At 45.7% G+C, this 142,072-nt stretch overlaps 1 protein-coding gene across 4 annotated transcripts; it reads right to left on the reverse strand.

The window, feature by feature from the left end:
- Nucleotides 1-39,893: 39,893 nt before the first annotated feature.
- On the reverse strand, nt 39,894-120,525 carry LOC136649658 (complement factor H-like). 4 transcript variants are annotated; one of them, XM_066626441.1, is made up of 24 exons: nt 120,418-120,525; nt 114,211-114,381; nt 112,671-112,859; nt 109,758-109,940; nt 107,247-107,453; nt 105,068-105,241; nt 91,524-91,694; nt 88,085-88,258; nt 81,108-81,308; nt 78,164-78,340; nt 76,486-76,668; nt 70,751-70,930; nt 68,412-68,585; nt 63,943-64,125; nt 63,284-63,463; nt 59,503-59,664; nt 58,392-58,556; nt 56,679-56,858; nt 54,979-55,155; nt 50,428-50,604; nt 49,974-50,150; nt 46,603-46,785; nt 43,625-43,819; nt 39,894-40,478 (listed from the first exon to the last, which is right to left on the reverse strand). In XM_066626441.1, the coding sequence occupies exons 1-24, from the start codon at nt 120,479-120,481 to the stop codon at nt 40,465-40,467; spliced, it is 4,041 nt and encodes a 1,346-aa protein (XP_066482538.1). In that variant the 5' UTR covers nt 120,482-120,525; the 3' UTR covers nt 39,894-40,464. The 4 variants fall into 4 exon arrangements, with proteins under 4 accessions (XP_066482538.1, XP_066482539.1, XP_066482540.1 ...); XM_066626442.1 differs by lacking the exon at nt 59,503-59,664; XM_066626443.1 differs by lacking the exon at nt 46,603-46,785.
- Nucleotides 120,526-142,072: the final 21,547 nt, after the last annotated feature.

The following is a 142,072-nucleotide window of genomic DNA, read 5'->3' on the forward strand; positions in this document are numbered from 1 at the left end:
GCATTGGCTTCGGGGAGAGAACGCGTTCCTGCCTTGGCACCCCAATCACCATGGCCCCTGAAGTCATCACTGGCGAACCATACACCTTCTGTGTGGACTGGTGGAGTTTTGGTGTTTTCCTCTTCCAGATGATGTCAGGAAGGGTGAGTACAGTAGAATCATCCAGACAAGTTTAAAATGCCATGAGGAAAGCCACAGCTGACAAGCCAAGCGCTTTAGTTGAGAGAAGTCAACTGGACTCGAGAGCACTGCCCCCACCCGGTGGAACAGGAGAGATAATAGATTGAAACAGGCCTATGGGATCTGATCTAGCCCAAGTGCCATTGATCGAATAGAAGAGTTGAGCATAGCCCACCAAAATCAGTGGTGCTCAACTTTCTCAGCTTCTTCATGAGCTGCAAGTGGCCTCCTGAGACAAAGTGCTAAAGTAAGCCAGTCCTGCATCTGTGCGAGTTTAGCAGCAGCAGGGAGAGGCAGCCAGGCCCAAACACTGTCCTTCCATTCCCTTGAGAAGAGGGCAGCAAACCACCCAAACAAAGCCATGCAGTCAGACAGCCAGCAGCAAGACGGCGGCTATCCGGTGTTTTGTACTGAGTGTCATAGGTGTGATACATGCCACTTGGGCAAGAGTTACGGGTGTGTTTTTGGTGCCAGGTGCTTCAGGCACTCTTTGGAACGGGTTTGCTCCCTTAAAGCCTTGGTTGCAGACTTGGAGAAGTAGAGGCAGGCAGAGAGGGAACCACGGTAAGACTTCCGGGGACATGCAGGAATTGTCCCACCATCAGATAGGCTGTAAGGAGCAAGGAAGCTTCCTTCCGTAAATGTCAGTCTTGTCCTAATGAGGAGAATAGACAGAAACACCAGCTCTGGCCAAAGAAAGGTCAGAAAATGATATGAGAGACCAAGAAAGATTTTGAGGAATGCATGGCCAGCATTATTCTGTTTCTTCCAATCTGTTGAGCTAGGAACCTGCCAGAGAAGTGGTTGGTCTGCTGGATAGTGAGGGATGAAAGGGGGAGATCCAAAGACTTGGAGATGGCAGAGAAATGAAATGAGTTATTTGCATCTGTCTTCACAGCAGAAGACCTCGGGCAGGTACTGCTGCCCAAATGGCCCCTCCTGACTAAGGAATTAAGAGACCAATCCTCTCCAATTTTCCAGGACCGATGTAGCCACGCCAATGTGGTGTGCACTGCATCCTGTGGTGGGGAGGCAGTCACAGAGGCCTCCTCAAGGTCTGGGAACATGTTCCCTTACCCTGGGACTGCATTTTGGTTGCACTGCTGCTGGAAAGTTGGATAGGATTGGGCCCTAGTCAGACAGAGGTTAAAAGAGAGGACATGCTAGACTTAACTGACCAATTATTGAATGATCAATAAGTCACCCGGCCCAGATAGCATCCACCCAAGAGTTCTTAAGGAACTGAAGAATGAAGTGAAAAGTGGTGTGCACCAAGGATCTGTCTTGGGACCGGTGCTTTTCAACTTGTTCATCAATGACTTGGAGCAGGGCCTAGGAGTAAAGGGGGTAATTGGTACCTGCGCCCAGGGTCAAAAGGGGGGCCCAGGAACCAAAGGAGGGGGCCCAGAAATTTCCTGGCATCTGACTTTTTCCTATCTACTCAGACTTGTTTCCCACATGGGATGTTGGGGACAATACCATGACTGGGGATGCTGGGGACACTACTGATGCCACATGGGTGGGTAGACCTGGGCTCCAAAGACTTTTCCAGCTGTCTCTACCCTCCCCCCTTTCTTTGCCCCTCCCTGCCCCTGTTCTGCCTGCCCATCATCACCCTCCCCCGCTCCGTTTCACAGTTCCCTTTTTGCAAGGGAGTCCAAAAGAAACTTTCTACCCCCGGAAAAATTCCTCTCAGAGGCCCTGACCTGGAGACAGGAATAAGCAGTGAGGTGGCCAAGTGGGTGGATGACACTGAACTAGACCGGGTGGTGAAGAGCAGAAGGGATTGTGAAGAGTTCCAGAAGGATCTCTCCAAACTGGGAGAAAGGCAGTTAAATGGCAGATGTGTTTCAGTGGAAGGCAAAAATCCAAACTTCACATGTAGACTCATGTGTTCTGAGCAGTCCAGGATGCATCAGGAGATAGATCCTGGAATGCTGGTAGACAGCTTGATGAAAGTGTTGACCCAGTGTGCGGCAGCTGTGAAGAAGGTCAATTCTATGCTAGGGAACTTTTAAAAAGGATTGAGAAGGAAACAACCAATATTATAATACCATTGCACATATTGATGCTAAAGCCACATCTGGAGTCTTGTGTCCAGAGGTCGCCACATCCCTAAAAGGACATAGTGGAACTAGAAAAGGTGCAGATGAGAGCAACCAAAATGATGACTGGGCTGGGGCACCTCCCTTCTGAGAAAAGGCTACAGCGTTTGGGGCTCCTTAGTCTAGAACAGTTGTTCTCACACATTGAGCGCCGGGACCCACTTTTTAGAATAAGAATCTGTTGGGACCCACCAGAAGTGATGTCATGACTGGAAGTGACGTCATCAAGCAGGAACATTTTTAACAATCCTAGGCTGCAATCCTATCCACACTTACCCAGGAGTAAGTCCCATTGACTATCATTGTTCAAAGAACATACAGAGTAGTTTGTTCAAAGTACAGATCTGTAACATTTCCCCAAATGCAGTCACATCCCATGGTAGCATCAAGTCTAATTTATTAAAAATGAAATGAATGGGGACCCACCTGAAATTGGCTCGTGACCCACCTAGTGGGTCCTGACCCACAGTTTGAGAAACACTGGTCTAGAAAAAGGGTGCCCTGGGGGGGAACATGATAGAGATCTACAAAATGATTCAGGGGATGGATAGAGTGAATTGCGGGGTGTTCTTTTCCCTCTACCAGGGAACATCCACTCAAATGGAGTGTTGGGAGAGTTAGAACAGACAAATGAAAATATTTCTTTACCCAGAATGGAATTGGTCTATGGAACTCTTGGTCACAGGATTTGGTGATGGTGTTTGGCCTAGATGCCTTTCAAAGAAATTGGACAGAGTTCTGGAAGAAAAGTCAATCACAAGTTGAACGCCATGATGAGTGCCAGGTTCCTAGACACAACGGTTAGGTGCAACCTCCTGGTTTCAGAAACAGGCTCCTTCCAAATGTCAGGCGCAAGGGAGTGGCAGCCACAAGACGGAGGTATTTTCTGATCTTGTGTGCTCCCCAACAGCCCAATCCTAACTTGTGCTGGAACAGGCAGGCCAGCGGGCCTGCACTGTCTCCAGCGCAAGTTTGGGGCCGAAAGCAGTGCGGCTCGAGGCAAAGGCTTCCCCTTACCCCATGCCGTGCTGCAGCGGCCCCAATGGGTCACCACCTCCGGAAGTGGCGCAGATCCAGGCAGAATGGAGCAGCCACAGGCTTTTCCAGACCGCCCAGGAACAGGGGTCAGCTCCTCCTCCTCCCCGCCCTCCCCACACTCCTCCAGAACTCTGTCAGCCGAGCTTGGCCATTGCCACTCACCCATCCTTCGGGGCCCATGGCGGTGCAAGGAGGGCAGCACATGTCCGTGTGCCGGCCTAACTCCCTTCCGAGCGGACTCATCTTAGCAGGGCTCTTCTAACGTTCTTTGGCCAGTAGGATCAGAAGTCAGTGACCACCCATGACTGACCCTTCTCCTTTCTTCCTCTTCCTTGTTAGGACCCTTTTGGTGGAATAACTTGCCAACAGTTGATGCTCAACATAGTGGCGGCTGAAGTTGTCTACCCGGTACACCTGACTTTAGAAGAAGTGTCCCTTTTGGCTGGGGTGAGATGATATGGAATTCAATTCTTTGTGCTTTTCAGTGGTGGACCAAGGGCAGGCTGAGGTTCATGTTCGCGCTCCATCTCTAAGGAGAAATACACCATGGTGTAGGTTTCCGTTTGGGGAGACAACCTTGCCTGAGGACTGTGTGAAGCACCGCCTGCCTCTCTGGTCTTCTCCAAACCAGTCTCCTGTCAAGTGAGAGACATTGAAAAATGTTCTGGTTTGCTTTTGAAATCCTTGCCAGAGGACCTCCGTGAAGAAACAGATGCCTTCAGAAAAACTGCCAGACGTTTTCATATCCCAGAAACAGAAGTGGTGCATTTGTGCATCCCTGCTAAATGGAGCTGCAGGGTTTTGGGTGGTACATTCCAAGGGGCTGATGTCTAGATCCCTATCTAAGGCTGCAATCCTATACACACTTTCCTGGTAGTAAGCCCCACTGAAAACAGTGGCACTGATTTCTGAGTAGACCTGCAGAGGATTGTGCTGTAAATCGTACTCAGAAGCTGACCTCACCAAAGGAAAACAAAAATTTTGAGCACACAGCTCTAGGTGTAGCAAGAGCATGGCCTCAGGGGAAGTCACCTTGATCTCGGAATCCCCTGTCTTGTAGGGTTTTTGTAGAGATACATTGAGCTAGCTGCTGCTAAGGGCTGAGGACAGACCCAGCTAATTGTCCTGAGAGATCACCCTCTCAGTAGCTGAAGATGAAAGTCTTTGGTCAAGCAAGCAAATGCCCTCTCCCTATTTTGCATACTTATTAATAGGCATGATGGAAGCAGAAGCCTTCACTCCAAACTCCGTTCAGTCCGGGGTGCTAATCCTGAGGTGCACCTCTAATTTCAGGGTGCTGCTTTGAATCCCAACCCAAATCCGTCTGGGTGTCTCTTTTCCTGAGAGGCAGGCAGGCAGGCAGGCAGTGGGACTCATTGGAGCTGTCTTTGCAAGGTAGCCTGGAAGAGTTCACTAGCAAGTCTTTCATGAGATCACCACAGAGGTGGGAATGACCAAATGACTGAAGTCAGTCACTCAAGATAAAAAGGGAATCTGCAAGGACTTTGCTGACCTGTATTCAGGCCCTGCTTATCACCTGGTTTATCAGCTCAAGTCAATAGGCTGGGAATGAGCCTGCAACCACACAATGCAGAGCACTTTGCCAATTCTGACTGTCCAGAAAGAACTCAGTGTGTTTGCGCACCAACAGCTTCTAGAGGTGATGAGAAGTCTTTAGGTGTCTGTGATGAAATAGCTGTACAGTTGTGATCCAATTCTGAGGGACTTCAGGTTCCAAGGGGAGCTGGTCAATCCGTGAGCCCACCCAGGGAAGAGATCACCAGGCCTGATTTTCACCTCTCTTCTGTGGCTCCTCACAAGGCCAGTCTCTGGTGGGGAGAGCCCCGGGGACCTAGACAGGGACCAAGCATCAGCCAGGATGGAGCCTTAGGTTCTGTTGGTGTCGGTCTGTCCTCCCCCTCCAGATGCTGGGAGTTCCTGGTCCCCTCAGCTCCGGTGAGGCTGGGTTAGGACCCAGGTCCTCTGCCTAGTCTAGAAAGCCTCTTTCCATTGTTTTCCACCTCTGTGAATCCAACCTTTTGGCTGAGAACCTCTGCCTTATTCTGGGATCCGTGGATTTGTCAGATTCCTTGCTCTGCAGGTATTACTGTCAGAGTGCATAGCATTCGTGGAGAGCGGTTTTCCCCTCTGGGAAGCAGGTGCCTTGGGCTGGGGGCAGTGGCCTAGATCTACCAAGTCTTGTCCCAGCAGGCTGCATGTTAAACCGATTGGAAGAGGGGGGATGGGAAGGGGGTGAGCATTGGGCACTAGGCCTCACTGCCCTGGATGAGCAGGTAGAAGTTTCCTCCCCCTCTTTTCATGCCAGTGCACTGAGGGATTTCAGTTCCATTCCCTGATAAAGTCTAGCCCCTGGGAGATGTAATTTTGAGAGCGGAAGAGTGGAGAGAAGGATCTTCTTTTCCCTCTGACACTATGACCAGGGGATATGCACTAAAACTGAGTGTTGGGAGAGTTAGAGAAGACCAAAGAAAATATTTATTAACCCAGCGTGTGTTCTCATCCATGGAACTCCTTGCCACAGGGTGTGGTGATGGCGTCTGGCCTAGATGGCTTTAAAAGGGGATTGGACAGAGTTCTGGAAGAAAAGTCCATCACTGGCTACGAGCCATGCTGGGTACATGCAACCTCCTGGTTTTAGAAGTAGGCTACCTCAGAATTCCAGATGCAAGGAAGTGACAACAGGGTGCAGGTATCTTGTTGTCTGCAGTGGTACAGCGAATGAACGTGTAGCCCGGTGCAGAGCACAAAATGTTGCTCCGGAAGTGACGTCACAAGCGGAAGTGACATCAACCCAGGCTTTATAAAACGTGCAAACTTGGGGTAAACCTGCTTCCTCCCCCCAGCAGTTCACCACCCACTTGATCTGTCACCTCCCCCAGCCAGTGGCATAGCTAAGGCATCTATCTTAGGGCATCTGGGGCATCTATCTTAAGGCATCTGGGGTCAAAGAAGATTTTGTAGCCCCCTATGACAAAATCCAATTTAAGTAAGTAAATAAATAAATATAAAAAGTGTGCCCCTTATTGGTTAGAGACACTGTGTTGGGGACGGTTATTCTCTCCCTGCTAAATTGAAGAGTAGCAGCGCTTGAAAAGTTAGCAGGAGTAGCTGTATACATGGAAATGACAGCTGACTCATATTAACACCTTATTGGTTCCCCGCTGTATCATAATAGCATCTCATTGGCTCTCAGAACAATCAGTCTTCGAGGTCAGTTTTGAGTTGAGAAAATCCACTTTTTGTTTGTTAAGGCAGTTGTGTTTTCGTTTGCTGGTTAATTGGCCATAACATTTGCTAGAAAACAGGTGTTCTAATATGGTTTGTTCAATTGCATTCTGCATTAAATTACTTTTCCAATGATATATAACATGATGGTGTTGTTCATACATACCAAGATTTTCACAATTTTGGCCATGAGTGTCAAGTTCAGCTTGTTGCCCAGTGAGACTGCTACCCCCTGCACCCCCTTAGCTACGCCACTGGTTGTGTGCTCCCTGAGGCATCCGGTGGGGCACTGTGAGATACAGTAAGCTGGACTACATGGCTCTTTGGCCTGATTCAGTGGAGCTCTTATGTTTTGGCCCCAAAATGTGCTGAAGTTGCAACTTGTATTTCATGTGGCGAGGGGATGAATGAGCCAAATTACAGTGCCAGAGGCCCCCAAAGCACTAACGTCTGCCTTCTTTTTCTATGATGACATGGTTAGGCAGTCCTAAAACGGCAGTTCTGAAAAGATTCAATTTTTAAACAGTAAAAAAAAAGAGTTGTTTTATTTTTTTTGGGGGGGGAGCAAAGTTTTTAAGGTCCCTGCATTGATATAAATCCCAGCATGTACTGGTGGTGCATTTGCACACCATGAATGGTGTCAGCAATTTTGAAGCAATTAGGAGTGTACTCAAATATGCAAATAGAGGGGGGTTCTCTCTTCTTAACCATGTGCCAGGAACTTCATTTGTGTATCAGGGAAACACGTCCTTCCCTCTTGGTTCTTTGGTCTAAGCCAGTGATTGGGTGGGTGGCCATCTTCTCTTTGAATTGCCTTTCTGACAGTCTCCAAACTTTTCTCGCTAATGAAGAAGAACCCCACCCAACGCCTGGGCAGCCAAGGGGACGCCGGAGAAATAAAAGAACAACCTTTCTTCCGGGTATGTGCTGGTTTCTGAAGAAAGCAGTCTTTCCCTTGCCACTCAAGAGCTCCAAGAGCCCTGGAAATATTCTGGTGCAAAAACATCCTGCCTCTTTGTCTATTTCCAGGAGACAGTGTGGGAGGATATATTGTCCAGGAAGATAAAAAGTCCTTTCTCCGTAGCCCTCAGTCAACACAGGGTGGATATTTGCAGTTTGCACAGGTGAGTGTTCTTCAGGCTGGAGATGCTCCTAACATCCACTGTCATTGACTGCGGCCTGGGAGTTCAGTCGACTGAAGCCTCTGAGAAGATGCTTTATCTTGTCTTTCAGTTCAGAAAGTGCCATCAGCTTCCACTTGTCATTGGGGGACAAACCAGCCCACAGCACGCCCAGCAACATGCCCGTTCCTGTGGAGTCGATGCCTGACAACGACCCTGGGACGTCCATGCCAGACGGGTATGATTATGCAGGTTGAGCCTCCTTCTCCTGGCCTGTGGCCTGGGAGTGCAGTCGACTGAAGCCTCTGAGAAGATGCCTTTATCTTGTCTTTCAGTTCGGAAGGTGCCATCAGCTTCCACTTGCCATTGGTGGACAAACGAGCCCACAGCATGCCCAGCAACATGCCAGTTTGTGTGGAGTCGTTGCCTGACAACAACCCTGGGACGTCCATGCCAGACGGATAAGATTATGCAGGTTGAGCCTCCTTATCCTGGATTTTGCCTCTGTGGAGTTGGCTCAGCCTGAAGCCTCTGGAGTCTCTTCTGAGGCCTGTGGAGGCTGTGCACAGCCTTGCCCTTGCTTCAGTGCCACACGCACAACAAATGCCATTAGCCAGTTCTTCTTTTTCCAAGGTATTGTATATGTGCCTTGAGTCCCTTTTGGTGTGGGAGAAAGGCAGGATATAAATCCTACCAATCAATCAATCAATCATTCAATCAATTAGTTTCTCTCATTGCAGCTTCAAACTTAGGCGGTGCTCTTCCTGGCCCAACATTCTCAGGTGCCGCATACAGAATCAGCTGTCTAGGGCAGCGGTACGTATTTGTCTGTGTGTGTGTATGTGTGTGGGGTGTGTACCTGGGTGAGGGGAAGCCTGAAGGGGAGCAAGGAGCCACCATGTGGTGGTGGAGGAGCATGTGCTCTGCATGTGGACGGCTCCCTGGAACCCCCGTTAACGGGCCAACAGGGAACATAGTGTGGAACGTTCTCTGCTGTCAGATTGAAAGGGTGCTGATCTGGGTCGGAAGAAAAATGCTGTGACTTTGAAGAAGGCAGTTCCTTCAGGAAGGGGACTTCTCAGAGCAATGTAGAGCCTGTGTGAGAGACTTGTAAGCCTCGGTTTGGAGGAAGCTTCCCTGTAGGTGTCGCATCTTGCGTGTCAGCCGTAAAAGGCCCCAAGAAAAGGCCTTTCTGTGATGGCCTCGTAGATTGCTACATTTGGTCCTCTGCAGAAAGAGAATTCCTTGCTTGCCAGTGTGAGACTTCAGCACAGTTGAAACTCCCCATTCAACTGTGCAGTTAAGGGACAAGGATACCAGCAGGATCGCTTCTGGTTCTGCGCAGCAAAGCAGACAGGGGGCTTCTTTGCCCCGGGGTCTTCTTGCTAAAGTGGCCATAGAGATGAATGGAATGGAAAGCTCCTGGCTCTGATGATCATGCTTTGTGACCTGTTCCCTTTGCAGTCACTTCCCTGAGCTGAAGGACAGCTCTGTCTCCTGAAAAGCTGCACCAAAGAAATACAAGTAAGTCTTCTTGTGTGAGGGTGCAATCCTATCCACACTGACCTGGGTGTAAGCCCCCCTGACTGGAACGGGACTTACTTCTGAGTAGGCGTGCATAGGATTGGGCTCTTCTAGTGCTAAACATCCATTTCCTCCCCATCCCCGTGGCGAGGTTTTAGCTGGACATCGTGCCCTCAGCTTCCCTTTTTGAACTTCTTCCCCTCCTTGGCTGTGACTCAGCTGTGCTTCATGTTTCCTTCTCCCCCTCCCACTGGCTTGGGACACCACCTAGTTGCTGGCGGTGGTCTTGCAGGCTTTCCTTAGCACCGGTGGGAGTCAAAGTCATAATGGGGGGGGGGGGGACAGAGACTCATCGCAGATGCTTCCCTTGCTTCCCCGCCTCCATTCTCTTCACTCCCTTGTTGTTTCATGTTTGTCATTAGTTTGTCAGCTCTTCAGGGCCCAGCCCTAAGCTGTGCACACTGTAAAGAACATTCACCACTACTTTCAGCACACTAAGCCGGTATGAAGCCATGTGCTGGCCTAGCACCGGTTCAGGATTGCTCTCTTATTGTTTGAACTGTTGGAAGCTGTCCTGGCAGACTCTGTCAAGGTGCAATGGATTTTTAAAAAAAAAAAATTCAATAAAAAAGACAAAAATTCAAAAAGATACACATTGCTCTAATTTCTAAAGTGTGGATTGGACATCGTCACCACGCACCCTGACCTCAGTGGTATGACAAAAGCTTAAGTTCTGAAAGGAATTGAAATACATCCATCTCGCCTTTGATTTTCGCAACACACTTATAAACAAACTTCTTCTGGACTGGACAATGATCCTTTCACCATTCCATGTAGCCCTCCGTTGAAGCGACTGTTTCTCTTTTGGTTTGCTTAGAAGGCAGTTCCAGGAAATAGTCTTAAGATCTGGAGCAGTTAGGATATAAAGGCAGAAGTAAAAAGGTGCTCGGTCTGTTCATTGCTAATCTGTAGAAGGATGGTCCAGACCTTCATAGAAAGTAGTCTTATGCTGAGTCAGATTGTTGGTCCACTCAGCTAATACATTCTCTGCTCCAGCAGGCAGTGGTTCTGTTGGAATTACCCCTGGGAGACACACCTCAGTGGTACTGTGTCCCCCAGGGGTAATTCCAACAGTAAACCAACAATAACCCAGTTCTCAATGGGGAACATCTTGCCAGGGTAAATAGATTTCCAAATGGTCCTCCCCACCCGCCAAACATACCCCCAAAAGTCAGAGTTATTGCCTAACTTTGCACAAATAGATCTTGTCTTTTCTTGCAACTTTCCCAAGGTGCACACAGTGCTGAAGCTACTGAAGATGGAGCAGAATGTCTTCAATATAGTATCTCAGGAGGCCATCCAACAAGTCAACGTGGGCTGCGCAGCATAAGGAGAATTCCTTCCCAGGGAGTTATCTGACTATTTGGCCAGCACCACAGGGTTGACTGAGTGTGCCGCAAGAGGCCAGCGAGATGGTTGAAGATTTTCGCTGGTCAAGAGGGAAGCCCTCAGTGTTCTTGCCCATGTCTAGAGGTACAAAATGACAGAATGAATGACATCAGAGCACAATGCTATGCATATGTATGAAAGAGCAAGTCCTACTGAGTTCCTTGGGGTTTGCTCCCAATGCGGGTGTGTATAGCAGTGGTTCCTTCACACAAAGGTTGAGAACACTTCAAGGATTTGTGGGCGGGGCAGCGGTGGCACCTCAGCAATCGTGGCAAAAAAGGACTTTTAAAAATAGTACCTGTAGGTAGTGCTTGCCATTTGGATGGCGCGGCTGGGTGGGGGTTGCGGCCCCCTCTGCGAACCTTTCCGCTGCCCAAAACGGCTCCCTGCAGCGATTGTGAATCTCTTCTGGGTTCGCCACTGGCGCTACCCCAAGTTCTTGAAAAAACCTGTTTTTTGCTGCAGCGATGCAGTAGCTGAGATGCCTTCACTGCTGTAGCCACGCCCCTTCAGGGGGATTGCAGTAGTTCCAGTTTTGCTGAGGAGTCACAACACCCAGGTTGGAAACCGCAAGCTTAGGTCGATAAACTCACACAAACTATCGGAGGGCCCGATCCTCATCTTTCCAGCGCTGATCCAGTCATGCCAATGGGGCTTGTGCTACATCCTGTGGTAGTGGGTAATCACAGAGGCCTCCTCAGAGTAGGGGATAGTTGGTTCCTTCACCTTGGGGCTGCATTGCGGCTGTATCAGCACTCGAACGTTGGATCGGATTGAGCCCTGAGCTGCAGAATTCAGCTGCTCGTGGTGCAGACACTATTTTTTCTTTTTTCATAGGCCACAGTCTGCTTTGCCTGCAATACAGAGGCGTACATTAATCCTTCCCTTAGTTCCGGCTCACAGTCTTTAGATTTGGAGCAGTTAGGATATCAAGTCGTAAGGAAAAACTTGCCAAGTGTGTTGATTGCATGGTCCAGACTTTCCTAGGGAGTGGTCTTATGCTGAGTCCACTCAGCTAATTCTTTCTCCACTCCAGCAGGCAGTGGTTCTCCCACATCACCAGCACGAAGAGACATCTCTCACTGAGCCTTGGCCTTCTCTATTTCAACAGAGCTTGGGGCGAAGGTTGACTTTGGAGAAGGTGGGGCTTTCAGGTTGACTTTGTTATTCGGGGTTTGCTTATCTAAGGATTCCTTCTGTGCTTCACAGATCTTCAAAGGAGAGGGCTCCAAACTGCTCCTCTTTGTCAGCTGCCAAACTTCTGCCTTCTTACTTGAGCACTGGACAGAGGCTCAACGAGACTGCGGAGCAGCTTTTCTCCAAATGCTTTGACTGCAACTCTAAATGCAGTTTTTCTCTCAACTCAGTGACCAATGGAGTTGGTATGCGTTTATTAATAACAATAATAACAATAATATAGTGTTGCGAAGCAGCTGGGAATGATGTCATTATCCCGAGTGCTGAGAGGGAAGCTGTGCGGGCTTCAGTAACAGCTGCGCAGCCACCTGGACCTGAGCTAGCCAATTCACTGGTCCAGGTCTTTGTGGATCTGTGCTGCAGGATTGGGTCTGGAACTAGGCTAGGATTTGGCAGCCCTTCTGCCCTCCCCCACCCTCTGCTACCCTACCTGCACTGGCAGTTCTGCTTGGCTGCTCTGGTGCACGCAGGAAGACTGGCCTTCCCACCAACGCTCCAGCAGCATGCAAGTCCATACAGTGCCTGAAGCACTTTCACCACCGCCATAAGGCAGGTAGCACTGCCAGAACGTTAGTTCCACCAGCACTAAGAGCCCATCAGATTGGGCTGTAACTGGTTCTGATTTCTTCTTCTTCTAGGCCAGTCGGTTTGGATTTAGCAATTGTATTGCATTGTGAAAGAAATAGCCAGAGCAACTGTTCTTAAAATACACAGCTCTTTTCTCCATTTGATCTTGAATATATTGTAGGGCACAATCCTATCCAACCTTCCAGTTCCAATGCAGGTGCAGTGCAGCCCCATGAGCCTGGAGAAGGCCTCTCTGATTGCCCCCACCACCACAGGATGCAGTCCATGCCCGTTTGGCACGGCTGCAGCAGCACTGGAAAGCTGGATGGGAGTGGAGCAGGATCACTGATGAGTAGTGCCATTGGGGTTGTGTGCCTCCTACCAGTACTGCAGTGTGCCTTGTATATTGTCCAAATGCTGATGGTGTGCCTTGACAGTCTGAGTGCCTTGACAGTAGGCCATGAAATGAAATCACTGACTGAGAACCTGGGTACTGGTCTCATTCACTACCTGAAAAGTCATGAGGTGTTGCTTGTTAAAAATTCTGAAGGCAGTCTTTTATCTATCAGTAATGCAGAAAAACATGGAGGTGCATACTTTGCGGTCACACTGAGAGAATCACAACATGATTGGTTGCTGTGTTGGTCCAAGATGGCCCGAAGTAAGGTCATGCCCCTTTTTAAAAGACCAAATTGAAAAGTAACAAGGTACTCAACAACCAGCTTTGGAATCTAGAGGATTCTTCATCAGTCAAAATCAGGGATTTTCCACTGGTGTGCCGTGGCACATTGGTGTGCCATGAATGGTCTGCAGGTGTGCTGCAGAAGCTGGGGAAAGGTTAATTGATAAGTAGGGCACCCCCCTCCCTGTCACTGGCAGCATGGTGTGCCTTGTCATTTGTCAAAAAACCAATGGTGTGGCCCGAAAATGTGAGTGCCTTGTCAGTTGCTGTGAGATGAAAAAGGCTGAGAATCGGTGGTGTAGATGGTGAGCAGCAGAACCAGGAAGGAATAGCAAGAGCATGTTGCAGGTTTCCCAACAGCCTGCAGTTTGGAAAATCGAAAGGTGGCATTTAGAAAGGTTGCAGACTTGAACCAAGCTGGGAAGGGTGTGAACAAGTTTCCCTGAACACAGGGCTGCTTAAATGTTTGACACCCACACCAGTCGAGAAGAATGACATCTGTGCATTAACTCAGTTCAGTCTCTAGCACCCTCAAAACTCCTTGGTTCTTTCCAAGGCAGAGATCAGGAGAAAAGCAGAGCAATACTATTGATTTTATTTCCTCAGAGTACAATTCAGGAGTCACAAATGGCTGAAAGTCAAATTGGGAGCAATCCCTGGTATTGGAGGCATCTCGCCTCTTGTCCTGAGAGAAGGAAATGCTGTTGGCCAGTTGGCTTTTTTCTTTCTCTGGGTTGTTTGCTCAATTAAATTCTACTGCTTCTCAATTGGTAGGGAAAACTACAGGAGCAAGTCAGCAGCAGATAAAAGCCCGTAGGCCAAATGCAATCTCTTCTCTTGGCACAACAGTCAAGGCCAACTCTTCCAAACATTCTCTGAGCATCAACTGACCACAGAGAAGTTCACAGTTTTCAAGAATCAGAGCCAGGTTTAGATGACTAATGGGGAACATATTTCAAGTCCCTTTGACTGGCACTAGGGGGACTTCAGCACTTAACTTGGACTAGATTTGGGACACATGGTTTGGAGGCCATTTTTTAAAACCTTTCACTTTAGGCCCATGATAGATCTAGTGATCAACTAACTTGGAATGGGATGAGTGATAAGTGATCTGTGTATGATACCATTTAGGTCATTGATGGTACCCTGACAAGGAGGAGAGTGCAGTGTCCTGAACAGAAACTTCTCCTGTTTTACCCTTCCAGCCTTTTGAATGAATACCGTGACCTGTAGGAACTGCAGAGAGCAAGGCCCGAGGCCCAGATTCTCCAGTTAACTTGGAAAAAGAGCTCTGGAGTACTGCTACGTATGACTTGGCTCGAAAGGTAGACACCCTCCCCAAAGCATGGCTCTGGCTTTGGACAGCACAAACCCTTAATGGCTGAAGATTTTCTAGCAGGTCCTAGTCCCGGTGCTCCAGGCAGTTTAGGATTGGGCTGTCAGTGTGCAAACATTTTTTATAAATGTTTACCATCTTATCCTGTGACTAGGATCAGCAAGGTAGATCAGCCTTACAATAAACACCCCTTCCTGAGTGCAAGATTAGGAACCATGCCTCTGCTAAGCTGGCGTTTGCCACCCTGGATTTCTGTAAATACTTAACACTTAAATCTTCTGCCCCAGTTTCTGGAGCAGCACTTGTTTAATCGATGGTTTCTTTAAAATTCAATCATCTAACTGACTGAGGACAAAAACAACTACAGACCTAACTTTTAAGATTGCATTTCATCAACTGAGACGTATTCTTGTGCATGTTTACTTGGGTACATCCCATTGAACTCCATGGAACTTCTGAATAAAAATATGTAGGGCTGGCTATAATTTTTTAAAACTTACATCTCCTTCACATAAAACTCCAGATGTCTTTTGTTCTCCCAGTCCTTCTAATCAATCTGTAATGTGCCTTTTTAGGTGATTGAAAAGAACAAGCTCATCTTGGGTCGCAAAATGTTCGCCAGCGAAAAGGGTTGGGCCAAACTTCATCCTGCTTTTGGCATCAGAGGTAGAACTTCCCGGGAAGCCTCACTTGGGTAATGAAAGAGTGTGATGTCAAAAGTGATGAGCCAGATAATTTTTGTGTATGTTCTAGGATTCTTTGTGGTTGCCTAGCAACCTGTGGATCTCATTATTTTTCTCTTTTGATATCCATAGGATGCATCTGACCTTTCCAAACTACAAGAGTAGACCAGGAATTCCGGGAACGCTTGAGGCAGATTGGCACAGAGGTGAAGGAGGTGGAAGAAACGAGCAAGGAGAGGGTGAAGAGTATTCCGGATGCTTTCGTTGGATGGCTCAATTGCTTCCATAGTCATGTTCTGTGAGTCTTGCAGGGCAATCCTTTATTATTTATTTGAAAAAATGTATACCCTGCCTTTCCCTGCCAAAGCATGTGTCGAAGATGGTTTACAAAGACTCATCATAAAATATCATGTATCAAAACAAGAAGTAAAACAGAATCAAAGACAAAGCATGAAAACAGTCATTTTAACCTGAAACACTCCAAGAAACACGTTTAAAACAAGGCAAAGCAAAGCCAAACCCATCCCTTATCGTCACGTCCTTAGGGGGAGACAGAGGAAGTCAAACCACAGCCCAATTCCAGAGGCGCAGAGGGCGGGCATCCGCTCATCAGCCGAATGTCCAGGCAGGCCTGTGCAGGGGGTGGGAGGGCAGAAAGAAGGCGAGGAGATGGCATTTGGGGCACAGAAGGGTGGACCAGGAGACAAAGCGGGCCCGAGAAGGGTGTGACATCGGCCACGGCAGCACAGGCCAAATCCCAGGCCCTGCAACCTTACCCAGGATGCTTGGGTTTGCATCCGCTCCGAACAGCCCCATCCACTGAAGTCTACCAGGGCAGCTTACAAGCATTAAAACCATCAGAGCGCAATCCTCTTGCACTGGGGTAGGTGGGCACAACATGGGTAAGGGGGAAAATATGCCATGATCATGAATTGCCCCTGTTCCAGCTGGCACCTACCTTGCCACTCTGCTTGCCTGTTCCAGCACAAGTGAGGATTGGACTGTCCAGCAGATATTCCAAAAGATATTGCGGTGCAGTATTTTCTTTTTGGAGGAGTTGTAAACGACGAACAGCCAGCGAACTCTGGCACTTGGAGGGAAGAAAACTGTGGGAGGGATACTGGAGCAACCCTGTTGGATTCCACTGGGTGCCAACCCTCGTCTTCTCTGCTCGCCCCTGTTTCTTTCAGGAGTGTTGAATGGTTCCCTGCTCAGTCTGTACCCGCCATCCTGGCTGCAATGATCATCCCAGATGAACAGAGGTGAAATATCGCTCTGAAAAGGTTTGGGGAGCAGTGTGTTTATTTTTAGCTTTGTACCTGGCCTTTTCGTCAAAATTATCCCCATGGCAGCTTCTAATAATACAAAGCAAGACAGGAAGCCTCAGTCCTCTGACCAATGACAGGGACCAGAGTTGATTGCTGCGTTGCATTGCCCTTGCCCAGTCACTGGCAGTTAAAGCAGAATTCTTTTCAGGGGGGGGGGCAGGAGGTGGAGGGCGTGAGCTGTCTGCACTTGCAACTTTCTCTGGCCATTGGTGGGGGATTGGCCGATCTGCCCTATCCCGTGATTTTCATCCTGGAGTGTCTAAGCGCAGACTCTCAGGGGCCCTTATCCCTAGTGAAAATCTCTTCACAGCAATGAGGCACTGTCCTGGTGGAGGAAATGATCAACCAGGGTAGGAATGCTTCCCTGTGCAGGCAAGAAAACACAACAGTTCAGGTTGCGGGTGAGGAAGCTAGAACCCTCTAAGAAAAGCAGGGATGTTTCATTGCCTTGGCCTCTACACAGGCAGTTCAACAATCAGTACTAGTCGTAGATGATCATGATGAAAGGTGTTGGTTTGGAGTGGGGCAGGAGAGGAGCATCGAATTTCCCCCACCCCTGAGCATCTAAGAATCCAACTTGGTTCCCTTTTCATCTGCACCAGGGAATCCTCAGCAATGGAAGAAGCTTCACTGCTGATCTACGCACTTGTTGGTGTTTGGAGCGCCAAGGTCTCAACTGAAGAGTAGCCTTCCTGCCGGTGAGGTTTCATGACCCCCTACCCGATGCCAGATGCGTAAGCGCGTGGATTGCTGTACCTCTTCACACAGTGTCTTATTTTTGTCTTTCCATCCAGCCAGCAAAGAAGAGCCTTCCCTCAAAGGGGATCGGAGCACGCACTCTTCTGACTAAGGATGCTCCTTTTTGTCCTCTGGAGACCTGAGGGTGACCTGAGCCAGGACAACTCTCATCAGCACTGCTGCCAATAATCCTGCTGGCCAGGTGGCATGATGGGCACCAGACAGAGAAGGAAGAGGCTAAGGAAAGCAGTGGCTTCCTCTTTGGAACATTCAGCATCCGCTGCAGGGCTGATTGCAGCAGGACCCAATGACAGAACGCCTTGTGGGAACTGACAAGGTAGGCACACTGAAGAGAAGGTGTGGCAAAAGAGCCGTCCATTTCACAGTGGGCTGGAGAAAGCCTCCCCAGGGAAGAGGCCCTTCAGCTGCATGTCACCCCCTTTGCTCCTCTGGGGCTCTCTGTCTTGGCAGGTAAAATAGGGAGGCAGGAACACCATCATGCCAGAACTCTTGCCTTGTACCGCCTTGAGTGACATTCACCACAATCTCCAGGAACACGAAGAATATCCTGAACAGAGAAAGAGAGCTGAAGATCGAAAAAGCTAAGCTGGAAATCCCTGGACATCACGGGTTATGAAGATCTGCAAAGAGAAGGTTCACTCTCCCCTTCTAATCTTCTGATAATATCTGGGACTCTGGAGGGGGTTGGCCACCTTTACTTACTACTGTGATCTGGATACAAACCAGAGGGCTCTATTCTTGCCATTTCCCCACTGAAGCCAATAGAAGCTAATTTTCTCAGGACATGATGTTTATGGAGGCCCTGACTGAAACTGCAACAGAAGTTAGGCTTCAAACCTCCCTTGCCTCTCACTGCAACCCTTATCTGGGTTGTCCTTAGGCCACATGGTATTATAGGGGAGAAAGACACCAGTATTTTAGGGCCAATAAAATGATCAACTTGGTCATGTCTAATTGGTTCAAGATACCACGTCCCTAGTCACTGTGTCCCCAAATCCCAACTGTGCCATAGAACAAATGCAGCCCTTTCTGAGAAGAACTCACAGCCAAAAGGCATGTATAGAGGTAGCCATTACCACTTGCTCATGGAACCAGCAAAACTCCTTCAAACCCAGTCTTTTCCAGCTCGTCTTCTGACAAATTCCTTTCCTCTTAATTCATTTCCTAAGTCAGATTTGAGAAAGGCATAAGTAACTCTTTTCTTCAATTCTCTTCTTCCCAGATGTCTTTATATATGAAGATTTTTATAAAGAAAAAGTAGTTCTGAACCAAGATCCAGAACCTCATTCCCTACCTCAGATCTGCCAGCTTGAGTAATATGAAGACTTTAAGCCTGACAACAAGCAAGTAGCCAACGACGGTTTTCTCAAACCAGGGAAGAATTGGGCGTTCCCAGGCTTGGATATGGCAAACGCAGGCATAGTAGTTCATCTGCCCAAGAAACCAACTGCGACCCAAAAGTACCTTTAAAAAAAACCTACAAAGAACATTGAATGAACTGGAGAACCTCTAGCAAGTAAGCAATGAGGATTTTCTTAAAACAGGGAAGAATTGGGCGTTCCCAGGCTTGGATATGGCAAACGCAGGCATAGTAGTTCATCTGCCCAAGAAACCAACTGCGACCCAAAAGTACCTTTAAAAAAAACCTACAAAGAACATTGAATGAACTGGAGAACCTCTAGCAAGTAAGCAATGAGGATTTTCTTAAAACAGGGAAGAATTGGGCGTTCCCAGGCTTGGATATGGCAAACGCAGGCATAGTAGTTCATCTGCCCAAGAAACCAACTGCACCCCAAAAGTACCTTTAAAAAAACAACCTACAAAGAACATTGAATGAACTGGAGAACCTCTAGCAAGTAAGCAATGAGGATTTTCTTAAAACAGGGAAGAATTGGGCGTTCCCAGGCTTGGATATGGCAAGCTCAGGCATAGTAGTTCATCTGCCCAAGAAACCAACTGCGCCCCAAAACTACCAAAAAAAAAAAAACAACCTACAAAGAACATTGAATGAACTGGAGAACATCTAGCAAGTAAGCAATGAGGATTTTCTTAAACCAGGGAAGAATTGGGTGTTCCCAGGCTTGGATATGGCAAGCTCAGCCATAGTAGTTCATCTGCCCAAGAAACCAACTGCGCCCCAAAAGTACCAAAAAAAAAAAAAACAACCTACAAAGAACATTGAATGAACTGGAGAACATCTAGCAAGTAAGCAATGAGGATTTTCTTAAACCAGGGAAGAATTGGTGGTCCCAAGCTTGATTATGACAATCTTAGGCATTGTTCTTCCTTTGCCCATGAAACCAACTTCTCTCCAAAAGTACAAAAACAAAAAACAAAAAAAAAACCTACAAAAAACATTGAATGAACTGGAGAACATCTAGCAAGTAAGGAATGAGGATTTTCTTAAAACAGGGAAGAATTGGGCATTCCCAAGCTTGGATATGGCAAGCTCAGGCATAGTTCTACCTCTGCCCCAAAACCAACTTCTCTCCATGTCCTCTCCTTCATCTTCACTTGAAGGGCAGCCGAGGTGGGGAAAAAAAGGGAAACTATTTCATTGATGGGAAAGAAGAAATGGAATAAGATGCAGGTGGTCAATTCCAGCCTGATAGTGTAAGAAGGAAAGGAAGGAATGAAAGAGAGCTTAGTGTGCCCAAGCAGAGCCTGATAATGTCAGAAAGAAAGAAGGAAGGAAGGAGGGAGAGCTCAGTGGGAAAGGAATGAGATCCAGGTGCCCAAAGGTGACAGAAATCAGCTAGAGCCATGAGTGGTCAAAGAAGTTGCATAATGTAAGGAAAGAAAGGAAGGAAGAAAAGAGAGATAAATGTGACCAAACCGGGCCTAATAATGTAGAAGAGGAAAAGAAGGAATAAGAGTTCAGTGGGAAAGGAAAAAAGGGAATGACACACAGGTGCGTAGTGGCCAAATTTGCCTTAGAAAAGGTGGACAAATGCAGAGCCACAGGTAGACCAGCCCAGCCCCATCCGGTAGAAAATAAGAGTGCAAACAGAGGGCTTTCTGTGGACTTCCAAAGCCTCATAGTTGGGAGGAAAAGGCAGAATAAGAGGGCTGATGCGCTGGCCCAGCGGAAAGTGTCGCAGGGGTGCCTTACAGCATGTTTGAGACTGAGCACCGGCACGGCCCCAATAGGACTGGGCCCTGAGTGTGGCTAATTGGAGCCTTGTATCAGGGAATCAGGCTCAATAATAGGGGACAAATTGTGATCTATGGGAGAGCTCAGTGGTAGAATGAGTTACAGGTCAGTAGTGGGGAAATTATGCCTGATAATGTAAGAATGAAAAGGAGGAATGAAAGGGAGCTAAGTGTTGGGAAAGGACAAAATGGAATCAGGGAGAAATAATAAATGGCAAGGTAAGCCATGATAGACCTAGAGGGGGGCAAGAGGGACAAATGCCCTGGACGCTGCCCCTCTGGGGGTACAGCCTCCAGCTCCCCCCCCCCACACACACACTGCCCGTTTGTCTTTTTTTTGAAGCAAAAAATGGCAGCAACTCTTCTGGCTTGTCTCGCTTTAAAAAAACCCCTCCTCTCAATGGAAGAGGGGGAGGCCCAGAATCAAGGCCGGAGTGGAAGCGAGGTGCTGCCTGTCCAGCCACGATTCAGAACTGCACTGGGCCACCGCCTCAGGGGAGCCCTGGAACCACAGTGTGCCGGGAGTCGCAACTCCGAGTACGCTGACGTTCTAGGGTTCCCCTTTCCTCCAGAGCTTTCCGTAGAGCGCTGTCTGGCACCCAGACAGAACACCTGGCCCTTTTCTTGTTCTTCTGGTTGGTTGCAACCCACCAGTTTGGGAACCACTGAAGAAGAGCCATGAGTTGCCAAATGGAGTGTGATAATGCAAGAAAGGAGAAAAGTAGGGAAAGCAAGCTTTATGTGGAGTAGTTGAGTCTGATAACGTGGGGGGTGGGGAGGAGGAAGAAATGGGAGAGCTCCGTGGCATAGAAAAAAATGCATAAGACCCACATTCATACTGGCAAATACAGCCTGGCAATGTAACAGAGAAAACACAGCATAAAACGGAGCTCAATGTGGCCTAAGTGAGCCTAATTTTAAACAAAAAGGGAGAGCTCAACATGGGTAAAAAGCAATGGGACATAGGTAAGTGGTGGCCCAGTTGAACCTGGCAATGTCAGGGGGGAGGGAAGAATGAAAGGGAGCTGAGGGTGGCTAAATAATATAAGAGGGAAAAAGACTCTGATCCCAATCCTCTGATTGGGCAGTGCCAGCCCTTTCCATAAAGCACTTTCTGACACCCAGACAGTAAGCAACACTAGCAGGAAGGCCTGCAGCGTCCCACAGTTGCTACAAGCCACCTGACGGCCGCCAAGGCCGGTAAGTGCTGCGCCAGGTGGCGGATGGGCAAGGGATGGTGGCAAAATGGCATTCTAGAAGTGGAGAGGGGGGGCTTTGGGATGGGGGAGGGCAGAAGGGAGTGGTTCAGACCAGGGAGAGGGGCAGAAGTGACAGAGCAGCCCTCCACAACAATCTAACCCCTGCCCCGGACCTGAAATCCCTACACAGGGCTACTTGGTTCTGCAATAGCTAAATAGCTGGCACAGCTCCAAATAGCCCCATTGAGCAGGCTGAGCTGCTGCACAGAGCAAGGAAACCAATGAGGAGGAGACCTCCCTCCTGCTCTTCTCCCAACTGGATACAGCAGGGGCCAGTGGCCCCACTGCACCAACGTTGCCTAGGATTGGGCTGTCGGGTAGGTAATGGCCAGATTGAGCCTGATAAAATAGGGGGGAAGGGGAGGAATAAGGGAGAGCACAGTAAGCAAGAAAAAAAAGGAATCCGGGAGAATGAAGTGTGGCCAAAGAGTGCCTGACAATAGAGAAAAGACATGAATGAATGAAAGAAAGAGAAGTAGAGCAAAATTGAGCTAAAATGTGTTCTAAACAAGGAGGATCAAAGGAGAGACCAAACTGCACCTGATGATTAGGAAAAAGTTGGAATAAGGGAGAGTTTCATGGGAAGGGGAAAAATGGAATAAGACACAGGTTTGTAGTGGCCCCATTGAATGTGAATGTCCTGAAAGAAGTATAATGTATAAAGAAGTTTCATGATAATGTTTGGTTGTAACTTTTTAAAAACATTTTTTCATGTTTTTATTTTATGAAACACAAAAACAAACAAAAAGAAAAAATTAAAAATGAAGTTTTTGCCAAGTTATGTGGCAAATGCAGAAATCTCAAACTACATTTCTTTGTGCTACTCTAAAATCATACAAAAGATGAGTTATCCATTCTTAAACCATCGACACTTTTTGAAAAATACTTTTTCAATACATAAAAAATCGGAAAAACATAAACACGCCAATCCTGTGGTCTGCACCACGCCTCCGCAGCGTGGACCACTGTCGCAAATGTGCCGTAAGGCATGTTTGCAGGGCTTACTGCTGGGCTCCCGCCAGAGGTGGCTCAGCTCCGGTGCTGAGCCACCGCCTGTCAAGCGCCCGTGTTCCGCAGCTCAGCAGTGTCTGTGACCGCTGGTCTGCAGAATGGCAAACGGGGCGTGCCTAGGGGCATTCCGGGGAGGGGGGAGCCCAGAATGACGCAGGGAGGGGGCAGGGAGGCCGGTGTGATGCGGGCTTGTGTGTGCTAGAGGCGTGCCGGGGGTGGGTGGGAGAAGGAACCGCGGAGCTCTGCTCTGCAGGATCCGAGGTGCTCATGGAGGCTGCACGCCTTACACAAGCGCCTTTACTTTAGCGGCACCAAAAGGGAGCTGCTAAAGACAGTAGTCCCATTGCGGGGCTGCCTCCCTTACCAGGGGGAAGGGGATGAACGTCCTCTACTCCTGAGGTGCCTCCCGCGGTAGCCATATACAAACATAAGCCTGTGCACACAAAAAACAAAACAATCACAACTTTGTCAAAATTACTCCATTCCATTCGTCTAATATACAATATATAGAAATAATCATACATCAATACATTGGATAGATACTGGCTGTATATATGTCAAGAAATGGCGTCTATAAGCCATTTGTTCATATGTAGTGATACCTATTCATCCCCTTCCCCCGGGTAAAGGGAGTAGCCCCGCAATAGGGCTACTTGATTCACTGCCAACCAAAAGGTCAGTGATGAGGTAAAAGCCTTCGTGTCGGGTGGTGAGACGAACATGGGGGCTTTGGATCTTGTTGCTCCACCAGTCCCGCCTCCCTCCCTCTCTGCTCCCTCCCCATCACACCTCCCCTATTAGATTTAGTACAGTTAATCCTGTATCCAGAAACATCACTGAACAAGTAACTAATTTAAGTATTTCAGGTATGAACATGAGTTGCAGGTATGTAATGATGCATGATGTATGAATATCAGGAGATTAGAAATAAATACTCATATATCATATTAGTATATCAGCGTATAAGCATATTCTAAATTCTTTGTCACTGCTCTTAAGTCCAGAAATCTTACAGTTTTGCCTAACTGCAGATGCTAGTGGTTCTAAACACAGATTGAACAGTCAAGGTGGGAGGGGACATCCTTGCCCAACTCCTCTTTCCAATAATATCTCCATGGACAGATAACCATTCACAGACATTCTTGATCGAAGTCCAGAATACAGAATTTTGATCCATTTCAAAAATTTTTCCAGAAAGCCAAATTTCTTTAAACTAAAAAATATAAACTTAAATATAAACTTATATTGAACTCTATCCTTCTCCGCATCTAATGAAAGTTTCACTATCTGATTAGATCGCTTTAATTCCAATGAAATCGAATCCTCAAGAAGCCTTAGATTATCAGAGCCTTTACAGCCTTCTAGAAAACCAACCTGATCAGGATGTATAATCATTTTAATCACTTGTCGAAGCTGAGTGGCCAACACTGTGGTCTGTATCTTAGCATCTACATTTACCAATGATATAGGATGGTAGTTGTCCCATTTGGTGGGAAATTTCTCTGGTTTTGATATTCGTTTGATATACCCCTTAGCAAAAATCTCATTATGCAAATGATATCACGTGGGAATTAGGATTTCCCAAAAAACTTTATACCATTCCACTGGGAGTCCGTCAGGTCCAGGAGATTTTGAATTACTTAATTTAAAAATAGCAAGCTTAATTTCTTCTAATGTTATAGATTCAGCTAACAACTGTTCCTGGTCCCAATTAAGCAAAGGAAGGTGAATATTATTTTAAAACCTGTCAGTATCCTCATCCTGTGGCTCATTTCCTCTACTATATAATTTAGAATAAAATTTCTTAAATTGACATTTGTTAACTAATTTCATAGGGTTTAATATATACTTGGTTATTCTCATCCTTTATGTTCTCTGTCCTAATTGTATTAACTGATATGCTAAAATGTTCCCAGGCCGCTCCCCACTTTCCTAGAACTTCTGACAGGTATAATGTAAAGCCCTTTCTACTCTTAGAGCCCAATCCTGAACTTGATGTGCCAGCTTACTGCGAGCTGTAACGCCAGGCAAGCACCCATGCTAGCTCAGCACTGGCTGGTGCTGGGCTAACGCTGGGTGGGCACCCAGCCACCGCCGAGCAGTGGAGAGGAAAGTGGGGGCAGGGGGATGTGGGGAGGAGATGTTCCAGGGAGGGGGGAGGCAGGCGGAGGGTGGGGAGAGGGCGGGGAGGAGGCATGGCGGGTAGATGGGAGGCAGGGAGAGAGTGGGAGAGAGGTGTGCCGGGGGAGCAGGGAGAGAGGGAGGCGGGACCGGTGGAGCAATGACACCAAGCACCTGAGTCAAAGGCTCTTACTCACTGCCGATCTTTTGGTTCGGCAAAGAGTAGCCCCATTGTGATCGAATAAAATTTACAATCGAATAAACAAAATTATAGCCCCAAATTTACAATCGAATAAACCAATATATATATAGATATAGAACACCAAAGTACATACTAATCTAACAAAAAAACTTAAAAACCAGAAACAGAATAGACAAAACCTACTTAAAACCCCTAAACCTAATAGAGGAAAAAAATTTTTAAAAATGAAGACCTGTGGACCCTATTAAAAAATCCTCCTTCTTAACACTTCTATGTAAAGTAGGAGCACCAATCACTCATTCTCTACCATCTCAGCTGAGGCTAAGGAGATAAGCTAAAAAAAAGGAAAACTCACAGAGGAGGCCAAGCATATCTTCAAGTGAGATCTCCAACACTAGAGGAAAAAAGAAGGAAAAGAAAAGAAATTATTTGAGCATATCTAGAGACACAGGAAAGTAGTGGCCAAATGGAGCTTGATACTGCAAGACAGAAAAGAGGGACTAAAACAGATCCATGTGTGCTCAAAAGGAGCCTGAGAGTTTAAGAAAGAAAAGAATGTTAAAAAGGGGGCTAAATTGAGCCTGATAACTTGGGGGGGGGGGGCAATATGGGAAATGTTCAATGGGAAAGAAAAAGCCAAATCAGCCACAGGTCAGAGATTGCAAACAAATCCTGATCACGTAAGACAGAAACAAAGGAATAAAAAAGTACTGCTCGTGTCCAAACGGACAGCCCAATCCTCTGCAGCGCTGGTGCAGTGGGGTAGCCACGTCTATGCTGTATTCAGTGTGCTACTGAGCAGGTGGGAGGTCTCCTCAGGGTAAGGGAACATTTGCTCAGCGTGGCTACTTAACTTGAAACCAAGTAGACATGTAACTCTGGCAAGTCCGGGACAGGGGTTAGGGTGCAGCAGAGGCCTGCTTCGCTGTCCCCACCCCTCCCAGGCCCAGTCCACCCTTTGTTCACCCCCTCCCCGCCACTGGAGCTCAGTGATGATGGAATAAAGGGGAGGGAAGACCCAGGAAAGTGTTGGCCCAACTGACCTTGATCATGTCAGGAAGAATAAAAGAAAGCAAAGCACGCCAATTCAGCCTGTTAACATAAGAAGGAAAAGAATACAAGGGAGCCCAGACGTGGCCAATCTGAACCAGGTAAAATGAAAAAAAGACAGGATAACAGAGAGATAAATGGGAAAGAAAAAAGGAATAAGGGAGAGCAAAGTGGTGGCCAAATAGAGCCTCATGATGTAAAAAGAATGAATAAAAGGGACCTAAGTTTGGTCAAAAGGAGTCTCATAACCTAGGAAAAAACTTGGCAGTGGCATACCTGAGGGGGGGCAAGGGTGACCAAGTTCTGGAGACCAGGCTGGGAGGGCTGCACCACATTGCAGACCACTCCCCATGCTACCCCCCTCACGCCACTCAGGGTGAAAGCCCAGAGGCATTCAGAGGGCCGGGGAGGCATTATGCTGCCTCCCTGACCCTCCAAAGGCCTTCTAAAGCTGGTGAGGGCTGAAAATCCCACTTCCAGCTTCACAGAGGAAACAAGAAGTGATGTTTTTAGGCCCATAAACCCCTTCTGGGGCTGGGCTGGGGAGGCTTTCCTGGCCCTCAGATTGCCTTGTAAGGGAATTTAAATGTCACTTCTGGTTTCCTCCGTGAAACTGAATGTGGGTTTTTCAGCCCTCACAGGCCTTTAGAAGGCCTTTAGAGGGTTGGGGAGGCAGCACGCTGCCTCCCTGGGCCTCCAAAAGAGGAGCAGAGGGTGTTCGTTCACTGGTGGGGGGCGGCAGCTTGGTGTGTGGGGGTGTCGACAGCCTGTGGTCTTGGTCCTGGGTGCTACTGGGGCCAGAGTCGCCACTGAGACATGGAATGAGGGAGAAGTAAAGAAAAGGAATTAGACACAGATAAGTGTTGACCAAATTATGGACGCAATCCCAATCCCTACTTGGGCTGGCACAAGTCCCTTGCACTGGCCTAGGAGTGTTGCAAAAATGCCATAAGGCACTTTTGCGCCACTTTGATGGGAGATAGGCTGGCGCACAGATGTAGGTAAGAAGTGGCCCAAATGAGGCTGATAATGAATGAAAGAAAACAAGGAATAAAAGGGGGCTCGCTGGTGGGAAAGAAAAAAGGAATTAAGGAGAGAGACTTTGTGCCAAACAGAGACTGATAATGTGAAAAGAATAGAAGGAAGAGAAGAGAGCTCAGTGTGGCCAGTTTGACCCTCATAACGTAGCAAAAAAAGGTGCAAGACCCAGATAGGCAGTGGCCAAATGAAGCCTGATGATGAAATACAGAAAACAGAGCCATGTAGCACCAGACTGAGCCTGACACTGTAAGAAAGAAGAAAATCATCAAACAGGGCTATGTGGACCACTTGAGCAAGACAGTGAAGGAGGGAAAAAGAAGGGGAGAGCTCTGTGTTAGAGATAAAAACCCAGGTCTTTGGTGGCAGAAGGAGCCTTAGAAGAGTGGCAGTCCAGGCCACTGTTGTGCCCAGGGGCTCACTTGGAGGTGCCACCTCTTCTAAGGCCTCCAAGGTGAAGAGAGGAGGAGGAATAAAAGAGAACAATGGTGGTGAATTTAGGGAGGATGTCAGAAAGATGGGAGAAGGGAATAAAAGAGACAAGCAGGAGAAAAGTTTCATCACGAAGGGAGAAGCAATGGGAGAGAAATGGGGGAATGGAAAGGAAGGAATAAAACTGAGGTAGAGAGTTAGAAACTCTGCAAGGGAAGATGGGAGCAGAACCTGAAGGAAGGAAGGAAGGAAGGAAGGAAGGAAGGAAGGAAGGAGTGTTGGGGGAAATGGTGGCAGAGGTCAGAAGAACAAGAAAAAAACTCAGAAAAAAACTTGGTTTTTTTCCAAACCAAAAAGAGAGGTGGAATAGAGAGGTAATAAGCCAAGTGCAAGAATGAAGCACTGTCAAGGCTCTTACCTGTGACCCATTTTCAGCATTTCCAACGGATTCCTCTGATCATATTGTGGAGTCCGAGGGTGCTGCTGCTTTTATGGAGTCCTTGCTGCATTTGTGGGGAGTTGGGCGCTTTTCTTGGACAGAGGCGAACACAGCCAGGCCTGCAAGCCCTCCTCATCCTTGCCTTTGGTGCCCCACTTGTCCCTTGCCTGCAAAAGAAGATTCTAATAGGGAATAAGGGAATAAGTGGCCCCTTTGCTCCAGCTGGACAACAGCAACAATGGCAGTCCGAGGAGTCTCTGGTTGCTTCCATTCTAACCTCTTTCTCAGAAAGGTCCACATGCAGGAGATGAGAGAGAAAATGTCGAGCACATCTGTGTGACCAACAGCCATAGGATTACATTGACACATCTGGCCCGATTCAAGAAAGGCCAGGAGGGAATAGAGGTCCTGTCATTTTACCAGGAGTCAGCTAGACAGATGTTTGAACAGACACTTTCAAGATTGTATTCCTCCAGAGGATTCCTGCAAGGACAACTGTTGTGACATCACGTAATCTTGTTGCTTCTCGAGTTGGCCATCTATCAAATTAGCAACAGTGTTGCTGGATAAAATGGACAAATGTTCTCTGAATAAAAATGGAAATTCTTTTATTAAATCTGAATAGAAATAGTCATTTTTAGTTAAAAATAGTAACATACAAGTTGCAGAATTTTTCAGGCTGCTAAGCTTCAAATGTGAGGGAGGGCAAGAGGAGGAGCCAAGGGTGTTCTTGCCTTATAATTGGCTGCAGAAGCCCAGGGAGGCACTTTTTGCATAATCATTTGCAACAGGAATTGCAAATGTGATATTACAGTGTGCCTCATGCGTTACAGTTTCAAAGTTGAAGTGGTTCATTGATGAAGAAAAGACACCCTATGCAGCCAAGAGGGCTTCTTTTCTCATGAATGAACACATACTTGGAGAAAAATCTAATATTTTATGTATTGTGTGTCATGTTGTCTGCCCCCTATTTGAAGGCTGGAGTACTTCTCCACTTACTAGAAAACAGTATGAAGACTGTCAAAAAAATCCAGAAAGAAAGTTAAAAGGGACGATGTCTACCCACTCAATCTCTGGTTTATACAAAAGAACCAAAAGAAAGTTACCTGCAACACTGGCAAGGAAAGAAGGCATGAATGAGGTCCCCCTTATGTGATGAACAGTCAAATCTTTTCCTCTCAAAATGGGCTGTACTGCATGATATCGGCAGCGGGGGGCTGATTGGGAGCCTTGAAAATATGTTCCCTTGCCTTCCCATAAGCCTTCAAATCACCAATTGGTCCCTTCAGACCTGCGTCAGCTCTTTAGTTGCTGCAAGTCCAAGGAGAGAAAGGGGGTGTGTTGGGAAGCAAGGAAGTGGATGACATACTGGCACTGGTCACACCAACCAGGACACATCCCCTCCTACCCCTGACAAATCAATGGGACTTTGATTGGATCGTGTCCCATCCAATAGATCTATTTCAATGTTTTATCCCTCCTGCAAGCTGAGAAAGCAGTCCCCTCAAGTCAAGTTGGCTTTCCCCAATCAAAGGGATTGGCTGTGCCCTCTTTGATTCTAATTTTCCTCACCTGCATTTTTAATTGGTTCCTGCTTACAAGGTTCAGTTGTTTTCCCTGTGGTTACCTTTCCAGTCAGCATCTGAAATAGGACAACCCTGAAACTCCACTGGTCTATAGTCGTGGCTTCCAGCTTGCCACTTTGATGAGTCAGTCAGAACATTCTTTTGTAATATAGATTCATCTGAGATACCCACCCATCTTTCTTGGGGCCAGTGAAGGTTACAGCACAAGTTTACAAATCAAGGAAAGTGAACATAAAAATTTGATTCTAATAAAAATAAACAATCCTTTTTAAACTCTCTTCCTCATAGGACTGCTTCCATATGTCCCACTTGGGTCTCTGAAATGCCCTTCAATTGCATGATTTTTAAAGCGTTTGGAAGATGGTTTGCCTCCATACTGTATAGTCCGTGAGTGGAAAAAGGCAACTGGTCCAACTGTTTCAAATATGGCTGTGGGAAAATGGTAACACTCCTCAGCAAGGAGTGGTGGATTGCTGAAAGGATTGTGCCTAAGAGAATGGAGGACATCTAAGACAGACAATAGCCCCCACAGTTTTCCTAAATCTTGGCCTCAGCCAGGATAGAATTCTTGGCCTTGACAACAGTCTGTTGTATGTGAAATCATTCAGAAGGTCACCTGGAGAAGTGTTCACCAGATATGCGAGTGTATTTGTTTCTATCTCTTTACAGATATTTTTGTGAGGACTCCCTGTGGGGGAAGGGGAGGGCCCGCCTGGCCTTTCTGATGCAGACCCCCTTGTGGAGGCCTCAGACTAGTTCCCCGGAAGAAAGGGGAGTTGTATCACCCGACTCCCCCTCTTCGGGTTGGCAGCATTTGCCAGTCAGGAGCAGGGGCTGCTGTCAGCAGATCCTCCTGCCTGCTCTTCTAACTCCCAACTGCCTTGTCATCCCTGGCCTCCAGGTTTATGTAGGGCAGACCCCCTCCCCTTTGGCCCCTCCCTTTCCCTCACAGACGATTCGTGTTAGTCAAATCTGTGTATAAAAAAATCCGTGTATAAATCGGCTGGACCTGTAGTGCCATTTCACAACAGCAGTTATTGAGATGCTGATAGTCTAGAGATGCTAAATACTATTAATCTGTAATGTGTCAGGGTTAGGGTTCTGACCTGAAAAGGATTTTCTTGAAAAAATGTACTACATGGCATACTTGACATACTAGGTCAGCGTTCCTCAACGCTTGTCCGTCGATGTACCACTTCCCATTGTCCAATGATCCAAGTACCACTGGAAGCAACTGCTGATGATGTCATGGAGTGTGGGAGGGGTTACCCAGGATTAATTAGATTATAAGGTTGTGTTTTTTTTTTACTGCATCTCATGCTTTCCCCTTCCATGAGGGAGGCACTCAGGGCAGCTAACACATGAATTTAGAAACATTAAAAACACACAAAAAACTAAAGGCAACAGAATCACATCAGAGGAGAAGCAAACAAAAACAACAACAAACACCAAAATTAAAAGGGCAGAGCCATTTATCACAAAGAGTCTTTCAGCTGAAGCTAGAACTGATTTAGAGAGGGCAACAACTTTGCAGGCATGTGGAGGAAGGAGAGAAAACCTCAGTCCTTTGGAAATTCTGTTTTTTTATTGCTAATAACCAAAAACAACTGTGCAAAAACTGCATATTCCTTCACTGCTTGACTTCAGCAGCAGAACTAGGTAAATTCTTTTCTCTTTTTTCTCCCCAATTTCTGCAAATTTTTTCTTTCCCAGCTTTGCAAATTTGTTTATTTCCAGTCATTAGGTACTTCAAACCTCTTTGTTTCTTCACTGTTCTCTCTGCAGAAGGCCTCTCATTACCTTTACTTATAATATCCTGTGGTTCAAACTTCAAGAATTGGATGCAAAGAAAAAGTCACAATAAAATGCAGTCTACAGCAGTAAGAACTGCTGTCCATAAAAGCCACAAAGTTCGTCTGCACACGTTATTTTTCCTGTGTACACATTTCTCAGGAATCCAGATGTTACCTGTACAAGAGGGTAAAGTTGTCCATTCTCCATCAACACACTCTATCTGGCTTGATCCAACCATCGCAAATCGGCCATTACACTCATATTCCACCTTTGCACCATGTGAATATTCTTCAAGAAGTGGATGGGTAATTCTGCCATCTGAAATGCCGGGTGGCGCACTGCAAGGGTTGACTTGTTCTGTAAGTAAAAGACTAATATTCCAGTCTGGAACTTGTTTGCTCAAAATACTTCTCAAAAGGACACATTTGCAGGCAGGGATCCTTTGAACTGCAGTCCATGGACCAGTTTTCGCAACCACCTTAGGAACTGTTGAATGCATGGAGTTCCCATTAGGAAAGAGGGGGGCATTTGCCATCTCCCCCAAATCCTAAAATCTAACTGCCTGGAGCAGTCCGTTGCTGAGGCCAGCCACCTCCCCATGTGGTGCAGGGATTGGACTTCAGGGTGCGCATTCTGCTCCCTTACCAAACCCAAGTCCCCTCCAAGATATTAAGAATATAGTTCTGTGTATCTCAGTTCTCCAAGTCTACAAAAACCAAATATCTACCTTGCTTGTGGAAGACCATGTTTTTGTTCTAAACGGGTAGATTACCAAGTTCTGTTTGAGAAGGAACAAGTGGGGATCCACAACAAGGCAACAGAATCACATCAGAGGAGAAGCAAACAAAAACAACAAGGACAAAAATTAAAAGGGCAGAGCCATTTATCACAAAGAGGCTTTCAGCTGAAGCTAGAACTGATTTAGGGAGGGCAACAAGTTTGCATGCATGTGGAGGAAGGAGAGGAAAACTCAGTCCTTTGGAAATTCTTTTTTCCCCTGTTTTTATTGCTAATAACCAAAGACATCTGCGCAAAAACTGCATATTCCTTCACTGCTTGACTTCAGCAGCAGAAATAGGTAAATTCTTTTCTCTTTTTTTCTCCCCAAGCTCTGCAAATTTTCTTTCCCAGCTCTGCAAATTTGTTTATTGCCAGTCATTAGGTGCTGCAAACCTCTTTGTTTCCTCACTGTTCTCTCTGCAGAAGGCCTCTCCTTACCTTTACGTAGAATCTCCTGTGGTTCAAACTTCCAGAATCAGATGCGAAGAAAAAGTCACAGTAAAATGCAGTCTATAGCAGTCAGAACTGCTGTCCATAAAAGCCAAAGTCCATCTGCACACGTTATTTTTCCTGCGTACACATTTCTCAGGAATCCAGATGTTACCTGTGCAAGAGGGTAAAGTTGTCCATTCTCCATCAACACACTCTACCTGGCTTGATCCAACCATCGCAAATCGGTCATTACACTCATATTCCACCTTTGCACCATGTGAATATTCTTCAAGAAGTGGATGGGTAATTCTGCCATCTGAAATGCCGTGTGGTTCACCGCAAGGGTTGACTCATTCTGAAAGTAAGAAACGAACATTCTATTCTGGAAACAGTTTGCTCACAATACGTCTCAAAAGGGCACATTTGCAGGTAGGGATCCTTTAGGCTGCAGTGCATGGGCCATTTTTCAAGCCACCTTTAGCACTGTTGAATGCGTGAAATTTCAGTTAGGAAAGATGGGGGCATTTGCCAGCTCTCCCAAATCCCAAAATCTGCCTGGTGCAGCCTGTTGCTACCTCCCCATGTGGTGCAGGGATTAGACTTCAGGATGCGCATTCTGCTTTCTTGCCAAACCCAAGTCCCCTCCAAGATATTATGAATATAGTTCTGTGTATCTCACAGCGCAATCCTATCTTGCACTGGAACAGGCAAGCCAGGAAGCTGCAGCACTTGTATCAGCACATGTCGCTACAAATATCAGCGCTTCAAAGATTGCTGTTGCTCCTGTCAAACACAAAAGGGCAGCATTTGTCTTTCAAAGAACAAAAGAATTGGTAGATTGTGCCCTTTTTTATACAAACTGAAACATTCTATGTCCTTTCAAGGGCTCCCAGGAAACAACTGAATATTGTTGAGTGTTTACAACACTCCTGAGCTGGTGTAAGGACCCATCGACTGATTGAAATTGTGCTCTAAAGGTGGCAGCCTGTGCTCAATCTGGCCCTCAGTTTGCCCCCACTAATGAAGAAAACATTCAAATGTCCTGGCCATGAAAAGTGTCAAGCTCAAGAAGAGAATTCTGCCACTGCCATTGCTACCTGCCATTGGGGAAGAACTGCTAAAGAGGTTATACTCACTAAACCTATAAATCTATGTACGAGCCAGTGACCAGGTACCCTCATATGGCGTGAGATACACATCGTAAAAAGCACACAGGCAATTTTATGAATAGCATGATCATTTTAAAAATCAGATGTCAAAGATCTTATAAAAGGAACAGATACCTTTACAGATTGGTGGTGGTGGAGACCATCCAAAGTGATAGCACTGGGCAGATGCAGACCCCACTCTCAGCGTCCTCTCACACAGGAAAATCGCACCACTACTCCTTCTAAATACTGGTCCTCTCTTGGCTCTATTCTCCCATTCTCCAAAGTGGGAACGCCACATTGTATTTCTAAAGAAAACATAAAGGAAATGAGTTTAATTTAGCTAACAGCATTTCAGAAAATGTTGCCTCAATTATCCTCCTGTGCAAATTTTTCCAAATGCTGATAAAGCTTACTGTAAGCATGAACAGTTTATAAGAAGGTTGGACTTGTATAATTACACCTGTATCCTTGCTTCAGTGGCATTGCTGGGCTGGCTGGTACGCAGTGTAGAGCTTACCTTGCAGAGACTTGGCTTTCCTGAAGTTCAAGGGTGATGTGATGATCAATGCATCACCACCAACTGCTTCCAGAGTGGCCTGATTTGCAGACAATCAGAAACGAGGGCAGGCAAAAGGGCCCAGCATGTGGAGAAACATCCAAGCATGGAGCTCTGCTCAATCCACCAGGCCTTATCACCAACAACACAGTGAGGGCTTTAGACTCGGGCTGTAGTGGTGCCACCCCTCAGGCTGTGTTGCATCATCCTTCTGAAGCGCTGCACCTGGGGTGGACTCACCAGCCTTGCGACACCTCTGCCTTGTCTTCCTCCACATTTCATGAAAGCCTAATAAGTTAGGCATTGACGACTGCACTTGGTCCCTGAATATGCAGTGGATATCCCCTATGTGTGCATGTTACACATATCTTAGAACATGCTCATTAACGTTCTAAGAGCCCAATCCTGAGCTCAGCACACCGGCTTACTGCCAGTGCGCGCTGTCACAAACATGCCATAAAACATGTTTGCAAGGGTTAGCGCTAGCCAAGTGCCAGAGCTGGCCCATTGGAGCTAGAGGCAGGGAGACGGCAGGAAGGAGGCATGGAGGGGGCGGGCGACAGGACCGGTGGAACTCAGCTCCACCCGATCCTGAGCCCCGTATTGGTACGTGTGGCCCAACACGGGACTCTTCAATTCTGCGCTAGCTCCGAAGCTGCTGCAGAATCAAATAGCCCTGCTGTGGGGTTACTTCCCTTACTGAGGAGAAGGGGACTTTAGTGGAGCCCCTTCTCCAAAGGAGATGGTGGTGGCTGATCGGGGCACACTGGACATTGTGGTAGCGTTTTTGGCGCTACGGCAGCTCCATGCTCCGGGCAGATAAGGATTGGGCTATAAGCCTATCAACACATTGGCAGCCTTTTTTCACAAGCAAATATACAAACTTTTTGCACAGGGCTGCATTTATGATGCCCACTCCAGATATGCAGAATATCTGTGGACTGAGCACAAGATCCAAAACTGCTGCAAGAAGGGAACAGCACAGGGCACTTCAGACTCCCTCCTAAAACAAGCCAGCCAGAGAAAGAGATAGGAGGAAAGGGGGCTGCTGTGGCCAGATGCACATCCCTGCAGCTGCTACAACTAGCAGAAAATTTTGGTGGCAACAACAACAAACCCTTTCTGGGCAGAGTGCTTTTGGCTCTGCTTGCTGCAGGATCTGTTCTTCTAAGGGCTGCCACTCCAAAGGCCTCTGAACTGACAAAAACTTAATGGAGGAAAACACAATGCCCAGCTGAATCTTCTCTCTGTCCTACAAATCTGCTGCAATCAACTGTTTCTGTCCTGAATACTTCTGTATCAGTTTTCCCAGTCAAAGTCGGCTTTTTCCCTTTATCACTTACCACCTTGGGAAGCACAGCATGTCCACAGGAGACATGAAACCAAGCAGACCAGCCAGTGCTTCATGGCCCTTCAGGCAGTAACGGTGGTTCTGTGGCACAGTCTCTTCACTTCTGGCTTGGGAAGACTTCTAATGACAGGACTGGCACTCCTGTGTCTCCTCCACTGTGCCTTGGTGTTTTGCTGCTCTTGTGTGAGGTATCATGGCCAAAGAGGAGGAGCGATTCCTGGAACGAAGCATGTGAACTTTCCAGCACAGCAAGAAGTGTTTGCCCTTCTGTGGGTTTTGTGTTGCAGCTCTGGCAGCAAAAGTTGAAGCCAAAGCCCAGCCTTGGATACTGAGTCACCAGCACTTTAGCTCTCCACTTGACAGCAGTTCAACCTGCAGCTGTTCTGAGGTACACACACTGATAAAGCAATCTGTTGATTTCTGTATGTCAGAACTTTGTTAAAGGGATAGAGGAGACACAACCAGATCCTGTTTAGTCTTCTGCTAGACATGTGAAGTGGAAGAGGGTCATGACTGCAGACCACACTCCTGAGCCCTGCAAGTTCATCTGAATGTGAGAAAGCGACCTTCCTTGAATGCTGCTGCATGTGTAGGGAGGGGCTGAATGAAGCTGCTTGGAGAAGGACTGATTGATGGATTGTCTTCTTAATGACTCTTACCTTACATCACAAAGGTCAGCAAGGCTGTTTTCAAATCATGGGAGCAAAGAAACTTTGTTTTTTAAATTGATTTGCTACAGTGCATTTTTTACCATCCACATGAGTGCTTGGAATAGAACCCACACGAATAATGAGGCTCACCCTGTACTGTTTTGGAAGAGATGTGACTCATATATCTCCACTGCCACCTAGTGGGACCTGTGGTTATTTTCTGAATTGCACTGAATGTCATTTGCAGAGCCATGAATGAAGAACCCATAAAGAATCAGTAAGCTTGTCACTGTCAGCATTATTTATTTTTAGCCATTGGGGGATAGTTTTGCTAGTCCTGAACTAAAGGTAATGGTGTGCTATGGAATGGGGAAACATCCTTTCTTTGGGGTGGGGGAATAGCTATGCTCTGTGTGTCAGGGAGGGGAAGAAGAAAAGATGGTATCCTGTGTACTTCAGCCTATGAAAAAAGGAATGTGCAGCCAACAGAGGGACCATGCACTGGAGGTTGACTAGATTCAAGGCAAGGTATGATGTTGACAGTTTCAGCTTGGGAGAACATCGTGCTATCATTTTAAGGCAAACGCTGAAGTCTGAGGTCCTAGCAATATTAAACACATATGAACAAATCCCAATGGCTTCCCCCCAAAATTGCTATGATTATTCTGGAAAAGTCATTTTGGAGAGAGAAATGTTGAGCAAATAAAGCAATGTATCTCCCCATCTATATATCACCCCCACATCTGTGACTCAGTACTGCTTCTAAGCATAATGTTCCTGTTGCCCAACATGGATGCAAACATGTATACATGATCTTGGATGTACACTAAAGTATGTGACCCAGCTCAGGCTCATGTTGTCCTTGACAAGACCGATGCCAAGGGAGCTTCAGGCCCACCATCCCCTAGTAAAACGCTAAGCTTTGGTTCATTCGGGCAACACCCTCTCAGCCTCTGGCTTGGAGAAGCCTCCAGTAAAATTCCACAAGTGACTGCACCTCACTCTGTTATTCAGACCTGCAAAACAACAGCACAGTCCTGGTTGAAGGCTTGAAAGTAAACAGGATACTTTGAGGTCAATAAAGAGAGGGCCCGTCTGGCCAGTGAAGTTCTTCACCAACTTCATTGACAACTTGAGCAGAGCCCTGTGCTAGTTGAAGCACAGGTCTAACAAACAAGAAAAGTGCAGTCTTACTGTTCAAAATGTGTGGCACAGTAGGAAATGGCCGTTTCCATTGTGATGGGTTATAGAAACAGATCAGGAATTCTCTCTGCACAAAAGGATACTACAGGATGAACCATCCCACAAAATACTCTGTGCTAGTCCATGACCAAAAAGACCACAGAGTATCTTGTCCAAAAGTGTGCATCCAAAGTGTGCATTTCTCCTCCCACATACCTTTGGCCTACCTGAGATTTGACCCACAGCTTTGTTGTCATATACCGTCCTCACATCAAGCCATCCCAGAATCTCCATGCCAACCTTGCCACATAGGAAGGTTGCCAGCCTTCTCTCTATCCCTTTGCTTCCCTATCTCCTTTCTTTCTCCCTCATGGCTTCCTCTTGGAATGCAGGCGGGCCACAGTTCAGCATCCATTGAGCAGCTTGGTGAATCTTCATGACTCCAATCCCAGGTTCTTTGCTTTGCTTCCTTTTCCCTGTTCTCAACACATGAACTTGCCCAGAGCCTCTCACATGAGTTGCAGTCCCTCAGCTTCTGCATTGCTTCATGTCCAGATCAACAAAGCAGAGCTAAGAAAATTGGACTTGGTTTAATGGTCTGACTTGCTTCAGAGCCTTTCGGCACCATCTTCCCCTTCAAACAACTGGAAGCCCAGTAACAAGGTTGTCAAGGAGGGAGTAGCTCCTTATCTGGTTGTCCTGCAGAATGCAGCTTCAAGGACACAGCCCACAACGTTGAGAGTACACAGACGCAAGGAAATCCATCACCATTTCAGTCTGTATTTACAAGTTAACAAAAATAGCAGCAGCATAGCAAAATAAAGCAGAGACAGCAAAATATGCAACACACATGACCACCAACAACCCACACACATGAGGGCTCTCACAGTCCCTTATAAAGCACTGTGCACAAATCAGGATGGGTGGTGTCTCCTCCTCCTGCCACACCCTGTCTCATGATGCAAGCTCATCACCTGTCTCATCAGCTAGCTCCCTTTACACCTGAGTCCTGGTGACTCAGCACTTCACAAAGATTAGGCCCTACCTTATTCAGGCCTGCAAATTTACCCTGGGTCATGTTCTAACCCTGACAAAAGTAATCCAGCATTTCCCCCATTTTTGTCTCTTCTGACAACCATTTGTTGACTGACAACCTTTTCATTTCTTTTATTATGAATGCACAAAGTGTGACATGTGTTTATATGTGTCTGTGGTGTCAGGTGCCTGCCAGGAAAGCGCAATCCAGGCAAAGAATGTGACGTTAAAGCAGGGCTGATGGCAGCAAGAAGTCTTGGATCCGAGAAGCCTCCAGGAAGGCAGCCGTGCCATCAACTCACAAAACCCCTCCTGGTCTTACATGCCTGGTCTCCGGTTCAGTACTTAGTGCCTCTATCATTCTCTCCTTTTGTGTTTAGGGGAAGTGCTGAAATCAGCTCCAGGCCTGCAGTCAGACCTCCTGACACTCTAATTCTTCAAACAATTGGGACACCCAGGAGTGCTGCCCTTTGAATGGCTGCAGTGTTGATTAGGAGGGTTCATCCCATGGAAGCAAATGACTCCCTCTCTTCAAAGAAATGAAGTGACTCCATGGCCCTCTGAGGGACTGTCTTTGCCTATAGCCCTTGGTTCAGGCTACGGCAAACCCTTCTCACTTTTTCCCCCTTGTCTCTTCCAGCTTTTCTCCTCTCCTTTTCAATTATAGTCAAATTCCATCTTTCGGTCCCACTTTCCCCTTGGTAACACTCTTTATTTCCCCTCTTTGCTTGTACCATTGAAGCCCCCTTTTTCCATTAAGGACTTCATTTTTCTCTCTTTACATAGCAGTTGTTTATGCTAGCTGCAGGAATGGCTGAGCAATTCAGCATTCATCTTCTGATTCCTCTTCCCTGTAATTGTAAAATTATCCCAAAAGCTCGTTGTTGCACCTTCACCCTTGCTTCATTCTTCCTTCCTTGTGGCAACACTGAATTGTGACATTGGCCACATGGTCTCAGGCCCTGATATAGATTTCCCCTATGTGCATATATTGACACGAGTTCTGAAAAAGACACCTGTTAACACCTCTTGAACACCTGTGTGTGTATGTGTGTGTGTGTGTGGGGGGGGGGGAATTATTTTAAATCTATTTTAGACTGGTTAGGAAGGAGGCCTGTTGATCAACCCTCAACCTCCTAACATACAGTTCCTTCAGCTGACGCTTCAGCTAGAGAAAAAAATGGAAGACATTGTGGGAGATGGTAGCTCGGAATTATGCCTTGCTAACCCCTGACAGTTCCCATGACTTCTGAGGCATGAGTAAGTTTCTAATACTGTAGCTCTTCTTTGAAATCAAAAGGTATTAAATCTAGAATTTGAAATCAGCCACAGGTTTTTGCCTCCAGACTCTGGTAATCACAGAAATGCAGCCACAACTGCGAGTTTTGAGATCTTTTTAATATGCAAAGGTGTCAAACCACTTGTATAAACAAATACAAACACATTCAAACCTCTGAAAAATATATTGCAGTTTATTTTTATTATATCAGAATCAAGACAAAAAATGGCAAATAAATGCTTTCAACTCATTTTTAAAATTAATGCAGAAATCCTGTAGACTAAAAAGAAATCAATACAGTTACACAAGAGATTATCACAATGAGGAGCTGCTAGCCTTCACTGACACACAGTCACTATCTAGAGGCAGTTTAATGTCTGCAGAACTCTTGCATTCTTTACTTCTGATGTTTAAAATGGTATTTTATGAAAATGGGACTGTGGCTGCATTCCCATACATATTACCTGAGAGTAAGCCCCAGTGAACACCATGGAATTTCTTCTGAGTAAACATATATAGAACTGTGCTGAAAACCTTTGTCTCTAGCCATCTTATAACTTTACCAATGATAAATGCTGCTGGTGTAGCTCCAATGAAGTAGGTCCCCATTTGCGGTTCAGGCCCCACTGTCACTGCTGCATATGGACCACAGAAAAGACATTTTAAAAAATGGCTTGCAGTATTAAAAGTAAATGATAACCGATTCAAGAAGATCAACTGCTGCTGAAACATGTCTCCACCTACGCATTCAGCCACTTGACCCTGTAAAACACAAAGAAAACAAATGTTAAGTTACATGCCTCTCTGGGAGCTACTGTGGTCCAAGGGGCAAAAGCAAAGAACTGGTAGGAATCCCCACATCCAGGGTTCAGGTTCCCGTATCCCAAACACACTCATCCAAGGAATACTTCTTGAGAAGAGCACAGCAAGGATAGAAAGCTAGTTTCTTGAAAGAGATCAGCCATGTGAACTAAACACACAGGACACTAATCACCTCACTTGCCAAATTCCCAAGAGTTTTACCCTGGAGTGGTTGAGACAAGGTTCTCTCCAATCAGGGTCATTCTGATTAGGGACCTTGATTGGAAAGCTATAGCCCTGTGAGGCATCTGTGTGTGTCTAAGGTCTTCTAAATCTGAGCTGTCCACCTGATATAATTTTGCTTGAAAGCACAAGTCTTCCTGCATAATAAATTAAGTTCAGCTGCCCAGGGGCCAGGACACCTGGACAGACTTTTCAGATTCCTTCTACAGGAAGTCTCTTCCACCAATGACCTGCATGGGTGCAGCCCACAACTTGCCAAACCTTTTGTGTCACAAGAACCTCTCCAGTTTGGATGTAATTGAGCCTTTTTCCTTTCCTGGAAGGATATGCCTTAACTCAGACAAGCCCAGGAAACTCTTGGCTGCACACCTAGAGTTCCAGCTTCTATGATTCACCCAGGAATCTCTTAGCATGCCATTGTTCACAAAGGGGAAAAATACCCATGCCTGGTTAACCCCTAATGGCCCAATGTCCACAGCTCTCCACCACCACTCATTGACAAGGGCCCATGGAGATGTTCGCTGCAAAACTATGAAGAGAATCATAGTCAAACTATCAGAATCAAACTGTGAGGAGAATCAGTGGATTGTCTTCTTTCCCCAGCACCATCTATCACCATGTCAAGCTTTTATTTCTTTTATTTTGTAATGTGAAGGTGTGTAGAGAACACACATAGCAATTCACACACTTGGGAGTCTGCTAGGAGACCATGGACCAGGCCAGTCATGTAACTATTTTCTGGGCTGATGGAAAAGGCCTCAGATTCACAGGCCAAAAGGAAGGTCACAGTTTGATTCCCAGAGCAATAACCTCCCACCCCCATTCTATCAGGCTGGACATTCTATGGCTGCCAGACCCAGTTACCTCAGCCACCAAAGATAAGCCTGCAGTGGGAGGGTGGGGTGGGAAAAACAAGGTGGGGATCGAGGTGGCGATGGTGGATATGGGTGGCAACAGCGTCAACATTCTTTGCTCTGTTTCAACCCCAAAACACCCTATTGCTTCTACTCAGAACTGAGCCAGCGAACGAGCTGGTGCAAATTAGAGTAAACCCACAGGGGCTCATCCACTCCTGCATAGATCTCTGGCCTCCTGAACAACAGTTATGGACCTGGCGCTGTGCCACCCCAGGATGCAGGAATGCAACTTGCAGCCGCCCCCACATCAAACTGCCCTCTCCGATACTTACCTAGCCGCACAGAGCCTCACGCATCACTCCTAACAGCTTCGAAAACCTCCTGAGGTTTCTGAAGTGCTGTTAAGCGGTACTTCTGAAGTACTGATTAAGAGCACTCCAGAGGCCTCAGGAGACTTTTGCAGCCATTAGGAATGCCATACAGGGCTTTGCCTGCCTGTGGAATGGCTCTGGAGGGCAGGCGGAGGCTGTGTGGTGGGCAGAAGCAGCAGTGACGCAGCGGGTGCAGTGGTGCCGCCCCCACAAGGCCCGCAGGCATGGTGCCAGTTGGAGCTCAAAGCGAGTGCTAGGTCTGAAAATACTGATGACGTGCAATACAAGCCCAATCCTATATAGCTCCCCATGTTGCAACGCAGCAGAGCCAGTACGGCTACTGTTCTATCTCAAAGAGGTGTTTTGGTACATTGAGGCCTCCTTGGGGCAAGGGAACAAATGATCCCTTGCCTTGAGGTAAGCCCCAGCAGCTGCAGTGGATCAAGTCAGACCTGCACCAGCTGTATAGTTGATGCATGTCCGCGCTGACCAGTGAGGGTAGATCAGGCCAAGGAAGGGGGTGGATTCAGCCAACACTGAATCCAACACTGCCAAACCACCCCGCCCAGACCCAATCTGTCATCCTTCCTCCCCTGTTCTGCCGTAGCCTCCCTCCTCCACCCATCCCATCTCACCTCCCTTATCAGCCTACCTTGGTCAGTGGAACTTTGGCCATCTGCTGGCATGTGAGAGGCTGCTCCAGCCTCCCTGCCAGTAGCCCGGCAGTCTGTGCTGGAAATGACTGCTTTACAACAGCCATAAACTAGATGTTGTCAGCGCGATGTCAGTTGTGCCAGCAGCTAACCTAGATAGGACTGGGCTGACAGGCTTATATTGTCACAAAGTCAACATTTACTTTTAATACATGAATTTTAGCATTCAGCAAAAACATCCTTTACCAATGTGTGCTGCATTTTCTGCTGCTGTGGATAAATTGCAATATACGTACATGTACATTTGGGATATTCCAAGTTGCCCTCACTACATTCTACATGGAAGGAAGAGGACATTGAAACCACTTGAAAGCCAGGCATACAGGTAAATTCCACATAATGTAATAATATTACATTATTGTGTAATAATTGTATAAATTACACAAATACCTGTAAATTCCACAGGTGAGGAAAGGTGAGCTTTCCTCACCTCTGGAGAGGCTTCTGAGCTCAGCAAAAGCTGCAGATATCCGTCCAGGGCCTCTGCTGGGCTCAGATTGAGTTCTAGAGCTCAAAACATGTGACTTCTGGTTTCATGTAGAAACCCCAAGTGATGTTTTTCATGCCTTATAAGGCATTAGGAGGCCTGGGAAAGACAGAAAGAGAATTGGAGGAAAAATACACAGTGGGAGAGAACTTCTGTGCTAAGAAACTGAAAATTCCACATTGCGGGCTGGAGATTACGGAGAGTGCAAGATGTGAAAATTCTGCTGACCTGATACAGACTCAGAAAGCAGAGTCAGCAAATTTAACACACATGACTCTCTAAAGCTTACGAAAAAGCTTCTGACTGCCAAACCAGATACCTCAGCCACTGAAGGTAAGCCAGTGGGGGGGGGGGGGAGTAGGCAGAACAGGGTGGGGATGCATGTGCAGCATGTGCAAACTTTTCTGCAGTTGTTGATGAACGGCAATATACGTACTTATGCAGCTTGGATATTCCAACTGGCCCTCTATACACGGTACTCTGAAGGGAGGAGAAGATGGAGCCGGGTGAAAGCCATGTCTGCAGCGAAATTCCATCACATCTCCAGACTGCGAATACAGTTTATCCTTACGTAACCACCTGAGTTGTATATTGTGACTCTGCATTTCTTCTTCAGATGTTGTACAAGGCGCTGCAGAAAGACACACATCATTCAGTCTTATAGGGATTAATCTGTCACTGACAAGTTCATCTGAGAAGAATGAATAACTTATTGCACAACAGAAAGACTACTGGTTTGGCAAGCTACACATGATTCACCTTTATGTGACTGGCTCATTCATGCCTGAGCTGTCTACTGGGAGGAGTCATTCTCCAGTTTTGACCTGGAGGTGCCACACACTGAACATGGGTGGTCTATCACAGAGTTGACCTCCCCCCAAATTACAGCCCTTGTGTCTCTGATTGCATAGACTTCAGGATTGGAAGCCCAGCCCTGGAACAGCTAGACTCTTCCTTGCACTTCAGTGGAATTGGTTAATCGCAGCATTAGAGCCTGTGAAGGAAGCTGTGGCTTGTGTGGCATTTCTTGACTAGAAAAGAAGGGCAGTGACTTTTTCATTCATGCTCCATCTACAGAAGGCTGAGAAGAAGTCAAAACCACAACTGTGTCCAACATCACCTTTTTATATTGTTATATTTGCTTTCCTACTAGTGTATCTTTTAAGACATTTTATAGGCTAGTACAGGGGTGGGCAAACTTTCAACTTTAGGGATCCTGAACCTTTAACAATTCTGTAGAAGAGAGAATTTCAGCAGGTGCAGGCTGTCAGCTGTACCCCTGGTCTAGTGGGATGAATCTCTTGCATTTCCCCTTATTTTTACCCCATTTTTCTGTATTTTGGACAGTTTTTAACTTCCCAGCAGCTTCTGTGCCATGTGGCTGCTGGGATAATCAATAGGCAGCTTTTGCCCTTGTTTGGCAAACCCCATTGACAACGTCAGAGATTTATATTCAGCTCTTCTTCCTGTCCTGTTAGTGAGCTTCCTGCTAGGATTGGAATGTGCCTCGCACATTGGGTAGTATTCCTGATCCCAGGTGATCCCAGGTGTGAGACACAGTGACCAGGTAGTTTCCACTCCTCCAATCAGGTAGTGATGATGTCATTACAGCCAGTTTGTAAAATGTGCAAGCTCACAGGAAGGGTTTTTTTTCTACCAGTCACCTGAGTGACCCATTCATTGGGGCTCAGAGAGGAGCACTCACTTGCTGAATCACAAGTGAGAAGGACTGGGGACTCCTTGCCATGTAAGTAGTTTAAGACAGAGATCATACAGTTAGATGTGTGTCAGGTTTGTGTTTTTGATGGTTTGTTTAGTTGCCCCCCACTCTTTAAAGTTAGACAACTCAAGCACTGGTTTATACATGATGCTTGTGACTGATCAACATCACAGCTCCAACTGCTGGGCATTAAAGGTTATTCCATCCTTTTGGTGAAAACCTTTTCCTGATGCTTTTCCTCTAAGCCTTTTGCATCATCCTGCTAAACTTTACCTGCCTTTCCTTCCCCAGGTGCCAGTGAATGCTATGTGGCCCTCTGTCTGCAATGAGTTTGACACCCTGGTTTAGGTTATTCAGGCTCTGGTTTACATGGGACACAAGTGACTGAGCAACATTCCAGTTCCATCTGAAGGACATTAACGGTTATTATTACATTATTTGGTGAAAACCTTTTTCCTGATGCTTTCCCACCAAGCCTTTTGCATCATCATCCTACTATACTTTTATTACCTGCTATTCTTTCCCCTTTTTGTTTAATCTCTTTTGCTTAGATTTTTAAAGTAGTTTTAACTAGTTCCACTTTGACCCTTAATCTGCCTGGTCCATGTTCATGGGTGATTCAGGGGTTGCATCTCTTTGCTCTGCAGATATTTCTTTGTGACTGATTTCTAACAGAAACCCCTGGGGCTCAGTGTTCTCTTGGGAGGGGGGAGGTTCTTCACAAATGGCCCTCCTCTGCTTGGTCATTTATAGACCAAGTGGTGGTAGGGATGGTGGCAGTGGATATAATCTACCAAGGTTATAAGGGGAAAGTGAGAAACAGGAAGGGATGCGGCACCCTAACCACTAGGCTCTACTTCCCTCTGTTCAGCCTGCTTTCTCCTAGGAGTTGCCTAGCGTGATCCCACCGAATGCTCTGGTTGCTAATAGGGAGCAACTAAACTCCTGGAAACGGGATAAGCAATTCATCCGCTATGAGGAAGGTGGAAAGTCATGTAGGAAGAGAGAAATACTGGGCACAGCAAGAGCTCTTTTGATGGGTCTTGTCCTTATTTTGATGCCGTGCATACAGAAGGCCCGGTGGAATTGTGCCCATGCTCAGACCTCTCTGATTGCCAATGGGCAATCAGATCCTTAAGGTCACTCAAAATATGATGCCTATCGTGGCTTCCTCAGCTGGCCCTATAGAAGGACCTTCACTTCTGGCTCTGATTTAGTGACCGTAAAACACATTTTCAACAATTCAACACTATATAAAAAATACATAGACATGAGACATGGAGATTGTCCAGCATGCTTTGCAGTGCACAGGAAGGCTCTGTCCCTGCCATGGTCATAGTTCCAATGCCCTGCTTTCTCCAGGACGAAAATATGCCTGTGTGATCTGGAATGTCGGAACACAAACATTCCAGTGCTAATGGAGGTTCTGTCCCTACTGAGGAGCCTGTCTCTTCAGATGAGCTCTCTGCATGGAGAAAATGGGGATGGGGTTAAGAGTGCATTCGTGTTGGGGATGGGTCTTGCCCGCATACCACCAGTGCCCCCATCTTCACATTGCTTCCACACCCTGGAGGTAATGCCTGAATCATTACAGAATCATCCCAATCACTACCAACATGGAAATTACATGTTTCTGGAGGTAGAATATGCATTCATAGATGGAGAGAGAGAAGAATTGCAGATACTTTCTATACCTATACATCTTGGCACCTCCGTCCAATGTCCATTAACACATCGTACATCTGAATGTCCATGCATTATATAAAACGCTTGGCATTTATAGTGAACTACTGAATTAGATTCATATCGGGAAAGGACAGCGTCAAGGATGTCTCCATTTTCAATAACAGGTGGGCGATCACACCTTCCTCCAGCTTCTACAATGGTACATTGAATCACATAATGAATCTATTAGATAATACACAGTATGATTAAAGATATCATGTCTTTTGTATGCAATCTTGAAAGCTTATTCATTTTCATTCAACAAGAAAATTGCGTACAAAGGAAACAATTCTTACTTTAAATTAATGAAAGCAAGTTATGATATTGTGTTCACTGGCACTCCAGGGGGGCGGGGTCAGGGGAAAATGCCCCAGGGCGCCACATCTGTGTGGCCTGTGGGGGCAGCAGTGCCGCCCACACTCCCCTGTCACACTACTGCCACCCATCCTCCAGATCCTTTCTGAGGGCTGGTGAGGCCTTGCATGGAGGCTTCTGGAGGGCCATTAAATATCACTTCCAGTTTTCCAATGAAAATGAGATTAATGTTTAAAGAATCTCTGGAGGTCTCAGAAGACTTTTGGAGGGCCAGAGGACCCTGGCTATAAGGTGGCACACATGGGCCAGGATCGCAACTGATTATGTTATAAAAGAATGCTATGTGGTAACAGGGATGTACCTGGCACAAAAGCAGCCCAGGCATCCATCCACCCCCAACACACACATACCACAATTCATGATCCACATCTGTTCATTTTTCCTTCTGGCTATTATTTAGAAAATGTTGTTAGACTCCTTGACTTCTTTTAGAAAGGCGGCAGAAAAAAATTTTAAATAAAGAGAAAAAAAAAAGGGGCCGGAACAACAATGAGTTGCATGTGTGGATGATCCAGCACAGATATAAATATCAGTGTAGCAGTCATGCACCGGAAGATGTTGCCGACACTGCTCTCATATACATGCACACCTAGAGTGCCAAAATGCAGCATACGGCTGTTATAGGGCACTATACAGCTGACAATAGTGGCACTAACAACCTCAGATTGCCTATAATTAGAATGTAGGTTGTCAGGGGTTGAGTCCCCATCCCGACCCCTGAGTTACCTGGCAACTGGCCGGGGGTGGGACACTGAACCTGTATGGGGTCTTGTCCTCCCCAGCTGGCTAGGAGAGGCGTGGGGCGAGCTGAGAAACTTATGACCTCATTGCCACGGCTAGGGGATTCCTCCCATTGCCACAGGCCACAGATGGGGACAGGTGTGTGGGCAAACCGGGAGACTGGACTGCTCCCCCAAGCCTAGGCCAGCCGGTCGGGAGCCCACCACAGCTGACGTGGCTCTGCCTGATGCTGAGGGGGCACCTCGGCAGCCAACAGCGAATGCACGCCGAGGTTGGGCTGTCTGCAGCCCAAGGGAAAGGCGGACACTGGCAGGGCTTCCCCAGGACTGCTATGGGAGGAGGGTTGGAGGGACAGGCAAACCCTTCATTGCCTGCTGGACGAGGGTGGCAAGCAGGATGGGAATGCCACTAGCCACCAGGGAAGCCAGAGGCCAGCCAGGGGTGATGCCCCTTTAAGGGAAGGAAAAAGAGGAGCCAGTGTGGAGGCCAGCGGGGATAAAGGTAGGAAGGCCCATGATGACAGGTAGTTCTGGGGAGGCAGGGCAGGTGGTTGGAGCTGGAGCCCCTGCCTGGGAGCCAAAACTAAACTGCCACCAGGGAGAGGACATGTGAACCTCTTTAGTGTTGGGAAGAGTTAGTGTTGGGTAATGTAGTGAAGGTAATGAAGTTGGGTAATGAAGTGTTGGGAGAGTTAGGAACGACAAAAGAAAATATTTTTTTACTCGGCGTGTGGTTGGTCTGTGGAACTCCTTGCCACAGGATGTGGTGACGGCATCTGGCCTAGATGCCTTAAAAGGGGATTGGACAAGTTTCTGGAGGAAAAATCCATTACGGTTTACAAGACATGATGTGTATGTGCAATCTCCTGATTTTAGAAATGGGCTATGTCAGATGCAAGGGAGGGCACCGGGATGCAGGTCTCTTGTTATCTGGTGTGCTCCCTGGGCATTTGGTGGGCTGCTGTGAGATACAAGAAGCTGGACTAGATGGGCCTATGGCCTGATGCAGTGGGGCTGTTCTTATGTTCTTATGATATCTCCTCACCAATGAAGTTGGACTGGAGGAGAAAAGTTCATGCATTTGTGTATATGTGGGGGAGGGGGAGGAGCCTCTCTGTGTGTGTGTGTGTGTGTGTGTGTGTGTGTGTGTGTGTGTGTGTGTAAGAGGGGAGGCACTTTCCCAGGGGTGTGTGTGTGTGTTCTTTTCACTGGATGATTCCTGGACACTTTGCAAAGATGAGAAATATGAAATACAGACAAGAAAGAAAAGAAAAAGCAGAGAGACGTTAAAAGTGGAATTCTTCTGCAGCTGGAATAAGCCTCTGCGCTGATGGAGGCTCTGAGTCTTGCATTGGCCAAGAACGGCCTATGCAAGACTCTGGTGGGTGGGGAGGAGGTGGGGAGGAGGCAGGAGGGAGGTATTCCAGGGCAGGGGGAGGGAGGGTGAGGAGCAACCCTGGGGGCGAGCAGGTGGGGAGCGGGAGGCGGGGCTGGGATCTGGAGGTTATGCCGAATCCCAACCCCCGTTTCCAGGAAATTCGGAGAAGCTTAAAGTTGCTCTGCTCTCCTCAGAGTTGTGCCAGTTCTGGAGGTGGCGCAAGTCCGAGGAGATCCATTGGGGCCAGGGTGCCTTACCCAGGGGAAAGGGGAAAAGTTTCCCCTTACCTCTGACTGAGCCACTTTGGGCCCCTATCCTGGGCTGGATACAGCACAAACCTCTTGGTTAATGACATCGCTTCCAGTGGGTCCCGGACAGATTGACATTCTAAAAAGTGGGTCCCAGTGCTAAAAAGTTTGAGAACCACTGCCTGAATATAATCAAATCAATTATTCTGGACTCCGATTTTCAGTGTAACTGATTCAAGTGCTAACATTTCGTAGCACACCGTGGTCAACTGTTAAAATGTCCCTATCAACATAGGTGAGGGCCACACAAGTCAAGTCAATCCACAGACATGAATCTCAGAGCGTGCCTGATAACACCAGGCTCTTAGGCTATTCGGGGGGTTCACTATTTGCTACCATTTTGTAGTTCTGGCCACTGAGCCTTTATAGAATCCACAATGTTGAAACAGACCAAGAAGCTATTTTGCCCCCTGCTGTAAGGTTGAGTTATCCACTCACCAAATTCAATCCAGATAATCTAGACCACCATGTACAAGAAGGAGTTTTGGTTTTGTGAACATGATCACTTTTGGTTTAATGAAAATACAAAAATGAAATACCTCTGCATTGTGGCAATTCTGACCACTTCTTGTTTGAACACGTTACTGACTGAGGTCCAAAAAGACTCCACCCTCGATCACAGCGATAGCGCACCTTCTCAAAGGGCAAATACCTTTCCTTTGGTTGACCGTCAAGATGACCATGAGAAACTGCAGGTGGAGGACGACATGTTGCATCTGAAACAAGAGATAAAAACATTTTTAATCCCTGAAAAATGCCTCACAAGTGTCTTTCATTTTCACAAAACAAAGTACTTCATCTTGTTACGTGAAAAATGACAAAAGACATGTCTGTTACCAGGTCTCTCAGACTTCTACATTACAAAGCTTCATCAAGCCAGTATAGAATCTCGTGCCATATTTCAGATTTAAAGAATCAACAAAAGAAGTGAGAATGGTTGCTGTGGTGTCCCAAGAGGACCTGAGATTAATCCTTTCAAATACAAAGTCCTACCTTTGCACACTGGTGGTTTTGACCATGCCTTATTTTCACATATTATAGTGTCTGATCCAGACATCTCGAAACCTTCATGGCATTGATACTGCACTTGGTGGCCGGGCAGGTAGGGTGCTCCTGCATCCCTTAGAACATCAGCATTGTCAACTGAAGGGAGTTCTTGACAGGTTTTATCTGAACAGGGAGATGATGCACACAAATGAGGGGTTTTCCAAATAATGCCTTTCTCCCTTGCTTAAAACTTATCACTCATTTCTCACTGGGAATAAAGGTAGCATCTCCAAGGTTTTCAGACATTCATATAGGGATGGAATATGCATAGGGGGTGAGTGAGGCTGCAGCAGCAAGCCATGCCTCAGTCTACACGCATTCAAATGAAAGTTAGAACTGAGCCTGAGTGCATTCAGATGTAAGCGCATTAGGCTCTCTCCACACTCTTGGAAAGTGGACCTTTTCAATCATTCAATCACACCGTCTCCACAAAACCAGAAGTGGAGCACGATCGCTCCGCTTTCACTTTCTAAGTTTCGGGGAGCCCTCTGGATGGGCGCGCAGGGCTCCCCGCACCCTTGGGGACTGCTGCAGGGACTGGTAAATACATGCCAGCTCCTGCGCCCCCCTTAGTGATGCAATCCTGGGGATCGCATCGCTGCCTCCCCCCTGCCCCCACCCTTTAATGGGGCAGCTGACGCCCTAGTTTGAGAAGCGCTGCTGTACCTGAACACTAAAATAACAGCATTAAAAAATCAGAAACAGCATTATACAGGCCACAAAAAAAAATATGATACATAAAAATACATCACAGTTACAAACAAGAATATGCAAACAACAGACCCCAAAGTGCATTGAAACTGCCCCCTTTCCCAAAAAACAGCTAGAGATGGCTCCAAGAGGACCTCCTCCAAAAAGTTGTTCCACAATCTCAGCACAACTGAAAAGTTTCATCAGCCATACTTCCACTGGTAGTGGGACGGGAGCAGGACCTCTAGTGTTGACCTCAGTTTTCATATGGTAGGAGGAAGCCCATAGGATATCCCTGTCCCAGGCCATTCAGGGCTTTAGTCATCAAACCTAGTACTGTGTTTTGGCATGGAAACAAACTGGCTATCAGTGAAGATGAAATAATGCTGGTGTTATATGCTCTGATTTGAATGGAAGGTTCCAGCTAACATAACTGGCAGACAAATCTGGAGAAAATTCAAGATACTAAGCAATCCTCCAAGGTGAACTTGAATCTAATCTGCTGATGATCAGAGCATGAAGGACAACGGGCAAGTCTGACCTGTCTAAGATGAGCCACATCTGGAACGTCAGCCCAGTCTGGTAACCACCACCACTAGACTGGGCACCCCTGGCCACCACCACCATCACCTCAGCATCCAGGAATAGCCCCAGGTCTCTGTGGCAGGGGACTATCTCGACCCTCCCTGGGGAGTTCAGTAGGGTTTTAAAACTGTGCTTTTTGGGTGGGGGCTTTATGCTCTTACTCTTGATTGTGGCTGTCTCATTTGCACTTATGGTATCATGGTTGTAATTTTTACTGCTTTTTCATGCTATGTTTGTTTTTTATGCTCTTTTTATCTATCTGGAGCTTGTATTTTATGCTGCTGCTTTGATTATTTGTGGTATGTTGTATTTATGTTGTTGATTCTTGCTTTTATTGTTTTATTCTGCTATTAGTTCTTTATTCTTTTCTAATTGCTTCGTTGTAATCTACTATGTGCTGTAAGCCACTTTGTGCCCAACTGTAGAGGGAGACGCAGGGTAGAAATTGTTCAATAAATAAATACCACTAGGCTGAGCAGCTGAGAATGCCTGTGACATTCAAGCAATGAACACCACAGAAAGGAGAACTCCTTATACAGTAAGAGTGATTCACATCCCAATCCTATGGTCAGGCAGTGCTGCTGCTGGGTGTTGTAAAAGTGCTGTAAGCAACACTCAGTGAGAAAGTGGCACCTGTGGGAAGGCCATCCCTCAGGTCCTGTAACCCACCCGATGGCTTAACCTGGGTCGTTAAGTGTTGTGCAAAGTGGTGAAGGGGTAGGTTGAGGGTGGTAGGAGGGCATTCCAGAGGTGGGGACAGAATTTTGGGGGCGGGGTGGGGAGTGGAGCAGTTCAGGCTCAAGAGGAGATGGGGACCACAGAGGAGACCTCCACCACATCCTAACCCTGTCCCGGGCCTGGCAGGCTGGCTCAGGCCTTCCTGCTGGCGCCACAAACTCCTACACAGTTGCAAAGTAATAATAAATAATAATAATGAGGGGCAGGATATGGCACACACCAGAGACACCGATCCCTGGGGCCTATCTGCCCCACTGCCACCCTTCTCCCTCCCTCCATCCCATCCCTGTCCCTCTGCTCTCCAGTGCAGGCCTTACCTGCTCTGACATGCGGTGTCCCTGCCACTGGCACTGGCAGGCTGGCTCAGGCCTTCCTGCTGGCGCCACAAACTCCTACACAGTTGCAAAGTGCTTTATGGCACTTTTGCAACAGTGTTCACCAGAGGAGCATGCACTCTGTCGGCGCACAAGCACTTTAGGATGTTGTCATTAATCTTCTGTTATGCATTTCCCAACTACCTCATTTCACTGCCTTGTCAAAAACACCAATAAGATTTTATAATTGATACTTAACAAAGAGATTGTTCTGTAACATCATTGAAAGCACGTCCTTCTTTTGGTATGAAAACATTCACTTCATTCCAACCTGATGGAAGTTAACTTTTTCTACTAATATATTCACAGAGCCTTAACTTCCATGGGGCCAACTTAGGCCTCAATCCTATCTCCTTCCACCAGTGTTGATGCAGCCACTCCAAAAAGGCATGCGGTGGGGGGAGGGGGTGACTTAAAGGCAAGTGGCAGGTAAATAAAAATATTTTTACTTTCCTCTACATAAGCTACCCATGGGTCTCCTTGGACATACGCCACCCTATTTTGGTGGTATGTCCGAGGCAAGGGGAAGGGTCAGGATGTTTTGAGAAGAGGGGAAAAGATCTGGTGTGTGCCATTACTGCTAGAGCTACCTCCTCTCCTTCCTCGCTCCCGGGTTCCTCCCATTGAACAATCTGATTGTTCCCCTCACCGCCCATGGCCCATCCTGGTGCCCATGGCTGACCCTGGTGCTGGGGGACTCAGAGAGGCTGCTGCCAGGTGGTTGGCACCAAAGCTGGTAGCATGCTGTAGCATGCTGCGTTTTGCATAATAATTCTTTTCCAATGCCTCAGAGGGCAGTTGGTGCTTCTGAGGTCTCTGTGGTGGGGGAGGGGCTGGCTAGCCAGTGGCATGGCTAGAGGGTGCAGGGATGCGGACCGCACAGGGTGACACCACTGTTGGCCAAAATTGTGAAAATCTGCTATTTTCGAATAATACCACTATGGGCGCAATCCTAACTGCATCCTAGGCCAGCGCAAGTCCCTTGAGCCAGCCCAGGAGGGCTGCATACATGCTGTAAACCATGTTTGCACCTCCTCAGAAGTTGGCTGGGCTGGCACAGGGATGTGCGCAAGCCCACAAAGCCTGCATTCAGCCTCCCCACTGATCTGGGGAGGGAGGGTTGCATTGGCTGAGCTCAGCCGACTCAGGAGTCTGGGGAGGGCAGGGAAAAGGTGGGAAGGGGGACGAGGCAGGAGGGAGGCATTCCAGGGCTGGGGGGAGGATGAGGAGAGGACATTCCAGGGGGTGGGCATGTGGGGAGTGGGAAGCGGGGCTGGGACCAAGCAGTTATGCTGGATCCCAACCCCATTCCCTAAGCAGCGTGGAGCGACTCTAAGCCACTCTGTTCTCCTCAGACTTGGGCCACCTCCTGAGACTCATTGGGGCTGTGTCGGCTTACCTGGGGTAAAGGGAAGAGTTTCCCCTTACACCTGGGGAAACTTCTGACCCCAATCTTGCGCTGGATAAAGCGCAGGCCTCCTGGACTGCCTGTTCCAGTGCAAGGTAGGATTGCATTGTATGTTATATATCATTTGATGGGTCATTTAAAGCAGATTGCAGTTAAACAAACCATGTTGAAATATCTGCATTCTATCATATATTATAACCAGAAAAGGGAAACACAACTGTCTTGTGTAACAAAACATAGATTTTCTTAATTCAAAATTGACCACTGAGACTCATTGTTCCAAGAGCTATGCAGGTATGACACATCAAGGTACATACAGTATTAGTCAGTTCTCATTTCCATGTATCAGAGCTAATACTTATTCAGTTGTGTGACTGTCATCAAGTTGGTCACTGGTTATTTGTTGGTTACTGATTTCTTAGGTGACGTGTACATAGTAAAATGAATAAATAAATAAATAAATAAAATGAGGTGACACCAACTCTAGTGAAGTCACTGCATTTAGGCTTTGTGTATGATATTGTAATTTATTCTGTATGGTCTGGTATGGGAGGAGGTCCATCATGAGGGTGACCAGTGAGCTCTCGCAGCAGGTTAAGCAAATCCTAGTGATGTCTCCGTGGCTGTCCCCACCTTCACTTGTCATTCTCTGTCAAAGTGACTGCTTTGATGACTGTTATCCCAAGAAAAACAGGAATCTACCTTCACAGACAGGAGGTTCAGTCCATTCTCCTCTTCGGCATGTGACAGTTAATGGCCCGTCAGCACCAAAACCTGGGTGGCATGTGTACGTTACTGTTTCTCCAGCTTGATATATTGTCTTCACTCTTTCCACAACTGAACTGCCAGATACTGTGGGAGGGTTTCTGCACGGTTTTTCTGTGAAGGTATGAAAATGAAGATGAAAACAGTTCACCATATGAAACCATGATCCATCAAAATGCCAGACTCTGAAAAAAGAAGTTGCACATTAAAAGGAGTGGGAGAATTCCCTCAGTTTGATTGGAAAATGGAAAACCAATTACTAGCTATTTTTGGAGAACTGAACCTAGGGCCTGACTAGATAGTATGTCAGTCATGGGTCTGCCAACTGCCTTTTTCAAATATAAGTAGCAGCCACAGAAGGCTGCACTCCAAATGAGGAGTGGCACAGGGGAATGAGGACTAAATCTTCCCCCATGACCATCCCAGTCTAGATTGCCTCCTCCGTCCCTTGACTTCCACATGACAATGAAGAAGAGCTCTCATTGCTACCCTGTGAGTAAAAGTTGTGGGTTAAAGTGCCAGCACTTCACAGGTAAGCCTCCATGCAGAGGTGGAGCGAGGCTGGTATAGAGAGAGGAGTTCTGCAGCTGATTGGCCCAAAATCAGGCACTCCAGAAGCAGTTGGCTGTGACACAACATCACTGCCAAGATGCTGCCATGTGCCATATTTCGAACCAGGCACCGTTGGCCCAGCCTACTGCTCGACATTGTAAGTAAGGGGCATGCAGTGGGGGCGTGAGGCCCGCCCCTGGAGCATTCCAAAAATTGTTTGGGGTCTTGCAAAAAGAAATTCAAATTGGGCTCTGCAGCTCTTAAGGCCAGCCCTGTCCCTCTTCCACAAAAAGTCCTGTTCTGCAGCAGCAGGCCCAAATCATGTGATATCTAGATAGATATCATCTAGACTGGCTCTATGTTCAGCTTGCTCAGAGATAAGCAAACATCTCCAAAACATATTTCAAGGCTCCGAGGACTGTTGGGAAAGTTCATTGGAACTCCCAAGCCTTAGAAAAAAAGGTCAGTCCCCACAACTTGCTCTCCAAGCCCTCTTGAGAAACTTCCATCCCAGCCAGTGCCAACAGCATAAACTCAGACTGTGGTAGCTCCTCCCAGTCTAGCCTTCCCCGACCTCTTTAAGCTTATGGTGAAAGAAAAGAGAAGGACAGGCTGCGTAGACAAAAATACATGGACTGAGCTTCTCACTGAGGAATCCCAGAAAAACTGCTGAAGTACCTCATGGTTGTCAAGGACTACATCTGAAAAATACTGTTGTGTTTGGAACACAGAAGGAACACGTCAGCTGCCTCCACTTGAGTGACCCCCATTGCCACAAGAGCACAAAGACTGGGGAGTTTTGTAGTCTGGCAAGACAAGTCATTCTGGATTCCCTTTTGAGGGAACTGGAAAGCAGAAGTATTTCTGCTTCATCTGTATTCATCTGCTTCATCTTCAGGCTGCTTCTGCAATCACCTGTATTTCTCTGATTGGTCAGACTGATACAAGCACACTAGACTGTCCCTCCTTATAACTTCCTATCTCCTTTTTAATCAGTGCCACAAGGCTGGAACCTTGTGGAAAGTTCTCCACTGGGGCCAGTGTGTCAGCCCTTTCCGTCGCTGAAAGAAGGAACGCATTTTTACCATTGCAGGTTGGTGGTGGTGACCATTTCTTATTACTGCAAGTTACAGAACGTTTTCCACTGATCTCAAAACCGTCATGGCATTGATACTCCACAGGCCTGCCAGGAGGATACTTCCCCTCAATTCTATTTCCTTTTACATCACCGTTCTCAATTGCCGGGGGATCTTCACATCTTAGATCTGGAAAGGGAGACATTCAGCATGTGTTGCTAGTGAATGAAATTGAACTGCATATATGACACTTCCACAGTTTTATAGACATTATGCCTCCCCAGTTCCTTGAATGTCAGAAATTTCCAGTGCCAGTTTCATTGTGGGGAAGGAAACTGGGGCCTATTGTTATATTGGTTTTCTTTATAGATATACACACAAGAGTATGGGGTGCAGACAGGTACCTTTAGATACAAATACTGTTTCTTTTGCAAACAGAACAAGGACTAACCTTGTGCAGGACATCCCTAAACATAAGGAAGTCTCGCTTCTTTCAATGCAACAAATCCACAACAGTGTGAGGATTTAAAGTGTAGTTTGCATTCCTCAGCAGTTCTAAGCAGTCATATACCAGGTCTACACAATATGTATCATGTAGCTCCAGCTCACTTCTAAATAAAGATACTGGGGATCATGTTGCAAAACTTTGGCTTCAAGAGCAAAACAAAGTTGTTCTGATTACAAGCAAGTCATTGCACCAAATTTAGCCATGTATTCCCAGACACTAGCAGAAGCGCTCTTGCTCAAGGCTCCAGCAAGTTTGCACCAAGAGCCTGGTGCCAAAGTTTGGGCCTCACGGCAGTGGCAAAATTTTCAGGAGGAGAACTGGATAAAAGCCACACACACACAAAAAAAGTGCTTGTTTTCCACCCTGTCCCCCCCTCCCCAGTGTGCTACGTAGCATGAAAAGATCAGCTTCAGGGCATGCTGCCAGTCCCAAATGGTATTCCCATGGAGAGGGGCAGGACATTTCTGGAGCTCTGGAAAGAAATAAAAAGGCATTTTTCTATTCCAACTTCATGAAACTTCATACTCTCATGGGGGTCAGTAGCATCCTCCGACCTTAATCACTTCCAGATTATGACAAACTGCTGGAGGTCCTACAGTGTTCCCTCCACATGCTCCTTTCTTTTTTAACAAGAACAAGGGTCTAGCATTTGGGGCTTTCTTTTTTCTCTTTGTTTAGTGTACAAAGTCATATTTCTCTTAATATCTGGGGAAAGGGCGACTCCCCTTGGTATGCAGAAACCACCACCTTGTGTGTGATTGTTCTGGCTGCACACTGCTGTTGTTGAGCAGTGGTAGCAACAGTAGTAGATTTTCACCTTATAAAAAGATGGAATATATAATAAAGGGTGCAATCCTACCCTGTGCTGGAACAGGCAAACCAAGAGGGGCCCAAAGAGGTAAGGGGAAACTTTTCCCCTTATCTCAAGGAAAGGCACCCTGGCCCCTATGGGTCTCCTCAGACTTGCACCACCTCCTCCCAGAATACCTCCCTCCCACCTCCTCCCCGCACACCCCAGAATCTTGCGTCAGCTAAGCTCGGCCTTATGGCATGTTTGCAACCCTCCTGGGACTTGCGCTGGCCCAAGTTCTTCTCTGGATTGTGCCCAAAATAATACAAATAGCTGCAGAAAGGATATGCCATTTTTATACCATTCCCATTCATATATTTCTCCAGCATTCAGTTTTGGATAATGAAATGAACAACATACGAACCAAGGCAGCGTGGGGGTCTTTGCCATTTTCCATTTTCACATGCTATTTCTTGTGGCCCTTGAAGCTTGAAATGTTCCTTACACTTAAAGCGTATCTTTTTAACACTTCCAAAGTTTAGCACCTGAATGATGGCATTGGGGAGCTGAGGTGGAGGTGGGCAGTGACCTGACAAAAAAAACCTTTCAGTTAGAACTGAGTGTTTCAAAATAATGTGAATGACTTTCAAGTTTCAGGATATCCAAGAATTATTAAAATGAGCATTCTGTCAATTTTCCTTAACTCTTCAATGGGTTTTAAATGAGTAGTTATATGCACTGCCACAGTCCATATAGGACCAACAAGATCCCCATCAATCTTACCGGTTTTCCTAAAAATCCACGCAATGTGCAAAGGTACTGCTGGAATAGATTCCTCTGTTTTAATATCCCACCCTTCCTTGAGTGCATTGTTTTAGCCAATGTGTGATCCAGTCCAGGTTTTCATGCTTCGAATGCTGCATAAGATTGCACCAGAAGCTCAGGTAAGCCACCCAGAGCTCATGGGTTTGTGTTGCAGACATATCATGCAAAACTTTATTATTCAGTTCTGCTTTCTGCTACATCAGTCACAGCAGAGAGAAAGAAACAACATGTGCCATCTAATCCAGGTTTCCATGTTGAGCGCTGCACTCTGGGATGGAACTCTCAGAGTAACTTGCAGGAGCCATCATGTATTTTAGGCCCCTAGAGCGCAAAGCAACTTGAACTCAGCCAAAGTGATTAGTTGCTGGATACAGACAGGGAACCATTTGGTGGGAGTAGTCGTGGCTTTCACAGATGCTGCCTGTGTCGACAGGTTTTTTTTAATCCACACATAGCAATGCCTTTGCTTTTGAAATGCTTCCATGTGCCACTGCTGTAAGACTTCACTCCAGCAGCCCGGGTGAGGGATGAGGAGCTCACAGGATCTTAATAGGAGCCATATGGGGCCTTTAAAAAGGAACTATGCCCTGCCTCCAAACGTAAGGCAGGAAAGCAGGGTTGAAGAGTTCTGGCCCACTTCTGATCTGGTAGTTACACCTGTCATCCTCATTAAGAAAGCATGAACTTGTATATAGCATGCGAGACTGTACCTTTGCATTGAGGTTCGGGTGACCACTTTCCTTTAACACATTTTGTTATGTGACGATCGGAACCGCAGCTGTAGCTTACAGTGCTGTTGGTCTTATACTGTGCCTGGGGTTCACGTGGTAGAGAGTTTGGAAGACTTGGAGGTGCACAGTTTGTTCGATCATCTAACAATTCAAATATTGTTCACGTAAGGTTGTTTGTTAGCAATGGAAAGGAATTAATCAACTTGAAAATGTTATTGCCATCTTTCATTTTTTTTAAAAAAAAACCTCACAGACCTAATTACAGTGAATTTTTAGAAGGGCTTTCAACTGCTATTCCCATGATGGAAGGGAATTGCGACTGAAAAGTAATGATGTGATCAAGGCTATACAGTGTGTCCATGGCAGAAATGGAATCTGAACTCAGATCTTCCACCTTCAGGTCCAATTTTCTATCCAACAAATTGCAGTTTCTCTTAAAAATATACAGTAGAACCTCCAAAGTTGACCACCTCTCCATATTGACCACCTCCTTAAGTTGACCTAATTTTCACAGTATGGACAGATACTGCGTATACACTATGGGAGACCAACCTCTCTATATTGACCACCTCCGTAAGTTGTATCTTGACCATGTCGACCATTGCACAGAGTATTAATTTACCGTCCGTAAGTTGCCCACTGAACGCGATACTGTGGGCCTGTGTTTTGTCTGGTTCGTCCCATCTTGGAAAAGCAAGAACCCACGCAACAATCCCTCCCCTACGCCTGCTAGTGCATGTGCAAAAGGGTTTTTATAGGTGGGCACACTGCACATAGCCCACAGACCTGTGCCAGCTGCCGACTGTACCTCGACATGTACCAAGTTGTGAGGGACATAAGGTTGCTTGTGCATAGTGAAGCCACTGTCCTTTCACTTTGGTTCCCATCACCAGTGCATCACCATCACCAGTGCATTTACTTATATTGAAACACAATTGCTATTTTGCTGCTTATTGTCCTGGTTTGGAGAGATCCTTCTGGAGCACTTCACAATCCCTTCTGGTCTTCACCACTCAGAAAAGCTTAGTGTCATCCACAAACTTGTCCACCTCCCTGCTTATCCCTGTTTCCAGGTCATTTATGAAGATGTTGAAAAGCACCAGTCCCAGGACAGATCCTTGAGGCGCTCCACTTTCCACCTCTCTCCATTATTTTGTCAATTGCCCATTGACACCCACTCTCTGTTTCCTGGTCCTCAACCAGTTCCCAATCCATGAGAGGACCTGTCCTCTTATTCCCTGACAGTGGAGTTTTCTCAACAGCTTTTAGTGAGGGCCCATATCAAACACCTTCTGGCATTTAGTGAATCTGAGGAGACCCAGTATAGGCTAGGCAGCCTAAGTAAAAAAGTATTTTGGTGTGTTTTTTTTAGCTGTTGGGGCTATGTAACATGCTACATGCTATGGGCTGGCAAGGGATAGCATTGGTCTGCCTGTCTGCTATGAAACCAAGTATTCTTTTTTTAACTTTTTTAAGCTTCTGAATTTTTTTAATTTTTTTTAAGCTTCTGAATTTCAGGTTGTTTTTTTAAAACACTGATTGTGGGCTGTTTATTCTCTGTCTCTTGATATAGATATAGATGATATAAATAATAAGCATCACAAGAGGATCAATTCTCATTTATATTTGCAGTAAAACTTTTTAAAAACCCAATCTAAATAATAACTTGGCCTTGCATTTGTTGTTCTGGGAATTAAACATGATAATATTTAAATGCATTTTTCCCGTATGTTGACCACCTCCCTATGTTGACCAATTTCCTCCAGTCCCTTGGGTGGTCAACTTAAAGAGGTTCTACTGTAATTGCATACGGTAATATACTATGAATATTTTTTATAAATTGTCATTTGTGTACATTTGCTTTCCAGATAATGAGAGGACAGTACCCTGTCCTAAGGGGCTTACAATCTTGGAGAAGTAGGTAGAAGGCAGGCAGCAGAGAAAGGGGGGGGGGAATGAAAAAATGATAGGAAAGAGGGGAAAAGTAGTTTGCTGTATTTACATGTATGCCCAGTTACAACAGGCTATTGGGATTCATGGAAGAGGTGGGTTTCAAGGAGGAATTTAAAGGAAGTAAGAAAGGTGATACCACCAAAATGTTCTGGGGGCAGTTCTAGATAAAATGGGCAGCAAGATGGGGCTATTTAAAGAAACAGGACACATTCGGATAGTTGAAGGTAGCTGAGCTGAATAAGCAAAGGTCATAGGCAGGAATGCAGCTGGATATGAACACATGAAACTGTCAGACCATCTAGCTCAGGACTGTCTATCCTAAATGACATGGGGTGCTATCCTAACTGCGCGTAAAGCATGTTTGCACCTCATCAGGAGTTGGCTGGGCTGGTGCAGGGATAAGCAGTGGCCCATGGAGGCTGCATCCAGCCTCCATGCTGACTTGGGGAGGGAGGGTTGGGTTGGCTGAGCTTGGCCAATGCAGGAGTCTGGGGAGGGCGGGGAGGAGGTGGGGAGGGAGGTGTTCCAAGGCCAGGGGAGGGGAGGCGGACGGTGGTCCCAGGGGTGAGTGGCTGGGTGGGCAGGGTGTGGGAAAAGGGGCTGGGACCTGGCAGTTATGCTGGATCCCAACCCCGTTCCCCAAGTAGCGTGGAGCGGTTTGAAGCCGCTCCGTTCTCCTTGGACTTGCGCCACCTCCTGTTTCCTGGCACAAGTTTGAGGAGACCCATGGAGGTTGTGCTGGCTTACCTGGGGGTAAGGGAAAGAGTTTCCCCTTGCCTCCAACTGAGCCACTTCTGGCCCCAATCTTGTGCTGGATACAGCACAGACCTCCTGGCCTGCCTGTTCCAGCACAAGATAGGATTGCACTGAAGGTCTCTGCAACATTCCAGACTTGAATTTTCCCTCCCAGTCCTAACCAAAGAATCCAGGGTCTGCATGAAGAACTTTCTGCATGCAAAGCAGGCACTCCATAATTGAGTTTCATATCATCTATAGAACTGAGAGCTGGGGGGGCATGGGAGTTTTAAGGTAAGGACCACAACCTTGTGCAGGATCTGGGAGCAGACAGGAAGCCAGCACAAGGAATTCAAGAAGAGCTTCATGTGGTCAGAGCAATGAGAGAGGAAAACTATTTTGGTAGTAGAGTGCTGGAGAAAGAAGAGAGGACCAAGATGAGACAACCAGAGAGGATAGGATTGCAACTGCCAGGGTGAGAGACGACCACAGTATGGACCAGAGGCTTTGCCAAGGTGAACAAGGGAATGGCCATACTTGGTAATGTTGGAAATGGAGAAGAAACATGTTTTGGTGATGGACTTATGAAAAGCAGAGAGAAGAGTCAAAGCAAAAGCCAAGCCTTCATGCCTGTTCAATGAAGTGCATGGTCAACAGATAAGGAAGTTTGATCTTGGGCATATTGAGAGATGATGGTGATGAAGCATGCAAACTGAAGAGGGGCACTTAGAGATGTGGGACAGGATAAAGAAAGTTCTGGGACAGAGAGGAAGAACTGCAGATGTCAAGAGTGCAGAAATGCTCTCAAAACCATGGAACGTGATGAAGTATTAATTCTGATACAAAACAGTGGTACAATACAAGTGCACAATCCATTTTGCAGCCCAATCCCAACCAACCTTCCAGTGTCAATGCAGCCTCAACACAGCTCTGTGGTAAGAGAACAAACATTCCCTTACCTTGAGGAGGCCTCTGTGAATACACACGCAAGACCCATTAGCATGGCTGCATTGGAACTGGAAATTTGGTTAGGATTGGGTTGTTAGTTGTCTTTTGTAATGCTATAGCTTACCGACACATGAAGGTAACTCCCACTTGCCATGCAGACACTTGGCTGGGTTGGGCCCAATGCTAAATGTGTTTTCTTCACATTTGTAGCTCATTGTATCACCATGGAAATATTTGTCTCCATCTTCACTGACAGGATGTCCATTGGTAATATTGGGAGATGGCCCACAAGTTTTTTCCTCCACTGATGAAAACAGAACACAGTGATGTGAAACAAATATTCCAAGCAATTATTAGAACATAAGTCTTCAAGGGGTTGCTCAGGACCCAAAAAGTTATCAGTGACCTGACCTCAGGTGGGTGTGACAGGCCTATTTTTTGTTTCAAGTCTAGGTCTGCAGTTTGAAAAGAACCCAGGGTTAGGGATCCTAAATGATGTGCATCCTGCCAGAGACTTTGAAGGGGTTCATTTAGAGAAGACGTCCCCAATCTTTCATGGGCTCCCTTGGTCTCCCAGACACCCTTCTGCTTCCTCTGCAGAAGGCCTCTCATTACCTTTACTTATAATATCCTGTGGTTCAAACTTCAAGAATTGGATGCAAAGAAAAAGTCACAGTAAAATGCAGTCTACAGCAGTAAGAACTGCTGTCCATAAAAGCCACAAAGTTCGTCTGCACACGTTATTTTTCCTGTGTACACATTTCTCAGGAATCCAGATGTTACCTGTACAAGAGGGTAAAGTTGTCCATTCTCCATCAACACACTCTAGCTGGCTTGATCCAACTATCGCAAATCGGCCATTACACTCATATTCCACCTTTGCACCATGTGAATATTCTTCGAGAAGTGGATGGGTAATTCTGCCATCTGAAATGCCGGGTGGTGCACTGCAAGGGTTGACTCGATCTGAAAGTAAGAGACTAACATTCCAGTGTGGAATTTGTTTGCTCAAAACACTTCTCTAAAGGGTACATTTGCAGGCAGGGATCCTTTGAACTGCAGTCCATGGACCAGTTTTCGCAACCACCTTAGGAACTGTTGAATGCATGGAGTTCCCATTAGGAAAGGGGGGGACATTTGCCATCTCCCCCAAATCCTAAAATCTAACTGCCTGGAGCAGTCCGTTGCTGAGGCCAGCCACCTCCCCATGTGGTGCAGGGATTGGACTTCAGGGTGCGCATTCTGCTCCCTTACCAAACCCAAGTCCCCTCCAAGATATTAAGAATATAGTTCTGTGTATCTCAGTTCTCCAAGTCTACAAAAACCAAATATCTACCTTGCTTGTGGAAGACCATGTTTTTGTTCTAAACGGGTAGATTACCAAGTTCTGTTTGAGAAGGAACAAGTGGGGATCCACAACAAAACATTCCAGTGTATTTCCAGCCCTCTGCAAAAGACTCTAGTTATTCTGAAACTTTATTGCTATATAGTGGTGGTGGGAGGTCTTCGAAAATTGGGAGAGGGAAAAAGTGCCCTTTCCTTTTTCTTCCCAACAAAAACCTCCCCACATAGTATGTGGAGAGGATCTGCTCAAACTGAAGCCCCCCCCCCAAAAAAAAAGCATTACCTAACTCAAGTAGATCAATGCCCTCCCCCGTATTTCCTCCCCTTTTTGTTTTTGTTTCAACAACACCATCTGTGGCTCAATTGATGCCAATATTTCATATTCATGGAAGACTCAGGTCCTGTCAGGCTACTTATTAATTCCTTTTTCCCTTTAATATATTTCAATGAATACACTGTGTACTTTAGGAGTTCCCCTTACTATGAAGAAATGACACCCTTTATTTTGAGTGGTGCTGTTTCATTTCCAAAGGACAAGTTCTTAACACACCTTTGGTATTAGAGAAGAAGTGGGGACACACCACAAAGAGGTTCAATATAATCCCAACCCTCAGAGGAGGGTTCTTCCTAAGAACTTGAAGCAGTGTCTGGGGATTACAGGGCGAAGATTGCAGAAGGAAGAGAAGGAAACATACCTCTGCTTTGTTTTGTTTTCATTTAAACTCTCCAAAAATTAACGCTGACCCAAATATAGCATCAAAAATGTATCTGGGAAAGTAAGGAGTCTTGGAGGGGGTTCTAAGATTCAAGAATCCTAGTAGCTTTCTGGGAGGGCATAAACCCATATCAAACATTTTAGCATGGGTTCAGCTTCTGCTTATTTTCAATGCAAAACTTCATGTCTCTACAAATATCAGCACATCAAAGACTGCTGTTGCACCTGTCAGACACAAAAAGGCAGCATTTGTCTTTCAAAGAGCAAAAGGATTGGTGAACCATGTCTTCTTTCCTACACACTGAAAGGTCTGATGTCCTTTGAAGGCCCCCCAGAAAAACTACTGAATATCCTCTTCCCCCTTTTTCCTGCCTGAAAATTGGCTCAACAAAAAGATATTCAAGCCACCACTACAACTGGACCTTCCCTTGCCATACTATGAAATGCTAAAGCAGTTTTCTAGCCCCAAACCAGAATATTGGGGGGGGGGGGGATATGCCCGTTTTTGCAAGTAATCTGGCTGCAAGGAGACAGCCTGCAAAATGCTGTATGACTGTAGGCACTCAGTTTAAGGAAGAACATTTTTCACCTGCTAAGCATTTAAAACAGGTAAATGGGAGGGAGGGCAGAGTCAACATTCGGCGAAGTAGCAGCAAACCTTGGGGGTTCCTGGGGGACTGTTAAATAGATGTGTTTTTCATGTGCCTCAACAACTAAGGCACGCTTTGGTGCCAGGAAGACGGTACGAAGAGCTGAGAGCTTGAACAGGGGGAGGGTCCTTAGAAACAGGCAATTTCAAGGATTTTTCTCCATTTGCTCTGTGCTTAATCACATCTATCCCGGTCGCCATTTTGGAGATACGGAAAGTGTGGATAAGACCGAAGCCTCTTAAGGTGCATGAGATGCTTCCTTCTTCACCTTCTGATTGACAGTGTCTACTCAGAGGTAAGTCCCACTGTATTCAATGGGGCTTACTCCCAGGAAAGTGTAGCAAACTGAGTTTGCCACACTTTCCTGGGAGTAAGCCCCACTGAACACAATGGAACTTATCTCTGGGTAGACACTGAGCACAAGCCTAACCAGGTCTACTCAGAAGTAACTCCTATTTTGTTCAATGGGGCTTACTCTCTGGAAAGTGTGGTTAGGATTGCAGCCACTGACAATCAGAAGGTGAAGAAGGAAGCATTTCATCTTCATCACTGAGGCTGCAATCCTATCCACACTTTCCTGGGAGTAAGCCCCACTGAACACAATGGGGCTTACTTCTGAGTAGACATGCCTAGCATTGCGTTGTCAGTTCAGAGGAGAATGAAACGCAGCCCTGGGACCTCCAAGGGGCACCTCCTCCTTCCAGCTCCAGACTGCAGAAGTTTTTGGAGCTCCCCCTCCACCTTTGATCCAGGCAAGAGGGTCAGTCTCCCAGGCAGGCAGGCTCGGGCGGGAGGGGACACGGGGCGGTGGTGGGGGCTCGCCCTCAGGGGCAGCGGGAGCAGCTCCAGCGCCCTCCTCTTCGTCCTGCCCGCACCCCAGACCCACCAGGAGAGCTGAGCCGGCTATCTCGGCTGGGAAGGAGAGGCACGGGGCGGGCAGCTGAACTGCTCCTCTTACCCTCGTCAGGGAGGCTGCATGCTGGCCGTTCGCGCCCTCTCCTATGTTCTCAGCGCAATCGCAGGAGGCGTCAGAGCTGCACGTGCACTCCCTGCCAACAAACGGTTCTCAGAACTAAGAACTTGATTGGGTAGGGGTTCTATAGAACCGGCGGGAACCGGCTGAATCCCATCACTGTGTGTGTGTTTAAGCATTCATTAATTATTTCACTTCTGCAGAAAGAGGAGGGCCTGAGGCAAGTAGAAGGAGGAGTGGTCATGGCCCTTGCCATAATGTTCCAGGAGCAATGCATGGGGCAGACACCTTGCACTCTTACATCACAGATGTGAAGCTCTTCAGTGTTTTGCAACATTTGAAAGTACTTTTCCAACCCCAAGAGCATTGCTTCTCTACCAGTATAGTCAAAAGAAACAGCAATGGCTATAAGAGATTTGCAGCAGTGTGACCAGGATGAATAATGTTATTATTTCAAAATCCTGCTTTTAAAAGCATTTCATTCAGTTTCCAGAAAGAGAACATATTTCAGAAGAATTCATTTATGTATTTTCCCAATCTCTCACAATCATTTCAGAACGTTTTACACTGTAGGACCTGGGAGGCCCTACAAAATAGGGGAGGCATGTCTTTCCAGTTTTGTCAGGCCTTTACATTTCTTCTTGGTGAAGAACATTCCGTGATCCCTCTGTCCATATTACGTCTTCTCCAGCCTAAGAATACTTGTTACTCTATGGCTAGGCTCATGACCCTTGGCTTTTCTTGATCTCGTTCTCTTCTCAAATAGGAAATTTCCTGAATCTTAATGCAAAATGGGCAGCTCAATCTGATCCTGTGCTGAAACAGGCAGGCCGACTGAATCCAGTGCAGGGTAGAAGGCGGCTGCCGCGCAGCTCAGAGTAAGGTAAGTTATTTCTTCTTACCTTGTGTCATGCGGCAGCCACCTCAATAAGGCTACTCAGATCAGCACCAGTGAATTCACTGGTATAAGGTTGGGTTGCTCAGGAGGGGGGTTAGGATATGGCCTAGGTCTCCCAAACCAGTTCCATCTCCCTCCTGAGCTGTCTGTTCACCAGCCCTCCCTCCCCAAACCCCCACGCTGGCCTCTCTAGGTTGCCGCTAACTTACCCATCACCAGTCTGGATCTGGCAAGGAGGCTGGCGCACATCCTTGCGCCAGCCTCCCCAACTCTGGAGTGATTGCAGGTGTGCCCTACGGTACATTTGCAACCCTCCTGAGCTGGTGTAAGGAGCCATGTAAGGACTGATTGAAATTGTGCTCTAAAGGTGGCAGCCTGTGCTCAGTCTGGCCCTCGGTTTGGCCCCACTAATGAAGAAAACATTCAAATGTCCTGGCCATGAAAAGTGTCAAGCTCAGGAAGAGAATTCTGCCACTGCCATTGCTACCTGCCATTGGGGAAGAACTGCTAAAGAGGTTATACTCACTAAACCTGTAAATCTATGTACGAGCCAGTGACTAGGTACCCTCTTATGGCTTGAGATACACATTGTAAAAAGTGCACAGGCAATTTTAGGAATAGCATGATCATTTTAAAAAGCAGATGTTAAAGATCTCATGAAAAAACAGATACCTTTACAGATTGGTGGTGGTGGAGACCATCCAAAGTGATAGCACTGGGCAGATGTAATCCCCACTCTGAAGCGTCCTCCCAGACAGGAAAATCGCACCACATCTCCTTCAAAATACTGATCCTTTCTTGGCTGTATTCTCCCATACTCCAAAGTGGGAACGTCACATTGTATTCCTAAAGAAAACATTAAGGAAACGAGATTAATTGAGCTAACAGCATTTCAGAAAATGTTACCCCCTATAAGCCTCCTGAGTAAATTTTTCCAAAAGCTGATAAAACTTACTGTAAGCCTGAACAGTTTTTGCCTTTCTTTACTTACTACCGGTGAACAAGACACATCTAACAAATCCTTCAGATGGACTGCGGGTCCATCTTCCTCCTATCCCTGCCATTTAAATAACAGGTGTACATATGGGTAAATCATTGCTGGCTCAGCTGCTCTCTCTCCCCATAATCTGGATGCCGACAATTTAATATTTTTTAAAGTGCCACATGCAGATTTTTCATTTGAATATTTCGTAATTGATCCAGGGAGAAGGATGAGGTAGATTTGATAGCATGAAACAGCTAATCAGCCCTGTCCACAGCTGGCTTCTGCTACAAGCTTGTGAGATTCAACTCTGGAGAAGAAGCAGGATGTTTTGAACTGGTGGCAGGGAGGGAACTTCCAAACTGGCCCAACCATTCTGTCCAAAGCGCCTTCTCCCAAAGCTCAACACAACCCTGTACATATATAGCTGTGCATTGTGGGAATCTTACCGACATGTATGCAGATACTAGATATGATACAGTTAGCACATTTGCAGGGAAGAGAAAATAAGTATAGGTGGACTCTCATTATCTGTGAGGGTTCTGTTCCGGGACCCCTTGTGGATACTGAATTCCACATGATATCAAATAACATGGATTTCAGTGTTCACTGAGCTCCAAATGCAACTGGAGCCTTGCTCCAGTCACATCTGGAGCTGTTCTGAGGCCCATGGAGGCTGCGCAATGACAAGAGAAACTTCGCTAAGTCAAATTCATCGATCAGAAGTCCATGGATATGTAGGCTGAACCTGTACCCTCAAAATTCTGAGTGCTAACAGAGAGGCATAGGAAGACTTCTCCCAGTCAGGAGAATAGGCATGGATGGATGCACTGGAACTATTCACATGCCTTGCCTATTTAGTCAGACATGCTACAGTGTAGTAAATATTCAGTGCAAATAAAGTTGCATTTGAGAGGTGCAAACTAGCCCATTTTGGAAACTGTTTGCCTCATTAGCCATGCTTCTTTAACCACCATGTTCAAATACAGAGATGCTCTCTGGAATAAAATCCATAGGGCCAACAGAGAAAAGTGGGGTGGGGTGGAAATTTGAATGGGGAAGTGCTGGTAACAGTATACTGGGTAGGAGGACAGCCAGTACCTCAAGCTGTGCTGGGAACAGTCCCTAGGAGCTGCATGATGCCCATATAGGTCCATTTTGGCAAGTGCCCTCCTCAAGGCACAATGATGTATGAAGACTTTCTGTGAGACTGGCAGAAGGATTAGAGAAAATGCTGAGAGGAGAGTGACATAGCTCCCTCTCCCCACAACCGCATGATTCTCATTACTAACAAATCCAGTAGTATGGATGAAAAGGCATGGTCATGGTCAAGAAATATGCAAGGCTTTCATATATTTTCCATCTGAATAACCTTGCACTTGTCAGGAAAAAAGCATAGTTAGTCATAGCCCCCTGAATTGCACCAGTGGTCAAAATTTTGACCCTAATTCATGGATTAATAGTCCACATTAATTGTGCTTGAACAAAAATATCTCCAATAAACCTTGCATTCCTGTCAAAAACCAGGTAGTAAACAATGGAGTGACTGGACTACAGGTGTGCACCACTTAACGAATTTGTACCCATTCTCCAATCCCCATTGTTATGCGATTAGGTTGTTAAGCAAACATTCAGCTTAATCTATTGCCTTTGTTGTGTAAACAGACACTCCCTACCAGACACTAGCTGGCTACACAGGCTATTGGAGATAGATTTCCACTTCTTTGCATTAAGAGCCTCTTTGTTGTGTAAACAGATACTCTGCTGCAGGCTATGGGAGACCTGGCAGCCTCATTAAGAGCCTTTTTGCTATGTTTTGACCACTGTCATATATGCGGTCCATTGTTAAGTGAATGGTTGTTAAGTGGCACACACCTGTACAAGAATAAGAGTGGCATTTCTATTAGAAAGTAGACCGTTATTGCTTTGGGATAAGACAACTAAATACAAGGCAAAATCCACCACAATACACTGTCCTTGGAATGAGCTAATAATTGCAACGGGCAAAAATGATATTTTGTTCGCTTACGCTGACAGTCAGGTTTTGGATTCCATCCTTTCTCTGTACAGATTGTTTGGTCTCCTATGGTTTGACTACTTGTTTCATATCCATCTTGACATTCATAAACCAGTTTTTCCATGAACAAGAACACTGATTTAGTTGTGTTGATGAAGATCATATTCCTTGCAGGTGGTTTTTGGCAAGTCTCTGAGGAATCAAAATACAGATATTTAAGGATCAATTGTTGATTTCTCATAAACCTATAACACGCTCTCTAAAGCAGTGGTTCTCAAACTTCTCAGGAGTAAAACTCCTGAGGTAAGTATTTGTGGGGGATGGGGTGAGGGCTGCAACATGATCCCCAAGGATCACGTCGCTAGGTGGGGGCGAAGACGGGTGTTTGTACTTACTAAGGGCTGCTGCAAGCTGTAGGAGGTGCAGGGAGCCCTACATAGCCCTCCACTGGATTTCCCGAGGCTTAGAACACTAGAAAAAAGCAGTGAGAAACCACTTCCGGTTTCAAGACTGCAACCAGAAAGTGGTTTCCAATCACATTTTTCCAACATTATATGCCTTGGGGAGCCCTGCAGAGGGCTGCACAGGGCTCCCTGCACCTCCTGCAGCTTGCAGAAGCCCTCAGTAAGTACAAATACTCCCTTAGTGATGTAGTCCTGGTGATCATGTAGCTGCCTCTCCCCTTCCCCCACCCCTTAAAGGGACAGGAGAAGCTTTACACGAGCTGGTGGGTCGTGACCCACTGGTTTGAGTACCACTACTCTAATGCCTCTAGACCAGAAGTATCCAGACCGTGTAATAATTGGGCTCTTCCAATTATCCAGCCATCATTTGCTCTCAGGTATTGAGCTGTGCAGTTGTAATAGGAACACTGAAAGAAGTTGAAAGATGTTGCCTTCCACTTGCCTTTGTTTTGTTTTCTTATCTCCAAAATGCCAGCTGGAGCCTGCTGCAGAGAAGGCAAGCAATGTGCACTGAATAGAAAAATGCTTGGTATCCAGACATGAGTACAGATCACTGATAGAAGTGATGCTGGCTTTGTGCTGGGCAGAGAGAAGTGCGCTTCTGTTTGCACCAAAAGGGTATTGTAGGAAAACTTCTGTCAAAGGCTAAAGGAATCCTGTACCTTGTATAAAGAACAGAGGTGCAAAGACAGGCTGCCAGAATGATCAGGTGCTTTTTAGTTTGGGGAAAAGGGGGTGGGGAGAAGGTGTGGTGAGGAAGAAAGCAGAGGATTATGAAATTGGAGATGGTTTGCACTGGGAAGCAGAAGGGGAGAAATCGCAATATACAAGTCCAGCCTATTTATACACAGATTTTTTATACATGGATTTGACTCAACAGGAATGGCCACTGCAAATGAGAAGGAATGTGCTGATCCCTGGAGAAGGGGAAAAATGTACCCCTTTAAATCAGTTTTAAAAAACTGAATAGTCCTTTAACAATAGCCTCGTTAATGAGAGAGAGAGAGAGAGAGAGAGAGAGAGAGAGAGAGAGAGAGAGAGCGCGCAGCTGGCTGACAATCCATCAATCCTTCTCTCTCCAGCAGACCCGTCCTTTCTCCCTGAGCACGTGAAAGAAAGGTGATCACTTTGCATAGGTGAAGGGAGGGGCTGAATGCAGCGCCTTTCTAAGTTCTTGGAGGAGGACTGATTGATGGATTGTCTTCTTGATGACTCTTATCTTACATCGCAAAGGTCAGCAAGGCTGTTTTTAAATCACCAGAGCAAAGAAACTCTGTTTTTAAAATTGATTTGCTATAGTGTGTTTTTTGCCATCCACATGAGTGCTTGGAATGGAATAATGAGGCTCAACCTGTAGTAATATCATTATTACGCCATTTCTGCCCAACGTTTCATAGACACAACAGGGACCAAATGTGTACAGCTGTGGGCCAGGCGGAAATCAAGCAAAAATACTACCCAGAAAGACACAGCCTCTTAATTCTGAGCACTCTGAGCTTCAATCTTTTGCATGCTGAAGTTTCTGGTAACAGACCCTGATTGAGAACTGAAGGCTACAATCCTCTGCACCAGTGGTTCTTAAACTGGTGAGTTGTGTAAAGCTTACTGCATCCTTTAAAGGGCAGGGGAAGGGGGGAGCTAGTGACAGGATCCCCAGGACTGCGTCACTAATGGGGGTGAAAGGGGGCTATTTTTACTTACTGAGGGCAGCTGGCAACTGCAGGGGTTGCGGGACACAGGACTGCTGTGGACTGCACAGGACTCCACAGGACTGCTTAGAATAGTGACATAGAATGTTAGAATGTTAAGACCCTAGCCCCTCCCCTCCCCTAGCCCCTCCCCTGCAAAGACTTACTTAGGGAGTAAAACTCTCCCTGAGAACCACTGCTCTACACACGTTCATAAGACACGGTCTCATTGAACACAATGGGACTTATTTTGAGTAGGCATGCATAGTGTTGTGCTGTAAATCTATGTTTTCTGATTTTCTGTTACCATTTCAGCAGAATAACTAGGATTCACTAGATGGAGGAAAGTTTTAGTCAGTTTGTATCATTCACTCCCTCATTCACAAAGGTGTAGATTGAAAAAATGTAAACAGTGGAGCCAAATGGCCATGAAATATTGTACGTCATGTATGGCCATTTAAAGGTTAAATATATATAAGATAAACATAGTGCCAAGTCACAACAGCAATAATCGCTGGTAACAAAATCCTTCTGGAGTTGCTAAATTGTATTAACCGGTAATGTGATGGGGTTAGGGGTATGACACTAAAATGATTTTCTTGTAAAAATGTCTTGCTGTGGTATGCTTGAAGTACTAGGTTTCATCTGAATTCTTCCAAACATGAGCTAAGCAGGGTAGAGATTGTAGCTGTGTTTCACAATCACCTGCAAATTTCAGGCATTACTAGAAATAATTAATAATTGTTTCTAGTGAATGTATTCTTCATATATGGTTGAACGTGGTATATATTGCAGTGGAATAGGAGTAGGTATTGGAATTTTGGATTCAGTGCCGCCTGCAAGACTCTGGAGGGCTGTGTACTGTTCAGACACCTGAGACCTTTTACTTGCTGTCTGTGACTCAGCTTCTTCCATCTTTAATCTTTCCTCCGTAGTTGAATATATTTAAAACAGAATCATCCATCTACATGGTGGTTTGCAACAGATAAGAGACAGGTCCCTGCCCCAAGGGCCTCACAGACTAATAGAGACATTAAGGAGACAATAGAGGGAGGGAGATGGTGGCAGGATAAATGCAGGCAGAATATGGTGTAATTTCATGTGCATGTACTTAGGTTTAGTAGCAGTAGAGCAAAGTAACTAGGGAGCTGTTCCAAAAACTTCAGTGAAAAAGTTGGTTTTGAGAAGGGGATTGGATTAAGTAAGAAAGGAGGCATCATGCAGGGAATCTGGAAAGGAGTTCCAGGCATAAGGGACAGAAGGGAGAAGGGCAGCTGGGTATGGTGAAGCTGGACAAGCAAAAGGATATGTCACAATATAAAAACAGAAGCATCAGAGGGCAGGCTGAGAAATGGTTTTAAGGATGAGAAGCTTATGCAGGATCCAAGCATGGACTGGAAGGTAGTGCACAGACTGAAGCAGCTGCATGATGTAGTTGCGTCGACAAGAGAGGTGAGTGATCTTTGCAGCAGAGTGCTGGATAGAGGTGAGGGGGTCTAAAGAGAAGCCAAAAGACAACCAAAGAAGAGAAGGCTATGGTAATTGAGAACAAGGGATGACTAGGAGATGGACCAGAGATTTTGTTGAGGGAACAGAAAGGAAGAGTTGTTTTTGTGATATTGTGGGTGGGTCTACTTGGACCTACAACAGCTATTTTCCTGGTGTAAGTCCATGTTGACCTGTGCTGCTAGACTGGGCCAGGGAAGGCTGTTAGGATATCAGCGGCACTAGTGCTGCTGACCCTACCTCCCTCTGGAGACCCAATCCGCCATCCCCCGCTCTCTCCCCACCCCTGCTCTGTTTCACCATCTTGCCACCTCTCTCATCAACTTACTTGCTCCGGCAAGCAGGAAAACCTCTAACAACAGGGGCAGGAAGGCACAGGCCTTCCCACTGGTGCTCCTGGCAGTGCACTAAATAGCACCCTGTCGGAGCGCCTTTAGCAACAGGCGCTGACAGTAGATATTTTCCTAAACTATTTCCCAGTTCTGGCCTAAAACAATCAATTCTCAGTCCTGTCTTCCTTTAGATGTTGTAAAAGCAACACATAATTCACAAGTCATTACTAGTGGTGGGTTTTTGATAATGAAATAAGCACTTTCTGCATTTTTGTAAAAAAAAATTAGTGAAATCTGTGAAAAAATAAAACCATTCTCCAACACCTCTACATATTCTCTAACACTCCTACATGCACGTTGCTGCATCTGCTGACACTATACCACCTTTATCACCCACCTAGTACACTTTCAGAGCAATTATAATTTATAAAAACATGCCCTTGGAATAAAAACACATTGCATTGCTTTCTGCACTTTTAACTTTGGAAAACACTGAAATCTGTGAAAAAATAAAACCGTTTTCACCCACCTTTAATCATTATGCTAAACATGTAAAACATGTAAAAGCATGAGAGCTTGTAACATGTAAAACATGTAACATGTAAAAACACCTGTAACATGGTGTTACACCTGTAACACAAACACAAAAACACCTGTAACACAAAAAAACATGTAAAAACATGAGAGCTCTTCAACCTCTCCAGACTGAGAGCAAAGTCCAAAGTCCAGCTGAAATGTCTGCATGACTTCCTCTTTGCCTACGATGCAGCTGTCACTACCCACTCTGCCAAAGATCTCCAGCAGCTCATGGATCGTTTTAGCAAGGCCTGCCAAGATTTTGGACTGACAATCAGCCTGAAGAAAACACAGGTCATGGTTCAGGATGTGGACTCACCTCCCTGCATTACAATCTCTGCGCATGAACTGGAGGTTGTCCATGACTTTGTGTACCTTGGCTCAACGATCTCCGACACTCTTTCTCTCGATACCGAGCTAAACAAGTGCATCGGTAAAGCAGCTACCACATTTTCCAGACTCACAAAGAGAGTCTGGTCCAACAAGAAGCTGACGGAACATACCAAGATCCAGGTCTACAGAGCTTGCATCCTGAGTACACTTCTGTACTGCAGCGAGTCATGGACTCTTCGCTCACAACAGGAGAGGAAACTGAACGCTTTCCACATGCGCTGCCTCCGATGCATCCTCGGCATCACCTGGCAGGACAAAGTTCCTAACAACACAGTCCTGGAATGAGCTGGAATCCCTAGCATGTATGCACTGCTGAAACAGAGACGCCTGTGTTGGCTCAGTCATGTTGTGAGAATGAACGATGGCCGGATCCCAAAGGATCTCCTCTATGGAGAACTCGTGCAAGGAAAGCGCCCTACAGGTAGACCACAGCTGCGATACAAGGACATCTGCAAGAGGGATCTGAAGGCCTTAGGAGTGGACCTCAACAGGTGGGAAACCCTGGCCTCTGAGTGGCCCGCTTGGAGGCAGGCTGTGCAGCATGGCCTTTCCCAGTTTGAAGAGACACTTGGCCAACAGTCTGAGGCAAAGAGGCAAAGAAGGAAGGCCCACAGCCAGGGAGACAGACCAGGGACAGACTGCACTTGCTCCTGGTGTGGAAGGGATTGTCACTTCCGAATTGGCCTTTTCAGCCACACTAGACGCTGTTCCAGAACCACCATTCAGAGCACGATACCATAGTCTTTCGAGACTGAAGGTTGCCAACTAAGAATCATTATGCTACTTACGGATGCATTCTGGCTTTGGTGTCCATCCTTCCTCAAGGCACTGGGTTTCTCCCCGGTCAAGCCCTTTCGGAGTTGTGTAGCCACTCTGACAGCCATATATGGTTGTCTCATGGAGAGCAAAGGCACGATTATGTTGATGAAAATAACCATTTGGTGGGGGTATAATTTTACAGGTCACTATTTCTAATGGAGAAAGAGGATATTTTATAAGATTTCAGGTATTGTCTTCATGGACTGAATGAAAGTTCAATATAGTCCAGCACTCTGTCCTCAGCTACAGGTGGGTAAGTGTTGGGTGGCCGCTTAGTCCACTTGGGAAAGTATGAAACTGTACAAGATGGCTGCATACAATTATCAACAATACTATTAATAGTGTGCTCACTGCCCCACTGCCCCAGGTAACAACAGCTATTAGAAAATCAGCTATTGGAAAAAAGTTTGTTTCTATACGTGTAGCCCCAATCCTGCGTTTGGCATCAATGAACTGGTTCAGATGATATTTTCCCCATCAGACTAGCCCCAGCCAATGAAAGATGCGCATAATCATGGCATGCACATATTCTACTTCCCCTTCATTCATGCTAACCACCTCTATACATGATGTTTGCAACAACCATAGAGGAACTTGAATTGCTGGAACACCTTAGGTTCCAATCCTAAGCATACTTACCTGGAAGTAAGCCCCATTGACTATAATACAACTTACTTTTGAGTAGACATGCCTAGGATTGGGTTGTTAATTCCAACAACAACAACAACAACAACAACAACTGGGTATTTATATACCGCCTTTCTGGTCATCAGATTACTCCTCTGACTTTATTCAAGGCAGTTCACATAGGCAGGCTATCTCTAAACCCCCGAGGGGATTTTTACAGTAACAGAAATGTTCTATCTTTCAAGAACCACACAACATTTCAGATGGATCTTTCACAGTCTAGAAACACTTCTGGCCCCCAGTTGCCTCCCACGCTGACTGACAAGCAGCTCCTTCATCTCTCACTTGAAAGGCAGCCAAGACGCTTCTTAGCTCACACCAAAGAGCAGGTGGAAAAACTCAGCTCGGCTTTGTCAGCTGCTTCAAGGTCTCGCCATTCACAGAGCTGCCAGTGGCCTCGAACTTGTCACACACACACACACACACACACACACACACACTATATATATATATATATATATATATATATATATATATATATAATTTAAAATTTATATAATTTAATTTAATTTAAATTTTAATATATATTAAATTAAATTTAATTTAAATTTAATTAAATTTAATTAAATAAATTAAATTATTAAATATTAATTATTAAATATTTAAATTTAATATATATAAATTTAATATATATAAATATATAAATTTAATATAATATATAATAAATTTATTTTCAGGCTGAATGATCAGCAAGCTCTGCAGCCAGATCAGAACTGGATGAAAACATCAAGAAGCAGAGTGATTTTTCTGTATGGATGTGGTAGTTGCAGGGTCCATCCCTCTGTTACCTCTCCTTATGAATAATCACAAATCCCCACTTGCAAACCAACCAACCTTCTAATTCTGAGAAGCCCAAATAAATCAAGGTGTACAGTGCTTTTGTTTAAAGCCTAACACGATAGATACTTCCAGTTACTCAGATTATATATTGATAGATAAAAAGGCATAAATAAAGCTTACCAACACATCTTGGAGTGGGTGCCCAGCCATGTTTTGTGCACTTGGTTTTTGCTTCTGGAGATGCAGGATAATAGCCCTCATCACAAAAATATGAAATTTCATTTTCCTCTATGTAGGTCGTCCAAGAGTTATAAATGAGTCTGCCATGTGGCAAACTACGAGGAGCAATGCATTGTTCTAAAGGCAAAAAAAGTATTCGGGTGAGGATTCTCACTCTGTTAAGAAAATATAGGAGGGCCGTATCCTCAGATCCCATATCAGTTATTTGCGAATTGGGTCTGTGGGGCCCTCCCACACATGCCCCTCTCTGGAAGTGAGTCACACAGTGCTCCGGGGGGTGGTACGGCAGATGTTCCTTGTATCCATGGTTTCAGGTATCCATGGAGGGTTCTGGAATGGAACCCCATGGATATGGGGGCACGCCTGTATTGGGAAACAACTTTTTAAATAGAAAATTATCTTATAAGTATACTGTCGCAATTTGAGCCAACAAATTTCATGCAAAGACCATTGCAAAACTTGGCTCCAGAGAGTTGGTGGGTAAAAGGGTGTGATGACAGGGAGAGAGGAAACGCTGAAGTAAATTTATGAGTATCTTGACATTGATGATGCAGCCTACAGTGCCTCTGCTGTAACCAGACATATAAATCTCTGTTTCCAATTCCACCCCAACTTGCAGTAATTTGTTTACTGCTCTTGGAATTTACTTAAGAAAGCAAAGGTTTTTTTTAAAATTTATTTATTTATTACAGATACAGGTGAGGAAAATGGGTTAGGGCTGCGGCTACACAGGTTACACATGGGGGTATTGGCCATAGATTACAACATGCATTGCTCCAAAAACAAAAACCAACAACAACTGAAAAGAAAAATACTCATCAATGCAAAAGTTATCATATTTGTCATTATAATAATTAATGATTTATATAAACAGTCAATATTATTTAACTAAAGTTATTTATCCAGTCATAAAAAGGCTTCCAATATCTTCTTGGAACTTGGAACTTGACCTAAATCTCTCTCTTTCACTCTTTCTGTTAAAACCTCCATTTCTGCTGTTTCATAAATTTTATCTATTATTATTATTATTATTAATATTTTCTATTTATATTAACTATTTATCTATTAAATTTTCTCTAGTTGCAACATCTGTAGATTTCCACTTTTTTGCATACAATATTCTTGCCATATACTCTTACATATACTAATATGTACAATAAGGTGTTTCTTATATTGGTCTTTAATTTCTGATGTCACATTTAGGAGAAATATTTCCGGTTTGAATGGTAATACACAATTCAATCTCTTGTAATAATTTATGTACCATTATCCAATATTTCTCTGCTTTTTCGCATGTCCACCACATATGATAAAAAGTTCCCTCAATCTCTTTACATTTCCAACACTTGTTTGATGACCCAGAGTACATTTTTGCTATTTTCTCTGGAGTTAAATACCATCTATAAAACATTTTATATAAATTCTCTTTAAAAGATACCATTTCACAGCCCAATCCTGAGCTGCCCGGGGGGCCCTGGCTCGGTGGCACTGAGAACAGCTGCCGTCAGATCCTGAGCGCCCCGGGTTACCACGGGAGGCACCTCAGGAGAGGGGGACTTTTGTCCCCTTCTCCCGGATAAGGTAAGCAGCTCCGCAATGGGGCTACTCACAGGTAAAGGTGCTCGTGTAGGGCGCGGAATCGTCCTTGAGCACCTTGTATCCTGCGGTGTGGAGCGGAGCTCTGCAGACCTGACTCTGTCCCTCCCCCTGGCACACCTCTAGCCCGTCCCCCTCGCCGCATCACACCCTCCAGCACGCCTCTCTCCTGTGCTCTCTCTGCCCCCTGCATATTTGAGAGACTGCCTTCTCCCATATAATCTGGCCCATCCTCTTCAGTCATCAGAGGGGGCCCTGTTGGTTGTGCCGCCATTAAGAGAGGTGAGGGGGATGGTGGCCAGAAATAGGGCCTTCTCGGTGGTGGCGCCTGTATTGTGGAATTCCCTCCCCTTTGAGCTGAGAACAGCTCCTTCACTGTTAACCTTCCTGCGAGGCCTGAAGATGTTTTTATTCCAGCAAGCCTTTGATGCCTGATGGCTGCTTTTAATTGTTTTTTACTGCTGATTTTATTGCTGCTGGTTGCTTTTTATCTATTGCCGTTTTAATGTATTTTATTATTTTTAAAAGTAGTTAGCTGCTTTGGGTGCCCTTCAGAGAGAAAGGCAGATTACAAATCAAACAAACAAACAAACAAACAAATAAATAAATAAATAATAAACTGCTTTGAGAAATTTTTGGTAAAAAAGCAGTTGCGGACCTGCCATTGGGCTCCATGGGGCAAATGCCCCAGACATGAGCCTCTAGGACCCTGTGGAAATCTCTCTGAGGCTCCCAAATATTCTGGTATTCCGGAAGCACAGTTTATAGCATCAGGTAACCTCAGAGAGGCTTCCCTGACATGGGCTAGGGTTACATGAGGCTCCGTGAGCTTCAGGTGAGTAGGGGGGACGATTTTTGCATGAGGGGGCGGTGACAGCTCACGGGGGGGCACCATCATGAACCTTTGCCCCAGGCATGGGGCTGGGGAAGTCTGCCGCTGGTGAAAAGCAGTCTTGTACTCTTCCCATCATCATCAATTTTATTATTATGGGTAGGCAGGTACAATAAATCTTGTCTGTCTGATGAGTGTCAATGTGAGCATAGTTTTCAAACATACGTATGACTATCTTAAGGTGCACACTTTACAGACCTTAACTTTTCAGTGTTGATGTGTAGTATGTGAAACATACATACAGACTGCCATATTAGTTATCTTCTGGATTTTTGGGGTTTTTTTACCTTCTTTCCCCAACACTGAATTAAAACTGCATGGGAGCTGCATATTTGTACATACATGATAATTTCTATTCCTGATAAAAGAAGAGACGAGAAGGCCACATTTACTTACTAACACACCGAGGTTCTGGATCCCAGTCTAAATCCCTGCACGTAGAACGACCCCAATAATTTTTATTCATGGACAGAAATCCACTGTTGCATTCGTAGTCAACGGTCTCTCCCACCTTCCTTGGAAAATAATAACTATGATACTCGCGAAAGGAATACGTCAATCTTCCATTTTTTATAGTGGGAACATCACAGGGCTTTCCTGCAGAAAAGGTAACAGGAACCCGAGAGAGAGAAACAGAAGAGCCAGATATTATGTTCATCACCTATTTTCTTTGATTAGAAATTTGTTTTTTAGTTTGATATAGTAATCAAACACACTATTTGATGACATGAAATCAACGCATCACTTTTAAATGAACTACACATTTATCCCATTTGTCATAGCGACAAGCATTTCATTTATAAACTCTTGCAGTGACTGCATCCATCCACAGTACTTGAGATTTGAAAGGGGTTTCTGAGCAATGTTCCTTCGAATATTTGAGGAGAGTGGGCAGAGGCCTACCATGTTTGCTCTGGGGCAGCATCAGAGTGCCAGGAGAGGTTGAATGGGACTTCTCGTCCAGCTTGGAGGGAAGTTTGGTTCTGAAGGCAAAAGGTTCTTCACAACTGTTTCCCAGTGTACCTTCCCCCCCCCCCAATGCCTCTGCCTGCTTTGTAGTCCTGAAGGCGGCAGTTCTTAGCGCTCGCTATCTTTTCCTAGAACTCCTCAAACAAGGGCAGGAACCCACAGGCTGCTGCTCATGACAGGACCATCTGAGCATTCACTCAAATGCTTGAAAGCCTTGTGGGTCTCTTGGAGTGCATGATTTGAATGCTCTAAAAGCTCAATGACTGCTAGCCCCTGACTCTTTCTCAAAAAAAAGATGAACGAACAGGAAGTTAATAGCAGTTGAAGACATGATCCTGATGGGCCTCTTTTCCACTGGGAAACTAATGCCGGGACAGCTGAATCCTCTCCTCCCCTCCTGCCACCAGAACTAGTATTCCAGCAGCGAGACACACTTGACAACCATAGCAAATGGCCTTCTAATAGCAAGGAAGACGTGCACTTCCAGAACGGCAGTGGTGAGGTAGGAGCAGTCCTGAGCATGGTGGCGAGACACGGACTGCCCATCAACGAAGGTAGTTTGGCACCGAGGGAAGAATGGGACCAGGAGGTATGATGGAGGCAGGAGGGGTAATGCCAGCGTGTGCGATTTAAGCCAGGTTCGATTCCCTCCAAAAGTGACTGGAACACTCCCCCTCCCCCACCAAGGGTTGGGGCTGTCACAGGACTTAACCACTGTTCCCTAGAGCAGCCATTTTCAACCAATGTACTGTGGCACACTGGTGTGCCACGAGTGGTCCACAGGTGTGACACAGGAATTTGAGGGAAAGTCATTTATTAGTAGGGCCAATAGGGATGTGAGGCCCCCTCTGGCAGCATGGTGTGCCTTGTCAATTGTCAAAAACCTGATGGTGTGCCTTGACAATTTTAGTGCCTTGTCAGTGTGCCGTGAGATGAAAAAGGTTGAAAATCGCTGCCCTAGAGCCTTAAGGACTGCTCTTAGGCAGTGATCCCAAAACTGTGGGCCACAGATTTTTGGTGAGTCGCTAAACTGACAAGTTGATAGCTGACAAGGAAAACGTATGGAAACAGAAATGGAGCAGTGTGTGTGTGTTTAGTCATGACTGTGCCTTAGTCTACTTTGAAGTAAAGGCAGAGAGGAATGCACCAGTATGGTCCCAATCAAAAAAAGCAGACCTGGGGGGGGGGGTGAAGCAGTGGATGAACAGGCATGATTTTTCAGGAGTTCCTGAAAAACAACTTGTTTCTCATCTGAAACGGCAGGTCCAGGAGATCCGGTGACTATTGCTAGGAGAGGCACTGTTACCCTGATGGTGTTAAAGTACCTGGGAAGTTTAGAGTCCAGCCGGGGGGCTTTCTTTTCAGGACTTTGGCAATAAGGCAGTAAGGGAGGAGACGTGGAGTCAACTGTGACAACTGCTGAACCCCTGTGGAGATACCACCTCCGGAACCACCTCCGGAAAGAAGGTAATAGGAAGATCAAAGTAAGTGCTGTTTGTGTTATGCAAATCCCAGTTTTAAATGATTGATTTGTCTCAATGCTCTGGAGGGAAAAGGGGGGAGGATTCCCCCACCTCACTGCTGATTTTTAAATTTGAGAAGATTGTTGAGCATTTGGTATCATATTGAGCATGAATTCATAGACATAACTCTATATATTTGCAACCCTGTATTGGATATAACTTTCTAATGAACTCTGGATTTTGGATTCTTTGGATTGCGGCAGGATTTCTTGGATTACTGAGCGGTGAGTTGGTTATTGTCATGTCTACGTCGGCGGAAAGAAGAATGCTTCACATTCCATAGTAAAAGAGAGTTCTCTATGACATCTAGTGGATTAAAAGATAATTGCAAGGAAAAATATGATGGATTTTCCAGGAAGAGAATGGGAAGATTTAATGCAAAGAAAGATGGAAAAATTGCTTGCGATGAGTCGACCACAGGTGATTCAAACTTTATAAGTCCAAATTAGCATGGAAATTTTAAGCCATCAGGTAACTAAGCTGAGTGAAATTGAAGCTAAAGCTATAACAATGGAGAAAATCAATGAGCCACAATCTGAGGGCCCAATCCTATGCTTGGCAGCACAGCTCCATGCCACCAAGCACTGTCGCAAATGTGCCATAAGGCACGTTTACCAGCCTCACCAGGCTCCCGCCGGTGCTAGCCCAGTGTCAGCCGGTGCTGGGCTAGCGCGGGGCGGTTGCCCAGCTTCTGCAGCTTGGTGGTCTCCCGGACCGCTGAGCTGTGGAACAGTAGGTGGGGGCAGGGGCGGGGGTGGGAAGGAGGCATTCTGGGGAGGGGGGATGCTGGCGGGGGGCAAGAGAGGGTGGGGAGGAGGCATGACAGGGAGGTGTGACGTGGGGAGGGGGTTGGCTGGAGGTGTGCCTGGTCGCGGGATGGGAGGCGGGTCCGTGGAGTTCTGCTCCACAGGATCCAAGGCACTCATGTAGGGCTGCGCGCCCTACACAAGCGCCTTTACCATTGCGGGGCTGCTTACCTTACCCAGGGGAAGGGGACCAAAGTCCCCTTCTCCTGAGGTGCCTCCCGCGGTAGCTTGGGAGGCACAGGATCTGCCGGCAGCCCTTCTCATTGCCGCCAAGCCTGGGCGCCCAGGCTGTGAGACACTGATAGATGGAGTAACCCAGAAGATAAGATTTCAAAAATCATTGGACCAGAATGGAGAAGAGACATTTCGATTAATAGACCTTGAACGGATGGATCAAGAAATTGGTCAAGAGAAGGAGATGATTTGTCAGGACTTGGATCTGTTGGGAGGAGTAAGAAGAGTACATACATTAAAGCGTGAATTGTTGAGAGATGTTCATGTGAAATTTATCAGAAAAAAAGATGGAAAATTAAAGTCTAGAGTTGATATGCAAGATTTGAATTGATACCTAAGATAGTGACATTTTGGCAGTTATGTTTATATCTGATTTGAGATAAAAGAATATGTATGTTAGAATTTTATAGATTAATTTTGATGAATTAGAATTAAATTTGTTTGATATTGTTTTGGAATTCATAGATGGGGAAAAGATATGAATATGGAAAAGCAAAGTCTAGAGAATAATGGATATGTAAAACATGGGAGTGACCTGGTAGATCTGTTTATAATTAGATATATAAATACAATATGTATTTAGCAGAAAAATTTGTATTAGAATAATTTGTATTAATGAAAGAGTTTAGAATTTTAACGAAAGAGGGAAAATGATGAATGGTGGGAAAAGATGGAAAGTTAAAAGCTTAGGGAAGATACATAAAATATTGAGAAAGATGGAAAGTTAGAGTTTAGAAATTTATTAGAGTAATATGTGTTATTGAAAATGATGTATTTTTAGATACTAATAATTTTAGAATTTTATATATTAATTTTGGATGTTATAGAGAAATTATATATTTAGTTATTATGACATTAACAGTTGTAAAATTTAGCATATTAGATACTGAAAAGAGTCTAGAATTTTAATGAAGGAGGGAAAATTATGATGATGGTAATGATGAAAAAAACTATAGAGAATACAGAAATAGGGTACTTAGAGATAAATATGTATCTTTCTTCTTTCTTTTTTATTTGTTATATTAACTAGTTGACTAGTTGGCAACCTTCAGTCTCGAAAGACTATGGTATCGCGCTCTGAAAGGTGGTTCTGGAACAGCGTCTAGTGTGGCTGAAAAGGCCGATTCAGGAGTGACAATCCCTTCCACACTGGGAGCAAGTGCAGTCTGTCCCTGGCCTGTCTCCCTGGCTATGGGCCTTCCTTCTTTGCCTCTTAGCCTCAGACTGTTGGCCAAGTGTCTCTTCAAACTGGGAAAGGCCATGCTGCACAGCCTGCCTCCAAGCGGGCCACTCAGAGGCCAGGGTTTCCCACCTGTTGAGGTCCACTCCTAAGGCCTTCAGATCCCTCTTGCAGATGTCCTTGTATTGCAGCTGTGGTCTACCTGTAGGGCGCTTTCCTTGCACGAGTTCTCCATAGAGGAGATCCGGCCATCATCCATTCTCACGACATGACCGAGCCAACGCAGGCATCTCTGTTCCAGTAGTGCATACATGCTAGGGATTCCAGCACGTTCCAGGACTGTGTTGTTTGGAACTTTGTCCTGCCAGGTGATGCCGAGAATACGTCAGAGGCAGCGCATGTGGAAAGCATTCAGTTTCCTCTCCTGTTGTGAGTGAAGAGTCCATGACTCGCTGCAGTACAGAAGTGTACTCAGGACGCAAGCTCTGTAGACCTGGATCTTGGTATGTTCCGTCAGCTTCTTGTTGGACCAGACTCTCTTTGTGAGTCTGGAAAACGTGGTAGCTGCTTTACCAATGCATTTGTTTAGCTCGGTATCGAGAGAAAGAGTGTCGGAGATCGTTGAGCCAAGGTACACAAAGTCATGGACAACCTCCAGTTCATGTGCAGAGATTGTAATGCAGGGAGGTGAGTCCACATCCTGAACCATGACCTGTGTTTTCTTCAGGCTGACTGTCAGTCCAAAATCTTGGCAGGCCTTGCTAAAACGATCCATGAGCTGCTGGAGATCTTTGGCAGAGTGGGTAGTGATAGCTGCATCCATGATAGTCGGCAAAGAGGAAGTCACGCAGACATTTCAGCTGGACTTTGCTCTCAGTCTGGAGAGGTTGAAGAGTTTTCCATCTGATCTGGTCCGGAGATAGATGCCTTCTGTTGTAGATCCAAAGGCCTGCTTCAGCAGGACAGCGAAGAAGATCCCAAACAAGGTTGGTGCAAGAACACAGCCCTGCTTCACGCCGCTTCGGATGTCAAAGGAGTCTGATGTGGAGCCATCAAAGACAACAGTGCCCTTCATGTCCTTGTGGAAGGATCTGATGATGCTGAGGAGCCTGGGTGGACATCCAATCTTTAGAATCTATTCTTAGAATGAGGTATTAACTAACTGGTATATGGTATCCTGCACCCCCAATGTAGTTGTGTGTGTTTGTGTGTATTTTATTTTTGTATTGTATTGTGTGTTTGTCTATATTTATTTTTGGAAAAACAATAAAAAAAAACACAGGCCCCAACAAACTCTGAAGAAGGCAGTCCTCCACTCCAAGCGGAAAAGGAAATTGTATTGAGCTCTATGAAAAGTGAGTCACACATGCATGTTTACTCATGAGTAGGCAACCATGCCTTGGCTCTCATTGAAGGCCAGGTGAAAGGAACACAAGGACATCAGAAGGTCCTGATCCAATGAACATGGAGCTCATCAAATGCTCCAGAAGGCAGTCCTGTCACCATTGTCAAAAAGATAAAAGTAGAGGCTTGAATGGCTGGTAAACTGAAACTTGTAAAAAAATTATCGTAAAGTCAGGTCTGACAGAGTGCCGTTTTAAAAGGTGGGTCCCAGTGCTTAAAAGTTTGGGAACCACTGCCCTAAAGTATTTGTTTCTGCAACTCCCTTTAAGCTGAGATTAGTGTTCAAGACTTAGGCTGTAAACCAGTATTCTGTATCAGCATGGAACTACTGGAAAAAGGTTTTGTTTTTTTTAATCCTTTAATCTAGACATGTGATTTTTTAAAATCCTTTAATCAATACATGTGATTGGTAGCCCATTTAAAAATCACATTGATTGGTTTCTGAATTGTGTGGTTTATGCAGCACTGTGTCTAGAAATGGGCCAGTCATTGCTAGAAACCAGGGCCTGGCTGATAGCCATCAAATACTGGCTGCGCATATATTACAGCTATGACCCTCGAAGCTTGCTCTAGAGGGTGTTCCTTGAATCTAACTGGCCCCTTGTTATAACCGTTTTGAAAAGAAAATTAACTTGATTGGGCTGTCTTTTGATTGTTTAGGCTCGGTTCCATATCAAGAGGCATTTCAGTGCATCCAATGCAGATTTTTTGACATCGAAAAGCAGGATCCTTACAGGATGGCAAATAGAGCATGTTCCCGTTAAGTCTGGAAATTCCTAAATTGTACAGTTCAGTAGCCTCACATCTATACTTGCTGCAAAGTTATCAAAAATGGAAAGCCTTCTCCCTTGCTAGATTGAAGGTGCTCCCGCCTGCCATTCTTTTTGGGAAATTTCATAAGGTGGCTCATGCTGAAAGGCGATGCCCTTGTGAGCTGGGATGTATTGAGACCATTGTCCACTCCATTCTTTATTGTCCCTTTTACGCTGAGATCTATCAAAGATATCTGGATCCTCTACTGAGAAAAAGAGGAGGATTTGCTGATGTGGCAAGAACACACTACCTCCTCACTGATTCTTCTGCAGAAATAGCCAATACTGTGGCAATTTTCCTGTATCAGCTCACTGAGCTGCACAATCGAGAAGTTGATTAGTTTCCTGGCTGACCAAATGTATACAGTTGCAGATTTGTTTGTTTTACATGCCAATAAAGAATTCTGTTCTATCACACTGATTGGAATTTACCCATCATACTTACTTATACATTTTGGAGATGGTGACCAGCCAGTCTCTGTGCATGTGGAAGAATCTCCAGGATGTTGAAGTCGATAACCAGGCTCACACTGGATATAAACTTCATCTTCGTTCCTGTACAAACTCAGCCTAGGATTGAAATGGCCATTGGCTACTTCTGGAGGTGAGCAGACAGTTTCTGCAGAGGAATCATCATCATCACCACAATCATCATCACCATCGAGTGCTTAGCGTTTATACAGGGTTTGAAGCAATGATTCCCAAAAGGTGAGCCATGGCTTCCCAGGGGGCCATGGAAACCAGCCAGGGGAGCCTTGTGAAAAACCCAGCGCCTTATACCATATATAGGATTGCAGCTGTAATGGGGATCCATGGCCAGTGTCCCAGTAGGTCAAGGGAGCTGCCAGAAGAATAAGTTTGGGAAACACTGGTTGAAAGTGTTGCACATACTGTGTTCTTTTAACCTTCCAAATTGTCCTAAGGATACTTGAGAATTAGTATCTCTATATTGCAAACCGAGGCTGAGGGGAAGTAGCTTGCTAAAGCTAGCTAGTGACTTGAACCTCAAACCAGAGACTGCCTGTTAGAGACTACACTACACCAGCTAATAGATAAGAGCATCCTATGAAGATATTCAGTGCATCAGTATGAGAATGAGTCTAGAAGGCAAGTGATATAAAGAACTTCTGAAGCTGCAAGATACATTCAGGTTAGAATACCTCTGATAGTTGACTAGTATCAGATACACTCTGGTACATACGCTCTGGTACAAGATACACTCTGGCAGAACAGCTCTGGGAGCTGATAGCTGACCTATAAGCTGCATTTGGCCCCCATTGTCTAGCAGAGCTACCACAGCTTCACTCAAAAAGGAAGGAAAAGGGTTTCTAAAATTACTGCAGGACAGCCCAATCCTGAGCTCCCGTGGCACGCAGCTGTGGTGGCACAAAAATGGCTGCCGCTGCATCCTGCATACCCTTGGCAGCCGCAGGCAGCACCTCGGGAGAAGGGGACTTTCGTACCCTTCCCCGGGTAAGGGAAGTAGCCCCACAATGGGGCTACTCAATTCACCGCTGACCAAAAGGTTCACGTCAGGCGGTGAGCGTGAACACAAACGCTCAGGATTTGGCGGAGTGGAGCTCCACCAGACCCACCTTCCTCCCTCCCCATTCCTTCACCCCGACAAGCCTCCCCCCACCCTCTCCCTGCCTTTCCATTACACCTCCCCTCCGCCCTCTCCCTGCTCTCTGCCCATCTCCCCAGAACAACCCCTCCTCCCCCCACCCCCGCATTCCTCTCCGTGGCTTAGCACTCTGTGTGACCGCCGAGCAGTGGAGGCCAGGCACCCGGCCGGCGCTAGCACAGCCAGCCCAGCCGGCCAGCACTGGGCTAGCACGGGCGCTCGCCCGGTGTTAGAACTCACAAATGTGCTTTACGGCACGTTTGCAACAGTGCGCCCCGGCGCTAAGCCGGCATGTCGAGCTCAAGATTGGGTTCTCAGTCAGTTATTTCACATTATGCTTCTCTTTAAGTAATGCTCCTCCAGGGCCCATGTGCACTGTGAAACCACTGTTACTGGATGACATCAAATTTAGATTATATCTTGGCCACCCATTTGCTCAAAAAAAGTTCCTCCCCAAGAATCACTGTCTGAAGAGTTGAGTAATGTGGCCTCTAAAAATGCAGAAATTATCCATCTCTGACTGAGAAAAATGGAGACTATAGAACAGGAAAAGGCTGATACTTTTCAAACATTTTAATAGGACAAAAAAGAGGAAGCCCTCTATTCAATGAAGTAAAGAAACTTTCAAGGGGATCCAGAATACAGGTGGGCCTTGTATCTGCAGGACAGGTATCCACGGTTTCACTTATCCACAGATCTGTGGATCCGGGGGGACCCCCTGCCCCTTCCACACCCCAATTATAAGTACCTTTATTTTACTGTAGTACAGTGTTTCTCAACCAGTGGTATGGATACTACCAGTGATACTTGAGATGGTGTTTGGTGGCACTCTTGGGACCCCTGGATATCTGACACCTGGCAACAACACCAGGAATGTGATGCAACAAACTCCAGTAGGAGGCTTGGCTTGGCGGGCAGAGCTCCAAAGCATGCTTTTCCATGCTCGAAAAAGCCCTCTGTCTACCCTAAGCCTCTTACTGATATTTGCTGTGTTGCATCTCATCTCCCAACCCAGAAGTAACTGGTGATGATGTCATTGCCAGTTACTTCTGGCGGTACTTTGAATAGGTGGACTTTGTGAAGTGGTACAGTGGAGAACAAATGTTGAGAAACACTGCTGTAGTATCTATCGCTTTATGGTGCTTTTATGAAACCTAGCACTGGCGCAGAGGCCACTGAACAGGCCCTACAACTCAATATGATCGGGCCTTTAGTAAAATAACCAATATGCATATATATAAATCTAGGGTCAAATGAGAGAAGATGGCAGATGTGGGATTAACTTTCAGACAGTTCTTTGTTAAATTAAAAATAGGAAAGTAGGGAGGGGTAAACTGGATCAGTTCCACAATGCTGATTGGAAGATTAATACTTACCCATACGGTTTCTCCCCACAAAGCAGGTACCACCTTTGGAAATGGGTGGGAAATGTGATTAGGGAGATGGCATTAGGGAAAGTGTTCATCTCCTCCAGCATTGTGGCCCCAGTCTGACATCCCTTTCTCACAACTGCTTTTAACATTTAAAAAAAAAAAACCTTTCAGGACGTAAGCAGAGCACTTGCTGTAGTATCTAGTTTGGCTCTCAATCTTGTTCTGAAGAATAAAGAACATACTTTTGCCTCCATAGTGTTGCAACGCCTCAGCCTGAGAAGCCTTGCCTCTGGCTCCTGTTTTGTGACAAAAACAGGAAGTGGTTTTTGTTTTGTTTTTTACTTTGTAAAGAAGTTTGGAGGCTTGGGGAGCCCTGCATAGGGATCCACAGGCTCCCCAAATCCCCCAGGAGGCTGGAGCTGGGTGCAGGTAAGCCCCCCCCCCGTCCCTGGCACCATGATCCTGGGGATCATGTTGCTGCTTCCCCTCCTTCCCTGCAACAACTTACCTCGGTTCTCCAACTCCCCTGAGAGTCTGAGAACTGCTGCCTTAGAACAAACAGGAGTATGTACCGCAACATTCTGAAACCTGGATTTCAAACACACTTGTTAACTGCTGTAGATTCCACTGCTCTTTCCCTCTGGGGTGCCACTCGTTTCACTACCCCCACTTGCACTTTTCCTGAAATCATTCTAGAAGAATATTTTCCTCCTTATGACAAGAGAAGGAGAAATACTTGTAAGACACTGTCTGATACCCATGTAGTAAGAATTTGTATTAAAATCTGCTGTTATTTAAGCAAGAAAGCGTATTTAATTTTGGAAAAAGGTTCTCATTAATTAATTGAATCTGACTAATTTCTCATGAGAAATGAGAACAATACAAACCTGTACATGCAGGCTTTGGATACCATCCGTTCTGAGTGCATCTTGCATCTGATCTTTCAACATGTTTATATCCAGAATCACATGTAAATTGCAATGTATCATGCTCCTTGTAAACTCTGCTTGGAGATATCACGTGTCCATGCTCAATGATGCTCAGTTGGCAGGTTATTTCTGTTGATACAGTATGAAGAATTTCTTCATTAGCATTTGTGACAAAAAGTGGAAGGTGACACTCTCCTCACTGGATTCTGAATAGCCTAGCAGCCAATCCGAATTAGTTTCTCTGCTGCCAGAAGTATCATTCTAGCAGTGGAGACTGCCTTAGAGCAGTCGCAAAACCCATTTCAACGACATGAGAAACTGCATGCCAGTGGCGTTCCTGGGGGTCCCCGCGCCCGGGGCAACCCGCAGGATTCTGCCCCCCACACTCCATTTTGCCCCCCTTCTCCGCCCCCCCCGCGCACCTGACCGGGAAGTAATTGCGGTGATGTCACCGTTACCGCAATTACTTCTGCGCAGCTGCCTCCTGCATTCCCCCTTTGAATACAAGGGGAATGGAGGAGGCAGCCGAGGCCCCCACAGAGCATTCCATGCCACGGGGGTCTCCATGGCAGCGGTCTTTTGTATCTTTTTAGATTGTGAGCCCTGTTGGGACAGGGAGCAATTTAAGTTATTATTTTTTTTTCTGTAAACCGCTTTGTGAACTTTTTGTTGAAAAGTAGTACATAAATACTGTCAATAATAATTATATATATAATATATACGATATATATTATCGTATATATTATACGATATATATAGGGGAGATGGCCTATATCAATATACATACGGGGAGATATACATACGTATATATATACGATATACATAGGGGAGATGGCCCTTCACAAACTCATGCATCACACCTGAAGATGATTCATGGCACATCAGTGTGTGATGGCACAGTGGTTGGAAATGGCTGGCACCGAGGGATCAATAACAACAACAACAACAACAACAAAAACAACAATAGTGGGGCCTAGTAATTAACACCAAGTCCAGCGACGAAAGAATGGGCAGCTGTGATATGCAAGATGATGATGATATTTTGCCTGTTCCAAGGTTCAAGAAAGCAAGACTCAGTACTCAAGGGTGATTGTTTGCAGGCTTTATTTCGTTGCTAGCAACGGGCATCTCATGGGACTAATGTCCAAAGCACTGAGAGCAATTGTCAATGTTAACGGGACCCTTTATAGCATTCTGGGTTCTTTGTTTGAAAATCTGAACTTCTCATTGGCTGAGGTTTGACATCATAGATGGGGCTAACTCTTAATAGGCTGTAGATAACCTTACAAACACCTGATAGGTGAGCTTCAAGTTACAGGTTTCCAAAAAAGGTGAAATTAAACAATTAAACATATTGAATTAAAAAGTTTTCAAGAACCAGCAGGGGTTGCTATAATAGCATTTTATCCAGTACTGACCCAGTACTGACCCTTACTCGCATCCATCAATCCAATTAGGGGCTTCCTTGACAGGCCTCCATAACATCCTCATTAAGGAGATGACACAATGTACTTCGACTGCTACTGTTATCTCTTCTCTGCATGCCTTTCTCCTATGCTAATGTCAACATAGAAACACCTGTGAAGCCTTCCTGCAATGTTAAAGCTTTTGTCTGTTCTTAAGACTTTTCTAAAATCAAGCAAACCTTTGGTTCCATAAGAACTACTTTTATGCCTAATATGTTCCCATATGTGAATTACAATTAGAGCAAAGACTATTTTGCCCTAGCTTTTGCCTGTGTGTGTGTGTGTGTGCGCGCGCGCGCGCACACGCGCGCCTTTTGCTCTGAAAGCCTGAAAGAATAAAATAAGTGAGCCCTGGCAAGCAAGCATAGTGATGTCCTTCGCAAGACGTGTACTTCTGCCAAGATGAAGTCTATCTCTTCGTTGCCTTAGTTGCACTATCTTTTCTAAATGCCAAAGTGTATTAACACAGCCTTTGAGGCCCCAAAGTCCCAGCTTCTGTGAAACTTCTGTGAAACTAACAAACAGCTTCCAAAATGATTCTTTCAAGCAGCTTTTCTGTGAGACTAACAATTTGCTTTTAGATAAAAACAGCTTTTACTATTCTGTGTGCCTTTCATGCTTTAGCAGTGTGGCTTTTTAGCTTTTGCCCCAATGGCATATTACCCTGGTTATTCTGTCACCTTCCACCATGCCAAGAAAAAGGTGAGACTGTGTCTCATCTGATATGTTGAGGCATGGTGATCCTTAACCCTAGATTGTAAAGCCACTGGATAGCCCAGTAATACTATAGCATATAGCATTTACACAATGTTAAAGAGCAGCTTGATTTTAAAGCAATAAGTTTGGTCTGACTGACTTTGGAGTGCTAAAGTTAGTGTTACAAAATAATCTGGGTAACATACCATTTGTGCAAAAAGGTTAAAAGTCTGGCTAAAAGTATAGAAACACAGAGAACAGGGACAAGTTGCTTGAAAAAAAATTATTTTTAGAAGCTGTTTTGCCATTTGAGACCTTGGGGCCTCAAAGTCTGTTGATACATTTTTGGAATTTGGAAAAGGGAGTTGTATCTCAAAGATAGATAAACTCCTTCTTGGGAGAAGTATACAGCCAGCCAAGATATCACAAACTGAGAAAACACATATATAAAACATTGTGGTCATTAGAAGTGAGAAAAGCCTTAGTATTTCAGGGAAGGCTTATCACTTGGCAGGCTAATATAGTGTTTAGCTAGCTAAACACAGAAAAAGTACATTTAATTAGATAGGCAAGAACATTCTTGAGAATCAGTCTTTGTTTGAATTGCAACTGAAATGGAGAAATGAATGTTAAAGGAGTTGGTGCAGGTTTGATTAGGAAGGTGCAGAGAGAGGGGGAGAAAGCAGTTTGCCTGGCATATAATGTCTGAGTAACTTGTTTGAAGATAAATGGGAGAAGGATTTCTTAAAAAGAAAATGTGATGTAGTGAAAGTTTGACTTGTTTTATGTTAAAATATATGAAAAATCACAAGAAGCTGGCTGAAGCCTTAGCCAGCCACTAAAGGGAAGAGGTCGCTTCTAGCAAAGATATACACCACTATACCCCTTAATAGGTAACTGGTCACAATAGTCATATATAGAATTAAGACATAGAGTGAAACTGTTAAAAGGAAGTTTAAAAGACTTCAGTTCACAGAGGTTTGCAGAGGGCCCACAGTGTTTTACTAAAACCAGGAGAAGAGATGCAGAAGAGATAGGTGGCTCAAGCAAGGCCATCCTAATTAGGAAGGGTTTGAAAGGAATATATGTCAATAAATGGGCCAGGAGTTCTACCAAATAAGGTCTTCACACCCATGTTTTTGTGCTCTCTTTAATGAGGATGTTACAGCAAACCCTACTGGTTTTGAAAACTTTTGGAAATTGTGTAATTTTGGCTAAGTTTTAAGATGAAACCCCACCTGTATGTAAATAAAAGCCAATCAATAGTTATGTTCGTTTGTTGCCCACCTATTTTCTATCATTTATGTAAATGATATTTTATCTAGAGCCTATTAAGAGTTACCCCATTTATGATGTCAAACTTTCAGCAAATGAGAAGTCTAGATTTTCAGACAAAGGATTGTGTGGTATAAAGGTTAAGGACCAGCGTTCAGACGGGGTCCATGATTTGGACATGAGTCCCATGGACCAAATGTATACAGTTCAATAAAAGCCTGTGAACCTTCATCCCTGTGTACCGAGTCATACTGAGTTGCTAATTTGAGTTGCTTATCCGCCTTGCAACAATGTGAATGTAGTAAAATTGCACAACTAGGTTGTTATGAGGAGAAAAGGAGGGGAGGAACCATACACACCACCTTGAGCTCTTCTGAGGAGCTTCTGAGAGGATTGAAAAATATCAGTCAATCAATCAACCAATCAAACACCCAATCAGATAGATAGATAGATAGATAGATAGATAGATAGATAGATAGATAGATAGATAGATAGATAGATAGATAGATAGATATGAGGGTGACAAAATTTATGGCCCACAGGTGTCAAATGACCTGGGTCCCCGGTTGAGGCCTTCTGGAGTTGTGTAGCCACTCTGACAGCTATATGTTGCTGTCTCACAGAGAGCAAAACCATGATTACATTGATGGAAATAACCGTTTGGTGGGTGTATAATTTTACAGGTCACTATTTCTAATGGAAAAAGAGGGTGTTATTTTGTAAGATTTCAGGCACTGCCTTGCCAGACTGAATGAAAGTTCAGTATACTCCAGCACTTTTGTCTCTGCAGGCCACATCTGGCCCCCGGGCTGGGTTTTGGAGACCCCTGCTCTAGAAGGAACAGAAAGTATATAGAAGACAAAGGCAAATTCCAGATGGGCCTCTTCTCCACCGGGAAGCTAATGCCCCATGTCTCTTTTCCCACTGGGGCCCAGCAGAGTGAACTAAAAGCTTCATCACTCCATTGTGACCTGATGCTCAGATTCCTCCCTGACCTGCTACTGACTGCTCCTTCCTCAAAGGGAGTTTCCTCCTGAGAGGATGGAGAGTAAAGAGCGGGGGGGGGGGGGAGTGTGTGGTAGCAAATCCAAACAGAATGGAGGAAGGAAGAAGCTCAATTGTGGACTGGGCCCTCTCCTTGATTTTGCTCGTTTTCATCTGTGAGGAAGACTTGCTTTAATAGGCTTGCAATCCAACTTTGAACATTCACTCCATCTGTAAGGAAGTTGGCACACCAGATCTTATCCTCTCTTTACAGAACCCCCCCCCCCCAATTCCACTTCACTTCTTGGACACATGCCACCAAAACAGGAGACTTATGTCCAAGGAGACCCATAGGCATAGGCTTAACCCGGGGCTTATGCAGAGGTAAGTAAAAAATATTTTCCTTCTTGTATGCCTTTGGGTCCCTCCCATAGGATGCAGTGTGCATCTTTTGGTTTCAGCACTGTTGGTACTGGTGGCAGGGAATAGGCCTAAGGACGCAATCCTAACCAACTTTCCAGCACTGACATAGCTGTGCCAATGTGGTGCGCACTGCATCCTGCAGTGGGGAGGCAGTCAAGGGGGCCTCCTCAAGTTAAAATCATGTTTGTTACCTTACATTGGGGGCTGCATTGCGGCTAAGTCACTGCTGGAAAGTTGGTTAGGATTGCGCCCTAAGTTTGCTACCAGCTTCACCTCAATTCATGCCTGTCTGAAAATATCAGAAATGACACTCACACATTGCGACTTCATGTCCTATACAGTAATTGTAGCAGTGTGCCAGGCATGGGGTGGGGGGTGAAGACCCCCCCTCTTCCCTTATTCCTACCACTGTTAAATGAACTACAAAGATATGCATGGAAGGAGGGAGGTGAGTGACACTAATTGGGGAGGGAGACTGAGGGAGAAATCAGACCCTTTTGCTTATGAGATCATTAGTGACATGAGCACATCTGAATGAGACTTGGAACTGGCATCAGAAAAAATGAGTTCTCTTCCATACCTGGCTCCAAGGTGTGTGTGTGTGTGCATACATACATGTATCCTTGTATGTGTGCATATTGCCTTTTACCAGTTAGAAAACCTGCAGCTTCCTTTCCTCCCAAGGGTTGTGTCACTGGATTTGTGCACAGCTCCCTAGAATCCTAAGGGCCTGATGCAGGCCTTGGGCCAGCACATGTCCCTTGTGCCATAAAGCACTTTTGCGACAACCTAACTGGGGTTAGGCCAGCACATAGACTTGTGCTGGCCCTCCCACGATGACGCAGGCCCCGGAAGGCAGGTAGGTTGCGTCAGCCGAGCTCAGCCTATGCAGAGGTCTGGGGAGCATGAGCAGGGCAGGGAGAAAGCATTTTGGGAAAGGCAGGCTGCTGGTATTCCTGGGGACGGGAAGGTGAGGAGCAGGAGGCAGAGCCAGGATCCAGCAGTTATGCCAAATCCTAACCCCACTCCCAGATGGCCTGGGGCAGTCCCAGGCTGATCAGATTTGTGCTACCTCTTGAGGAGGCCAGTGGCATAGCTAAGGTGGTGCAGGGGGTAGCAGTTGCTCTGGGCATCAAGCTTTAGGGGGGCAACAAGCTGAACTTGACAGTAGTGACCAAAATTGTGAAAATCTTGGTATATATCAGGGGTCAGCAACCCGCAGCTCTGGAGCCGCACACGGCTCTTTCAGCTGTCTGCTGTGGCTCCTCCGAGTGAAAGTGGCAAAGGGGGTGACAGGAGGCACCTGTGTTGGGAGGGCAGGCTGCTTCCCTCTGCCACCTGAGCTCACTGCCCTCCTCTTGCTTCACCCCCACCTGCCCTGCATTGGTTTCCCTTTTCAATTTTGTCCGCTCTGCAGGCTTAAGCTCCCTGTTTTTCCCTTCCGCAACTCTCCAGCAGGACGGCCTCCTCCTCAGCCATTGCGAGTCCTTGCAGCCCACCTTTCCCTGAGCAGGTCCCCACTCAGTGCAAGGAGAGGATTTTCCTCCACAGCAGAGGAGACATCCTGTGTGTCTACTCAGTAGTAAGCCCCATTACAGCAGATGAAGCTTACTCCCAGGAAAGGGTGCCTGGGATTGCAGCCTTAAAGACTGCTCCCATGTGTGTCTACTCAGTTGTAAGCCCCATTACAGCAGATGAGGCTTACTCCCAGGAAAGGGTGCCTGGGATTGCAGCCTTGGAGCCTGCTCAAGGTCAAGCACAAGGACAGGTGAGTGGGAGCCTGCGCCCTTCAGGTCTGTTCGAGAGCAAGCCCCACTGTAGTCCCTGGCCTACTCCCAGGAAAGTGTGGAGGGCTGTAGCCTCAGCCTCCTCCTGTGCAAGTCTACTCACAAGTAAGCCCAGCTGTAGTCAGTGGGGCTTCCTCCCAGGAAGGTGTGGAGGGCTGCAGCCTCAACCCCCTCCTATGCAGGTCTACTCACAAGTAGTCAGTGAGTCTTCCTCCTAGGAAAGTGTGGAGAGGACTGCAACCTGAGAGCTCCAGCCAACTTGTCTGCGCAGCAGTCCCATTGTAGTCAATGGGGCTTACTCCCAGGATAGTGTGGAGAGGGTTGCAGCCTGAGTGAGGGAGGGCAGGCAGGGCAGAAGCTGGCCTGTAGCTGCCCCCCCACCTCCCCCCAGCTCTGGCTTCTTCTCTTCCCCACCTCTGGAGTCTGTGTCCTTTTTTCCTTCCAGCAGGGTGCCTCTAGAAGGTGGGGGAGTTCTTTAGTATCCATGTAAGATAAGCAGATGTCATAACCACCATATTTATTGGAATCCTGGAAGATCTGGTGAGGAGGTAGATGTGGTGTCAGCAGTGTCCCCTTTAAGAGTAAGGCCTGGGCATCCAGCAGAGTGTGCTGCACAGCTGCAACCACTTGAAGGCAATAGGATATAAGGAGCACCTGAGGCAGGAAGGGGGTGTGGGTTGTAGAAGGAGTGTAAGTTGGAGGTAGGAGAGGAGACTGACTGACTTGGATACTCTGACTGATTTGACTGACTTACTTTGGAATTTGACCTTGGACTGTGACTTGGCTTATTGACTTTGGACTCTGCCCTGGATGCTCTGACTGACTTTGTGACTAACAGACTGCTGGAGACACTGGAGTTTGAAGTGTGGCTGCTGTGCCCAAGACCTGCTGATGACCCAGGGTCTGCTGTAGTGGTGGGTGGCTGCTGGCAGGAGAGAGGACCTCTGCAGGTTGAACAGGCAAGCTACCCTAGAGGTGGGGTCCAGCAGGACTGCAGGGCAGAACCAGGGTCATTTGTTGGGGGAAAGAAGGGGAGCTAATTTGCTTAAAGTGGGCATAATTCTCCACACAGAGAATGGCCTTGGAATCAGGGAAAACACCATAGAGGACCAGGTGTCTGAAAATGCAGGACAAGAATGTATGACAAAAGTAACTAAAAGCTACAAGAGGGGGCTACATTATAAAAATGGGACCTATAAGAGCATAAAGGTAAAAAAAAACTATATATGCAGTGTTATCTTCATTTTAGATGTCAAAAGGGTTGTGTGGCTCCCGAGGTTATTTATCCTCCGCAAAAAGGGGCCAAATGGCTCTTTGAGTGTTTAAGGTTGCCGACCTCTGGTATATGATTAATACCATCATGTTATATATTATTGGAAAGGTAATTTAATGTAGAATGCAATGAAATAAACCACATTGGAATATCTGTATTCTATCAAAAGTTATGGCTAATTAACCAGAAGATGAAAACACAATTGCCTTATAGAACAAAAAGTGGATTTTCTTAACTCAAAACCGACCTATGAGACTGATTGTTGTTCAAGAGGTGCCCCTCTTATATTTAGCAAGAGAATAGCCATCCCTCTTCACCCCAGTACAGTGTCTCGAACCTATCAGGGGCATACTTTTTATTTAATTACTTAATTTGATTTTGTCAGGGAGGGGCTACAAATCTTCTTTGACCCTAGAGAGCAGATAGATGCCTTTTCACTTTTGAAAAAGCCCAGACGTGATGTCACTTCCGGTTGTGACATCACTTCCGGGGCAACATTTTGAGCTTGGCACCGGGCTACACAATCATTAGCGACGCCACTGGAGGTTGCGCAGATCCAAGTAGCCCCATTAGGGCTTCTGTGGCTTTAGCTGGGGTAAGGGGAAGCAATTCCCCTTGCCCCAGGCTGAGCCACTTTCAGCCCCAATACTGCTTTGGATGCAGCGCAGGCCCGCCAGCCTGCCTGTTCTAGGGCAGGTTTGGATTGCGCCCTAAGTGTCTATTTCTGCAACTCCCTTTGAGCTGAAATTAGTGTTCAAAACTTCAGCCAGAAACAGGAGGAATTTTAAGCCCATAGAATATAAAGCAACATGGTCAATGTTGAACTTCCAGGAAAAAAAAGATTTTCTCTTTGAGAGTAGTCTACAGTACATGTGATTGGTAACACATTTCCAAATCAAGCTGCCAGGAATTTACCCATCATGCTTACTTTTACATTGTGGAGGAGGTGACCAGTCAGTCTTTGTGCATATGGTAGTCTCTCCATGGTGTTCAAGCTGATAACCAGCCTCCACAATGCTGGATGGGTGGTTAGCTCTTCACCATATGGTTTCTTCCCATAGGGCAAGTAGCGGTTTTGGAGCAATGGCATTCCTGGTGGAGGGGGGGGTCCATGGATACAAGTGACTCTGGGTAGTAGGGTGTCACTACTCCAGCTGTGCACCCCAAGTGCTGCCTGCGACCGCTTCCTCCTGTGGAGAGGCCACACACTTCCAGAAAATGTTTTCAGGTCCTTAGAAGGTCTCCTGGGGGCCAGAGATGCCTCCCCAGCACTCAGAAGGTCATCTAAGGCCTGAAAATGTCACTTCCAATTTCCCCAAGAATCCAGAGGTGATGTTTTAAGGCCCTCCAATGGCTTAGAAAGGTAGAATTTTGTAGTCCAGGTCCTGGGTGGCACAAGGGCCAGGATCTCCACTGCTTTGGACCTGGGTGACAAATTTAGATTCACACATATTCTGTCCATCCATTTGCCAAACAAAAACACAGGCACTTTGAAACTGTAGGTCTTAGAAGCAGAACACAGTCAAAACAAACCCACGAACAAAATAGGGTACACTTTCATCATTCACTTGTGCAGAATTTGGACATTTTGTGGGTGCAGAAGACACCCCCACCTTAATGGCAGAATGAGATTGTCAAAGAAAAAGTTTAAACAGAAAAGTTGACTTTGCACAAGCCTGCCTCAAGCTGTGTTGCGCCAAATCTGTGGACAGAAAATTTGCAGATAAAAGGTTCAATCTGTATAATTGTTTTATGTTTCAGGGCCCAATTCCACAGCCACATCCACCAGGTCTGATTAAAGTCAAACGAGTTTCATATAATCTCCTAAACCAATCCCATAGTCTTTGCAAGCCTGTTCAAAATTAGTCGTAAATGTCTTGTCATCATCTCCTACATGATATGTGAGCAATTTCCTAAAGACTGGCACTACAACAACTAGAGCAGATTTAAGGGAGAAAAAACTATATTTAAGTTTCCCTAACTCTAGTTCCGTCTACGGTTTCTGCAGTTCTGCTTCCTTCTCTGCAGCCCTCCACTCCCTCCTTCTCCACAGCACTTTGCTTTGCTTCTAGTCGGGCTTTTCCCAACTCCAGCTGTCTTCCAAACACAAAACATTTTTCTTCCATCTTTGATTTAAAAAAAATGCTTCTCTTCTAGCTCAGGCTTTCTTACTTCTAGCTAGCGCTTCATCTGCTCAATCATCCTAACACTTTCTCCATTTCTGCTAACAAGTGACATGAACAGGCTATCACTCACTCACTCAAGCTTCCACAATGATGATATTTCATGTCTGACCTCTACATGATGGCAACTTCTCTCTTACAGTCTTGCAGTTATACAAGAACACATACAATTACTACCTTTACCTTTTACTCTAGATCAGGGGTGCTCACATTTTTTTGGCTCGAGAGCTACTTTGAAACCCAGCAAGGCCCGGAGATCTACCAGAGTTTTTTTACAATGTTCGCGCCATCATAACATAACATTTATGTGTACAATGTATGTTGGTGTACCTTGCATAACCGCATGAGCCAATATTGCACAACACAACATAATTAACTATAAACATTTTTTGTAATTACTTGAGTTTACTTTGATGACTTGCACTGAAGTGAATCAGCCAAGGATGCATAGTCCTGACAGTAGCTGCTGACAGCCAGCCTCAAGCACACTTCCAAATGTTCATCAGTCATGGTGGAAAGGTACTTGGACTTAATGATCTTCATGCAGGAAAAGGCTGACTCACATAAATAAGTGGAGCCCTTCCTGCCTCAGGTGCTCTTATATCCCTGAGGGCCCTATTGCCTTCAAGTGGCTGCAGCTGTGCAGCACACTCTGCTGGATGCCCAGGCCTTACCCTTAAAGGGGCCACTGCTGACACCACATCTACCACCTCACCAGATCTTCCTCTATTCCAATACAAGTGGGGGGGGGAGCAGATCTCTATACAGACCAGTGCAAAAACAGGGGAAAGGTAAGTCCGCCCCAGTAGAGTCAATGGGGCTCACTCCCAGGGATGTGTGGATGGGAGAAAAGCCTGCCAGCAGCTCCTCTCCAGGTCTACTCATGAGTCAGCCCCAGTAGAGTCAATGGGGCTCACTCCCAGGGATGCATGGACGGGAGAGAAGCCTGCCAGTGGCTCCTCTCCAGGTCTACTCACCAGTCAGTCCCAGTAGAGTCAACAGGGCTCACTCCCAGGGATGCATGGATGGGAGAGAAGCCTGCAATCAACTCATTTTGTGTCGTGATCGACCAGTCGATCGCGATCGACATATTGAGCACCCCTCCTCTAGATCAACTGTATCCTAAACCTCAAAAAAAAAAAAAAAAAAAGCAAAAGTGCCTTCCTCCAAAATGTAAAAAATATCAATTAAGATCACCAGATTCAAAATCAGTAACTGTCAGGGTCCGCATCCACACCTGCTACCCATATTGTGGCCAAGTGGGGGATTTCTACAGTAGCTCCAAAGCCACCAGCCAGGAATTAACGAGAATCAGAGAGATTCTCTGGACCAAATCTTCTCCTCCTCCTGACACAATTATTTATAAGACAAGCAGATGACTATTCCATCACTTCACAAAAATGTCTATCATTTAGAAGAGTATTAGATACCCATAAAATTAGAAAAAAAATAGGTTTTCCCCAAATACAACATACTGTTGGCAATTAGAAAAAAGATACCAAAAACTTTTAACAGCTGATAAAAACACTCTAAGGCAGCAAGCCTTTCCTCACTTTCCTGGGAGTAAGTCCTTTTGACTATTTTGGGGCTTACTTCTGAATATACATGCATAGGATTGGGCACTAAAATTCCTATAAGACTCTGTTCTGCCAGATTCCTAGTCCAAGCTCTGCCTGGAGAATTATGCCCACTTTTAGCTAATTAGCTCCCCTTCTTTCCTCAAAAAATGACCCTGGTTCTGCCCTGCAGTACTGCTGAACCCCACCACTAGGGTAGCTCACCTGTTTAACCTAAAGAGGTCCTCCTTCCTGCCACTACAGCAGCCCCTTGGTCCTCAGCAGGTCTTGGGCACAGCAGCCAAACGCCAGTCTTAGTGTCTCCAGTAGTTTCTGCTCTAGCATTGTCCATTCACACGTCTGCAGTCTGTCCTTCCCCAAACTTTGCTCCTTCTGCTACCCACACCAAACTCTCCCTTCATCAGGTGCTTTTATGCCTGAGGGCCTTATTGCCTTCAAGTGGCTGCAGCTGTGCAGCACACTCTCCATTGAATGCCCAGGCCTTACCCTTAAAGGGGCCACTACTGATACCACATCTACCTCCTCGCCAGATCTTCTGCAATTCCAATACAGACTCTTACTCTACACCACTAGCCAGCTAAATGAAAAGTTCTTTGTACTCCCACAATCCCCTGGCATTGTTCTACTACCAGCATCGTAAGGAAAGAAACAAAAGGTCCACTCTTGAAAAATTTCTTCTCCCCATACTGCTGAGGCTCTCAGATTGGGGTGTCATGACACCCCAACCTGAGAAGCCCTGCCTCTGTTCACTTCAGGGATGGGGGGAGAAGGCAGCAATGTGAGCCCCAGGATTGCGCTGGTTCCTGTGATGGAAAGAGGGGGGTTAAACTTACTAATCGGCGTACCGGCCTTTGGGGAGGAGCAGGGAGCCCTGCAGAGCCTTCTGCAGGGCTCCATAAGCCTCGGAAAGTGTAAAAATTGCGATTACAACGCACTCCCAGTTTGCAATTGTGATTCGAATCTACTCCTCTACTTCTAACGTTTTACACACCAGAAGTCTTCACCAAAGATCTGCTCATAGATTATGTCACTAACAACGGGGGGGGGGGGAACACAACCCCACATGAACCAACAGTTCATAACATATGCAAAAATGTATATTAAAATGCTAATAAAAGAAAGGGAATAACAAAATCAAATGAGCAAGAGTAAAAAAGTAAATGGAAATAACTGATAAAAGGGTTAATTCAGTAATCATATCCATCAGCAGCAGAGGTGCTGCAGAGTTTCATGCATGCATTTTAACTCAGAGCTATCTTCCCTGGGGTTTTAATGAGATTTGGAACAAATACGGTCTGCAAACAGGTGAGGGTTTTATACAGTTTTAAAATAAACCAAACCTATTGGTACTACCTACACAGTCCCTATCTGATAATACCTGACTGATGGACACACCAGCATCATTCAACTCGTGGTAACAGTGAGTGGGGTCTCCCCTGTCGATGCCCAGAGAGGAAGAGAAAAAATTTCCATTTGCTTGGGAGTTTATTGTTCATTGGAAGGACATCATCCTGCCCTCTGATTGGTGGAGCTCTAGCCCCAATGAAACTTGATACCTCCCTTTCCCCTTGTTTGAGACCAGCTAAAACAAACCTAAGACATTACTGAATTGCAACAGGAAGAGCCACATAAAGGATTGTTGGAAGAGACTGCTAGCAAGAGGCAGGGAGGAGAGGGAAAAGGACCCAAATCCATAAAGACACAAACAGATTTCTCCAGAGAAGCAGCCAAAACCTCAGAAAGAAAAATAGAACACATATGAAATATAACAATTTCATGACAGAGGCATGTGAATCTGTCCTTCCATAAACATGCTAAGACATGTAAATTTCACTTACCTCCACATTGTGGTGAAGGTGACCATCCACTGCTTGTGCATTCAACTATATTTTGTCCATTCTCTAGCTGAAGCCCACGGTTGCATTCAATTAGAACCAGGTCCGCACCTTGATACATGTTTCTTTGAGGTCTGAAAGTACCATTAGTTACTTGTGGAGGATTACAGGTAATTTCTAGGAAGATTGATACGGATATGTTACAAGTGGAAAGAGAAAAGAGCTGAAGAAAAAATCTGTTCATTCATTCCCTCTAACGTGGAGCATTTCCTTCATCTACACAAGCGCAATATCCATGGTTCTTTAAAAAAAATCAAAATTCAAAGAATGGAAGAAGTATACAGAATGCAATCTATTAACTATTTGAATTTTACTTCTATTTATTTATACTATTTATACTATGTACAGGTGTGCATCACTTAACAACCAGGATACGTTCTATGTTGTTATGCGAATAGGTCATTAAGCAAACATTCAGCCCAATCTAGTGCCTTTGTTGTAGAAACCTGGTGTGTCCAAATATTTTGACAGGAGGGTCACATCATCTCTCTGACACTGCATTGGGGGCCAGGAAAAATTATTAATTTACATTTAAAATTTGAATAAATTTACATAAATGAATATATTAGAGATGGAACTTATATGAATGAATGAAGGTCTCACGATAGCTCAAGGCCTATAAAAGAGCTACACAAAGTAAGGCCGGCCTTTCCTTTGCTGCCGCTGCTGCTTCACAGGCGTGAAACGGCAAGCAGCAGAGGGAGCTCGCACGAGGTCAAACAGTCAGCCCTTACACTGCAAGTAGTCACAATGGGCCAGAGCAGGCTCCAGGAAGTTTTTGGAGGGCCATAGGCTCATTGGGGACTGGGGGCTTCCCACGGGCCAGATTGGGGGTCTCTGAGGGCCGCAAATCGATAAGTAACCCTGCTAACTGGATAAGAGGCACTTTTTCAAGTGGGTGCTCCTCTTTGATTTAGCAGAGGGAGAGTAACTGGCCCTCTTCACCCCAGCAGTGTCTTTTCTAGTGGCTATCTGCTGGTGTTCTTTTGCATCTTTTTAGATTGTGAGCCCTTTTGGGACAGGGAGCCATTTAGTTATTTGATTTTTCTCTATAAACCGCTTTGGGAACTTTCTGTTGAAAAGCGGTATATAAATACTATTGTTAATAATAATAATAATAATAATAATAATAATAATAAAAATAATAATAATAATAATAATAATAATAAATGGTCCCCAGGCCGGGGTTTGGGCACCCCTGGTATACAGACACTCCCTGCCAGACACTAGCAGGCTGCACAGGCTACTAGAGACCAATAGCCTCTTCTTTGCATTCAGAGCTTCTTTGTTGTGTAAGCAGACACTCTGTTGCAGACTAAGGGAGACCTGATTGCCTCATTAAGAGCCTCTTCGTTGTGCTTTGACAACTGTCGTATATGAGGTCTGTCATTAAGCGGAAGGTTGTTAAGCAGCACACGCCTGTATTTATGTTTTTATTGATTTGTATGATGTTCTAAGAATTTTGTTAGCCACCACCAGCTTTTGAAAAAGTGGGATATAATTCTTTTAAATAAGCAGCTCAATCCTACGTAAATCCCTCCTCCTGCTGATGTAGCCATGTCACTGGAGAATGTGTTTCATCCTGCAAGGATGAGGTCTCCTCCAGGTAAAAGGAATATTTGTTTCCTTGCGTGGGGGTAAACCTTCACTGTCCTGCTGAATCTACTCTAATCTGGACCAGCCACTTTGCTGGTGCAAGTCTGAGCGGCCAGGAAATCGGACTGAGGCCAAGAAAGGATAGGATCTTGTAAGCACTACTGCTGCAGATACAACCCCTCTCCTGGCCTTGATCTGCCCCCCTTCCCAACCCAGTCTCTTCCCCCTTCCTGCCCCATTCTACCCACCACTATCTCCCTCCCACTCCATTCTGACTTACTAGCACCTGGGGGTTGTTAATGAACTGCTGGCACATTGCCACTTGCAGCAGAAGCCTGGCCGTCCTGAATGACGTGTCACCTTTTATAACAGCCACAAAGGACCTTGAGCTGCCAGAACACTAGATCCAGTATCACAGGGCCCCCTAAGGCTTGGGCTGAAAATCAAGATCTTGACACAACAGCACTTTCATTCAAACACCATTTAGAATGGTTTTGGAATCTTAGCTTCTTGCGTCTCGAGTTACCTTTGCATTTAGGATACACAATCGGCTCTTCATTGCACTGGATTAGAAGAGCAGACTGGGAAGGATTTGTTTCAAGGACATATCCTGGTTTACAGCTGAGTTCAAGAGAATCACCACGTGGCAAGTATGTCGTTTGAAAACCATTGTCATAAGAACTTCCTTTCCTCACTATCTGCTGGCTTTCAGCCAATGCGATTACACAGGGCTCTTTGATTAGAAAAGAAAAATAATTCTGTTAATCAAGATGGTAATTTTGGTTGGCCTCATTCAGTCTCGAAAGACTCTGGTATAAGCCTACAGCACCCGTTATTCCCAGGCGGCCTCCCATCCAAGTACTAACCAGGCCTGACCTTGCTTAGCTTCTGAGATCAGACAAGATCAGGCATGTGCAGGGTAACAGTTGATGGTAATTAGCTTTGTAAATATTCATTGCATTGAGTTGAAAGTGGAAGCTAATTACAAGTTTGCATGATGGTTATAGATGGTAGGGTAAGGCAGTGGTTCTCAAAGGGTGGGTCAGAACCCCCCAATGGGTCATGACCCCATTTTTGATAGGTCACAAAACTGACAAATTGATACCTAGCAAAGAAAATGTACTGAGCCCTATGGAAACCAAAATGCACAGCATGTGTACATTTACTCATGAGAAGGCGACAGTGCCTTGGTTCACTTTGAAGGGCAGGCCGAGGAGAAATCAACACAACACGAATGGTCCTGATCCGATGAATGCAGGCCCCAGCAAACTCTTGAGAAGGATGCCCCCCCCAAGCAATACAAGAAAATGTAATAAGCCCTATGGAAAGTGAAATTGAGCCACAAGTGTCTGTTTACTTATGAGTAGGCGACAGTGCCTTGGCTCTATTTGAAGGTCAGGCAAAGGGAAACATAAGACTCCAAAACGGTCCCAATTCAGCAAATATGTAGCTCAACAAATGCTCCAGAAGGCCCTCCCCCCACTATAGTAAAAAGGATAAGAACGGAGGCATTAGGGGCTGGTAAAATGATACTTTTAAAAAAAGTTTTGTAAATCTAAGGAGGTCTTGATAGAATACCATTTTAAAAAGTTGGTCCCAGTGCTAAAAAGTGCAAAAAATGCTGGGCTAAGGTAAGTAAGGCTCAAGTTACTAGGTTACTAGGTTACTAAGTTACTAGCGCTCAAGTAAGATGGGGTTTTAAAGCCAGTGTCTTTTGAACCAAGAATACTCCTTGGCTTACCAAACTATACTCTTTGGATATCCATAGAGCTGCGGTTCCCGAACTCTCGGGAGCTTCAGCAAGTCTTTGTGGGGGAGTGGGCAATGCAGTGATGCGATCCCCAGGATGTGGGTCACGATTGTTATTTTTACATTCACCTCAGCTTGGGGAGCCCTGTAGAGGCTTCCGCTGGGCTCCCTGCATTCCCACTAGGCTGCTGCTGCCTCCAGTAAGTAAAAGAAAACCCCTTGTACCCTTGGCAGCCCTGGGGATCACTACATTCCCCCTCCCCGCCCCTTAAAGGGGCAAAACAGAGGTTCTCAGGTCACGACGCCCCTGTTTGAGAACCTCTACCGTAGAAGAAACAGGGATCATCACAATAAAGAGCCCAATCCTGGGCTCAACACACTGGCTTACCACCCGCGCACACTGTCGCAAATGTGCTGTAAGACACGTTTGCGAGGCCTAATGCCAGGCGAGTGCCTGTGCTAGCCCAGCGCTGGGCAGATGCCCAGCCTCTGCCACTCAGCGGTTGCACAGAACACCAAACCACAGAAAGGAAAGTGGAGGCGGGGAGGAGACATTCCACATAGGGGGGAGAGGGCAGGGAGGAGGCGTGATGGGGAAGTGGGGAGAGGGCATGTGGGAGGTGTGCGGGGGGGAGGAAGCAGGAAGGGAGGAAGGCGGGTCCAGCAGAGCTTTGCTGCACCAGATCCAGAGTGTCCGTGTGGGGCTTGGCACCTGACATGAATGCTCTTACTTCACCTCCGACCTTTTGGTTGGCAGTGAATCAAGTAGCCCCATGGCATGGCTACTTCCCTTATCCAACAAGAGAAGGGGACAAAAGTAAATTGTGTAAATTGTAAATTCTGAAAATTGCAAATTGACGGAAGTGCCGCGGGAGCTCAGGATTGGGTTGCCCAATTACTAAGAGAAGTGTACAGAACAGGGAGAGCCAGTAATAATACTTTCATACATATAGCATGGTTTAACTATTGTCCCAGCAATGCCTACAAATGGGAATTGTTGGTATCCCTAGCTCTGACTGGTTGAGAAGCTCAACTGACTTCTTTAAGGTAGAGCAGACATAATGCAGCATATAAACTGGGGCCTTCTCCCTACTTCTCGTGTGCTGCCAAGAAAGATCAGTGCAAACCTTCTTGGTTTACCCAAATGTAAAAGAAAATAGCTACCTGCAAAGATATTATGAAGCTATTCTCCATGCAAACCAAATGAGAAGGAAAACAAAACAAGGCAACATATAGTTTTTTCTTGAGATATTTTAAAATCACTCTCACAAAGAGTTTGTGTTCTGACCTAGACAAGCAGGCACTTTGGTCCAGGTTCCATTGTTGCAAAATGATCTGTTTGGTCCTTCCATGGCGTAATACAGCTGGCATTTGAATTCCACCCAAGAGCCAGACGGGTACTGCTTCTGGACTAAAGTAATGATGTCTCCATTCTCTATTGGGGGTGGACGGCTGCAATTCTTTCCTCTTTCTGGTAAGAAATAAAGCAAGAACAATGGTGACTTTGGCCATATAAAGCAGATTTTGGGTATTGAGCAACACTGGGTATTGAGCAACACTGGTGGCTCTTCGGTTGTCCAGAAATCAGGAACAAAAATGCCTCCACTACCACCCCTGACCTGGAAGTAATTGTAGTGACCTGGTCATGTCACCACAATTACTTCCAGTACACTCGTAGTGGTTGCACACTGCTCCAAACTGCACCACCTGCTTTTTTCACTTCTTTTTTTTTCAAAGCAGAAAAAGTTATTTTGCTTTGGAAAAAAAAACGCCGGAGGCTGCTCTGAGTGGCAAGGAGTGGCAGGGGGCAGTGGATAGCAATGGAACCTGCACCTGCTGTCCTCCAGTGTTGCACAAAACCGTTTCTGATCCAACCTTGCAGAACTAGAGAAGAAGTTGAAATATGGTACAGTAGCCTGAGTCAGAAAGGGCATCATGTCTTTTGTCTAAGGATGAGGTTTGGGGGAGGGGTTTTAATCCTATAAGGACACATGTGAAAGGGAGAGAAGAGAGGCTGTGGTCCCAAGACTTGCACACTCTAATTTAAGGTGGGAAATTGGGCTATATAATGGGAGGGAATTTGAAAGGCACAGCCATTCGTGGAAGGGAGCCATCCCACAATCCCACTCATTGATTCTTTTGTCATGGTGACACCTTGGTATAATTTGGGCATCTCATTTGGAGACTGGGAAGGAATTTTGGTCCAGCCATCACAATGGCTTAGCTGGCTTAGCTGGCTAGTTGGATTGTTGTTGTTGTTATATACATCACAGCGTAATCCTGTAGTGTCTGTATTTATAGCTGGATGCAAATTTGCCATGCACATATATATGTTTGATCACAATTTTGCAGCTTCTGACAGAGTGAAAGGGGTATTGGTGTGTTGTTTCTTATTTACCTCTGGAAGTGAACACAGATAGTCTGATCCTTACATCAGTTAAACAAGGTTATTTTGGAAACTTTTGGAGCTTTATGTAATTGATCAATTAATTTAATTTGTCTTTGATTACATCTCACTGGTTATGATAAACCAGCCACCCGTCTCTCAATTACTGCACAAACCATGAACATATAAGTGCAGAGTTCAGTTTATGTTTTACTGTTCCAACCCAATTACCTTAAATGACTTCCACCACTCTTAAAAATATATTTGCCATCTCGTCCTCAGTTTCCAACAACATACATCTGGGAAATGATACAATACCACCATTTATCACCACAGTATAATAACTGCAGGCCCAAACTGAAGGACTACGGAACACTGGAATGCCTGCACATATACTCTACATCAGTGTTTCTCGAACTGTGGGTCAAGACCCACTAAGTGGGTTGCGAACCAATTTCAGGTGGGTCCCCATTCATTTCCATATTTTATTTTTGATATATTAGACTTGATGTTACCATGGTATGTGACTGCATTTGGGGAAATGTTGCAGACCTGTACTTTTAACAAGCTGCTCTGTATATTCTTTTAACAATGACAGTAAATGGGACTTACTCCTGGGTAAGTGTGGGTAGGATTGCAGCCTAGGATTGTTAAACATTTTCCTGCTTGATGATGTCACTTCCGGTCATGACATCACTTCCAGTGGGTCCTGACAGATTCTCATTCTAAAAAGTGGGTCCTGGTGCTAAATGTGTGAGAACCACTGCTCTACATTAACAAAGGTGATGCTTGCTCTACACCTGGGAATATTTAAAATGGGGAAACAGCCACTTCTGGTGCAGCTGCAGCAACCTGGGAGCTAAGAAATAGAGCTACTTGCATCGGGGATGTGATTTTCTAAAAATATGAAGTTTTGTCACAAATTGAGTCCCTAATTTTGTCAAAAGTGGGTATTACCCAGCACTGGAAGAGAAGATAGCATGGATTGGAGTGATAAAGTGAATCCATCCCACATTAATGGGGTGGACCCGCGTCCAGTCCCAGTTCAATGTGCTAGTTCTAACCTTTAAGGCCCTCCATGACCTGGATCCAGGCTACCTGAAAGACCATCACCTTCCTGTATGACTCTCTCAGGTCAGCTGAAGGGGCTCTTCTACTAGTGCCACTTCTGTCCCATGTGAGAGGGGTGGCAGCTCTGGGGTAAGCCTTCTCTGTGGCAGTGCCACAGCTGTGGAATGCCATCTCAAGGGAACTGAGAACTGCTCCCTCGCTCATGAGTTTTTGGCAAGGACTGAAAACATACCTGTTTCATCTGGCATTTGGTTGCTGAGTGGATACTTGCCCTCTGCACCTCTGTCATACCTTTGTGACTTGACACCCTCCCTTGACTTATCTCCTTCCCACTGGCTCAATGAGTTCTCTTTTTCTCTCTCCCTTAAACTTTGCTCTGTTTTTGATATTTGTTCTTCATCTTCTAATGTTAAAATTAAAGTTTTACTGCATTGTTTGATGTTTTTTAGTTGTTGTGATACTTTGTACTTGTTTCTAATGCTTTGTAAGACACCTTGGGCACTTGCTTCAGCATGGATAAAGCAGGGTATAAATTTCTTAAAATAAATAAAAATAAAATAAATAAATGTCATACAAGTAGGGAGATTATGGAAGGACATAAGGAATTCAGTGTGGTGAGGATCCAATCTTAGTTGAATTAGAGACCTCATGACCCAATGAGAAGATCATCTTGGAAGTGCAACTAGAAGGCTCCTTGACTATTTGGTCCAGGACAAAAGAGAACATCAGCTATACAACAGTTACCAGAGATACAGGCTGGCAAATCCATGTGCCCATCAACACACTTCCTGACTGAAGGAGTTGTGATCACATATCCTTCTCTGCAGATGAATTCTAGTGTGTGATTACTCTGAATCAGTTGTGAACGTCTTCGGCCACCAGAGATCAGCAGGTTTTTGGCATCCAGCTGTTGTCTCGTGATGCTGCAGGGTGCTAAAGGGGGAAAAAAACCAGTCAGGGATTTTAACTAGAGCTGATTTCTCCATCTTTTGTATCCAATTGGGTTTGATGATAACAGTTCATTGTTTGTGCCCTTAGGAATACCTCACATCTCTGTGCATTAGAAATAAAAATCTCTGCTCCTTTACTGTCACTCAGCATTGTCACTCTGAAAACTGCATACAGTATATTATACTGCCTTCACATTGTGCTTCTCCCAAGTGTGGTTAAGCATTTGCCAACTAGAACCAAGATCTGGTTTGCGTATTAACTTTTTTGAGATTGTGCTGAAGAGAGAACCATTTGTTCCTCTACTTGTTTGGGGAAAAAATAACATGCAATATGTTAATACACACACTTCACCTCTAATTACAATCACACCCTAAAAGGTACTGTGGAGTACAGAGATCCCACTATAAGTTTTGCATTGACTATCATTTCACATTCAGATGTGTATATCTTTTTTCAGCTATTGCAAAGAGTTTATTTTACTACTTAGTATTGTACCATGTATTGTACCCTTTCAGTCTAGAAAATAGCTGTCTTACGTTGCACTGAGATGTGCCCAGACAGAGAAGATTCTTGAGAAAGCTAAGGATCTCTGTTGCAGTCAGTGATTAGCGTGGAGCTGCACCATGGAAGCCCCGTTGCACTCAGGAAAAGATCCTGGATGGGGCTGAAGCATAAGATTTCCCTGGCCACCACATGTGTTCTATAGAACTGTTCTAATAGATAAAGAGCTGAAGCGTGACAGGGTGTGATTCAACCAAAATTCAAAACCATTCAGATCCCATGGACTGGAAGGGCAGAATTCAATATGGGCAGCTGTCTCTTCCACTGCAATCAAGAGTAAAATGAGACTTATGCCAAATATCTTGTCATTCAAACAATAACCCTGGCCATCGTTCTTCATGGTTTACAGACAACCAACAGTAGCATAGCGACAAACAGGCACATCTTCCTTCTATATAGGAGGCATAATGTGACCTCCAAAACAGTCCAGTTCACCTCCAGGATGGCAATCTGGTTCCTTGTGAATTTTTTGCATTGAAGAACTGTAGTCCAAACTTGGCTATGTTTTGAATATTTTGTAGTCCAAAATATGCTCATTCTTCAGTTTCATTGTATATTTCTCCAGTGGCCTCATGTCTAGGATGCCTTAAACGCGGGCCTGATTATCCAGTTCCGTTGAGGAAAAGGCACAACGAACATATCCATTTAATCTTTCATATCTACATACAAGGACAAAGCAACACTGCAAGCAAAGAAATTATTGGAGGACATGTTTGACATTCTAGGTTCTTATTTTAAGCTCATAGTAAGGAAACAGAAGGTGCCCTCTTACCCAAACACTTTGGTGGAGGTGTCCACCTTTGTCCATCACAGCTTATCCATTCAGATCCTTCCAGGGCATATAGAGGAGAGCATCTGTATTGTATTCTGTCATGTTCCCGATAGCTGACTTTTTCATCACTTACAATTTCCCCAAAATCAATGTCAGGGGGTTCTTCACACCCTGTAATTATATTTAGAACCATAATCAACTTTTTGATTTTCATGTTTGAGGTATCATAATAAGTAACTAAAGATGAAGCTTTCAGTAGCACTCAAATCAAATATTATTTTCAGGATTATATTTTTTATTTCCTAAAGTCTTATATTTTCCTAACATTTCATTACAGGTTTTGGATTCTAATTTATTTTCCATTTTGTACATTAACACAATTTTTCTTGCCAATTGCACATTTCAAAAACCATTTGCTCTTCCTTTCAACAATATATTCAAATTGCATAGATGGAGACCACCTTGATATGGTTATTGCCAACATTCACTCCTTCACAACTCCTGTGCAGTCCAACCCAACTCCTTTTGGCTTGCCATTTCTAGGAGCTAGGCAGGACTTTGTTGTGGAAGGAGTGATGCTGAATCCTTAGGAGAAGTCATGCCAATCAAGGGCCATTAAGGGGAGAGAAGGCTGTAGCACTGTGGGGCATCCATTCCTCCAAGGTCTTGCAAATTTGTGTGCCCCATCCTGATAGCATTTTGTGGCACAAAAAAAGTCTTGCTGCATACTAAGTTAAGGTTTCAAGTTGTCCTATGACCAGGTCCCCTGTACAGTCTTTTCAGATTGCTTTGCCAAGTAGCTTCTCCCATCTACAGCCTGAGTTTGGGAGCAGCACACACCCTACCATGCCTTTTTTTTCCTTTCAGGAGCTTCTCTGATTGGGGTGCAATCAGGACTGCTGCGTGCTCCAGCCCAATCCTACCTAAATTCTCCGGTGCCAATGCAGCAGCACCAGTGTGGGCTATTCTGCATCCTGCAGGGGAATGTAGCAGGTGGGAAGTCCCCTTGGGGTAAAGGAACATTTGCTGTCACTGTGTGTCAACTTGGAACTGTGCCAGCCCTGGGACCTGGAACTGTTCAGCCCTGCCCTTGCTGCTTAGACAGGATTTCATACTAAAAACCTTCCCAACATAATAGGATTGGGAACGTCTCCTTCAGTTCTCTCTTCCCCCCCTCCAGCCTCCTAAAAGCCTCCATTCTCATGTGCCTATTTCAAATCTTCCTGCTAAATTGCCACCTTCTACTGACTGACTGGGGAGAAAACAAATCAGTCACCTTCTCCAGCTAACTTCTGCTTGGAAAACACAGCTCTTTATAAGTATTTCTTCTACTTACAGCCATTTAAAACTCTGTAATTGATCTCCTAAGCAAAGTAACTGAAAATAAATTTGTCCTTTTTTGTTTGCCTATATTCTTTAAAAAAAAACTATCTTCTTGAGAAAAGCTCAGTCTCATGGTTACTAGTAGCCTAATTCTGAAGCACTCTGAGGTTGTTTGCACCACTCACCCATGTCAACATTCCCAAAACTATCAGTAACTGTTAAATATGACCTCGTGCTGTCGAAGTATTGCTAATCTTGCGCCCCTTCTTTTCTTCCTCCATTTTGTGGCAACACATATCCCTTTCTCCTTTCGTCCTGCCTAGAAACTCATGATGATTACGTCCTAATAGTGTGAGTGATTACTTGGGTACGTACATTGCAGTACATTGTTTTCATTTCCCTTCCCAGTTATTATACTGTTATCCCCACAATAAAAGCTATATACAGGTTGACTCATTATTCGTGAGGGTTCCGTTCCAAGAACTCAAGTGGATGGCAAAAAAAGCACTAAAGCAAATCAATTTAAAGAATAAAGTCTCTTTGGTGCGGTTATTTAAAAACAGCCTTGCAGACCTTTTGAAATGCACACAGGGTTGCATCCCGACATCAAGGCTTTCATCTATTATTGTTCCCATTTTTAAGAAAGGCGATCCTGCTCTCCCTGAGAATTATAGACCAATTAGCTTACCAATTAGCTTACTGTCTGTCATCGGTAAGCTGTATGCAAAATTCCTACTCTCGAGACTAAATATATGGGCACTTTTGGTGGCCCTTCCCAGCAGGGAGCAAATCGGTTTTCGATCTGGCTGTTCTACGAATGACCACACCTTTCTGCTCTCTTTTTTAGCCAAAAAATACCTCGTTCATCATGGGAGGAAATTCTATGTAGCGTTTCTCGATCTTAAGGGTGCATTCGACTCTGTTAACAGATCACTTCTTTGGGACAAACTTCCCGCCAGAGGCATCGACCCTCGTTTCCTTTTTTTGATTCGTCACCTCCACCTTTCTAATTCATGTAAAGTCCGTTCCAGCCCTACTGGTCCTTTATCAGATAGTATTTCTATCGATAAGGGTGTCCGACAGGGATGCATCCTAGCCCCTTTCCTTTTTAATCTTTTTTTATCTGACCTCCCTTCCTACTATTCCAATCAAAGGGTCTCTCCCCCTTCACTTAATGGTGTTCCTCTACCCCTTTTATTGTATGTGGATGATGCAGTTCTCCTTTCACTAACTAAATCTGGTCTTCTTCAGTCCCTCACTATTTTCATTAACGCTAATAAAACCAGTATTCTCTAAATCTTGGTCCCTGTCGACCTGGAGGGTTGTTCACTCTATTTATGAGCAGGTTCCTACCTTTAAATATCTTGGCCTACTCTTTTGCTATCGATTAACCTGGACAGCCCATAGGAAGTCAGTGATTGCCACCTTGCATCATCACCTCAAGGCGATTACTCGATTTCATTATAGCACCGGTAATCAGTTTGTGCCTGCTGCTCTCCAGATCTTTAGAGCTAAGATCATGGCCCAACTATTGTATGGTGTACCCATATGGGTTATGGCAGCCAACAGCTCTCTGGATCGAGTTGCAGCTGTTTTCTTCAGGAGGATTCTTGGAGTCCCAAACTCCATCGTTAGCAGCGTTAGCAACGCTGGCTCTTGAACTGGGAGTTCATCTCCCTTCAACCATAGCATGGGCTATTACATTCAAATTCTGGCTCCGACTCCATCTGTCTCTTCCATCTGACTCCCTCCTTAATGATCTGTTAAGAGACCCTTTTCTGTCTAGTTGGTTTTCTAAAATTGATTCCAAATTGAATTCTCTAGATCTTTTGTTGGAATTTTTAGTGGGCCTTGACGTCAACAGTGCCTTTAAGTTAATTCAAACTAGGCTCTGGGAAGCCGAATTTTCCTCTCTTTTCGCTGATCTTAACCCAGTTTGTTCCCCTCTTTCTTTTGGTTTTTGCCCTTTACCATGTCAGCCCTCTAAATATTTCGTTACCTTAATTAACCCCTTTCTTAGAAGGGCTTTTATGCTCGCACGTTTCAATAGTTTTCCTTCTTTATATCATCTTGGCAGATTTTCCCATATCCCTCGGAACTGCAGGTTATGCTCTTTCTGTCATCTCGAACCCGACACATTAGAGCATATCTTGATTTATTGCCCAGTGCACTGTTCACTTCAGAAGTTGTTTCTAGACCCTTTTTTACAGCATCCTATTAGGGCATTTATTGATCCCCTTTTCGTTTTGTTAGGTGACAACCAGGCTAGCATTACTATAGCAGTTGCTAGTTTTTTATCTCAAATTATCAGAATTTCTCCTGCCTGATTGTTGTATTTTCGTTTATATGCCAATAAAGGTTAAAAAAAATGCACACAGAGGGCAGCAGTCTCTCTCCAGGTGCTTAGGCTTCACCTTGCCCCAGCAAGGGGGGAATTGAGAAGGTGATAGTCGCTGCCATTTAGCCTTCTTTCACATGCTCAGGGGGAAGGGAGGAGTCGGCAGGCTATCCTCTCTGGCATTATTAAACGACTGTTTTCCTTTAATTTAAAGGGCCCTTCTCATCAGCTTTGAGATAGAAAAATCTGTGGATAATTAGGTTATACCTGTAATCACTTGCATGACTGTCTCTCTGCAACAGTAAAAAGCAGTTTTTTAAACTGTGATTTTAAAGGGGTGCATTTTTCTCCTTCTCCAGGGATCAGCACATTCCTTCTCATTTGCAGGGGCCATTCGTGTTGAGTCAAATCCGTGTATAAAAAAAATCAGTGTATAACAAGGTTGGACTTATGTAATTACACCTATATCCTTGCTTCAGTGGCATTGCTGGGCTGGCTGGTACGCAGTGTAGAGCTTACCTTGCAGAGACTTAGCTTTCCTGAAGTTCAAGGGTGATGTGATGATCAATGCATCACCACCAACTGGTTTCAGAGTGCCCCAATTTTCAGACAATCAGAAGCAATGGCAGGCAAAAGGGCCCAGCATGTGGAGAAACATCCAAGCATGGAGCTCTGCTCAACTCACCAGGCCTTATCACCAACAACACAGTGAGGGCGTTAGCCTCGGGCTGTAGTGGTGCCACCCCTCAGGCTGTGTTGCATCATCCTTCTGAAGCACTGCACCTGGGGTGGACTCACCAGCCTTGCGACACCTCTGCCTTATCTTCCTCCACATTTCACGAAAGCCTAATAAGTTAGGCATTGACAATTGCACTTGGTCCCTGAACATGCAGTGGATATCCCCTATTTGTGCATGTTACACATATCTTAGAACATGCTCATTAACATTCTAAGCACTGGTATCGCTAGGGGGGTGCAGGGGGTGCTGGCTGCACCAGGTGACACGCCGGGGGTGACGCGCCCTGGGGGAGGGCGCGTTAACTTCGCGGCTTTAGGAGTTAACGCATCATGCCATACACTGTTGGATGCAGAATGGCCAGTGGAGTACAGTGCAACAAGCACTTGGTAGATTCACTTGGTAGAACAGGACTGGCTCCCCCTTATTTAATTATTTCTTTTATTTTAATTTAATTATTTATAATTATTTATTTTAATTTGCTTGATGATGTCACTTCTGGCCATGACATCACTGCCAATGGGTCCTGGACAGATTGTCATTCTAAAAAGTGTGTCCCAGTGCTAAAAGTTTGAAAACTGCTACAATAAGTTGTTAGTAAGTTGACACAGGGGTGCGTGTGTGAATCTACAAGTTTTCAAAATCACTAAAATCAGAATTTGGAGGAATAATTCCATCATGTTATATATCAATCAATGTGTAATTTCATGCAGAATGCAATGAAACAAACTACACTGAAATATCTGTGTTCTAACAAAAGGTACAGCCCAAAAACCAGCAGGGGTGGGGCAATAGTACATCACCACGCCCACCACCCAGGGCATTGCCCCGCCCACTGCATGGGGTGATGCACAGGCCTCCTGCGTGAATTCTAGTGGCACCACTGATTCTTAGAGCCCAATCCTGAGCTCAGCACACCAGGTTACTGCCAGTGTGCGCTGTCACAAACATGCCTTAAAACATGTTTGCCTTAAAACATGTTAGCCCATTGGGGCTAGAGGCAGGAAGACAGCAGGAAGGAGGCATGGAGGGGGCGGGGGATGGGACCATCCAATCCTGAGCCCTGTATTGGTACACGTGGCCCAACATAGGACTCTTCAATTCTGCGCTAGCTCCGAAGCTGCTGCAGAATCAAATAGCCTTGCTGTGGGGTTACTTCCCTTACTGAGGAGAAGGGGACTTTAGTGGAGCCCCTTCTCCCAAGGAGATGGTGGTGGCTGACCAGAGCGCACTGGATACTGTGGTAGCAGTTTTTGGCGCTACGGCAGCTCCGTGCTCCGGGCAGATCAGAATTGGGCTGTAAGCCTATCAACACATTGGCAGCCTTTTTTCACAAGCAAATATACAAACTTTTTGCACAGGGCTGCATTTATGATGCCCACTCCAGATATGCAGAAAATCTGTGGACTAAGCAGAAGATCCAAAACTGGTGCAAGAAGGGAACCAGCACAGGGCACTTCAGACTCCCTCCTAAAACAAGCCAGCCAGAGAAAGAGATAGGAGGAAAGGGGGCTGCTGTGGCCAGATGCACATCCCTGCAGCTGCTACAACTAGCAGAAAATTTTGGTGGCAACAACAACAAACCCTTTCTGGGCAGAGTGCTTTTGGCTCTGCTTGCTGCAGGATCTGTTCTTCTAAGGGCTGCCATTCCAAAGGCCTCTGAACTGACAAAAACTTAATGGAGGAAAACACAATGCCCAGCTGAATCTTCTCTCTGTCCTACAAATCTGCTGCAATCAACTGTTTCTGCCCTGAATACTTCCGTATCAGTTTTCCCAGTCAAAGTCGGCTTTTTCCCTTTATCACTTACCACCTTGGGAAGCACAGCATGTCCACAGGAGACATGAAACCAAGCAGACCAGCCAGTGCTTCATGGCCCTTCAGGCAGTAACGGTGGTTCTGTGGCACAGTCTCTCCACTTCTGGCTTGGGAAGACTATAATGACAGGACTGGCACTCCTGTGTCTCCTCCCCCTGTGCCTTGGTGTTTTGCTGCTCTTGCATGAGGTATCATGGCCAAAGAGGAGGAGCAGTTCCAGGAATGAAGCACGTGAACTTTCCAGCACAGCAAGAAGTGTTTGCCCTTCTGTGGGTTTTGTGTCGCAACTCTGGCAGCTAAAACTGAAGCCAAAGCCCAGCCTTGGATACTGAGTAAGGGAGCAATCATATGCATGTCTACTCAGAAGTAAGTTCAATTGAGTTCAATGGAGCTTACTCTCAGGAAAGTCTGTATAGGATTGCAGCCAAGCAGCCCAATCCTGAGCTGCCCGGAATGCGGGACTGGTGCAGCACCAAAAATGGTTGCCGCGGCATTGTGCACACCCTGGGCAGCCACTGCTGCTTTCTCGGGAGAAGGTGACTTTCATCCCCTTTCCCCCGAGTAAGGGAAGTAGCCCTGCAATGGGGCTACTCGATTCTGAGGCAGCTCTGCTGCAGAATCAGAGAGTCGCCCTTCTCCACCTCCTCCCACCCCAGAATGCCTCTCCCGCCTAGTCCCACACCCCCACTTACCTCTCTGCCATCCAGCAGTCTGGGCAACTCCAGGCGACGGTATGCGGGCCCAGCATTGGAGCTGGCCCACCGCATGCTTGTGCTGGGCTAACTCTGGCACTGGGTCCATGGTAAGGGGTCCAACAGTGCATATCAGCAGTGAACTAGTCACCAGCGCTTTAGCTGTACATTTGACAGCAGTTCAACCTGCAGTTATTCTGAGGTGATCGAGTACAGAGGCACAAACTGAAAAATGTGATCTGCTGATTTTTATAAATCAAACCTTTGTTAAAGGGATTGAAGCAGACACCGCCAGATCCTGTTTAGCCTTCTGCTTCTAAGAACATCTGAATGGGCAGAAATCAGCAGATCAGGCTTTTCACAGCATTACTCCAAGTTGGGCACAGTTCCATATATTCACAGGATACATGGTCTGAAAGAGGGCCATGCCTGCCAACCACACCCCCAACTCCTGCAAGTTCATCTGAATGTGAGAAAGGGACTTTTCCTGAATTTAGCTACACGTGCATGGGGGCTTCCATGTGATTTGGAATCGGACTCATCTGACAGTGTGACAGAGAGTGTGGCAGATAAATTTTAACAGAGGAACTTTTTCCCTAAGTTAGGTTGGATCACTGAAAGTAGAGCACCTCAGAGGCCTTTTTCATGTTTTTTTTCCCCTTGCTCTCTAAATGTGGCATGTCATGATCTGATAAACACAGGGGAAATGCTCAGCTCACTATCTATATAGGATCCTGCTTTAGTGCAAAAGTTACCCACCTGTGGCCAGGTGTGTTCAAAGATGGCTTGCTCCTCCTCTTTTTTTTTTCCTGGGTAGTCCCATGATGTGCTGATGTGCACCATGCACTGGCTCTCTTCATGGTGAAGACAAAGAAGCAAAACAGAATTACAGATGAGAAAGGACTATATGCCATTCAAAATTTTCGCATATCTATTGCATATTGCAAAATTTATATTGGTGATTATAGTGAGAAATCCAGCTCGATTTAGAGTACACATATGACTAGGTTATAGAAATTTAATCCCACTAATCTTGCGTCAAACAGAACAAGATAGGGAATATCGTGCCTAAAATTAATTGCAATAAGAAAAATATGACAATACTTTGGAGCATTAGACCCATCATGAAGGAGTTGAATGGTATTCATTGTACATGTCACTTTCTTGCTTCTTTGCTGGTTTGATTTGATCTGTTCACTTGTTTCAACAATACTCTGTTGGAATGAAACAACTTTGGTTCATCAGATGCATCACCCACCCAAACTCTAGTTGGCTGGGTGAAGAGAAGCTTTGCCATTCATTTGCGTCTTAGAAAATGCCATGACCAGCCACCTCTTGCTTGCTTAGCACATTTGAACATGTAGACAATAGCTCTATCCTGAGAGCTTCTTGACTTGAGGTAAACAGAACTGTAAGTGCTTAGCTGTCCTCACCAACTCCATGACTAGATTCAGTCAAGGAATATGTTAATTAAGGTAGTGGCCTCTGGAACAAATCAGCAGTGGTTCCTGCACTCTGGACAGGGTACAAAGCAAGAGATGCACCATCTCCAGGCTGGGGATGAGCCATCAAGGGCCATCAAGGTACAAAAGCAAAGTCCTTGATGAAGAAAAGGTCCCTTGCTTTCCAGTGCAGATTTGGGGTTTAAAAAGCTAGGACACAGTTCTTCAGTTCTCCAGTTCTTCTTTCTCCGTTGATCCCTCTGTGCCAATCTCATTTGTTCAATTACCCCCACTCTTTCCACTACCCAAGAACCAATGTGCCTGCCAGCACCACAGTGCTCCTCCTTGCCAGCCTTTCTCCCTTCTTCTGTTTCTCCTCCCTGAGCACCCCTGAAAATCCACTGCTCCAGCTTCCACAGAGCAGCCAGTCTTCTGGGAGCTGCCCCACAATGCACCCCTTCCCCAAGAAAGTAGCCTAAGCTCCCTTACCGTGATCCCCCTCCTTGGAACTAGCCACAGCTACAGTCTAGGCCAGGGGTGTCCAAAGTTTTTGGCAGGAGGGCCATATCATCTCTCTGACACTGTGTCAGGGGCCAGGGGGAAAAAAGAATTAATTTACATTTAAAATTTGAATAAATTTACATAAGTTTACATAAATGAATCTATTAAAGATGAACTTATATGAATGAATGAAGGTCTTGCAATAGCTCAAGACCTATAAAAGGCCTTGCACAAAGCAAGACTGGCCTTTCCTTTGCTGCTGCTGCTGCATCACAGACATGAAACAACAAGCAGTGGAGGGAGCCCTCATCCCACAGCTCATGCGAGAGGTCAAACAGTCACCCTCACACTGAGAGCAGTTGCATCGGGCCAGTGTGGGCTCCAACAAATCTCCAGAGGGCCAGAGGCTCATTGGAGACTGGAGGCTACCTGAGGGCCGCATTGAGAGGCCTTGAGGGCTGCAAGCGGCCCCAGGACTGGGGTTTGGGCACCCGTGGTCTAGCCCGCCAGTTTCCATGTAAACGCTTCTCGGCCTTTCTTCCTGCCACTGCAGCTTAAGATGGCCACTTGCATGATCTCTGTAACACTTTTGAGCACATAGTAGCAGATATAGATATGTAAACTTGATCTTAGGCTATCTGAACACTGACCCACAAATCTACCTTTCTCTTCTGTGCCTCCTGTGGAGTCAACCTGATGACACGCTTGGTGCCTCTATCTTTTCTTCCTTAGCAAGAGTGCTCTCTGTGTGCATATTCCTGAAACTAGGACTTGTGCTCCCGTTTTAAACTGTTTAAGGAGAGGCATGAGGATTAACCCCAGGTCTCCAGCATATAATTTTCTATGATCAAATCACTGAGAACTCAGAGTAGAAGATCCTGCTTTCCACTGATCTGCTCTGAGGCTTGGGGCATTGTTTAGGAGCAACCAGGCAGTGAGAGAAAGACAAGCCCTCCTTGCAAATGAGTCACGTGATTTCACGGGCTGCCAAGGGGCTTGCTCCTTACCTGCGACCCTTACCTCTGGTTCAAGCCACAGAGAACTGAAACTCTGCTGCTGTCTTTTATTGCAGCTGAACCTTGGAATTCTTCCTGCTCGTTCTCTCCTCTTCCCCTCTTCTTCTCTCTCTGCAAAACCTCCAGCCCCTATTCCCTCAGTGTGACCAGCAGGCATTTTTTTTAATAACATGAGCAACATGCACATACAAGGAAAAAAACAATCATCTGTGGGAATCCAATGGATTGGTCAGTGCCACGTCTGTGCAGTTTGATGGTGAAAGAGTGCTCAAAAACCCAAAACAAGGGGTTTGAACTGGAATTTGATATACTGACACAATTACCCTTAAACTATGCAGGGGGAATCTTACGGCTAAAATGCACACAGAATGGAACCCCAGAGAAAGTAGACTGAAGTAGGAAAAAGGAGGAGAGGGCAGGAGAGAGGGACTCCTTAGCAAGTGGTTCTCAAACCTTTTAGCACCGGGACCCACTTTTTAGAATGACAATCTGTTGAAACCCACCAGAAGTGATGCCGTTAACCTAGAAGTATTGTCATGGCCAGAAATGACATCATCAAGCTTTTTAACACACCGTATGACAAAATCAAATCAATCATTAATTAATGAAGTAAATTAAAAGTTTATGCATCTGTTAAAAAAATTATTTAAAGAAGAACTCTCCGAATCCTCCCAAGCAGTTACTGATCTGTTTTAAAAAAACAAAACACTTTGGATGCTGTTCTTCTCTGAAATAGTTCAGCAATGTGGTTTAGCACTGAGCCATCTCGTGGTTTTTAGCCCCCATTTCCCGCAACCTGCCCTTATATAAACTTTGGGGCTGCTTAGCCCCTCCTCATTTCAGATGGCCCTTCCTGCACTTTCTGAAGTTAAATTGTTTTGGAGGGAAACCTGTGGTTTGAATTCTATCCAACTTTACACAAATAGAAAAAGAAACAGTCTCGCTTCTGCTCATGACAATGTCTTAATACCTTTCCTTCATTTTTCAACATCAGAAGTGTTGTTTTTATGCCAGTTTCTTGAATTTTCTTATGACACATTGCTAGATAGGTTTACAGGGATATGTGGACCACGCACATTTATTGTCATCATGGATGGCACCACCTAATATTTGGCTCACTATGTCATTGTAGATGGTAGGGGAAGGTGTGGCCACCCTCCTCCTATTGAAAATGGAGATATTCTGGGTCTGCCAATGGAAGAATATATGTCAGGTGCAACCCTGCAATACAAATGCCAACACTTCTATGTCATGAATGGATCTTCAGAAGTACGTTGTGTTGACAGTCATTGGACAGCAACATCAGTATGCACAGGTATGTGTATCTGCCATAATTTGTTCCCGAAGTTGTGTTACAACCAGGGTTGGGAACTCCTCAGATGACTCACTCGAGTCGCAAAAATGCGTGATTTGGGTGACTCGGCAACTCGTGAGGCGTGCGTGTGGAAGACTCTGAAAAAGACTCGAGGCAGGGCCCCCCTGACTTGGCACTCATTCCCACATGTGCTGACTTGAGTCTAGCTCTGTCTGCTAGCCTGCTTACTGCTTTTGCCATGTGGAAAACCTCGTGGGGCAAGCATCCCAATGGTGAGCAGCAGGGAGTTCCAGCCGGGAGGCAGGAAAGGGTTAATGAATTGGGCGGGAGGCGGGGGTGAGCTTTTTCCCCCCATCTCTAATAGGAAGGAACGAAGGAACAAATGATCATTGGCAAAGGATGGACATTCAGATATTTGCATTGGCTGAGGGAGAGTAGGAGGCAGAGCCCAAGGAGATTCTTGCCTTACAGTTGGCTGCAGAAACCCAGTGAGGTGGGAAAAAACTCCTTTTCCCGATTCTGCTTTCCAACTTTGTGGCTTCTTGGCTCTGTTGTTACTTGGTGGCGCAAGCCTCATTGAATGACCAGCTGCAGTGGGACTACTTCTTAGAGCCGCAAGGTTTGGGTCATGCTGGTAAGCCTCACAGCTGCTCGTGACCCTTCTCCCTCTTCCCGCTTCTCTCCTGGCTCTCTAGCACTCCCCGCCACCCTTCCCACCCTGTTTACAGTTGGGGGGGGATGACAATGGGGGTGTGTTTAAAGAGAAATCCAACACACACACAGAGCCTGGCAGCAGCCCCGTTATTTCCGTAGCGGACTTTTTAAAGGGGACTTGACTCAAGTCCATTCGAGTTACTTAAGGCACAGTGTCACTATGACTCGGAGACTCAGAAAGTGTCCCTCTTTTTTGACTCTTATGACTCTTTTTCAAGTCGAGTCATGGGGGGTGGTGACTCAGTGGCTCGACGAGTCAAGCCCCACTGGGTTTTCCCAACACTGAGTAAATTCTTTACTTTCAAATAATCTCTCAAGGATCAAATGACTTGTTTCATTATGCAGAGGCCTGCACAGTCACTGAAGAAGATATGGATCAAGCTGTTCCTAGATGAGAGGACCTGCCCTCTAAATCCCTGACTGTGGAGATTTCTCAGCTGCCTTTGGTGAGGGACTGTTTAAAACGTCTTCAACTAGCATGCCATTTTGCCAGGCCACAGAGATATTTTTCATTGCTGTTCGTGCAAGAAAACAATTGAAAGTGATTCATTTTTCATAACTGTAGACATTTTCAAAACTGGCAAATATCCTGACGAATTACAGAATTGCATCCTTTATTGCATAAACTATTGTAACCCTTTTCTGGGTTTGGGCATGTATCAATAAATGTTAGAAATTACTGTGTAACTGGGCTTGTCTTTGACATCTTCACCTGGTAAATGTCATTCTTTCCTTGCAACTGATGGATATGAGCATCAGAATGTAAGGATTTATCAATGGCTTTCAGTTAGTGTTGAGTTTTCCCTGCATAGTTTATTTTGGAAATCTATTATAACCTCCCAAGTTTAAAGTCATTCTTTACCAGTAAATGATTGATATTTATTTATTTATTTAAAAGATTTGTACCCCGCCTTTCCTCTGCCAAAGCAGATGCCCAAAACAGCTTATAATTTCAAACTTTAAATAAACACCACAATATACAATAAGACAATAAATGAAAATCATCATCATCATTGGCATCCTTCAGTCTCGGAAGACTATGGTATTGCACTCTGAATGGTGGTTCCTCTCCAGTGCCCGAAGCCTGGGTAAAGTAGATATGGAGGATAGACTGTTACCCATGCAGCAAATCCCCCCTCTCCATGTCGCTGAAATGGTCCAATGGAAAGGCAGAAGCCCATATGGTTGGTTCCAGCGGCGTCACAGGAGTTGCCAGAACGTGACTGTGTTCAGCCATGAACTGCCTCAGGGACTCCAGCTCCGGATTTTGCCTCGAGGTTGACTCCTGAAGCCTTTTCCATAATTGGATGTAGCCACAAGGCAGTGGAGGTTTGGGATCAGAGTTTTCCTTCTCTCAGATGAACTGCCTTCACAGGCCAACGAGTCCCATCTACCTGGTGGCTGTTTAGTTGCTTCTTACGACAAGTACAGCCAAACTGAGGGCCTATTCTTGTCCCCCAGCCCCCAGGGGTTAAATGAAAATAAGGTCATACAAAGGCACAGGTGGTTGACAGATGACACTACACACACAAGACTAAACAGAAATGTTTTGAGCCCTTGCCAAAAGCCATGAGGGAAGCAGAGTTCTTAGTTTCCTGGTAGTGAATTCCATAGTTGTGGCCCCACTACAGAGAAGGCTTGTCCCCATCCCTCTAACCTGGGATAAAGGCGGCACTTGAAGGAGTGCCCCCTCTGATGACCTAAGAGATTGGACCGTAGAGATAGGATTTTAGCATTGGCCTCTAACCTACCCACGCTTTCAAGTGAAGACTTGCCAAATTCATTCCTTTGTCTCAACTCTTACTGCCACTTTACAGCAGCTGTATGATTTGGGGGCCATTTTGACATCTACAGCCCCCCCCCCCCACTGTCATCTACTGGGTAAAGGAAACTCTATGGGTAAGGAGAACTTGGATAAGGGGAAGAGCATACCTGTTCCTCTTACCCCTGGGATGTTCCCCTTGCTCAAGCATACCTGATGTAAACAGTGCTTCCCCATGGGGTCTTCTCATGGGTGAGGGGGCACCCCATGATGGAATGTTATTTACATCAGGTATTCTCTTGGGTAAGGAGAACACCCCATGGGGGAGTGCTATTTCTACTGGGTATGCTGTTGGGTAGGGTGGACACCCCATGGGGGAGTACTATTTCCATCAGGTAGGCTCTTGGGTAGGGGGGGGCACCCCATGTGTAAGAGGAACTTTTCTTAGATAAGGGGAACACCCCATAGGGGAGCACTCTTTACATTGGAGGGAGTGCTTTCTACATCACTGCTATTTAAATCAGGTATGCTTTTGAGTAAGGGGCACACTCAAAGGGCAAGTTTCTGTTACCTATGGGGTATTCCCTTACCTATGGGAAACCACACCTCAGCAATGCGGCAGTCTGCATCTGTTGAATTAGGTTGTATAGTTATGCTAAGTTTTGCTGAGTTGTGAAGCTTCATACTAGTACTTGTGCTATGGATCAAAAGTATCTAGACAATAGTTCAGAAACTCTGGGATGCGAACTTACACTCAGATTATTTTACTGTATATTTCACAGACGTATATTTCGCATATGTTGCAGTATGTATACAACCATCTTTTTGGCCAGGATTTTAGTCTTCAAAAGCGTTGAATGTCTAATATTATCAAGTTTTTTTGTTTTGTTTTTGTTTTTTGTTTTTCTGCAAATGTATTGGATGACCCATAGCTGAACACAGCAGATCTGTGCATGGATATTTTGGATCCACAAGCATATTTCATGAGGTGAATTTACTTCTTGTGGGTCACCCGGAAGTTATTTCATGCTCTGCAGCATGCAGCAGCCACCATCATTTAGGAACTGCCAATTGACTAACATGCTGTACACTCTGCTGATGTGCCCTTCATAAGGGCACAATGGGATGGAAGAGGAAACCGGCAAAGAGTTTGTGCTGCATAATTTTGATGGAAATATTAAAATCCCAGGAAAACTCTCAGCAGACCATTCCTCTTCCATGCCACCGTGCTTGCAAATTTGAACTGTATTGATCTCAATATTGATACTGTTTTGTAAATGTGACTCCCATCTCTCCACTGCCACCTAGTGGGACTTGTGCTTATTTTCTGAATTGCATTGAATGACATTTGCAGAGCCATGAATGAAGAACCCATAAAGAATCAGTAAGCTTGTCACTGTTAGCATTATTTATTTTTAGCCATTGGGGGATAGTTTTGCTAGTCCTAAACCAAAGGTAACGGTGTGCTATGCAATACACATGGAATGGGGAAACATCCTTTCTTTGGGTGGGGGAATAGCTATGCTCTGTGTATCAGGGAGGGGAAGAAGGAAAGATGGTATCCTGTGTACTTCAACCTATGAAAAAAGGAATGCGCAGCCAACAGAGGGACCATGCACTGGAGGTTGACTAGATTCAAGGCAAGGTATGACGTTGACAGTTTCAGCTTGGGAGAACATCGTGCTATCATTTTAAGGCAAACGCTGAAGTCTGAGGTCCTAGCAATATTAAACACACATGAACAAATCCCAATAGCTTCCCCCAAAAAGTGTGATGATTATTCTGGAAAAGTCATTTTGGAGAGAGAAATGTTGAGCAAATTAAGCAATGCATCTCCCCATCTATATATCACCCCACATCTGTGACTCAGTACTGCTTCTAAGCATAATGTTCCTGTTGCCCAACATGGATGCAAACATGAATACATGGTCTTGGATGTACACTAAAGTATGTGACCCGGCTCAGGCTCATGTTGCCCTTGACAAGACTGATGCCAAGGGAGCTTCAGGCCCACCATCCCCTAGTAAAACACTAAGCTTTGGTTCATTTGGGCAACACCCTCTCAACCTTAGGCTTGGAGAAGCTTCCAATAAAATTCCACAAGTGACTGCACCTCAATCTGTTATTCAGACCTGCAAAACAACAGCACAGTCCTGGTTGAAGGCTTGAAAGTAAACAGGATCCTTTGAGGTCAATAAAGGGAGGGCCCGTCTGGCCAGTGAAGTTCTTCACCAATTTCATTGACAACTTGAGCAGAGCCCTGCGCTAGTTGAAGCACAGGTCTAACAATCAAGAAAAGTGCAGTCTTACTGTTCAGAATGTGTGGCACAGTAGGAAATGGCCCTTTCCATTGCGATGGGTGATAGAAACGAATCAGGAATTCTCTCTGGACAAAAGGATACTACAGGATGAACCATCCCACAAAATACTCTGTGCTAGTCTATGACCAAAAACACCACAGAGTATCTTGTCATAGATATCCAAAGTGTACATTTCTCCTCCCACATACCTTTGGCCTACCTGAGATTTGACCCACAGCTTTGTTGTCATATACCGCCCTCACATCAAGCCATCCCAGAATCTCCATGCCAACCTTGCCACATAGGAAGGTTGCCAACCTTCTCTCTATCCCTTTGCTTCCCTTATCTCCTTTCTTTCTCCCTCATGGCTTCCTCTTGGAATGCAGGCGGGCCACAGTTCAGCATCCATTGAGCTGCTTGGTGAATCTTCATGACTCCAATCCCAGGTTCTTTGCTTCCTTTTCCCTGTTCTCAACACATGAACTTGCCCAGAGCCTCTCACATGAGTTGCAGTCCCTCAGCTTCTGCATTGCTTCATGTCCAGATCAACAAAGCAGAGCTAAGAAAACTGGACTTGGTTTAATGGTCTGACTTGCTTCAGAGCCTTTCGGCACCATCTTCCCCTTCAAACAACTGGAAGCCCAGTAACAAGGTTATCCAGCATTTCCCCCATTTTTGTCTCTTCTGACAACCGTTTGTTGCCTGACAACCTTTTCATTTCTTTTGTTATGAATGCACAAAGTGTGACATGTGTCTGCGGTGTCGGGTGCCTGCCAGGAAAGCGCAACCCAGGCAAAGAATGTGACGTTAAAGCAGGACTGATGGCAGCAAGAAGTCTTGGATCCGAGAAGCCTTCAGGAAGGCAGTTGTGCCATCAACGCACAAAACCCCTCCTGGTCTTACATGCCTGGTCTCCGGTTCAGTACTTAGTGCCTCTATCATTCTCTCCTTTTGTGTTTAGGGGAAGTGCTGAAATCAGCTCCAGGCCTGCAGTCAGACCTCCTGACACTCTAATTCTTCAAACAACTGGGACACCCAGGAGCACTGCCCTTTGAATGGCTGCAGTGTTGATGCAGTGTTCATCCCATGGAAGCAAATGACTCCCTCTCTTCAAAGAAATGAAGTGACTCCGTGGCCCTCTGAGGGACTGTCTTTGCCTACAGCCCTTGGTTCAGGCTGTGGAGAACCCTTCTCACTTTTTCCCCCTTATCTCTTCCAGCTTTTCTCCTCTCCTTTTCCATTATAGTCAAATTCCATCTTTCAGTCCCGCTTTCCCCTTGGTTACACTCCTTATTTCCCCTCTTTGCTTGTACCATTGAAGCTTCCTTTTCCCGTTAAGGACTTCATTTTTCTCTCTTTACATAGCAGTTGTTTATGCTAGCTGCAGGAATGGCTGAGCAATTCAGCATTCATCTCCTGATCCCTCTTCTCTGTAATTGTAAAATTATCCCGACAACAGAAGCTTGTTGTTGCACCTTCACCCTGGCTTCATTCTTCCTTCCTCGTGGCAACACTGAATTGTGACATTAGCCACTGCACATGGTCTCAGGTCCTGATATAGATTTCCCCTATGTGCATATATCGACACGAGTTCTGAAAAAGACACCTGGTAACACCTCTTGAACACCTGTGTGTGTATGTGTGTGTATGGGGAGGGGATTATTTTAAATCTATTTTAGACTGGTTAGGACGGAGGCCTGTTGATCAACCCTCAACCTCCTAACATACAGTTCCCTCGGCTGACGCTTCAGCTACAGAAAGAAATGGAAGACATTGTGGGAGATGGTAGCTCAGAATTATGCCTTGCTAACCCCTGACAGTTCCCATGACTTCTGAGGCACGAGTAAGTTTCTAATACTGTAGCTCTTCTTTGAAATCAAAATGTATTAAATCTAGAATTTGAAATCAGCCACAGGTTTTTGCCTCCAGACTCTGGTAATCACAGAAATGTAGCCACAGGACTGTGAGTTTTGAGATCTTTTTAATATGCAAAGGAGTCAAAACACTTGTATAAACAAATGCAAACACATTCAAACCTCTGAAAAATATATTGCAGTTTATTTTTATTACATCAGAATCAAGACAAAAAAGGCAAATAAATGCTTTCAACTCATTTTTAAAATTAATGCAGAAATCCTGTAGACTAAAAAGAAATCAATACAGTTACACAAGAAATTATCACAATGAGGAGCTGCTAGCCTTCACTGACACACAGTCACTATCTAGAGGCAGTTTAATATCTTTGCAGAACTCTTGCATTCTTTACTTCTGATGTTTAAAATGGCATTTTATGAAAATGGGACTGTGGCTGCATTCCCATACATATTACCTGAGAGTAAGCCCCAGTGAACACCATGGAATTTCTTCTGAGTAAACATATATAGGACTGTGCTGAAAACCTTTGTCTCTAGCCATCTTATAACTTTACCAATGATAAATGCTGCTGGTGTAGCTCCAATGAAGTAGGTCCCCATTTGCGGTTCAGGCCCCACTGTCACTGCTGCATGTGGACCACAGAAAAGACATTTTAAAAAACAGCTTGCAGTATTAAAAGTAAATGATAACCGATTCAAGAAGATCAACTGCTGCTGAAACATGTCTCCACCTAGGCATTCAGCCACTTGGCCCTGTAAAACACAAAGAAAACAAATGTTCGGTTACATGCATAGATTTTGTCAAACTATCATTTGTGTCAAAAGTTCTTCATACGTACATAACAGGATATAGTTCCTGATGTATGTATCACAGCAGGGGGATTCTTTACTCAAGCACTGCTCTGCAACTTCAACACCTTGGCATGTTTTAATGTTATGCAAAAGTCTTAAATTACAGGTGTGCTCCCCTTAGTGACGTTCCGGCTAACACCGGGATCGCATATGCGACGTACATGTGGTCATGTGGTTAACAGGGGCGCACACCCCTACCCTTTGAATGTAAGGGGAGCTCAGCTCTCCTCACCTCCAGAGGGTTGTCTGAGCCTCTCAGAGGCAGTGCACATCTGAGCTCTGCCTCTGCAAGGCTCAGTCTGAGGGAAATCGCGTCTCACAGGATCTCCAGCTTTGTCCATGAAATGAGAAGTTGCGCAAGAGACATGATTTCCCTCAGTCTGAGACGTGTGCTGCCTCTGAGAGGCTCAGACAATACTCAGCTGAGTATTCCCTTCCCTGTGGAGGGTTCAGATTGCGTCAAGCACCGCTTGACGATGGGGATCACGGTCCCGATCCCCATCGTTAAGTGGCGCACAACTGTACTCAACAAACAAGCAGTTATTGCTCAGCAAAAGCATCCTGCCACTAGCCATTAAGTTGTTTTGAAAGTCTCTGTGTTACAAGAAAGGTGAGGAACTCTGTGAATGTTGACAGTTGTCAGGTATTCTTGAGATATAATTCTGACACTTACCAGTAAATCGTAAGCCCAACACTCTTTCTAAAAGAATAAATTCAGTCACCATTTCCATCATTGATCAGTGACTGATGGATTTACCATAGCAGGCTGGACTATGTCCAGGTCTAGACAGAAGACACAAAGATTTCTGAGATTTAGAAGGAAATCCCAGCATCAATGCCTTAGCAATGCCTTTGATAAATCACATTTCTTCCTTTTTTCAATCAGTGTCTAGAAAAGATTGACATCTTATTCGCACAAGTGTCCAAGTGAAGAACAAGTCTTGGGGCATAAACCTTTTTGATATGGGTCAGTACATCACCCAGAACCAGGTATTAGGAATAAATGAACCAATTTTAAGCTCAGTTCCATAATTTATAATTAGGTGCTGGAGTGGACACAGGGGAATCTTTTTTTCTTTTAAACAATGACTCTCCTTTATCCAGAGATATCAAGTTTAAGGGCAAAGGCAGTACCTGATAACTGCTAAGTGATTTGACAACCCTTGGAAGATGGAGTGTGTTTCTGATTTAAGTAAGGCCACACTAATATCCTATTGAAACAACACTGCCCCAATGATGGCATGACATGTCATAATACGAGGCTCGTATAAGGCTTGTATAAGCCTGTCCCAGGTCATGCCATACAGGTGCAGTCTTCCCCAGTATCACTGAGGTCTCCCTTCCCAGTAACACTGACAGTCCATGGAAACCCTGACAGCCCACCATCGATGGAACGGCATCCTGAATTTGCCGCATCATCAGTATGACGTTGGTGCATCAATGGTCTGTCATCACTTTGAAGTCAGTACATCATCAGTGAATGAATGAACCAATCACCACCAGAGTGAACCAAGCAAGGGGCTGGGCAGGCTCAGGGTCACTGACTGGCCACCGCTGGAGGATGCCCTCTCAACAGACACTAGGAATGAGCAACGCAGCAACTGGTACTAATATCAACCATGCTGAGATGCCCCAAGGACACGACATGGGATAAGGAAGCCACAGCACCCCACCCTCTCTGGGAGCTACTGTGGTCCAAGGGGCAAAAGCAAAGAACTAGTAGGAATCCCCACATCCAGGGTTCAGGTTCCCATATCCCAAACACACTCATCCAAGGAATACTTCTTGAGAAGAGCACAGCAAGGATAGAAAGCTAGTTTCTTGAAAGAGATCAGCCATGTGAACTAAACACACAAGACACTAATCACCTCACTTGCCAAATTCCCAAGAGTTTTACCCTGGAGTGGTTGAGACAAGGTTCTCTCCAATCAGGGTCATTCTGATTAGGGACCTTGATTAGAAAGCTATAGCCCTGTGAGGCATCTGTGTGTGTCTAAGGTCTTCTAAATCTGAGCTGTCCACCTGATATAATTTTGCTTGAAAGTACAAGTCTTCCTGCATAATAAATTAAGTTCAGCTGCCCAGGGGCCAGGACACCTGGACAGTCTTTTCAGATTCCATCTACAGGAAGTCTCTTCCACCAATGACCTGCATGGGTCCAGCCCACAACTTGCCAAACCTTTTGTGTCGCAAAAACCTCTCCAGTTTGGGTGTAATTGAGCCATTTTCCTTCCTGGAAGGATACGCCTTAACTCAGACAAGCCCAGGAAACTCTTGGCTGCACACCTAGAGTTCCCACTACTATGATTCACCCAGGAATCTCTTAGCATGCCATTGTTCACAAAGGGGAAAAATACCCATGCCTAGTTAACCCCTAATGGCCCAATGGCCACAGTTCTCCACCACTACTCATGGACTAGGGCACATGGAGGTGTTCGCTGCAAAACTGTGAGGAGAATCATAGTCAAACTCTCAGAATCAAACTATGAGGAGAATCATGGATTGTCTTCTTTCCCCAGCACCATCTATCACCATGTCAAGCTTTTATTTCTTTTATTTTGTAATGTGAAGGTGTGTAGAGAACACACATAGCAATTCACACATGTACTTGGGAGTCTGCTAGGAGACCATGGACCAGGACAGTAATGTAACTATTTTCTGGGCTGAAGGAAAAGGCCTCAGATTCACAGGCCAAAGGGAAGGTCACAGTTTGATTCCCAGAGCAATAACCTCCCACCCCCATTCTATCAGGCTGGACATTCTATGGCTGCCAGACCCAGTTACCAAAGATAAGCCTGCAGTGGGAGAGTGGGGTGGGAAAAACAAGGTGGGGATCGAGGTGGCGATGGTGGATATGGGTGGCAACAGCGTCAACATTCTTTGCTCTGTTTCAACCCCAAAACACCCTATTGCTTCTACTCAGAACTGAGCCAGCGAAAGAGCTGGTGCAAATTAGAGTAAACCCACAGGGGCTCATCCAGTCCTGCATAGATCTCTGGCCTCCTGAACAACAGTTATGGATCTGGCGCTGTGCCACCCCAGGATGCAGGAGTGCAACTTGCAGCCGCCCCCCACATCCAACTGCCCTCTCCGATACTTAACTATCCGCATGGAGCCTCATGCATCATTCCTAACAGCTTCGAAAACCTCCTGAGGTTTCTGAAGTGCTGTTAAGCGGTACTTCTGAAGTACTGATTAAGAGCACTCCAGAGGCCTCAGGAGACTTTTGGAGCCATTAGGAATGCCGCACAGGGCTTTGCCTGCCTGTGGAATGGCTCTGGAGGGCAGGCGGAGGCTGTGTGGTGGGCAGAGGCAGCAGTGACGCAGCGGGTGCAGTGGTGCCGCCCCCACAAGGCCCGCAGGCATGGTGCCAGTTGGAGCTCAAAGCGAGTGCTAGGTCTGAAAATACTGATGACGTGCAATACAAGCCCAATCCTATATAGCTCCCCATGTTGCAACGCAGCAGAGCCAGTATGGCTACTGTTCTATCTCAAAGAGGTGTTTTGGTACATTGAGGCCTCCTTGGGGCAAGGGAACAAATGATCCCTTGCCTTGAGGTAAGGCCCAGCAGCTGCAGTGGATCAAGTCAGACCTGCACCAGCTGTATAGTTGATGCATGTCCGCGCTGACCAGTGAGGGTAGATCAGGCCCAGGAAGGGGGTGGATTCCGCCAACACTGAATCCAACACTGCCAAACCACCCCACCCAGACCCAATCTGCCCTCCTTCCCTGTCATCCTTCCTCCCCTGTTCTGCCGTTTTCCTCCCCTCAGACGAGGGGAGCCCAGTTTTCCTCACCTCTGGAGAGGCTTCTGAGCTCAGCAAAGGCTGCAGGCGTCCGTCCAGGGCCTCTGCTGGGCTCAGACTGAGTTCTAGAGCTCAAAACATGTGACTTCCGGTTTCATGTAGAAACCGCAAGTGATGTTTTTCATGCCTTATAAGCCATTAGGAGGCCTGGGAAGAAATAAAGGAGGAAATATACACAGTGGGAGAGAACTTCTGTGCTAAGAAACTGAAAATTCCACATTGCGGGCTGGAGATTACGGAGAGTGCAAGATGTGAAAATTCTGCTGACCTGATACAGACTCAGAAAGCACAGTCAGCAAATTTAACACCCATGACTCTCTAAAGCTTACGAAAAAGCTTCTGACTGCCAAACCAGATACCTCAGCCACTGAAGGTAAGGCAGTGGGGGGGGGGGGGGAGTAGGCAGAACAGGGTGGGGATGCATGTGCAGCATGTGCAAACTTTTCTGCAGTAGTTGATGAACGGCAATATACGTACTTATGCAGCTTGGATATTCCAACCGGCCCTCTATACACGGTACTCTGAAGGGAGGAGATGATGGAGCCGGCTGAAAGCCACGTCTGCAGCGAAATTCCATCACATCTCCAGACTGCGGATACAGTTTATCCTTACGTGACCACTTGCGTTGTATATTGCGACTTTCCATTTCTTCTTCAGATGCTGTACAAGGCGCTGCAGAAAGACACACATCATTCGGTCTTGTAGGGGTTAATCTGTCACTGACAAGTTCATCTGAGAAGAATGCAGCATTAAGCATGAATAGCTTATTGCACAACAGAAAGACTACTGGATTGGCAAGCTACACATGATGCACCTTTATGTGACTGGCTCATTCATGCCTGAGCTGTCTACTGGGAGGAGTCATTCTCCAGTTTTGACCTGGAGGTGCCACACACTGAACATGGGTGGTCTATCCCAGAGTTGGCCTCCCCCCAAATTACAGCCCTTGTGTCTCTGATTGCATAGACTTCAGGATTGGAAGCCCAGCCCTGGAACAGCTAGACTCTTCCTTGCACTTCAGTGGAATTGGTTAATCGCAGCATTAGAGCCTGTGAAGGAAGCTGTGGCTTGTGTGGCATTTCTTGACTAGAAAAGAATGGCAGTGACTTTTTGATTTGTGCTCCATCTACAGAAGGCTGAGAAGTCAAAACCACAAATGTGTCCAACATCACCTTTTTATATTGTGATTGTATTGTATTGGCAACCTTCAGTCTCGAAAGACTATGGTATTGCGCTCTGAAAGGTGGCTCTGGCACAGCATCTAGTGTGGCTGAAAAGGCCAATCCGGGAGTGACAATCCCTTCCACACTGGGAGCAAGTGCAGTCTGTCCCTGGTCTGTCTCCCTGGCTATGGGCCTTCCTTCTTTGCCTCTTTGCCTCAGACTGTTGGCAAAGTGTCTCTTCAAACTGGGAAAGGCCATGCTGCACAGCCTGCCTCTAAGCGGACCGCTCAGAGGCCAGGGTTTCCCACTTGTTGAGGTCCATCCCTAAGGCCTTCAGATCCCTCTTGCAGATGTCCTTGTATCGCAGCTGTGGTCTACCTGTAGGGCACTTTCCTTGCACGAGTTCTCCATAGAGGAGATGCTTTGGGATCCGGCCATCATCCATTCTCACGACATGACCGAGCCAACGCAGGCGTCTCTGTTTCAGCAGTGCATACATGCTAGGGATTCCAGCACGTTCCAGGACTGTGTTGTTGGGAATTTTGTCCTGCCAGGTGATGCCGAGAATGCGTCGGAGGCAGCACATGTAGTGTATCTTGTGTATGACATTTTGTATGACATCTTGTGTATGACTAGTGTATGACATTTTATAGGCTAGTCCAGGGGTGGGCAAACTTTCAACTTTAGGGATCCTGGACCTTTAACAATTGTGTAGAAGGGAGAATTTCAGCAGGTACAGCTTCTCAGCTGTACCCCTGGTCTAGTGGGATGAATCTCTTGCATTTCCCCTTATTTTTACCCAATTTTTCTGTATTTTGGACAGTTTTTAACTTCCCAGCAGCTTCTGTGCCATGTGGCTGCTGGGATAATCGATAGGCAGCTTTTGCCCTTGTTTGGTAAACCCCATCGACAACGTGGGAGATTTATATTCAGCTCTTCTTCCTGTCCGAATTAGTGAGCTTCCTGCTAGGATTGGAATGTGCCTCGCGCATTGGGTAGTATTCCTACCTAGCATGATCCCAGGTGTGAGACACAGTGACCAGGTAGTTTCCACTCCTCCAATCAGGTAATGTGATGATGTCATTACAGCCAGTTTGTAAAATGTGCAAGCCCACAGGAAGGGGGTTTCCTCTACCAGTCACCTAAGTGACCCATTCATTGGGGCTCAGAGAGGAGCACTCACTTGCTGAATCACAAGTGAGAAGGACTGGGGACTCCTTGCCATGTAAGTAGTTTAAGACAGACATCATACAGTTAGATGTGTGTCAGGTTTGTGTTTTTGATGGTTTGTTTAGTTGCCCTCCACTCTTTAAAGTTAGACAGCTCAAGCACTGGTTTATACATGATGCTTGTGACTGATCAACATCACAGCTCCAACTGCTGGGCATTAAAGGTTATTCCATCCTTTTGGTGAAAACCTTTTCCTGATGCTTTTCCTCTAAGCCTTTTGCATCATTCTGCTAAACTTTACCTGCTTTTCTTTCCCCAGGTGCCAGTGAATGCTATGTGGCCCTCTGTCTGCAATGAGTTTGACACCCTGGTTTAGGTTATTCAGGCTCTGGTTTACATGGGACACAGGTGACTGAGCAACATCCCAGTTCCATCTGAAGGACATTAATGGTTATTATTACAGCATTTGGTGAAAACCTTTTTCCTGATGCTTTAACACCAAGCCTTTTGCATCATCATCCTACTATACTTTTATTACCTGCTATTCTTTCCCCTTTTTGTTTAATCTCTTTTGCTTAGATTTTTAAAGTAGTTTTAACTAGTTCCACTTTGACCCTTAATCTGCCTGGTCCATGTTCATGGGTGATTCAGGGGTTGCATCTCTTTGCTCTGCAGATATTCCTTTGTGACTGATTTCTAACAGAAACCCCTGGGGCTCAGTGTTCTCTTGGGAGAGGGGGGTTCTTCACAAATGGCCCTCCTCTGCTTGGTCATTTATAGACCAAGTGGTGGTAGGGATGGTGGCAGTGGATATAATCTACCAAGGTTATAAGGGGAAAGTGAGAAACAGGAAGGGATGCGGCACCCTAACCACTAGGCTCTACTTCCCTCTGTTCAGCCTGCTTTCTCCTAGGAGTTGCCTAGCGTGATCCCACCGAATGCTCTGGTTGCTAATAGGGAGCAACTCAACTCCTGGAAACTGGATAAGCAATTCATCCGCTATGAGGAAGGTGGAAAGTCATGTAGGAAGAGAGAAATACTGGACAAAGCAAGAGCTTTTTTGATGGGGCTTATCCTTATGTTGATGGTGTGCATACAGAAGGTCCTGTGGAATTGTGCCCATGCTCAGAACCTCTGATTGCCAATCAGATCCTTAAGGTCACTCAAAATATGATGCCTATCGTGGCTTCCTCAGCTGGCCCTATAGAAGGACCTTCACTTCTGGCTCTGATTTAGTGTCCATAAAACACATTTTCAACAATTCAACACTATATAAAAAATACATAGACATGAGACATGGAGATTGTCCAGCATGCTTTGTAGTGCACAGGAAGGCTCTGTCCCTGCCGTGGTCATAGTTCCAATGCCCTGCTTTCTCCAGGATGAAAATATGCCTGTGTGATCTGGAATGCTGGAACACAAACATTCCAGTGCTGATGGAGGTTCTGTCCCTACTGAGGAGCCTGTCTCTTCAGATGAGCTCTCTGCATGGAGAGAATGGGGATGGGGCTAAGAGTGCATTCGTGTTGGGGATGGGTCTTGCCCGCATACCACCAGTGCCCCCATCTTCACATTCCTTCCACACCCTGGAGGTAATGCCTGAATCATCCCAATCACTACCAACATGGAAATTACATGTTTCTGGAAGCATAATATACATTCATAGATCGAGAGAGAAGAATTGCCGATACTTTCTATACCTGTACATCTTGGCGCCTCCGTCCAATGTCCGTTAACACATCGTACATCTGGACGTCCATCCATTATATAAAAGGATTGGCATTTATAGCGAACTACTGAATTTGATTCATATGGGGGAAGGATAGCTTCAGGGATGTCTCCATTTTCAATAACAGGTGGGCGATCACACCTTCCTCCAGCTTCTACAAAGGTACATTGAATCACAGAATGAATCTATTAGATAATACGCAGTATGATTGAAGATATCATGTCTTTTGTATGCAATCTTGAAAGCTTATTCATTTTCATTCAACAAGAAAATTGCATGCAAAGGAAACAATTCGTACTTTAAATTAATGAAAGCAAGTTATGATATTGTGTTCACGGCACTCTGGGGGGCGGGGTCAGGGGAAAATGCCCCAGGGCGCCACGTCTGTGAGGCCTTTGGGGGCAGCAGTGCCGCCCACACTCCCCTGTCACACTACCGCCGCCCATCCACCAGATCCTTTCTGAGGGCTGGTGAGGCCTTGCATGGCGTCCTCTGGCCCTCTGAAAGCCTTCTGAGGCTTCTGGAGGGCCATTAAACATCACTTCCAGTTCTCCAGTGAGAATGAGATGTAATGTTTAAAGGCTCTCTGGAGGTCTCAGAAGACTTTTGGAGGGCCAGAGGATGCTGGGCAAGGCTTCAGATGCAACAAAGTGGGAATGGCAGTCTTCTGGGGGGGGGGGGTCCTGAAGGGGTGCAGGATTCTGCGATCCTGGCTATAAGGCAGCACATGGGCCAGGATCGCAACTGATGTTTCAGAAGAATGCTATGTGGTAACAGGGATGTACCTGGCACAAAAGCAGCCCAGGCATCCATCCACCCCCCAACACACACATACCACAATTCATGGTCCACATCTGTTCATTTTTCCTTCTGGTTATTATTTAAAAATTGTTGTTAGACTCCTTGACTTCTTTTAGAAAGGCGGCAAATATTAGCCGTTTTGTTCTCAATACCTTTCCTAATGATCCCAAGCATATAATTGGCCTTCTTCACTGCCGACGCACATTGGGTCGACGCTTTCATCGACCTGTCCACCACCACCCCACGATATCTCTCCTGATCTGTCACAGACAGCTCAGAACCCATTAGCCTATATCTAAAGTTTTGATTTTTTGCCCCAATGTGCATGACTTTACACTTACTGACATTGAAGCGCATCTGCCATTTTGTTGCCCATTCTGCCAGTCTGGAGAGATCCTTCTGGAGCTCCTCACAATCACTGGTGCTGGGTGTTGTAAAAGTGCTGTAAGCAACAGTGAGAAAGTGGCACCTGTGGGAAGGCCGGAGCCATCCCACAGGTGCTGCATGCCA

Source organism: Tiliqua scincoides, chromosome 4 (assembly GCF_035046505.1).
Source record: "Tiliqua scincoides isolate rTilSci1 chromosome 4, rTilSci1.hap2, whole genome shotgun sequence".
Classification (NCBI taxonomy): domain Eukaryota; kingdom Metazoa; phylum Chordata; class Lepidosauria; order Squamata; family Scincidae; genus Tiliqua; species Tiliqua scincoides.

What these genes read in the sequence shown, in the direction of transcription:
- LOC136649658 (XM_066626441.1), bottom strand. Translation starts at nt 120,481, where the DNA reads ATGAAGCACTGGCTGGTCTGCTTGGTTTCATGTCTCCTGTGGACATGC. An exon ending in ACCTTCACCACAATGTGGAG is followed by an intron (nt 91,695 to 105,067) that starts GTAAGTGAAATT and finishes CTGTATCAACAG; the next exon opens with AAATAACCTGCCAACTGAGC. An exon ending in AAGACCCCCACGCTGCCTTG is followed by an intron (nt 56,859 to 58,391) that starts GTTCGTATGTTG and finishes CTCCCTTTCCAG; the next exon opens with ATCTAAGATGTGAAGATCCC.